Raw genomic sequence first — 139,012 nt, 5'->3', positions numbered from 1 at the left:
CAAACTTCCAGAGACCCCCCACCCCCATTTAAAAAGTACGTCAACATTTGATAACAACTCTTCCCTCCCCATCCCCTGAATGAATTAATTGCGATGATGTTGTTAAATATTTATCATAATTTATGTTCAGTGCAGAGTCACAATCCGTGAATTTGCAAATCCTCCTGACTTTAATTTTAGACCTAACCATATAGAGTCTAGTATAACAAAAAATGGATTTAAAAAATTGCATAAACCAGGGGTCGACAACCTTTTGAGACGGAGGAACCAAAAGTTAAAAAATTCTTCAGTTTTTAAAGAGCTTCCAACATTTTTATTTCATTATTTTATTATTATTTATGCATGGAGCTAAAGAGCCACATATTGACATCGAAATAACCACATGAGACTTGCGAGTTGCAGGTTGCCGACCCCTGGTATAAACATTTTTTATTAGTTAGTTTATTTCGTTAATATGCACAAATTTCAAAATGTTACCCTTAAGATCTAATAAATATTTATAATAACAATCTGAGTTGAGTAAGTAGAAAGGAAAATGTTTATCTTCAAGCCCCATCGTAAAATAGAGAAAAATATCATTTTTCAAGTTCTAATATTATACAAAAGAGTAAAAAAAAAAAAAAAATTAAATATTTGAAAAAAATTATAAAGTTTGCAAAAAAGAAAAAATCTTTTTAAAACAAAGATTTACAAATTAGTACAAGTTTGTAAATTATATTAGGATGCGTATATAATACGTATTTACATGTATTGTAATATATATTGTATTTACATTATTCTATATTATACATATTTACGTTAAATAATGAGTTATTTTTATATTTTATATATTTAACGTAAATATAAAAATTTAGAAATCGGTACATTTACGTATACATATTCAATACAATACGTAATACACACACATATATATATATATATATATATATATATATATATATATATATATATATATATATATATATATATATATATATATATATATACATATATATATATATATATATATATATATATATATATTTTTTTTTTTTTTTTTTTTTTTTTTTCGTAAAGAAACAATTTACAAAAGCGTGCTCCCCGAAATATAATAGTGCAGTCAGATTTTTTAAGAGATGTTCGTGCAGTGTAGCAGTTACTTATTAAATGTCTTGTTTCATATTTATGATAAATTAGAGAGAAATTTTTATGAAAATATTTTGAAATTATTTCATTTTGAAGTTTAAACATAAATAGCAAGTTATGGTAGATATTTATTTCGTATACATTTTAGAGAATTTATTTCCTTAAGTAACGGCTCGGCACTTTCATACCTACCTGCGCCCATAAACTAATCGGCTTGCTTGCTTTTGTTTTGTATTAATGTTTTTGGGAAAAATGAATGATTGTTTGCCCAGGCAATATTAAAATAGTTAGTATGACTATGTATAAATGAATAGCGTAAATTTTTTAAACATATTTTATTCAAAAGATGTTTTGTCTTGTACATAATCTCCAGTGTCTTTGAACCTTTTTCTCGACTAACTTAATTTGGCTTTTCCAATTTAAATGCTCATCAAAAATTATTCCAAGTATTTTCATTGAAAAAACTCGTTTTATTTTAATTTTCTAATTGTTAATTCTCATAGTTTAAGTCCAAAGTTTTCAGATTTAGATGGTTTAGCAAACAAAGTACATTTCGTTTTGTCAGTATTCAATGAAAGTTTATTTGTTTTAAACCACTCATTAATATACGATAGTTCTTTGTTTACATAATAAAAAATATTTTTTAAATTTGAGTCTGAAAAGAAAACATTAGTATCATCGGAAAAAAAATATATAATTAAGTGTTTTTGAGGACAAATAAATATCATTTATATAATTCAAAAACAGCAAAGGCACAAGTATTGATTCTTTTGGAACCGCAACTTATCGATTTAAATTGTATGCATGTTAATCATATGGTACTCCTTGTTTACGAATTTCTAAATAACATTGCAGCCACTTTAAGTTAGAGTAAACGACTCCATAATTGCTTTTGTATACCTACTAAAAGCAGTATTTTTAGTAGGTATACAGAAGCAATTATGGAGTATTCTGCTTTTGTATACCGGAATCATTTTTGCTAATTTTAACTGGTCAAGAAAAATGCCGTCTTTTAGAGAAAGATAAAAAATTATAAAAAGAGGTTTCTCTATAATATCTGAGACTACTTTTACAACATCAGGAATAATTTCATCCAGTTCTGCACTCTTATTTGTTTCAGCATATTAATTGCTAGCCGATGTTCATCAACCGAAAGCTCCGATTCATCCATTAAGAAATCTGATTTTTTCAAGAAAGATTTGAATGATTTTTTTCCCTCGGGAAATGCACCGGCTAGTTTTTTTCTTATATTTATGAAAAAGTCATTAGATATTTCTGTAATTTCATAATTTTCAAAAACATCTCCTCAATTATCATTTCTTTGCAACCTATTTGGCAAATTATCATTTTTCACACATCCCATTTCTGTTATTTCTTTAATTACATTCTATGTTTTCATAGCATTTCCAAATGTTTTATTAAGCAATGAAGAGTAGTAATTTTTTTTTGAATTGCTTTTTTAACTTTATTTAAATGATATAACGTAGACTATCCAGTAAACACAGATTGGTTCAGAATTGGTCAATATTCAGTCGAAATTGGTCGAAAAATGGATTAAACGTTTAGCGACCTATTATTGACTAAAAATCGACGCTTGATTTGAAATATATATTTCAATTTTTTTTAAATATACGTTTACTTAACGTCGATCTAGCGTTTAGAATATCGACTTACATTAGTCAATATTGTAAACCTTTAATCAACCTTAATTAAACGTAACCATTTATAGGTTTAAAATCTACGCTTTAAATCTTTTAATATATACGTTTATTAAACGTCGATCAACTGTTTATAATATTGACTAATATAAGTCGTTATTTTAAACGTTTGATCAACGTTTAATAAATGTTTATTATATTATAATACACTCAAACCTCTTTTTATGCGGTCCTTTTTTATGCGATTATTTGTGCCTTTTGTTTTATGCGATATTTTTTGTCCGATCTCCATATAATTTAATTTTTGAACGCGCAATAATTTCAATCTCAACGATTAAAATGTGTAATACGTATGTACATACGTCATTACATAGTTACTGTTATGAACAAGAAACCACAAATTGCGTTACAATGTTAACTTGAAAATGTTTTTATAAAAGAGTTGAATTGAATTTTTGTGTAGCAATGCAAAGAGTTTTTTTATGCGGTCCGTGTCTAACTGCATAAAAAAAATGTTTTAATATTGTTTCGAAAACTGTTTTTTATAGGTACTCTTAAAGTTTTATGTGATTATTATATTTTTATAAGTTTTATGTGATTTTAATATCGTTTCGAAAACTATTTTTTATAGGTACTCTTGAAGTTTTATGTGATTTCTTTTTATGGGTTTTCTTTTATGCGGTCCCTATCTACCGCACAAAAAGAGGTTTGAGTGTATAGTGATAATCTCAATGGCTATATAACCATTGGTCAGAAGACTCACATAACAGCTTAAGTCAAACGGTTTAAATAGGCATAATTAAAACTAAGTAAAAAATTTGTTAAAAAATTATTTTTTATTGGCTAAATAATTAAATCAGACTTAAATGCGTTTTCAAGATTCGCTTCCTTACAACAACTGAAAACAAAACAACTGATAAATAAATAATAAACGAGTGTTGGGTGCGCCCATTTTAATTTATGGAAGTTAAAAAGCTATTATCACGACAATCTACCATCCTAAATGCCAACCAATCAAAAGGACTCCGATGTTTTAGAAATTATTGATGGCGACATTGACACAGTTAAAAAATATGAGTTGCTGGTCTCTCGTTATGAAAATCCTGCTGCAAGAACTTTTTTCGTAAGTTTTATTAACAGTTTAAATTCATTTTGTAAACGCTAGTATGATTGTGTAACAATAGGTATTCATTTTTGCAATAATCAAGAGGTTTAATGACTAAATAATAACTTTTTTTTATTTTAGATTCATTTTAGCTTAATTTAGTTACATTCGCTCAAGAAAGTTGGTGGAACAGAGCTGGTAAAAACCACTGCATATGTCGCAACGTTACTAATTTTTCAATGTCAAAAATAATCATGGATGGTACAGGAAATTTCGGAAATTTCCATTCAGAAAGTCCTCACCGAACAGGTGCAAGATGAACAAGCGGTAAACGGTATTGTAGAAATATTTTTGATAATGCATAAACCAGAAAAAACAGTGATCTAAAATACTTGTTTATGAGTTTAATAATTTTATTAGTAATCTTTGACTTAATCTTAATGTAAACTTTTAATTTCTGCTAATGAGACTAAATTTAAAATATATTTGATAGAAATTGTTACTATAAAATTTCCACTGCAAAAAGCTTGATCATTTAATTTTTTTTAATTATCAAAACATAAGAGCAATTCCACGACCGTCACAGCGTGACAACCGTCTTTTTTTTTGTCTTTAACCGTCAATATTTTATTATTAAATAGATATAAAAAAATTTTATTTTGCTATTTTGTTAGCTCATAATAGGTGCTACAAGAAACAAGAAAAAAAGTTAGGGTGGATATATTAGCCTCTTGTTCATGCGAGAAAATATAAAACGTCACAGCGTGACCAAAATTTTCTCATTGTTTTTTAGTTTTTAGATCAACATAACAATTCAGCTAATATAGATGAACTGAATTATTAACTTGGCATTAAACAAAAAGTTTAGACATTACTCTTACAAGTTTTATAGCTAAATAACATTTATTTAATTAAATTTCAAACAGGTGCACCTTTAATTAACTTGTGGTAAACGTCACAGCGTGACCAGACACATTTGGATAATTATAAACCAGGTAAATGGGATGTTTTTTTTAATAAACTTAAAACTAAGTAGAGAAGGATTAGACAAATATATAATTACATCTTCATAAAAATAGTTCTTACATAGTAATCTTCAGATTACTATGTAATCATAGTAATCAGTGTCAAATCGCGTCCATATTATATTGCTGTCATATATACAACGTTTTAAAGTTTTTCGGGGATTTCGTCTGAAGACGTAAGTTGTTTCACTAAATACTTGGCACTTGAATAGGGTCGCATTTCTATTTTCCCATTATTGTTTTGAATTAGGTGCGCTGCAAATATTCCTGGTTTTGCTGGTGCTTTTGTAAATAACTCATCAATTTTAAATTTTTTTATTGTATTTATAACATCTTCCATAGAAACAAAATAGACATTGAAATTAGTCTCATTTTTAACAGCTTCATGAAAAGTTATGGCATCAGTTATTATAAATTTTCTCTGGATTATTTTTTGCGTTGCTATTCTTTTAACGGTCCCACCTATAGCATCTACTGGTCCTTTCCCATGTGAAGCAGCAAAAAAGTTCCAGAATAATTTTAAATCATGCTCTTCTTCCAACCAGGGTATTGCTGATGCAATAAAACGATTTTTAAATTGATTACTTGGCCCGTCTGTCCAAACCTGTAGTATTTTAACACTAGATTCAATATCCTTAGATAATAAATTATGAACAAATACAAGAATAGATTCTTTTGAATGGCTTAAATCATCTGAAACTATGACAGCTGATGAGCATGAATTTTGGTACCAAAATACAGCAGTAAAAACAGTAACTTGCTTCTTGTGCCAATGTGCTGACTGCACTTCATCTTGCCACAAAGTTGAAAAATTTTCAGCAAAATCCACTTGAAGAACGGCTGTGTCTGGATTACTTTGAAGTTGGATCTTATGATCACGATATGTCTTTGATTGTTTCTGTTTAATAAAATAATGCCAAAGAAATGAAAGTAAAGATTTTGAAAAGGTGCTGTAAAGATCATCAACTCTTCCCTTTTTTTCAATTTTTTTAATATATTCCTTTCCATTACCTTCTGCAACTTTTTCCCATTGGTACCATGTAATGCATTTATTCTTGTCAATTTCATTCAAAGCAAATAGATTATGAAACTTTGCAGCATCTTTACATGTTGTACACATATTATTATAACAAATGTCTTTTTCACTATCACATACAATGCTAAGAGGAAATTCATGTGAATACAATGGAAAATTCGAATCAAACTTGTGCAAGGCTTCAAGGATAAGAATTATATTTTGATGCTGTTGACAACAACAAACGTTTCTTGACATTGAACTAGACAAAAGCACATGTGGTGGGCGTAAATTAGCAAACTTTGATTTTCCGACTGATTCTTCAGGATAATCACTTTTAAAAACAGCATAAGCATCATTAACATTCATATACAAATGACGTTTTTGCACAGTTTCTTTCTTGTTCTTTAATCTCATCACAATGGTGGCTCTTTTAGCGGGTGCTTGACGGGATATATCATCACTCTGATAAAAATCAAGCACCAATTTTACAGTTAAAGCATCTAATGCATTTTTACTAAGTATTTTTTCTGGGCTTGGGATTTCATTCATTTTTGTTAAAAGTTTTTGTACAACTTTAGCCCTCTTTCTGGGTGATTTTGGTAGTGCTGACTCGGCTCTCTTAACAGCTTTTCCAAGAGTGCTTACAGATTTGTAAGGGGGTGATGTAACAGCTACAGATTTTGATTCTGCTCTTTTTTGTCTGCTCTTTCTCTTTCGCTGCCTTTCTTTTTCTGGTTCAGCCTCCAAATTAGCGAGTCTTCTTTCTTTTCTTTTTTTTGATTCTTTTTCTTTAACTACTTTTTCGCCAAACTTTTTTAACTGCCTTTCACAATATTTCTTTTGACGCTCAGCATGAGTAAGAGGCATGTTAAACCCTTGAAAGGTTAGAAAAAAAGGCAACACATTAGTTTTGGAGATGCACATATTTCATCTAAGGCTCAATGGAGTTACAGTTGTCCCTTAGAGAGGCTCTATTTATCTCAAAAGAGAGCCTCAAGGATAACTGAGCATTCATCCTCCAAATGTTGCCTTTGCAAAACATACCTATAATTTGCAGTTTTTGTAGAAAATGTATAAGAAAGTAGGCCACTCAATAATTTGGGTCCTTAAAGTTGATAAAAACTAAATTGTGGTTTCAGTTTAGCAGTTTTAAATTTTGTTTTAAATGTTGTTAAAAAATTGTCACGCCGTGACGTCACGGCGTGACAGAAAAAGATTCTAAAAATAACTTGAGCTAATTATTTTTTTAAATATGTTAGTATTTTTTTAGATGTACTAGATTGAGTTCTCATTGCGCTGGATTTTTGAAACCTTAAGTTTTACTGGTAGTCTTAGAAATAAAACTATTGGTACCCTAATTGTCACAGCGTGACAATAGTGGTAATAGCATTTGATTAAAACAAATGGTATTCTGAATTCGTCTGGCAATAAGTATGTTTTTATCATAAGTAGGAATGATTAGTGCAGCTAAAAGCTTGATTGCAATGAGCAAGACAGTTTTTGAATTTTTTATAGGTTCAATTGAAGTTTGGCGATTAAAAATGAATTAAATTATTGCAAAAACGCCTACTTTTACCATCTGTTTCAGCCCATATTATTTTTTATAATAGCGGCATACCATAGTAAGCTATATATTTTCTGAAAGAGAAGAAGTAGAGCTTTCTACTAATATATATCATTATCTATATTGGGTTAGTTTAATTTTATTATTTTTTATGAGACGGTCGTGGAATTGCTCATAAACAAGTATTGTGCACGAACATTTTTTTCTAAATCCCCCTCTAACTCCCCACTATATGAAAACGTTTTACATAAGTTTATAACTTTATATATAGTTTTATAAAATAAGAGTATAGTATAACTAGTAATAGTATAAAAGTTTATAAACATATTATAATAGTTATAAAAAAATATAAAAAACAAGACCTGGTCTTTTATAACTATATCTTATTTATAAATTTCATTGCTTTTATAGCTATATCTTATTTTTAAATTTCAAGGCCTATATAGTTCTTATTATTTATATAAAGTTAAAAAGTTATAACGTAATTTTAATTTATATTAGTTTTAAAACTTAAATAAATTGAAATTACGTTAACTAAATCAAAGAAACTATTAGATAAGATCTAAAAGTTTAATATAAGTTTACTTAGATTAAATCTAAACGCTTTATATAGGTTAATTAGACTAGATTTAAACGTAAATTAGACAAAATCTAAACGCTTTATGTACGTATAATAATCCTATAATAGACGTCTAAAATTCGTTTGAATACAGACGTTTTATGGACGTTTGTTCTAAACGTTAATCTGGATTTCATTCGAAACAGTAATCGACCAAATCTGAACGTTTTGTTGAGACGTTGTTTTGACGTTTAATAGACGTATGTGTGTTTACTGGGTATGTAGTTGGATAAATCTTTTTTCGTTTGCATAGCAGACTAACCAACAACAACTTTGAAAAAATAATAGTGTTACAAGTAAACATTTCGTGTGTGTTAATTTAGTTATCTGTATCTGTCGGGTCTTTTTAAACACAATCCGTTTTTTAAAAAGTAGGAATATAAATAACTTTATTAAAATACTAAAAGTTGAACGAGTGTGTAACACAGGACTGCAAACACTTCCTAAATTTTCTTTTTTAAGTAATCAAAGTTATTTCCCAGGGTAACTTTGTGGACATCAACTTTTCTTGACCTCCCCTACCCCTCCTCCTTATCAACAGTTGTCTAAAAATTTCAGATTCCGCCACCTCCTATTTCGATGACGAAAAATGGACACTTCCTCACGCGTATGTTTGTAATTTTCAGCATTTTTCATTAAGGTTTTCTCTTAAAAATATCATCTGTTAAGTCATTATTACGCTAATTCGTTTGTTTTTAAGATGGTTTGAAAATATAAATATAAAAATATTTTTATTTATAAATAACAAAATTAGAACACGTTTATACGATCATTTGTATATTTCCAAAATAGTACATTTTTCACATGGGATCTAAATTTTTATAAATACATGTGACAGCATGTGAGCTCTAAAATCCTGTTCAGATTACTATATAATAGTCTATTGATTGAAAGTTGCTGTGTGGATTTTTTAGATATATAAAGCATCTTACGTATATTTTTAGATATATTTTTTTGTCTAACCTATCATTATATAGAACTGACATAAGTGTATGCTCTAAAGGTACAAGTTTGACTGAAAAAAATAGCACTCAATACAGAAAAATTGGGAAAAAATAATGAATTAAAGTGCATTGGGAAATACAAATGAAAATGGTTGAAATGAATTTGTAGGTTGCAATAATGCTTTTAAACTGTTTGGACCTAAATAAAATGTAATCCACGATTTTGTAAAAAATAAGACAATATCTTGATGATTTGGCAGAAATTATTTTAAATCAATAATTCATTTATCAACAAAATAAATTCTATTTTGATCAATAGCTATCTTTAATAGAAATTAAATAAAAGAATTAGAAAGATTATTAAAAATTGCTTGTACACCTGATAAACCCCTCTAAAACGCAAAAAAAATCCATGCTAACGAGCTCAAACTGCTTTAGAAGTGTAAGGTACCCAGTCAGCCAATACATATAAGTACCACATGGAATTTTCCGTTTATCTGGTATGGTATACATAATGGATTTTTTGATGGGATAGATCTGGGATCCGTAGGAGAAAGCAATAAAACTGAAGTACTATTAAACAATATCGAGGTAGATTTGAAAAAGAGTATTACTAAAAATAAAAATGGCTACCCATCCAAATAAAACATATTGGTACCATATTTGTGCATTTATCTGGTATACATTTATGTATCCCACTTGTATCCCCATGGGTACATTTATGTATCCCATACCAGATAACCGCCCGAATCTTATATAATACCCATATGCATTGTTTGGTTGGGTAGCCATTTTTATTTTAAGTATTATCGTTTTTCAAGTCAAAGAAGTGCTTTGAAGCTTTTGCGTCATAATTAATTTTTCTATCACTGTCACCAAGTATTTTTTAATAACTTTTTTAAACTTTGGTAAGTGTTATTATGTTAAATAATGGGGCAAAATACACATCTACAAGTTGAAACAAAAGCTTCAATGTAATCCTCAGGCTGAATCTTTTTCAGAAAGCAATTAGCAACGAGAACACCAAGCAATTTTTAAAATATTTAAATTGCTCTATTTATTTTTCTACACACCCAGGATTATTTGAGTTATCTGGGCTTGAGTTATCTTGGATAAAATTTTTAATAAGATTATGTAGGATATCTGGAAGGGGCAAAAAATAGGGTAAAACTTCTTGGGGTTGTAAAGTCGTGAACTAAAGGCATTGCCATAAACAGCACAATATTGGCCAAAGAGACCGCCAGGTTTTATGTCGTGTCACTCAAATAAAACATTTGTCTTAACAATAAAAAAGAGTTTTTTAAAAACCCGAAAAAGTGCTAAGAGTCATAAATGGGGCAAAAGGGAAAAAAGGATAAAATTGAGGCACCGTAGTCCATTTAAACACTTTTGATGCACGTTACGATTTTTTTATTTTTTCATTTAAAAGTATTTTATCTATAAAAATCAAAAATATTTTTTTTTTAAATTGGAAAAAAATGGCAAGGGTAACAAATTGAGCAAAGGGTAAAATTAAAGGTGATTTAAGCCCATTTAAACATTTTTCAATTATTAAAAAGTATATAAATTAAATTAAACAAAATTTAAAACAACAAAAATATCTAAAAGTATTTGCAATATTAATGTGTATATGTTACATAATCCAACAAAAATAAATCACTCTTGAGCAGCATGTAAAAGTTGACGCTAAATTAAACTCTTCTTCCATTAAAACAGAGTTGCTCAAAACCAAAATTTATATGATAGGAATTTTGGACAAATAGTCCCCCAAAGAATAAAAGCCAAATTTTTACAAAAATAAAAAATTAATTGGCTCATTATTATTTTGTTCGCAGAATGCAGAAACTTTTTATTTAAAATTTTAATTGATGTTTACCAAATCAATAGTATTTTCCATAGCAACGCCATTGCAACCGTTTTAAAATAAAGCATGGTAAGAAAAAGTTTGCAAAATGATTATTTTTTAAACAATTAGGTAAAAGAGCTGGAGCTTCTAAATTTTGTTATTCATAGTAACAAAATTTATTTGAGATAAGGGTTTTGTTTAATGCGTTTTAGTTCTTGAAAATTTGTCATGTTAATCTTGTTTGGCTCGCTTAACTTTTTTGTGTTAGTTATTTGTCCACTAGTTCTAAAATATTCTTTTATTCTCATTTATTATTTCTCAAATGAATTTTGTTACATTCTAAAATATGTTGTAAATTTCATATTAAAATGACAGTTATATTTGAGTAATTATTTCACACATATTTTGATATTTTTGCTTTTTATTTGGATAATCGAAGAAAGTGTTTTCAAGTTAAAAAACGTTTTTTAATTAAGTTTTAATGGTATTTTTATGTCGTAATGATGAAACTTTACTCTACTTAGATTACTACTTAATGGCCTTCAGCTTTACACTTTTGCCTCCATTTATGACTTTTAGCGCTTGTTCGGATTTTAAAAAGAATCTCTTTTCTATTCATAAAACCTGGCTGTCTCTTTGGGCAACAGTAAGTGCAGTGTGTTAGTCTTAACCTTGTGCTAAGTAAAACTAAGAAATAAACAAACGACCTATCAATAATATATTACTAATATTAGTATATTAAAAATAATTGAACGGATTCAAAACGTTTAATAAGGGAAGTTGGGGCAAGATGTCAAATGTTTTTTAAACGTATTTTTATTAAGTTTAAACCTTATAAATACGTCTAAAAAACCAACCGTTCCCACTGGGAAAGCCCTAAGTTATCGCAAAACTATCAGTCGTGAAGCAATAATACTTTTTGGTATGTTTATGTTATCATAATGATTCATTGCCTGCATGAATTTTAAGTTTGCAAGTAGAAAAATTTGAAAAAAAAATTAAAATAAAAAGTTTTAAAATTTTTAAAACTACCAACTACTCTAACTAAAGTAACACGCGTAAAGTCGCGTCGCAGAAAAATATTCCTAAAAAAGTTACAAAACATGCATTAAGAATAACCGAAACCGAGGTACTTTTTTTTATGCACAAAAAGTTTAAAATTGCTTTTATAATATTAAAAAAAAACCCAATGGTTTTTTAAAATATAAAATGTAAATATAGTTTCGTTTTCACCCCTTTTTTAAGATTTTTTGGTGAGTTGTTATATAAAAAGATAACTTGCCCCATTCGTCATCTTGCCCCTTTTACCCCTATATATGACATACATTAGACTAAATTAAAACGCTTTATATACGTTCAAAAAGACTAAATCTAAGCGCTTTTTCTACGTTTAATAATCATATTACAGACGTCAAAAATACGTTTGAATCTCTACGTTTAATGGAGGTTTGTTCTAAATGTTATTCTGGATTTAATTCTGAACAGACAATAGACCGAAACCAAAAGATGTCTCTGGGCTGCAACGTGTTTATATATATAATAAATGTAATTTCAGTTTTTTTGAACCAACTATTTTAAAATCAAGTTATTAAGAAATCAAAAAGTTTGTCAAATCAAAACACTGTTAAAGTTTACCTAATTTTAACTGAGTTTTTATTTTTTTTTTGTGTATTATTATCATTATTATTGTTATTATTATGTATTTCGCCGATAAGAAAAGTTTACAAGTTTATGCAATACAAATATATAAATACATGGCTGGGGCAAGAAGAAGACAAGTTCTGTCTTATCACCAAGCCCCTTTAAATAAAAATGTCAATAATAAAAATACAAAACAAAGTAACTCGTAAAATAAACGTTAAACAAAACGTTGCGTTAAAATAAAATAACGATAAATAAAAACTAAAAAACATTTTACGCTATATTACAGTGTAATATATCCAAAAGTATACGAAGATTTTTTAATTAATTGTTTTAATTAAATTATTTTTTTCCTAACTGGTTTTAGATTTATAAAACTTTTGAATTTAAATCATAAAATAACAGATAATACACGAACAACAAACAAACAAACAAAAAAAAAACAATTTTTAAAAACATTTTTAGTATCATAATGTGTCTTTTATATATGTAAAGTTTATTATATCAGATAAAAAACAACGTCATAATGTACAGATTGAACTGTATATAGAATATATATTTAAACCATATTTATAAAGAAATAGACAAACGTGATTACTCCTAATCAAAGGCTTCAGAAAAATTTTAATTCGTTGTCATTTATTAAAAGCTTTTGCTTAAGTTTGTTTTTAAATTGTTTAATAGAAGAAATAGTTTTTAACTCATTATTTAATAGCATGTTCCATAGTTTAGGACCTCTGTTAGCAATTGAGAACTTAGTAACAGAGTAATAGGTTTTAGGTTGAACATAATTGTTTTCTGAAAATCGTGTTGGGTATAGATGATATATTTTTTCCAAAAAAGAGTTAAATAAAATAGGTGCTATTTTTTTATTAACTTTTAACATAAAAATAAGAATTTGATAAAGATTTAGTTGAAATACGTTGAGAATATTAAATTTAATGAATAGAGGTTTAGTGTGTGAGAAACGATCTACATTTTCAATAATTCTTAAAGCATGCTTTTGTTTAATTAATAGTTTATTTATTTTAGTTACGTTAGTGCTACACCAGGCAATGTTTGCATAACTTAGGTAGCTATGAATAAATGAAAAATAAATATATTTTAAACAGGTTTGATTTAATAACTGCTTAGCTTTGTAAAGTAGACCAATATTTTTCGAAATTTCATTTTGAATTATATTTATGTGCTCCTTCCAACTCTAATTTTCATCAATAACAACACCAAGAAATAACAATGAACGCTCTCTTATTATACAAGAGTTATTTACAACTAAAATTGGAAGATTTAATGGGATGAGTCTCTTTTCATGAAGACGATGGAAGAAAGTATATTTTGTTTTTTTTATGTTTATGGATAATTTATTTGCTATAAACCATTCACTTAGTTTTGCAAGCTCTTTGTTTACTGTTTCAAATAAAGAATTAATATCCTTATCAGAATAAAATAAGTTGGTGTCGTCTGCAAATAGGATTGAATTTAAGATACTTGAAAATTTATTTAAGTCATTTATATAAATGAGGAATAAAAGAGGCCCTAAATTTAATCCTTGTGGGACGCCGCAGGAAATTGTCGCTAAATCCGTTTTACTATCATTAAACGAGATGTACTGTTTCCTGTTTGCTAGATAACTTTTAAACCATGCTAAGTTAAAACTTATGATACCATAATTTTTAAGTTTGTGCAGGAGAATATTATGATCCACCGTATTAAAAGCCTTATTTAGATCAATAAAGACGCCTAAAGTAAATTTGTTTTCATCAAAAGCTTTAAATATTTCGTGTGCTAGATGAATGATTGCATGATCGGTTGAATGGCCAGATTTGAACCCAAATAGTTTATCGTAAAGAATTTTATTATTAGTTAAAAAAGAAAACAGTCTGTTATACATAACACGTTCTAAAATCTTGGAAAAGCAGGTAAGAATTGAGATTGGTCTGTAGTTTGAGACATCAGAAGGATCACCTGTTTTATAGATTGGTGTAACCTTTGCACATTTTAAGTTTTCAGGAAAAACTCCGTGTTTTAAAGATAAATTAAAAATATGTAAAAGTGGTATTTTTATAAAACTTATTGATTTAATAATGACAATACTACTGACATCATCAGCACCCGAATTTTTATTAGGTTTTAGTAAAGAAACTGAGTTTAATAATTCATCATCTGTAAGTTCATGATTAGACATGACAGATTTATTTGGTGTTAGGTATGAACAAAAGTTTGTCTGAGATGGTATATCTCATGATGTATATGTTTGGATAAAAATAAATTGGGATAACATTGATAAATCTTTAGAAAACATTTATTTATTTTTTTAGCTGAGACAAAAAAAAATTCGGCATGCAATATTTCTACGTAGTTCATTAATGATATAGCTTCCACAAAACTGATGAAGAGTGTAATTAATTGAGTAATGCTATCGATAGATAATTATTTTTTGTTGTGGTGCAACTGTCAATTTCATCTCATATATGGAATAGCATTTACAGTAGCATATTTTATGTTGCAAATGTTAAAGTTACATTATGATGGATGACATTATTACTGTAGTGTCGACAAAAAAAGAAAACATTTTAAATAGAACTTTGTACATTTTCAGTTTCTGGTGTATGGCTCTCACCTTCAGTTTTGAATTTTGATTTTTGGATGTATGGTTCTTATTATAAATTAGAAACTGAAAATTTAAAACTGAAGACCGAAAACAGCAATTCAATTTAAACCGAAGGCCGAAGTCAAAAAGAAAAAAAAAGGCGTGTGTTTCAGAACCCTTTTGATTTAAATAATACTCGCGCAAGGGATATTAAAACTCTCAACTCTTCCATCTGCGAATTGTCAGCAGAAAAAATTAACGAATCCGAGCTGCACATACAACTTCCAGATGCTTATAAGAAAAATTAATACTTATTTCATGTTTTTAAAAGCTAAACCTTTTTATCAATAGATGTAAGATTAGGATTAAAAACTTTTTTAAAATTAACAAGATTATTGGTTTTAAATCTTTTCAGAACATCTTCAATCAAATGAAAAGCCATGCTTTACGTTAAAATTCAAAAGCACTTTTTATTGTGCTCTATATTGTATTCTTAATCTTATACAACGGAATACATTTGCAATCAATAATATGCAAATGTAATCCGTTGTATTAAGAGAAAAAAAAAAAGACTAAAAAGTTGTAAAAGAGACGAATCAGTCCGGAACGCCGTTCCGGTACTTATATATATATATATATATATATATATATATATATATATATATATATATATATATATATATATATATATATATATATATATATATATATATATATATATATATATATATATATATATATATATATATATATATTATTCAACAGTTCCGGCACTTTTATTTTTTACATGACACCACTGGCTGTAAATGCTGCAAAGTACAGTTTACACTTCAGATTTTATTTTTAAACAAATCAGATCGCTGCTTTTAATAGCGAGGAACCAGCTAACTTATCCAGTGTTCTGAAAAAGGATAATTTACATCAGTAAGTTATCAAAATCGATAGTCAAATATTAAACGGGTGATAGATGTCATAATATCAAAGTTATATTTATTTTTTTCCCTCGTCACTTGCAAAGTTTTTTTTTTATTTGTCGTCAAATAAATACTTTATTTTACAAGGACAAACAAACAAGCTTCTGAGAGAAGATCATAATGATCTTATTATCAGAACCTTTACATTTTTAAAAACAAAATAGTACAATAAATCATACTATAAAGACTGAAAATTTAATTCTAAAGAATGGCCATGATAATAAACCTGTAATAATAAATCCATAATAATCATGTATTATATATTATAATAATAATAATAATAACAATAATAATAATCACAAATCTGTAATAATAAATCTATAATAATAATCCATAATAATAAATCTGTAATAAAAGTCCATAATAATAAATTTTAAAAATTTGTTAGAAATCAAAGAAAATAAATCTAACACTATAAAGATTATTTTTTTGTGGTTTACTTTTTTCGGTACTACCCCATGCAATATTTGCGTAATTTAAATAGCTGTGTATAAATGAGTAATAGAGCTGTGTAAGGCTATTTTTGTTTAAGTAAGTCGGACTTTATACAAAATGCCAATATTTTAAGAAACTTTGTTGCTAACATGATTAATATTGTTTTTCCAAGTAATATTCTCATCAAGATAAACACCTAGGAATCTTATAACAGAGTCTCTTTTTATAACAGCTTCATCAATAGAAATTTCGGGCTATATATTTTACATTCTCTATAAAAAATTTGTAGTTACTAATGTATAGCCAGCCGGAGGACCAGCAGGAAATTAATTTTTTTTCTTTAAATAATCAAAAAAAATCTTTTTGTAAATGAATTATGAAAAGTTAAAAAAAGTCAAAATTTACTTTTTATACTTTTATATATATAAAGTAATTTTTTTGTATACATGTTGGAAAAAGAAAATTTGTCAGCTGCATTGATGGCGAAAATTTGTCAGCTGCATTGATGACAGCTGCAGGGATGGTGAAATTTTGCAATAAGCGTGTAAAATAGGTTACATTATAAAAGTTTGGGTAAAAGGCAGAGGCGATTCTACAAATAAAATGAAGGGAGTGAATTCCTAAAAACGTACCGACTGGCTCCTTAAAAAAAAAAAAACGGTCCTTAAAACAAAAATTTACCCGACTGAACTGTGTCTAATACCTGACTAACCAACTAAACTCGTAAAAGAACCAACTATAACTTGAAAACCACCTTCTTTAGGCGAGGGGGTGTCCCCTCCGAAAAAAAAATAAAAAAAATATTTAATTTAAAAGTAAAGAAATAAAAATAATTTTTATAAGTAAAAATATTGAAAAAATTCTTGCTAAGCTCACCAATGAGCCTTCAAGAGAAAGTCCCGAGTCAAAGAAAGAAAGAAAACATTAAAAAGGAATTGCAAACCTGAATGTTATTGCGTCCTCGCCAAAGTTGACAATATTTTTTGAAAAAAAAATAATCTGATGAATATAACAAGAGGCGTTGGATGCTTTGGACTCCATTAGTGTACATTGCGAAAAATTTAGTTCAAAACGTCGATGTATTTTCTAGCGAACCTGCCGAATTTATACGTCAAATTAATGGCCTGATTAAGTTCATCACAAAAAATCAGCAAAAAGAGATGTCAACGCCACTGATTTTTCAAGGTCTGAAACGCATGACAATGCTGGAATTTAGCGACGCACCTTAAAAGAGTTATTTTTTTAAAAACTAGTAAATGGAGAAAAGAAAGAACACGATAGGGGTAGTATTTACCTTATTTTTTTTAGGAAAACTAAGAGTTCTTTAGCAAACAAAAATGTATTTTGCAACTGTAAAATTTCTCAAAAGGCAATCAGTGAGCATGAACAATCAGCTAAACATAGTAATGCCTTTTCTTTGTTAATTAAAGTGAATGCGTTTATTTATTGGCAGGATTTATCTCAGTTTCGTTAAACAGTTTCAGAGTAAAAAGGATATTTGGAAAAATGCATGTCTGCTCTTCAAACGGGTTATGATTAGTTACAAGGTATAATTATCAGAATCAGTTTTTTAAGATATTAGTTGTAAATTGTCTTTATGAATCCAATTTCAAACTCAACTAAAAGTCGATCTATGGATCGACTTTTAGTTGAGTTTGAAAGGCGAAAGTAAACTTATACACTATTCATCTCTTGTTTAGGATTTCTTTTCCATCTTCCAGATATGGATTTTGTTGCAATCCCTAGAGGTTTAGAAACTGGTATCTACATTTCCTAGTTTACGTACGGATTTCAGTGTGTGATTATGGGGGGGGGGGGGGGGGGAGAGAAGCTGGAGAGGCCAGTATGACCCTACTATAGCTTTATAGACGGACCTGGCTATAGCTTTTCTTGGTGATCATAATCTTTATTCAACTTTGCTAATTAAGTTCTGATCATTAATTTCTCGGTTATTAAGTTTGTTAATAATTTTAAGTGCCTTCAAGTTTTCGTTTAGTTTTTTTATTTATTTTATCTCTACTTATTTGAGTAAGTGAGTAACTTACTTATGTGAGTGCACTTACTCAAATAAGTAAAGATGCTCACATCAGCTTTTTTACTCTTTTTTTTTTTTTTTTAATAATTTTAATATTTTTTTTTAATATGGTTATTAAAGTGCTCTAAAAAGACAGTCTTGTTACAGAACACCGCAGAAGAGTATTTAACAAGAAAGCCAATTAATTTTCAATTTATATCAATAATTCTTGACAATTGTTTTTTTCCATTAACACCATTACACTTTTTTAAAGTCATTTCTGGTACAAGTGAACATAAATTGTTTTCATGTAGATGGATAGCGAGTAAATATATACAATTCAGGACCTTCAATTTGAACTCGATTATCGATTTTATCACCGTAATTTTTAAAGCATTCATTATAAAAATTATGGTTTTTATCAAACACGCAGTTTACCATAATTAGTAAATGCAAATGTTTGTTTATAGTCAGATCTATCACGCTAAATTTAGATGCTTTTTTATTTTAATAAAATGTAATAGTTTATTTTGCAAATTTTGATTTGTTTGATTGCAATTGTCATTTTCATTTATACGGTTTAGTTATTTTTTAAATTTGATATCTTTCATCGAACTTTTTTCAATTTCAAGTTTGTAATTGGCCTAAAACATTTGTGCTTTTACCGCATGTATTTTTTTGATCTAACTATATGAAATTTGTTTGCACCCTAGGTTTTTGGTAAAAAAAAAATTTTTCTATACTTTTGCGATACTTTTGGTTTCGGTAAAAAAATCATCTTTTGGTTATGTTTCTGGAAAAAACTTATTTGTTTGTACGGTTTCGGTAAAATGTCAACACTATTTAGGTGAAAAAAAATTTGTTGCATAAGGTTCAAAATGTTTCAGTCAAAGTAAAAATGTTGTGAAGATTTTTGATACAGTTTCAACCGAATAATGGAGCTCAGATAAAATTAATTTTGGAAACTAAATATGCACGCAAACTTGTTGATGAAATAATTTAATGATAAAATGAAAAAAGGTCAACCATAAAGAAAATTTTGTTAAAACCTTTTTTCTTTTTTAAACTAAAAATTAAGTTAAGTTTAGGTAAAGACTAAACTAGAAAGATAAAAACTCAGCGCTAGAGTTATTTAAAAATATTAACATAACTTCTTTATATTAATGCTGAACTTAATAGTAGTTGTAGTAGTAGTAATGCCCACTCGTGCGTGTTTGATACAAAACTGTTGGCAGCCATTGCAACTGAGGTAGAGGCGAGAAAGAGTAGCAGCACCTTTTTTAATGAGAAAATGTGAAAGAAAGTGTATGTAAATATGCAACTTAACTTCTAATAATGTAATTTTTGTTTTATTCTTTATTTTTAAAATTAAGTTTTACTTTCATTTGAAAATTGCAGTCAAGCAATTTTTTTATCTCCTTAATTTTAACACGCCGTTAATTTTTGTTGAAAAATCACCCGAATGCCAATTTGCGCGTTCAAACTCACTGTTGTAGTGAGTGGAAACCATGTAAAAATAACTATGAAATTTAATTGACTAATCAATAAAAAAAGTTTTCTGGAGTGGTTTCTATCGACACATACATTTTGCGCTAAACTTGTATTTGATTTATTTAGAAAACAAGCGTATGAACTGTCTATATAAATCATCTTACCATTTTTTAGTTATATCTTGAGATTATACGCTCACAGTGATAATATAATATCAAATTGATAATTCCAGAAAAATTATCACAAAAAATGGACACTTATACCACTAAAAATTAATTATTAAAAAACTTTATTAAAAAAACTTTATTAAAAAAACTTTATTAAAAAAATTAATTATTAAAAAATCTTTACGAAAAATAATTTTTTAAATATAAAACTTGATAAAAAAAAAACAAAAAAAAAAACAGCATTAGACAATCTAAAATCTAAAAATAATTTAAAGAAATTATTAAATATAAGTAATCTAATTAGTGAATAAAATAAAAGCCAATTTCTTCCTAGAAAATGCTGCAATGAAAAATATTTTAAATCGACTCATAGTTGAAGGTTCATTTAACCTGATGTAAAGTGTATCTGATACCTTGTATCTGATACATTCTACCTAATACCTTGTATTTGATTCCTTGTATCGGATGTTTATCAACTTTTAAGAACAAACTACAAAATGCTTTCGTTTTTGAACATGCACACATAAATGGATATTAATGAATATAAATGAGAGAAACACAGTCTTTTATGATATACACTAACATATGTATGAAAAATTATTAATAGAAAACATTTAAATCCCTGAAAATAGAAAATTCTGTTAACACTTCAGTTCATTACTAATATAATGTAACAGTATACTCAAACAGTTTAAATATAATTTCTAAAACACTTTTTTTTAGCTGTTTATACTTTTATTCACAATAGTACTAGTCATGTTCACATTCCTGGAAGTCTTTCAATAATAAGCCTGTTGTAATCGGAAATAAAACTCAATAATAAAAATGTTTATCAACTTAATAATAACCTAATAATAAGTTAGTAATATGTAACCAAGTAAAAAATCCTTTATAAAAATATTTAATGAATAAGATAAAAAAAAAAGGAGAATAAAATCCAGATTTTTTGAATACAATTCTAAAATTTTTAGCAGTTTTTTCACACAAAGCCTGCTTATTTCAGCCAAATAAAAGGAAAAGTAATATTTAGTGTGTTTATATATTCTATTACTAATAGGATATATAAATATCGTAATAGTATTAGGATATTTAAACATTTAGTTAGGACTCCTAATAACACAATAAAGGAGAATAAACATATTCTCGAGTCCCTAATAAAGGGGGGGGGGAGGGGACGTTTATTAATTTTTGGAAAATTTTCCCGCCCACCCCAAGCTTATTTAGACCCCCACCCCCTTTCGTTTATTAACTTTTACTTGTTTTTAAAAAAATTAGTGAAAATCGGCCTTAAAAATTGGAAAATAGTTATTTCAGTCACTGATAAAAACAAAAATTTTCAGTGTAAACAGGCTTTAAAAATCACCGACCAAATAAATCTTATTAATAAATAGCTTTAAATTTATTTCCCACCAAAGTATAAAACTTATATCAACATATTAAATCCTATTGAAATTATTATAAAACAGCTGTTAGAAAATGCGCATTTTACCCCATGCCACGCTAGATTTAAATAGTTTTATGCGTGTTTTGTAAAAAATATTAGTTTAGATTTATAAACTGAAATTTTTTATAAAAAAGACTTATATTGTAACATAAAAAAATCCCCCCCTCCTTTTATTAAACCCTCCCCCCCCCAACCTCCTCCTGTTTATTAAATCTAGACTAAAATTCCCACCCCTCCCCCTCCTTTTATTAACCCCCCCCCCTTACTTCATAAAACGATTTGATTGCATTTCTTGGTTAAACATGAACAACACTGCTGAGTAGCCAGTTACATGTTGCAAGTTAATATATTTGTAAACATTTTTTTATACTAATATATAAATATACTATTTATACCTACTAATAAGTATTATTTTTACAAAATATATTTTAACTCTGAAATTTAAAACTGAAATTTTTTGAAAAATCTTTTAAATGTCAAGTGACAAATAAATAAACATTTTTATAACATTTACATTCTAACATACAAGATAAAGTCTTTATTAAAAAATAGTTTTTTTTTTAAATCAAATATCAAATATAATTTTTTTTTTTTTAAATGGCTGCCAATTTTCTGAAAATTATTCAAAAAGTCACTTAAACACATCAGAGATAAACTCATATTTATCTTTTACCTCATTTTTAAAAAAATTCCACAAATGTTCCTTAGTGCGATTAGGTCTGTACTTAGTTTTTGAAGATTTTAAAAATAATTCATTATTTTAGATTTAATGACTTTTTGAAAATCAAAAATGTCAACTTTTACAAGAAAAAAATACGATATCTCAAGATATATATATTAACTTTCAAAACCTCTAGCTAAAAAAAAGATATTAATGCAAGTATCAATTGTATATTAATCAAGTAATCAAATGTAAAACTATGAGTGTAGATAAGCCTTATCTATTTAAATATGATAAATAAGTCTAAAAAGAGATGCTCGATAAACCAGATTGTTACCTTATCCTAAGGTAACATGGTAGTTTATCGAGCATCTTTTGTAGATTTATTTATCATGATTTAAATAATACGAAGAATGTGTAAAAATACATATATTCTTCCATAAACAGAAAGTATAACTTGTACTTTAACATATTAATACATTAAAATATTTACTTTTTGACCAATTAAGCCATAAACCTTGGTTACTTAACTGCATATTTTAGTGTAGACTGAAACAAACGTAAAAATATTCCAGTCTACACGACACTTAGTTAAGATAGTCGCGCGAACAAATCGTGTTGGGAATTTTTGGTCAAAAATTAACGCAATGTTATAACATTTATTTTATTTATTTAATAATGTTATTACATTTTTGAGCAATACACCTTAGTTGTCAAAGCGGTTAGCTCGCATGGTTTCTGAAAAACACAACTTGAACAACTAGTTCAAATCCTTACGCTTGCACATTTAATTTTTTAAATCTTTTTAAATTATTTAAAATACAAGATAAAATATTTTATGTTCAACTATTTTAAAATATTATATACGGTAACAAACGAAAGGGAGAGAATTTTTGAAAAAGCCTAAAACTTCTAAAAACATCGGGAGAAATTAGTTGCTTATATGTCATAATAGGGATATTATGTTATATATGGTCATGTGACTTTAGCACAACAGTAATCAAAATAAAGTTTTTCTCAACAAAAACATGAAAACATAATCATAACTTTGTCAATACTTATCAATATGCAAATACTTTGGTATCAATAGATAGATGTAAGAGTGGGCAACAGGTTTATGGTTAACTCTAACCGCGGGCGTCTTCAGGGGATAGAGGGGCACCAAACCACTACCTTAATCATATGAAACTGAACATATTTTTCCGAAAAAAGTATTTTTTAGAGAAATTATAAAATTTTATAGAAAATATGAATTTTAAAATACAAAAAATTATAATAATTTTATACCAGATCATTAACCTAAATGAGAGGTGTGTGTTAGAGGTGGGAGAGTTAGAGTTGGGTATAGTGATGATGACTTAACACACCATAGTATGAAAAATTATTTACTTTTTACATATTTTTATCGTTACTAATAAAAGTAAAATTAGCATACAACATAAAAATATGCTTCACAAGTTTTCACAAATATAAAAGATATTTACATTAGTTAATAGAAGGGACATATTCAAACCCCCCTCCCCCTCCTCATTCCTCCCATCTCCTCATACAACCTTAAAAAATGTAACAAATTGATAAAAATTTTTTGAGACTTTAATTATTTGAAGATGCGTAACTAAAATGTACTACAACTACCGCTGTAAAATTTAACTAATTTATCTCTTAAACTAAGTTTAAGAGAAAAATCAGTTAAATGTTACAGCCTAGATAATCCGCAGTTCTACTTTTTTGCTGATCTTACTTTGCAAGAGATAAAGCAAATTATTGCGTTAGGGGGTCACACTTTCTCATCACTAAACATACCTAATAACTCCTTACTATCTATATTATGAAGTCTTGCAGTCAAGTTCATTTAAAGAAGCTCTTCATCAACAGAGTATTAACATATTTCTGATTATAAAATGTTTGGCTTAAGCAATTTTCCAAATAAACCAGTCTTTCTGCAAAACAACTTAATTAAATTTTGCATGCTCTGACGTCACATGAAATATTTTTATCCAGGGTCCAGTTAGAAGTTTTCCAAATACTACAAGCCTATACATTGCACACACACTTGTTTGATTGCGGTTGTATTACAAAATGCTGCTCTAAGAGTTGCTTTCAAATTTTTACACTATGTTTTGCTTATTATTTTATATTTTTGTTTATTATTTTATATATTTTTCTTATTTGTCAGATACTACTTACAGTCACTATAATACAAAATAAAACAAGTATGCAAAAGAATACGAAGGTGGTTTTCACAACTCTTTGGAGTGATACCTCGTTGGAACTTGTTGCTTTCTGTAAAGTTTATAAATTCTCGTTGATCAGCTTTAATGTCTTTTTATTCGTTTTTTTCATAGCAAAAATAATCAAGGTTGCCATGCAATCATTTTAAAACTATTTGCAACTCTCATTCTTTATAGACTTCAATTGTAATCAATAGTATCAAGAAAGTAAAAATAGCAGTTTATTTCATTAAAATTCTTCTTCCAGGTACCGCATACTTTGATTATAGTAAATAACTAACAGCAATTCCGTCAGGCATTATGCTTGAACTTTTTATTCATTTAACTGCAGATTTGTTATAGCTGCACAAATGCAAATTAGAAAAAATTAGGCCATGATCAATGAGGTTAGATATATGGTTTTCATAATTAAAATCAAAATAAACTAATAAACGAAATTATTGGTTACACTAAATGTCGCTATCTTTGCCCTCAGTTATTAAAGTAGATGATAATTTATTTCTTGATCAAAAACCAATTGCTTTTGAATTTAATAAATATTTTGTATCTGTAGGACCAAACCTAGCCGAAAAATTCCAAACCCTACAAACTTATTTAAGGCAATATATGACCCTCTAAACTCGTATCTAAACTTTTTTGATTTGTCGTTTAAAGAGTTTAAAAGTGCTTTTGAAATGTTAAAGTCAAATAAAGCAGTTGGTCCTGATGATGTCAATGGGAATATTATTATAAGTTGTTTCGATGAATTAAAAGGCATACTTTTCCAAATTTTTAAGTGCTCTATTAATCAGAGAGTTTTAAAATTATTGTATAACATGCAATATGGATTCAAAAAAAAAATTTAACAGAGCATGCTATTATTCAGCTTACAAGAAGTATATCAGACTCATTTAACAATTCTAAATTCACATTGGGAATATTTATTGATTTAGCGAAAGCGTTTGATTCAATTGATCATAAATTTCTTGTTAAAAGAAAAAAAATACTATGGTATAACAGGCAATGTTGGTATATATATGGTATAACAGGCAATAAAATGGTTGAAAAGTTATTTAACTAATCATAAGCTATTTGTTTACGCCAATGAAACATTTTCATCAAACTTTTTAAATATTATATGTGGAGTTCCTCAAGGGTCCCATATTAGGATCTCTTCTTTTCCTTATGTAAATTAATGATCTATACAAAGCCTTGGATTTAAAATCAATTATGTTTCCTGATGATACTAATTTATTTATGACACACAAAACCATTCCTACTCTATTTTATTACGTTCGAGTTTATCAAAATATCTGACTGGTTTAAGACTTACAAACTATCTCTTAACATTGATAAAACTAAATGGATTCTTTTCCATTCTTATCAAAAAACATAAACAGCCAATTAACATGCCTCAACTTTTTATTGAAAATATGCAAATTAAAAAAGTAACAACAACCAACTTTCTACGCGTTTTTATAGATGAAAATCTTACATGAAAAATCACATTGAAAACCTATCAAGTAAAATTTCAAAAAATATAGGAATATTGTAGAAAGCAAGAAATTTTTTAAATAAACGTACTTTGGTACAATCGTTTCACTTATTTATTCATTGTCGCATAAACTATGCAAATATTGCTTGGGGGTAGTACAAATAAAAATAAGCTTAAATTCTCTTCATTGTCAACTGAAGCATGTAGCACGTTTTATATATTTTAAAGACCGTTATACTCATGCCAAGCTTCTATTTTTTGAAATGAAAAATTTTTAATATATATATGAGCTTAATATTTTAATTATTCTTTAAATGTAAAACCAATTCATCCCCGATTTCTTTCCATAATTTATATTCATCAAAAAATAAAAATAAGTACATTTTACACAATGATAACTGTATTAAGCTGCTTATTTTTCAAACAAGTCTTTTTAAACTTTTTTGAAATTTTTTTTTTTTTTATTGATTATCGCGGACCATTCTTAAGGAATAAAATAGTTTTAAAAAATTTTACTGAGGATTTTATTCACCAAAGTAACTACTTTTTTTTTTAAACGAAAGCTTAAAGAACTCATTTTTACAATCGAAGATTTAACAATATACTTCTGATTTTTTAGCGATCTTCCTTTTTACCTTCTATTAAAAAATGAATTTATCAAAATTTTATATGTATCGTTAAAAACCGTAATCTACATTTATAATTGATATAACACATCTTGTATTTATAACGGAATATTTTAAGTTTCTTACTTCGTTAACTTATTTTTTATCTTGTAAATATCTTATAAATTTTAACACGAACATTTCTTAGTGGTACCCGACGACAAAAATATATGGTCTTCTACGAGTCCCCGCGTTCTTTTATTTTTTAATAACGATCATTATATATATTTTTATTATTATATATTTGCATTTTAAATATGGTAACGAAATGCTTATTTAAATTGCAATAAAAAGAACAAAAAAAATAAATCATCAGCTGTTTCACAAGGTTCCAAAGCATTGACTCAGCATTTATCTTTAGACGCCAAATGAACGCTGTTAATAAAAATACCTTCCATTGTTATATTATCAAACTCAAGTGTAAATTGTTAAGTTGATAAGCAGCTAAAACAGTATAATAAACCTTTTTCATTATTTAAGGTATATGTGATATACATAATGGTTTAGGTAATAGCTAAACTTTGTTCATTACATAATAAAAATATTATTTCTGAAAGTTTATACATTTAATCATTAAATATTTTCCAAAATATATTTTTAGTATATTATATGTATCAATAAATTATATATATCGACTTTTGAGTCTTTATAAATAAAAATAGACATATTTTTATACATACTATTTTATATTTTTAAATTTTTTTCTTATTTTTATCTATGGAATCTTAAAGGTGCGAGTGATGAACATAATATATACGAAATGATATGTAAAGGTTATCTTGAAGTTTATTAGTTGTTGCATCTTGGGAAGATTGCGTAGGCATAAACAATTATTTTATAAACATCGGATAGACACTAGCTAATAAAATAACTCAGAATAAAAAGATACTTAAAGCATATTTAATAGAAGTTGACTTTGTAATGGACGAGCTTGATTTACCTTCTAATGAGTTTTGAAATGCATTTAAAACAATAAAATCAAAATAGAGTCCGGGCCTTGACGACTTAAGCTCTCAGGTGGTTAAAGAAGTTTGTAATGTTATTAAATATCCCCTACTGTACATCTTTAATCTCTCGTTAAAAAGTGGAGTTTTTCCTGAAGTCTTAAAATTAACACGTGTAGTTCCGATATTCAAAAGCGGAGATAACTCTACTTTGTTAAACTATAGGCCTCTCCATACTTCTATGCTTCTCAAAAGTACTAGAGCGCATAATGTACAAGAGACTTTTTACGTACTGTACAAATGTACAACATACTTTAATCTACAACAGATCTTTTACATACCTCCAAAATCACAATATCCTTTTTAATAAACAACACTAATATAAAAAAGACCATTCAACTGAACATGCAGTAATAAAGTTAGTTAAGGAAGTTTTGAATGGGTTTTTGAAATCAATATACACTTGGTGTATTTATCGATTTGTCAAAAGGTTTTATTACAGTGGATCACGAGATCCCTTCTATACAAATTTAGTAAATATAGTATAAAAAATAAAAACTTAAAATGGTTCAGTTGCTATTTAAACAATCAGAAATAAGTCTTATATTACAATAAAACTTCCTTGAAATCAATACTTGCGACGTTTCCCAAGGATCCATTCAAAGTCCTTTGCTTTTTCTTATTTATATCAACGACATGTTTTTATCTTCTCGTATACTGAACTTTATTCTTTTTGCAGATGACACCCAAGCTTTCTTCACCCACTCAAACATTAATACTATTTTTAACACAGTAAATCAGAGCTTGAAGAGTTAAGCGATTGGTTAAAGGTCAACAAACTTTCCTTGAACATCGAAAAAAGCAAATATATTCTTTTCACAAAACCATCAAAGTCAGACAAATTACCATTAAAACTTCCAGATTTTTTAGTTGACAAAACAAAATTAAAAAATGGATTTTCTATGAATTTTTTTAGGAGTAATACTAGATGAGCATATTAGCTGGAAAGAGCACATCAGTTATTAAAAAATAAAATATCTAAAAGCATTGGAAGTATGCATAAACTAAGTATATTTTAAATAATGTCTAAAAAATTTATACTTTGCATTTGTTTATAGCTACATTAGCTACTGCAATTTTGCTAGGGCAATTACTTACCAATCAAAACTAGCTTTAGTCTATAAAAAACAAAAGCAATGTTTACAAATGGATATGCTAGTACTAGACAAATAATGAAAGAACTGAGAATTCTTAATATTTATGAACAAAACATCTATAGAATCCTTCATTTTATATTTAAATAGAAAAATGATTTGGTCCCTAAAATATTCCATAATTACTTTCAACTTTTTGATCCCAAATACGAAACAAAACATGTGTTTGAGACAATCCAAATTCTCAATATCTAGAAGAGTACCACAATTTTGGAACTCATTTCTCACAAATGATATTAAAAAGATAAACTCGATTCAATATTTTAAACGCGTTATTAAACAACAGTTACTTGAAAACAACATTACTAAAACAATCTCGAAATTTTTTTATGTAGACATTAGCTGGAAATATTTTTGATTATATTTATAAAAATGCATCTACTTGTAATTATATTTATAAAGATACATTTACTTGGCTATTTTAATTATACGAGTTTTTACATTTATGTATATATATATATATATATATATATATATATATATATATATATATATATATATATATATGTATATATATTTATACACGTGTGCTGTAAATACCTTATAATTTGGGTTTATTTTATATTTTATTGATATTGATTGTAAAATAACTGAAATTAATGGGGCAAGATGATAAGATCATTGTCTTCTGCTTACTCCAGTCAATTTTTTTACGTCAACAATTGTACTTTTTTTTGTCAACAATATAATTTTTTTTCTTTAAAATTGTAAGAAAAGAAAAAGTTATATTGAAAAGAAGTTATATCTGCAAAAAAAAGACTCTTGGTTATTAACAATATTAAAGATTCTTTTCTCTATAATAAACGGTTAGTCTTATTAGTATTTAGAGCCTTTCCAAAAAAGAACAACAACACCTTTTCAAGATGTAATTGAGAACTTGAAAGTTGTAATTAAGAAAAGTAAGATGTAATTGAGAAATACAACGTATAGTTTAGTGTAATGTAAGTCGCAATATGTAATTAAGAAACACAACATGTAATTAAGAAATTTTAAAATGTAATTGAGAAACCCAACATGTAAATAAGAAATCGCAATATGTAATTTGAAAAACAAAAATTGTAATTAAGAAATCGTAATTTGTAATGAGAATACATTATTTGTAATTGCGAATTCAATGTAAGCTTAAAAGATCTTCTTGGACATGCATTTGAATAAGTTAATAATATTAAACTTAGTATTTGTATGCACCAGCAATACAGTAATACAGTAATGGAATTGAAAGATTATTGTGTTATTTGTACACTATGAATAAAAAGTCTGTTATTAACAATGAATTTGTACAAGCATTTATTAAACAAATTTGTTTACAACCACTTCTGGAACGACCAGAACCACCTTGTCCAATTTGTAGACATAAAATACATACAACTGAACAAGTTGAAAGAAAACATTATGTTTTATCATCGAATGATAGAAGAAGAGTAATTAAATGTGCTGAGCGAAACAACGATTGGGTGATTCTGGCACAAACTTAAGGTGTCAAATATAAAAAGGCATACTATTGGGTTCGCAGCAGAAATTTAAATTTTATTGGAAGAGGTGGTTTTAAACCAAAAAAATTAACCGATGATCAAATCAAAGAAACACTAACATGGATTGAAAGTGACTGTCAGTTGATATTGGTGGCCATTAAAACAAGGACAATATGACAATTTAATATTAGCGTCAGCACAACCACAATTGCCAATTACCTCGAAGGCAGAATATTTTCACTTAAAAAAGTGCACAAGGAGCCTACTACAATGAATAGTAATGAAAACAAACAAAAAAGAGCTGAATATGTTAGGAACATTAACGAACACATCACAAATGGTCATCAGATAGTTTGATTGGATGAAACAAATTTTATTCTTTTTTGTAGAAAAACGCCAGGACGTGCCAAACAAATGTCCTCATGATGGAAACTCGCAGAGGATCATTTAAAGCAGATTCTTGTAACGAGTGGATGTTGGCTTTGTTTAACCAGTCTGTGTTACGCTCGTTTGGAAAGGGTGTTTGAAAATTCACCGGCTCAGTTGTTACGATTAGGACCCTACAGCCCAATGTTAAACTGAAGCTATCCGGCCTAAAATAAAAATAAACGTAAAAATGTTATTTGCATTCCACTTGTGTTTGGTGCTGGGATTATGGAACAACGAATGCAGTATTTAGAAAGAAATGTTACTGCGGCAAAAAATACAATAATGGGAGGTGATTTTACACGTGCTGTACAACATACGATGACGCATTACGCAACGATTCTAAATATGGAAGACGTCCAAGTTGATTAACTGAATATTGCAATGATTTTTAATGACGTTGTTTAAATTTAAATTCTAAATTTTTATGTAAATAAATTATTTTTGTTTTATTTATTATTCATCTGAAATCTCAGTTAAATTTTTCACAAACAAAAATAAAAGAAAGTTTTAATTGACACCCAATAGGATTTTTCCAGTTACCGCCTAAACCTCAAATGCCTTTTTTATGACTTTTTATACTTTATTGATATTATATTATTATTTCCAGCTTTAAATTACAAGGTATATTAGAACTACAAAATTAAAAAATTAAAAAAACAAAGAACTTTGTTTTCTATATACTTTTCTCAATTACAACTTTTATCTTCTCAATTACATCTTACGATTTCTTATTTACAACTTTCATGTTCTAAATTACATCTTAAGTTTCTTAATTACATCTTTCATGTTCTAAATTACATCTTACGTTTCTTAATTGCATCATTCAAGTTCTCAATTACACCTTGAAAAGGTGTACTAAACTTCAAGAAACAAAGGATAAACAACAAGACGAATCGGTGAACAATTAGATAAATTAAAAAACAACAAAATGAGCTTGGATTTTGCTATCTTTTTAAATTAAAATTTAAATAAAAGTAAGGAAACAGTAAACTTTGTTGACCATGAATAATTCAAGCAAATAAACAATTAAAAATAGTTAATTAACTTTCTAGTGAAATAAAACGTGAAAAGAAAACGTGTGGGAAAACAGCGCACCAAAAACTCGGTAAATAATGAAGACTTTTATTTTACTGCTTAAAAGTCAATTTTCATTGGCTAAATAATTAAGTAAGATATAGGGGGTCGTTCAAAAACTAGGTTACGTAGTTTTTGATTGTTTTTGAGCACTCCTCCCCCCCCTTCCTCCTCGTCACAACATCGCAGCAATAATAACAATTTCCGTATGAGTCGACACAAAACCACTAACCTCTCTCCTCTTCCTTCTAAAGCATGACGTAATTTATGGACAACTCTAACCACGTCTTCAATATTTACTTCCTTTCAACAACTGAAAGCAAAATGACTGATAAATAAATCATAAACGTACAAACGTTTTTGGGAACAATAAACTCAGCAAAAAAGCTAATCAATATATTCAAAAACCACACAGTAATAAAAACCACACAGTAATAAAGTTGAACAATTCTAGTTACTCAAAATAATATTTGTTGATATCAAATTCTAAAAAATTTTCCAACAAAACAAATCTTTGTTTTGTTGGAAAACTTGAAAAAAGGGTGAAAAAACTTGAAAAAAGTGTGAAAGTATTTTCATTAATGAAGTTTTATGCTATGAAACTAACGTAATAAGAAAAGACTTGAGAGAAAGAGTGAAAACTGAAAGGCAGCTGGGAAAATTTGCATATATATCCTATGATAAGCTAATTGTACGTGATTGGGTATCAAAAAAACCGTGCCAAGAAAGCCAGAGTTAAGTTTATTGTTTTATTTGGAATTTTGTGTTTATACAAATGTCCTTTTTATTTTCTATTATTATTATTATTTTTTTTTTAAAAACAAAAACAAATAGACAAAAAAATGGAGGAAAACCTAATAATTAAATTTTTTGATGAAAATATTATTCTCAGGGACGAGAATGACTTAATTTTAAATATCAATACTATAGAGTTTTCGAATCTTTCCAATATCTACAAAAAAAGGAAACTTTTTTTTCAATTTTAAACATTTATATTCGAAGTTTAAAAAAAAATTTTGAAAACTTTAAATTTTTGTTGGATGAATTAAAACATGGCTTTAAAATTATTTGTCTTACGGAAACTTGGTGTAAGTGTGGTGAAACAAATGCGCAATTTGAACTAATTAATTACAAATCAGTTCACCTACCACGTAATTTTGGTATTGGTGGGGGCATAAGTATTTTTATCCACAAATCAATTAATTATAGTTTACGTAACGATCTCTGTGTGAATTAAACAGATTGTGAGTCATTATACATTGAATTAAAAAATAAAAACACAAAAATCATAATTGTAAACGCGACATATAGACCACCGTCAGGTAATTTTAAAAAATTTAAAACTCATCTTAAATTATTCATAACAACTATCAATAAAACGCGAGATTATGTCTTTTTGGTTGAGGATCTAAAAATTAACCTAAAAAAACATGCTTCAAGTAATAATGTAAAAAATTTTATAAACACTCTTCTTCAAAATAACTTAATTCCAACAATAAACAAACCAACTAGAGTGAGTAACAACTTTTCTACACTTCTTGATAGTATAATAACTAATAACTTTCATAATAACCGTCTTAACACAGGTATAATCAAAGCTGACTTATCAGATCATTTCCCAAGATTCTTAGTTACTAATAACATAATAAATAACAACATTCCTTCTAAAACTACCGTATTTAGGTGACAGATCAATGAAAACTCAGTAAAACACCCCTACGGAAATAATCCATGGAATTCCATGGGTTTTCCATGGAATTCCGTAGAATTCTATGAAAGTTCCATGGAATTCTATGGTTTTTCGATGGAAATCGAAATCATATGGAAAAACCATGGTATATTCATAGCACCTTGGGTTTTACAAATGCGCAATTAAAAATTTTAAAGATGTCGTATATTGAGTTTAATCATGGAAAGTAAAATAGTTTTCATTATTAAAGTTTGATAAGCATAAGAAAAGAAGTCTTATATATCAAACACAAATTAAATCATGAAAATCAAGCTAAAATCTCTTCAATAAGAAATTGATGGGTTTGTTGATAATTTGTATTTTTCGGTGTAATTTCTTTTGCATTATCATATGTTACATATGATATGAAAGAAATTACACCGAAAGGTACAAATTATCAACAAACCCATCGATTTCTCTTTGAAGAGATTTTAGTTTGATTTTATTATTAATAGAATTATTATAATATGTGAATTATGTAGTAGTTTGTGAAAACTTTTTAAATTTTACTTTATTATTTTATTTAAATTACTTCATTATAAGCAGAAAGGTTTGAGTGGCAATATAAATGATGCTATACATCATTTGTATCATTTATGACATTGTTGGTTTTATATGAATTTAATATTTTTTTAAATAATTTAAAAGGTGTCTAATTAAAATGATGAATTGTGTACAAATTAACCGGAAAAGATATAAGCGTTATCTTTGGGATACAACTTGTAATGATGTTCCAAGAACAACTGAGTGGAGAAGGAAAGCTAAGGTAAAGTTTTTAAAGGGAAGTTATTTGATGTCCAAGATTTAACTTCACAGTCAAATGTAAACATATAAATAATACATTCTTATTTTGTATAATTGTTTTTATTTGTTTATATTTAACTAATTAAAAGTGTTTGTCTAAAGTAAAAATAAATCAATTTATGCATTAACTTTTATATATATTAGGTTTTTATTAGGGCCCTTTGAACCAATTCGAAGTGTCACTTCGATTTGAGATTTGATTCTGAAAAAATGATTAAAGATTTTCAAGTCTTTTTTTTTTGTGAGTGTTTATAATTTTATACTTTATAATTTTATCTAAATTCTTGCATTATAAGCAGGCAGGTTTGACTGGTGATGGAAATAATATTTTACAACCTTCAGATAGTTCAGACGAAGAAGAAGTAAGCTTTTTTTAATTTCCATCTATAAGTAATAATTATTTTGTTCCTGTCTTGTTCTATATAAATGTTATCAACATGCAGATTACATTTATATATGTGCATAAATCTTTTTTTTTTAACTTTATGATTTTATTTAAATTACTACATTAAAGCAGGCAGAACATTTTTATATGTAAAAGTCTGTGCATAAATATTTTTTTCATTTAACTTAAACGTTTTATTTAAATTACTACATTGTAAGCAGGAAGGTATGACTGACAATATAAATGATGTTTTACACCATGCAGATAGCTTGGATGAGGAAGAGGTATGAATCTTATAATTATTATTTATAGATTAAAATATATTCATTTCTGCTTTTTTCTATATAAATGTTACCTGCATGCTGGTAACATTTATATAAAACACTCAAATGGTTGTGTGTTAATGCATAATTATAAAGTAAATTATAATAGATAATAATTATAGGTATAATTAATTTAAAAATAAAGAAAATTAATTTGTATGTATATATAAATTTTATGATGTATTGTCTAGATTGGTGAATCGGATAATAATGATAACTCTGGTGAAAACCATAATGAATATCATGGTAATTTGTTTGACAATCCTCTGTATGAAGAAAAAATGTTACCTGATTCTGCAATTACAGTTGGAAGTGCAATCGCACTTATAATGGCCTTTGTTTTGCGGCATAGCTTGACGAAACTTGCTTTGGATGATTTGCTCAGCCTTTTGCATATTTTTATACCTAATTTATTGTTACCAAAAACTAGATATTTGTTTAATAAAATGTTTGGTGCCTGCCAAGGCAAATTGGAACAACATTTCAATTGTAATAAATGCTCTACTTGTACATATTTGGGTACCACTGTAAGTGATTTTGATGTTTGTCCAGTTTGTGAAACTGATGTACAAAACAGTTTGAATAGAGATTTTTTTATTGTGCTGCCACTTGAACATCAGTTACGCGAAATGTTAGAAAGTAGTAATTTATTTGACCTTATTCAGTATCGTTTTGATCGTAGTAAATATAATGCCGAAAACATTGAGGACATTTATGATGGATCTTCATATAAATCTATTGCAGAATTGCAACAGACAATAAATATGTCACTAACATGGAATTGTGATGGAGCAAGTGCTTTCAAATCATCTTCAAAAAGTATTTGGCCTTTGCAATGTGTTATTAATGAGTTGCCTTTTAATATTCGAAGGAAGCATGTGTTATTAACTGGTTTATGGTTTGGTGCTAAGCCGAAAATAAACACTTTTTTAAAGGTGTTTGTCGAGGAATGTTCAAAATTAGCAAATACTGGTTTTTTGTGGTTTAGTAAATCTCAGAATAAAAATATATTAGGCAAGGTTTATTGTTTAGTATGTTCTTGTGATTCTGCTGCAAGGTGTGTTTTGCAGAACATTAAACAATTTAATGGAAAATACGGATGTGCATGGTGTTTAAATCCAGGTATTGCAATTAATAACATTAATGGTGGACCTCCAAAACGTGTTTTTGATGATCAATTATATCCAAGCAGAACTTTAGATGGATTTGTTGATGATGTGAGGTATCTTGTAGAAAATGGAGTTATTAGAAATGGTGTAAAGGGTGCGAGTCCATTGTTACTGATTCCTTATTTTAATATAATTGACGGATTTGTTGTTGATTACATGCACTGTGTTTTGCTTGGGGTTGCAAGACACATGAGCGTCTTGTGGCTTGAAAAGACCAATGAGCCATGGTATATTGGCAATAAAATTAGCACTATGAATAAAATGATGCTAAAAATAAAACCACCAAGTAATATTACAAGAGCACCAAGATCTTTACATGAAAGAGCACAGTGGAAAGCCTCAGAATGGCGTAACTGGTTGTTATTTTATTCTTCATTTGTTTTACATGGTGTTCTGCCACAAGTTTATTATAATCATTTTTTGTTACTAGTGGAAAGTATTTACATATTGTCAAGTGAAAGTATTAGTCATGCAGATCTAGATCGAGCTGAAAATCAATTGCACATGTTTGTGTCCGATTTTAGTGCTATATATGCCATTGATTATATGACTTATAATATTCATTTGTTACAGCATATTTCTTCTACTGTTCGTGAGTGGGGTCTATTATGGGCATTTCTAGCTTCATGTTTGAAAACAGCAATGGTTTTTTGTTGGACCTTTTTAAGCGTAAAGGTACGACATATCCGAAGGGTAAATAAAGCGTACCACTTCGGATATGTCGTACCTTTACGCTTTACAGAAATTTGCCAATTATAGGTGCTAATTATTTAAATACTGTACCGGAATCTGTTTTTAAATTTTTTGATAAATGTTTATCTAGAATAAGCACATCTCGAAAAGCTGTTAGCACAGAAAATGTAAAATATTTTGGTGCATCAAAGTATAAGCTTTTAACCAATGCTGAAAAACATGCTTCAGAGATATTTTTGCCTAATGTAGTTCCAGATCAGTTAGCATTTTTCAAAAGAGCAGTTGTTAATGGCCAAATGGTGCATAGTCAGCAGTATGTTAGGAGTTGTAGTAGAATTAATTACTGTGTAGTTGTGCGAGATAATATATTCTGTCTTGTTAGCTCATTTGTTATTGTTAACAATGAGTGTTATGTATTCTTGATTAAACTCACTACAGGGAGATGTGCATTTCTATCTCATCATGCTATATGTAGACATATTATGACAACTACTGGTTCTAACAGTAATACTTTGGAAGCCATGCTTGCTAATGAAATTCAGCAAAAGTTTTTATTTTTACCTTTAAATGTGTTTTCTCTTGTAACATCTTATGTTTGCTTCCTGCCCAATCAATGGGAAATTGACTAAATAGTTCCAAATTCCATTTTATTTAATCTGTTTGTATAAATTTGATGCTTTCTTTATTTACTTGAATGTAAATTGTGTTTGTTTTTATTATGCATCATGTATCTTATTCTAGCTATCCTAAATATTATATATAATTTTAAGGTTTGTTGAGTTTATAAAAATGTTTCATTTAAAAAATCATTGTTATTATTATTACAAGGTATTTTTTATAATCAATTTCTATAACCAATTTTTCTAAAATTATTTTCTTTATTTAATTATAACAAACTATTATTTCTTTTATAGTTAATAATAATAGAAATAAAGATGATATCATATACTTACATTTGGTATTGTTTATTTATTTTGCTCAGTGTCAGGCCAGATAGGTGTTGTCATACCCCTTCTCCCCCCAAAGTTAATTTTAAACAATTTGATAAATTGGATAATAAGGAAATTTAGAATTGGAAAATTTTAATTATTCGAGGCAGGAAAAAGGTACCAAGTTTTAGTTTTTAGTTCAAGTCTTCTAAGGCTTGGTACCTTTTTCATTTATGTTTATTTAAGAGCAAAATAAATAGTAATTATTATTATTACAAAATAAATAGTTATTATTACTAAAAAACCAGTTACAACTTATTTGACATATTACTAATATGTCAAATAAGTTGTAACTATTTTTTTTAAGTAAAGTGCTAGTTAGTTTTTTAAAAGTTGTTTTTATTTATATTTTGTGTGAAAAGTGTCCCAACAAATTTTTTTTTATAGTTGTTATAAAATATATTAATTCCTGACTTGAAGATGAGTTACGCTTTGGTGTTTTGGGTGAACAGCCAGCAAACTTCAATTGTGCCTTCAATTGCTGTTAGTGACAAGCGAATGCTTACTGACGATAAACGAGTCGGCAAGGTCAAATGGATGGACGAAAAAAAGAAGGTACCTTCAGAAGGATGGTCTTCACACGATGGACGTGTTCTTTCAATTAGTGGTAAAAATACTTAGTTAATATATTATTATGGGCAATTTACTTTGTTTCTTTATAGAATCTCATTAATATTTTTATAGAATCTCATCAATATTTTTCTTAGACAAGCGAATAGATTTGAGCAAAGAAGAAAATAAATATTGGACAGAAAAAGATAATTTTGATTCAGATATTAGTAAGAGTCCTTCTTCATCAAATGAAAGTCATCGTGTTTTATTCAATGAAGAGTCTGCTTCCAAGAAATTAAAAATGTATGTTTGTAACTCAGAAAATAAATTAAAGCAGAAGGTTAGTGTAGTTTCAATCTGGTTTTGTACATATAAATTATATTTTTTATTTTAATAGCTTAGTAATTATAGTAATTAAATGTGTAAAAAAAAAAGATTTCAAGAAACTTTGTTGTTATCAATATATCAATTTGTCTTTTTGTTTAATAATAAAAATTTTATAATTCGTTTGTTTGTAATTTTTATGGATATTTAAATTTTAAAAACAAAAAGACAATATAAAAATATGATTAAATTTAAAATAAGTTTTCTCTCGCTTTGTCTCTCTATCTTGTTTTTTGTGACTTAAGTACTTTTAGAACGAAGCTCCTTATATTTTTTATATACTTGTACCAGTGCTTGAAATGACAACCTATCATCAATCAATGATCAGCTATTTTAAAGAAAGTTTTTAAAAATTCAATGGGAATTATCCTAATTTTGGTAAAAAATCACATTTGATCGGCAAGTTTTGAAAAATTATTTCGAGCGCTGTTGTACAGTTTCTGTTTGTGTACTATTGTGTATGTGTCACATCTCTTGATTATGAATAGAATATACTATCAAAAAATGAAATGTCAACATTAACACACTTATTACAAATGTCTAATTGTTTTCTAATTAATAATCTCAGACGGAAGATTATGCAGCAAAATCCTTCAACAAAAGGATTTTATCAGCTATTTCAAGCAATTGTTATAATGAAAATGAAATGGATAGCGAAAACCTGGATAAAATGCCCTGGTTTTCACAATCACAAACTGTTACAGCTATGTTAAAATCTCCAAATACTGCAAGATTACCAACATCTTCAAGTTGTTTGAAGTGCAAGCTATTGGCTTCCACTGTACAAAAATATCGTGATGGTAATGTTTAACCTTTTCATTATTAGTTAACGGATTTTTGTTAATTGCTTTATAATATTTCCTCTTGTTTATAGTATTTTTATTTTATTATTAATTTAATCAAAACAAACAGAATTTGAATTATTGGGTAGTTTAAAAAATTGTTTAATTTAAATTTTTAACATATATACAAATTCTACATAATCAGCTAATACACCTCATTTTGATAAAATTGATAATTGACACTATTTGAATCATTTAAATTTGTGCAACTAATAATTTGTTAGATATATCTAAATATCAGAATGTTTATACCCTACAGAAATTGCTGCTATGACTATACAGGCAGAAGAACATGCTCATTTTAAAATAGAATATGAACGAATGAAACAAATAGTATGTAAATTGAATGATGATAAGTTTAGCTTCTTTGCACTTTTGACAAAAACGTTTTTAAAATGTGCTTATATATGTTTTCTTAGCTCAGTTATGTAAAGTTTATTTATTATATGAGATATTTGGAAAATGCTTATGATTTATATATATATATATATATATATATATATATATATATATATATATATATATATATATATATATATATATATATATATATATATATATATATATATATATATATATATATATATATATATATATATATATATATATATATATATATATATATATATATATATATATATATATATATATATATATATATATATATATATATATATATATATATATATATATATATATGCTACATGTATTTCCTTTTTCAATTTTTGTTGTTATAGATTTACCAAAGATGTTTGGGTTCATGCAACAAAGCCTAACATCGGCTCTGAGCCAATCTAGTTCAGAGTGTTTAGACAATGCGTCTTCTATTGCTTCACCCCAAATAGCAAGTTTTGCTGCAAATACAACAATGCTGAGTAGATCTATGGACAAACCATCAGCAAATCAGCAAAGTAAGAATTTTTTTAAAATTTGTCTAATTCAAGAAAATTCAAGAAAATGTTTTTTGCCTTTTGTTATTATTAGTTAAGTGTTAATTCTATCAATTCATGTTTTGCCAAAAAGATCCATACTATAGATTAAGTCGCTATTTGCCATACTTTGAATTAAGTCCCTATTTTTAATTCCCTATCGTTGTGTTGATTAAGATGATTTTCAGTTAAAAAATAAAAGTATATTTCTTTGCTTTATCTAAATCTACTTTGCTATTAGGGTTATATTTTGTTTACCTGTACTTTTGGAAATAAATCAACTTTGTCATTAGAGTTATATTTAGTTTAACTTTACTTTTAGAAATAAATTTATAAACCTATAATTGCTTTATTAGAGAATCAACAATTTATTGTGAATTCACCATCTCCATCAAATGCTGTGCAGAATGTCACTGGGGTTCAACAAGTTGATGAGGTATAAATATAAATTATGGTACTGGTTTTAGTTTGATTTATTTAATTATTAATTATTTACTACTACTATTTAATAGTATTATTGTTCATTATTAGAGTTTAGGCTGTTTTGTTAAAATTTGAAAATTGCTGAAAACTCTTGTAGCCTTGTCTTAACCTAACTGTTAAGGTTAGGTTATGACAAGAGTGCCTATATAAGAGCTTTATATTTTGTGCATCGTTTATCAAAAGCTATTGACAGTGGAATCCAACTTCTTCAGGATAAAAATCTTACGACTGGTTTAGTGTTTAATAGTACTTTTATTGAAGATTTAGACGAATGTCAAAACTCTCCTGGTTACTGTCATTCATCTGCAATATGCTCAAACAATATAGGTGCATCATTCAAAAGGGTTAATGATTAATTGGCATTGAAAAAGATTCGGCTTTTGCATCTACATTGCTGATCTATTAAGTTTGACACTTTTTTCAAGTAGATACATCAGAAAGAGAAAACATTTGTATTTGTCAAATGCTAGTATGATCAACATTAGATCAACATGCTTAATCGTATCTAGTTGCCATATGTGCAAATTTTGGATTTTGGTATATTTTAACCAATCAAAATTAGTTTTGCATGGTTGTTGCAAGTTTTACATATTATAACTTTTTAGTTTGATCTGGGGTTTGGTGTGAAAGTATCAAAAAAAAAGCTTTCAATGATTAGTTCGACAAGATCAACTCATCTCGCTAGGCTACTCATGGAATTGATATTCACCCAAGAGGAGATGGCACAGAGTTCTGTAACAGGTCGTGTTGGTAACCCTTTAAAAGTAGCAAAGCCAGCATTGGATCCCTCGAAAGTTTCTGCCCTTTTGGGTAAGATTGTTTTAAATTTTAAAATAATCTATTTGTAAAAAATAATTTCTGCATCATTTTTTTAATTGGCATTGCTAAACGTTACGTTTTTATGCCATTGTACAATGTGTTACTTCATGTATTAAAAGTTATGTTTTTTCTGTTTCAGCCATTGATTGCTTTATCAACCGAAAACCGGTTGATAAAGCAATCAATGGCTGAAAAGCTGCAAGAAGTAGGAGGGAAATTTCGAAGAAAGCAAATTAAAGGAAATAACATAAATGAAAATGAACCAGAGGATTTTTTGTTTTCATAAACTTTTTCAATAATGTTTTGTGTGTGCACTGTCAGTACATAGTCAGCCGCCAATTAAATACAAAGTAATATATTACCTTATATATTAACGTTAAATAATTTAAAGCGCTAATCGATATATTGCTTTGTAATTGATGGATGACTATGTGCCGACAGTAACTGTCGGTATGTAAATGTACTGTTGGTATATATATTTTTTTCATTTTAATTTGTTGAAGCCTGAGTTATCAGATTTATATATACTATTTTTATGCAATAAAACTAGTAAAATTTATATATAAAAATTAATTTTTAAACATAAATAAAAACATTTATATGTTTAATATTTAAAAATATTAAACATGTAAATTGTTATACTTTCTTTAAAATTGTTTTCTTGATCTATTTCAATTGTTTTTTCAATGTATATCACTTATGATAATATGATATTACTTCTAGTTTATTGTTGCATTTATTTTCAGTATGCTTATACATATGCATGTATTAAATATTGTGGTGAAGTCAAATTTTAATGTTTTAGGTACACTATAGCTATTACTTTTCAAAGATTTGTAGAATTCAACAAGATTTAAATTTTATTTTGATTATTGCTTTCGTTGCGCGAAAGCGATCCATAGATTAGGAGAACTCAATAATATATTAGCGAGTTGCGTGATAAATTTTGCGCTTGAAGGTTTTTATGGCAATAACATAATATTTCAAAAAACGTTAAAAAAACTAAACATGCCATTTTACTATGGAAAACCATGAAATTTCGATTGGAATTTGAAACACCTTTCCATAGAAAACTCATGGAATTTCCACAGAAAACCCATGGAATTTCCACAGAAAACCCATGGAATTCCATGGAAACGTGTTCCAAATACCCATGGTTTTTCCATGGGTTTTTTCATGGATTTTCCATGGAAATTTTCCGTACGGGCAGTTCCAAAACCTTTTAAGAAACAACGTTGATTGGAATCTGGTATTGCAATCAAACGATGCTAACAACTCATATGATCTATTTCTAAGTTAATTCTGCAAGCAATATGAAACAGCGTTTCCTGAAAAAAAAAGATAGTGAACACTAAAACAGTTATGACTTCGTGGATGTCTAATGGGTTACTAAAATCCTCAAAAGAAAACAAAAATTATATGATAAATTAAAAAAAAAAACTTATAAAAACGAAATGACATATAAAAACTACAAAAATAAATTTGAAAAAACAAAAAAAAACTCTAAAAAGTTTTGTTAGGCAAAGCTATTAGACAAAGCAAGCGGAAATACCGAAAAAACTTGGAATGTAATTAAAGAAGTAATTGATAAAAATAAATATGCGAGAAACATTCTGCCAAAAAAATAACAATTGATGAAAAAAATATTTATGATAAATCAACTATTGTTGAAAAAATAATCAGTTTTTTATTAATGCTTTTCCAAATTTGGCATCAAAAATTACTTTGAATTCAACTTCATTTGAGTCTTATTTAAAAAATTACGATAAAGTTATGAATAAACCTAATCTTAAATTAATGAAATTGCGAACCGCCTTTTTAAATCTTAAAACTAACAAAAGTGCTGGATTCGATAAAATGAACGTTAGAGTTGTAAAATCTGTTTATGATATAATCGAACCTCTTTTGCTTCACATCTTTAATCTTTCTTTTAAAGTAGGTATTGTCCCGGAAAAATTAAAAATTGCACGAATCACACCGGTTTTAAAGACTAGCGATGACTTGATTATTTCTAATTATATACCTATATATTACCGTGTTTCTCAAAATTGCTTGAAAGAATAATGTACAACATTTAATTATTTATCAGAAAACGATATGTTGTATTCAAAACAATTGGTTTCAAAAAGATAATAACTTACTTTGGTTCAAAAGCTATTTGACGAATAGAAAGCAATTCATCCAATATGAGCAAAACCGAACAATTTCATATGCTGTAACTTGTGGTATCCCCCAGTGGTCTATTTTAGGACCCTTATTATTCCTAGTATATATAAATGATTTAAATTTAGCAACAGACTTCTTAAATGGTATTCTTTTTGCAGATGACTTCAACCTTTTTGATTCCCACAGAGATGTTAAAACACTTTTTGAAACAACTAACGAAGAGTTGGGTAAGGTTAATGAATGGTTTATAAGTAATAAACTGTCTCTAAATGTGGATATAACCAAATTTATTATATTTTATAAAGTAAATAAATAAGAAAATATTCCCATTAAACTTCCAAATCTAATAATTAATAACGCTAACATTAAAAGAGAAACTTCAGTTAACTTTTTTGGCGTAATATTAGATGAACATTTACGTTGGAGTGATCATACAAAAAGCATTGAGAAAAAAATATCAAAAAATATTGCCATGATATGTAGAGCTAAACCATTTCTAAATAATAAATCTTTAAAAAGTTTATATATTTTTTTCATTCATTGTTATTTGGTTTATTGTAATATTGCATGGGCTAGTACAAATCATACAAAATTAAAAAAATTGTACAGGAAACAAAAACATGTGTGCAGAATATTATTTGGAGCTGTAGTGCAGCAGATTAGCATTAAAAATGACTGGAATTGTGCACAAGTGGATAAAAGCATGAAATTTTCGCCAATAACTCAGAAAGTTATGCTGTTTATTTTAAGATATGGTGGCAAAGTGTAGTATGACCAAAACTGGCTTGAATCCAAGATGGCCGTTACCGCCATCTTGGATTTATAAAACCATTAGTAAATTTTAAATCGTTTAACTAATTTTTACCAAAATCTTAGGGAAGGTAGAACATAGCAAGTATACATTAATTGCAAATGCGCCAATGAGGAGGGAAAGCGTTAGGGCATGGCCCTCTTCCCCCCAAAAAGGCGTTCAACCCCTTCACCCATCCTAAGAATGACATTTTTTCAAAAGTTCTATTTAAAATATTTTCATCTACTTTTTTTAGTATATACTTACATTTTTTTTAAATAAATGGAGTACATATTAAAAAAAAGGTGTCTAAATAGAAGGTCCTTCAAAAGGCTCTGATTGTTTACTTATCCGGAAGCGAAAATGAGCGATGGGTGCAAAAATACAAAACGTCAGTGAGTGCTTTTACTCAACCTCGGTATTAAACCTTAATAATATAAAGGTTTTTACTTGTAAGTGTGCAATGTGCTGCAGCGCATATACTTTGATCTTAAAAGTCATATAAAATGTCTTATTTTTAAAAAACACCCCCTCCCCTAATATTTTTTACGGTGCGGGTCTAATGTGGGGGCAGGCTAGAAAAAATTAATAATGAAGCTAACCGCAGCCAAGAAAAATTTAAAATAACAAGTAAGGTACCAATTTTTTAATTTATCAGAGAAAATTATAAGTATATTTATAATGCATAAAATATATAAAGAGTTCTCATTGTAACAATAAAATGCATAAATATTGCAAATTTATTGAAAGCTAAAATAAAAAACGTATGATTTTAAATACAAAATGTATGTAGTCTAAGCTAAATTCAGCAAAATGGGTTTATATAAGACACTCTCTCAACGTCACAGAAATCAGCAACTTATGACAAAAAATGTTAGCCTTAAAAGTGGTCAGAAAATGCCGGTATGTATGCATATCCGTGGCGTAGCTATTTTGGAGCAGTTGGAGCAAATGCTCCACACGCACAGAATGTTAGGGAAATTTTTTCCTTTTTTCATTACCTTTAGAAAATCTGTCAGCAACCCCATCCAATTTATGCAATTACTTAAACTGGATAAGTATACATTAGAAAGATGTGCAACTTTATTTCTATTCCATAATGTATAAAACCTTTGTGATTACAACGCAATTGTTTATTTGAACTTTTCTCAATTAACTTTGAGAGTAGAGGGGGCGTACCAATTTTACTTGCTCCAAGCGCTAAATATATATATATATATATATATATATATATATATATATATATATATATATATATATATATATATATATATATATATATATATTTATATTTATATTTATATTTATATTATGTCAGTGTATTCTACAAATAGAGTGCTCAATGTTCTTAAAGAACAGAGCAATAATAAATTAGTAAAAACATTTATCTATCTTTTATCTTCAACATAATGTTTCACCATCAGTAGGTTCATCAGGAAGTAGCTTCCTGATGAACCAACTGATAGTGAAACATTATGTTGAAGATAAAAGATAGATAAGTGTTTTTACTAATTTATATATATATATATATATATATATATATATATATATATATATATATATATATATATATATATATATATCGTTTGATGTAGTGTTGTATTAAAATAAAACAAAACTCTTGTTTGTTGAAAAATGCTCAATATTGAGGAAATTTATTTTATGTTAATTATGTTAGTGTATTTTACAAATAGAGTGCTCAATGTTCTTAAAGAACAGAGCAATAATAAATTAGTAAAAAACACTTACCTAACTTTTATCTTCTACTTGAAGTTTCACCATTGCTGGATCATCAGGAAGAGGAGAACTCTTCCTGATGATCCAGCAATGGTGAAACTTCAAGTAGAAGATAAAAGTTAGATAAGTGTTTTTTACTTATTTATATATATATATATATATATATATATATATATATATATATATATATATATATATATATATATATATATATATATATATATATATATATATATATATATATATATATATATATATATATATATATATATATTTATATATATATATATATATATATATATATATATATATATATATATATATATATATATATATATATATATATATATATATATATATATATATATATATATATATATATATATTTCACGATTCATTTTATAGATGAAGCTAGCTAAACCATAAAAGTATAAAATTTTAAATTATTTATTAACTTTATACTTATAAACTAAGGACGTACAGGTTAGGACCCTGCAAATCGGCATTTTTTGTACACGAATCGAAGCAAATCTTCACTCGAAATCTGAAGTTTAAGCTTTTTTTTATATTATATTTTTCAGAAAAAAATATTTGAACAAACTTATTTTTAAACTGCTTCTTGCCTTGGTTAACGTTTGATTAAAAGGTATTTACGGATAAACAAAATTAATTTGTTAGCGCCAAAGCGTCAAATAAAAAAAAAACGCAACACAATCAAAACAAGTAAGAATTCAAAAAACTTGAATCATTTTTTTAAATTCGATTTGAATCTCGAATTGATTAATCAAAAATCGATTCTATTATAAATTTCGAAGCTTCTTCACAGGCTAGTAAAAATACGTATCTATACGTCTTTGTTTAACTAAGCAAAATAAGTTTCCTGATTTTACAAAACGCAGACCAGAAGTGTTTTAGAAGTTCTTGGATATATAACTGATAACCCATTAATTTAAATAAAAACAAGATTATTTATAAACAGAAAAATTTATTTGATATTTAAATATATATAGAAAATTATATAAATATTTCATAAATTGCCCTTGTGCTAAAATATATCTGGTCTGCGTTTTGTTATAAATACAAAATCCAATTTTGATTTTTACGAACGAAATCCAACTAACTCAACGTCCCACCATGTCTTAAATGCATTGTATACTTATTTTCTACGTGTAAAAAAAGTTTCGTGCTTTTATCCACTTTTGCACAAATGTTATGCTAATCTGCTGCACTACTGATAAAATTGTACCATACGAGCCTATTTTGCGTATACTAGGTGCATTAAACGTTTATAAAATCAACTTTCTTCAAGTTTTAATGTTCATGTATAAAATAAATTCGGGACTATCTCCTAAAATATTTCAGTCCTATTTTAAAAAATTAGTGCATAAATACCCAACAAAATTTTTAGATAATAACTACATTTTCCCTAAATATAATTCAAAACAAATTACATATTCAATTTAATTTCGTGGACCTTATTTGTGGAAAAAGTTTCCTAATATTGCAAGTACGAAAAGAGTTAGTATACAACAGTTTAAAAATGAATCAAAATAGGTGTTATTACTTGTTATGAATTTTAACATATCCGATTTTAAAAGCTTCTTTTAAACTAAAATTCAATTATATAAAATATCTCAGAATTATATAAAATGTCTCAGAATATCTCAACTTTTTTTTTTATTAGTTCAATTATGGTGTTTCCTCTAATCTTAAAAGTTATTATTGAAATCTAATCTGAGTTCTTGAATATTTTTTTTTTTTCAACTATCAATGAATTGTTATTTATTTTAATTTTATACATATTGGTTTTAAAATATAGATAAATATTATGGTTTTTGTAAATTAAGTACTCTTTTATTTTTTAATTTTTCGTTCTTTATTTGAATATTACTTTATTACAAATTGTTATATATTTTATTTTCATATTTTTCAATAAATACTTTGTATAATATACGTATATAGTTGTATAATATACGTATATAGTTGTATAATATTCGTATATAGTGTGGCTCTTGTAAATTTATTTCTTTTTTGCTTTTCTTTTTTACTTTTCTTTCGATATTTCTTGTTTACTTGATTACACTGATCAACAAATAAAATTTTATTGTGCATATCTTGTTAACTAGGTGGTTTTTTAAAACAAATTAAATATGCTGATTTCAAATATGCAAACCATTTTTCACCATCACGTCAAGTTGTAAAGATATTTGGGTTCAAATCTTTAGTATTTAAGGTAAAGTCCCTAATATTGTCGAAAAAGAAGTTATTCAAAAGTATGTCAACCTGGGTCTCAAAAGAAGCGTATTTTCATAGAGATTTTAGAAAACTTAAATATTTTTCCTTAAAATTTATTGACAAAAAAATTATGTAAAAAAATGCTAAAAACTCTTAAAAAAATTTCAACAGAATGTTATTCAGCATTAATACAAAAAAAAACTTATTTTTATTACAAATGAATAACATTTTTAAAATCTCTATGAAAATACGCTTTTTTTGAGACCCAGGTTGACATACTTTTGAATAACTTTTTTTTCGACAATATTACGGACTTTACTTTAAATACTAAAGATTTGAACCCAAATATCTTTACAACTTGACGTGATGGTGAAAAATGGTTTGCATATTTGAAATCAGCATATTTAATTTGTTTTAAAAAACCACCTAGTTAACAAGATATGCACAATAAAATTTTATTTGTTGATCAGTGTTATTACTCTTAACATAAATAGTTTTCTAGAAGTATTTCTTAAACTAATTGTTATTTATTTAAACAGACTTCAAAAAACTTGGCACAAAACTTTAACACAAAATTCAGTTCCGTAAAACGCGGTTTTCGCATACCTTATGAAATATAACAATTGCTTGTATGTCGTTCCCAGGCCCAAAAGCAAGCTTTTTTTAAATTTGAGATAGGTGACTTTTAAATATGGAGCACACTCCAAATATTTATAAGTTTATGTTTATGTCAAATATGGAACATTTGCAACAAATTGATATGACCGGAGCCTGGGAACAAATAAAGCCTTAAACCCTTTGCTTCTCCCCCTGCCCTCAACGTGAGAGCAACGAGTTTATAAAATATTTTTCCAAATGTTTATGACTAAATTTATATTTATCAACAAATTTCTAATCTTCGATTTTTATGACTGCAAAGTTTACAGCCCCTCAAATTAAGGGGCGTTCAAATTTTATATTATTATAATTTTCAAACACTGAGAGATTATTGTATAAAGTCTAAAATTTCTCGATGAATATAAATTTAGTTATAAATAGTAAAAAACAATATTTTATAAATTTTTTGCTCTTACGTTAAGGGGAGGGTCATCTCAATTTTTTCTATGTTCCTTATTTAACATAAACATAAACTTATTAATGTTTGGAGTGTGCTCCATGTCTGAAAGTTACCTCAAAAAACAACAAAAGCTTGCGACTGACCTGGTCGTGCCCAAATATCTTTCATTGACATCTTAAACGTTTTTGCTTAAAAAAATTTTCACTTAAAAAATTATTATTTTCTTCTAAAATCAGTTTTTTAAAAGGTTAAAAAAACAGTGATATAATTTTATAAAAATATTTAAAGAATAAGAAAACCACAAATTGAAGTAAACTTTTTTAAGTTTATTTTTGATTGACAGCTTAAATTATAAATAGGTATTCGAGTTATTCCAGGTAAAATGACAAAACAAACTTCATGAACATTTAAAAAATTCATTCTATATTTAATATATATAAAAATTCATTCTCTATTTAATATATATATATATATATATATATATATATATATATATATATATATATATTATATATATATATATATATATATATATATATATATATATATATATTGAATCTGCAAATGATGACCTTGAGAGTCTAAACATTTGGTTTAAAGTAAATAAATTATCTTCAAATCAAGAAAAAACAAAATACATCTTGTTTCATTCCAACCAGCAAAAAAACAAAATACCAAGCATGCTACCATTACTAAAAATTGATAACATAAACATCGAAAGAACTGAAACTATTAAATTTCTTGGGATAACTATTGACAAAACGATTTCTTGGCAAGCCCATATAAAAACATTAAATACAAAAATATCAAAAAGTATCGACATACTTTACAAAGTCAAAACAATACTTTCCCAGGAGAATTTGAAAGTTCTCTACTTTTCTTATATACAAAGTTATCTAACATATGCTAATATTGCCTGGGGAAGTACAAATAAATCTAAACTAAGTTCTCTATATACACACCAAAAACACGTATCAAGATTGATTTATAATAAAAATAAATTCACTCATGTCGATCCTTTACTTAAAAACTTGAATGCTTTAAATATCTATCAAATTAACATCTACCAAAATGTTTTATTAATGCTCAAATATAAGCTCGGACTTGTCCCAACTCATTTTAGTAATAACTTTTTTCAAACCAACGCCAACAGATATATCACACGAGGAACCGGAAACTTTACATTGCCCATAAAAAAAACAAAATTTTCGAGATTTTCAATTGTATACCGTGGCCCCTATTTATACAACAAAACAATACCTCAAAATATAGAACTTACTAAATTGGATAATCTTATTGCCCTGAAGAAAAAACTAAAAGATCTCATAATTAACAAAACCAATTTTATCGATATGTATTAAATATAAAAGAACAATTAATATAATAAAATGTAAAAAGATCAATTTAAGCTAAAAAAATAAATAAAAAAGAAATAAAACATAAAATATAAGAAAATAAATAAAAATTGTTAGCAACTATACATAGTAAATATTACTGAACAGTAATATTCAAAAAATTAATGTGTGTCTTTACTCTTTAAATTTTTAGTTTATTTTGTATTTTAAAGGTTCTCGATAAAAAGACTTTTCTTAGTCTTCTGCGAGTTTCCTTACAACTACATAGTACTACTAATATATGTTGATATATATTTTCAACAAATAGCATATATTTTCAACGACAACGACAAGCAAGTCCCTAGTAGCCCTGTGGTGCGACGGACTTGCGTATATTTTTTAAATGCATGGGTTAATAGCCAGCACTTTATATTATAAACCACAAATTTATTATTTTAACTCGCATGAGTTAAAATTGCTTATGACACGGAAATACTTGATCAAAGCATCTTCAGTTAAAAACTTTTTTGTTATTAATAATAGCAAAGTAAAGATAATATTCATAAGCATTTTTCATTTTTTTAAATAGTATTTAAAAGTATTTATCATTTTTTCTACTTCAAACTTTTAAACCTCTCGATTTAGTAAAAGAGTGGATTGTAAACAAGTAAATAAACAATAAACATGACAAAACAAATTTCTTTTTAAGTTATAGAAGCACATACTGACTGCATCATAAGTTAAGGTTTTTTTTTTTTTGCTATTATCAATTTTTCTGATTTTTTTTTCACCAACATCGTCATCATGGGCGTCTGTCGCTCTGGTAAAGAAATTCTTTTAATAAATATTTTCTCCACTTCTTCATAAATTTTTCATTTTAAGAAGTTCTTTTATAAAAGAGCTTCAATTTAAGATACTTAAAAAAAAAAAAATTCAATTTGATGTAAAAATGTTCGCGTGAAAACATAATTCCGACTAAACGCAACACTTTTATATACATATATTATTATTTTATTAATCACCCTCTGTAAAATATATTTACAAAGTAAAAATGCAAACTAAGAAAAAAGAGAGGTAAAAAAAAGTAACATTTAGGAATGTTTTCTTCAAGTGTGTTTTTAAAAATTGTTCGCTGTTGTTTTACATTCCAACATTGAACCGCCAGTACCAAAATACGAAGAATTGCTTCAGGAATTACATTTTCTGAGTCTTTAGGCGTCTTCAGTTAAAATTTGAAAAATAAAGATAATATTATTTATTATTTTTATTTTCATTTTACTGAAAGTGTTGGTTAATTTGAAATATCACAAAAAACTAACTTCGATACGACGCCAATATAAGTTTTTTAAACAGACGTCGTTAAACTGAGGTCGCAGAAACGTCTTTATATGATCGCCCGTCGACATAACCTGATAATAACCTATTGTGACATCGCTACAATTTTGTGTGTTTGCTGGGATTAAAAACTCTATTATCTAAACTAAATAAACTCAATGTTTTCAAAACTAAATATATAAAGCGCATTTATTTTCATTTGCATGTTTAATGAAAAGGTGACCATTATTGTTTATACCCTTAAATCTTGAAATGTATATATTGTACATAAAATCATGTTTGCTTTACTAGATATTCATATAAGAAGAACATTTTACTTAAAAAATATTATGCAACCACTAAATTCTCTTACAAACAAGAATGAACTGGATCATTCCACACCAAGTGGTCCAGAGGTGCTCACTCGACTTTTGATAAAATATTCTCAGCATGTAGTTAAACATGCTTCAACAAAATTTTCAAAAGTTTCAGGTCAAAATATTTATTAACTCGAATTTTGTGGTATTTTTTGTAAGGCTTAACCAAATTTCAATATCAGTTAGTAGTTAAAAATCTATTTTTGGGGTATTATATTTTTGCAATGAAAAGATAAAAACGTTCATACGTAATAATATGATACAGATAAAAAAATCAACTTTTTAAAAAAATGCCCATGCAGAGTTATTCGAAAACCAATATGACGACAAAAGTGAAATACCCTAAAATAACATGAATTTGAACCTCCAAACTAAATGCAAGCAAATTTTTGTTTTTTTAATTGCATCATTCGAAAGAGCTTATTTTACACTTCTAGAAACAATAAAAATCATGTTGGAGAAATTTTTTCTATAAACGTTAAAATAATGATTTTTTAAATTTTAAGATTTTTTACTAAGCATAAAAATTTATCATAGTGCATAAAAAACAAGTCTTATTCTTTTTTTTATCCATATCATTATAACGATATGGATAAAAAAAAAAATTTTAAAATTGCATTAATAAACCTTAATAAAAATAAAAGTGAAACACCCTAAAATAACGTATTTAAACCCCTAAAACTTAATGTAGGAAAACTTTTTTTCTTTTATTAATATATATGATAGTACGTAGGACATTCAGAAAAAATAACAACACTGAAAAACTTTTTGTTCTGGAGATATGACCCTACAAAAAAACAATAAAAGTTTATGGTGTTAAATTTGTTACGCTATTTGTTAAGCCATAGACTAAATTCTCGCAGGGTATGAAAGTGTTTTAAATAATTTGCAAATTGCACTTTTGGTTTACTTAGAATCCACGTTTTTAAGACATATTACCCTTTCATTGCAAAAAAGTAAGACCCCAAAAATAGAATTTTTAGCTACTGACTGATATTGAAATTTAGGTAAGCCTAACAAAAAGTACCACAAAATCCGAAATTACAACTTTAATTATAATTTTCAAAAGGAAGGAAAGAAAGTAAGTAAAACTATAATGCTATAACTGATTAAACATGTTTTGATAAAATAAGTTATTTACGCTGGTAATTTATTATTTCCTTTTTTTTTTTTGCACAGCAGGTATTTTATTTACTCTAAGTTATGTTTAAGAACACTTTTTCGTTTCCAGCTACAACTTCTCTGAAAAACTACCTTCAAAACATGCATTCTGAGCAGTATGCTAAGTTAACTGAAACTCCGCCGACAAGAAGAAGCAAAAGTGACGGTTCACTCACTTATTCTAATATACCAGCAGTAACAGTTATGTTAAAAAAGAAACAGTTAACTTTTAGAGAGACAGCTGAAAGAAAATTTGTGGGATACTACAAATAAAATTGTGAAATTGTGTTGGGATACTTATGATCCAAAATCAATAGAATATTAAATAGTTATCACTTGTTAAAGGAGTTGGCTTCAACAAGCTAGTGGAAAAGGCAGTATTGCAATACAAGTTACCTTGTCGCACCTACATGACTGAGAAAACTATCCCTAATAGAATTTGCGCTAAAATTGAAGCCAGTATTTCACAAGCAACAGCAGTATCCGCAACATCTGACATGTACACAACAACAAAAATTTCTAGTTTTACTGCGCATTGGATATCTCCAGATTTTATTCTTGAACATACTGTTTTAGCAATGAAGCCATTTTCTGGTTCACATACTGGTACCAATATTGCAAAAAAACTCAATACTATTGCAGAAAAATGGAGCATTTCCTCACGAATCCTCGCCCATTTTAACCACTCTAGCACAAGAAAAACTAAAACGCATTCGTCAAGAACTTAAACTGCCAAACCACAAGACGAAAGTCTTGTGGTTTGGCAGAAATTCAACATACAGGGTGGATGCTCGAAATCCGGACAATTTTAAATGTGCCGGCATTTTTTTGTTTTTAAATTCTATGTTGTGAAATTCAAACATTAATTAAAACAAACATTGTACTCTCGAGAAAAAAAATAAAAATTGCAAATTTAGCACATCATGTCAAAGGAATATGACCGTAGAGTTGCAGTGGTTGAGTCCCTCCGCACCGGATACTCTGTCCCAGAGATTATAAAATGGTTTGGCTTCCCAAAAAGCACAGTTTATGATATTGCAATGAGGTTTAATGGTGGTGCAGAGTCTGTAGAACGAAAAGAAAAGACTGCTCACAAACCAATCAGAAATAAGGCCTTCATCAGCAGAGTACAGAAGTCGATCATAAAAAACCCCAGCATCTCCATCAGGAAACTGAGAAAAGATATGAGTGTGTCTCATTACACCATGAGAAGAGTGATCTGTGATGACCTTAGGTACAAGTCTTATGTCCTGAAAGTCAGGCAGATGCTGTCTGCTTCAATGAAGGAGAAGAGAGTGGCTAAGTGTTCCGTTCTTTAAGCATCAATAAAACATGAAGCTGCCAGTAAACTTCGTTTTTTCAGGGATGAGAAAATTTTTACTGTGGATGCCAAAGTGAACAGAAGAAATGACAGATGATTGGCTCAAGACTCAGAAAATGTCCCAGTGATGTCTTTATGTCTGTTTCCAGCAAAGGCCATGTCATGCCACCACACTTCTTCCTGAAGGGCCAAATTGTCAACAAAGAAGTCTACTTGTACCTTCTAATTAAGGTGGTGAAACCTTGAATGGATAAGTGTTCCAATGGTAGGCCATATGTGTTTCAATAAGACTCAGCTCCTGCTCATACCTCCAATTCGGTATAGGGTAGGCTTGAAGAGAATCTCCATATGTTCTGGTCGAAGCACTTTTGGCCTCCAAACTCACCAGATCTCAATCCATTGGACTATTATGTTTGGGACACTTCGGAACGTGCGACCAATAAATCAAGTCACAACACTGTTGAATCTTTAAAGCGAGCAATTACTATTACAGCTGCCAACATGTTGGCCGATGAGGTGGAGCACGCCTGCTCTAGGTTCAGGAACCGTATCAAGCAAGTCATTGAAGCTAAAGGCAGCTGGATTGAGTCAAATGAAAGCTCTTATATGTGTACATTACTGTTTAAAATATCAGAAATATAGCTTTGAAACTAATACTTTTATCGTAATTTTTATTTTGTGTCAAAAAAGTCCGGATTTTGAGCATCCACCCTGTACTATTTATTGGAGCGATTATTAGAGAAAAAGCGAGCTGTCTAGTTGGATATAACTGATCATGATTCTTTAAAGAATTTAACACCTGCTCAATGGGAGTTAATGGAAGAATGTATCAAATTTCTTAAACCGTTCGAAGAAATCACAAAAATAACCAGTTTGGGTATTTCTTTCATTTCTGAGGTAATTCCACATGTTGCCACATTGTTTAAATATCTTGGAAAGGAAGAAATAGAACAGAGAACACCAAGTTTATCAACAGTGAGATCTTTGCTTCAATCTGAACTTTTTTCATTAAAGTTGAAGCGTGGTTCAACTTTAATGAAAATGACAAATATCTTATTGTAACTTGTCTTGACCCGCGCTTCAATACTAATTTCTTCGGTAAAGTAAAAACACAAAGAACAAAACAAAAAATTCTTTTGAAGCTCTGAAAAAAAGTTTTAAAACGTTTAATAGCACCGATGATGACTCACCTTCACTTCGGAAGAAAAAAAATGTCAATAAAAATGATAAACAATTAAGATACACAACAGTTTCTGGAATTTTTTTGAGAAGTTTGTTACAAAAAAAATGATGTCGAACAGAAAAATTCAACAGAAAACGAAATTGATTTTTTCAACAAAACTGTTCGTCTAGATCGGAAAGCAAACTCTTGAAAATGGTGGTCAACTAATGCGAAACAATATCCAAGCGTAGCAGAATTTGCAAGATTTACATATCATCTCCAGGTAGTAGTGTATTGCTTTCATTCATCATAATTTACCACTGATAAATTTCAAGTATTAAACTTGTTTTAAATAAAAATTGTTTGTGATTAACAGTATCTTATACATATAATATATTTATTATTTGAATAATCTGTTTATTGTATTATTTCAGTAATATATAGTAATATAATCTATTTCTAATGAGATTTTTTTCATGTTTTAGTATTCGGTATTCGGCCGAATAGTTTGCAATATTCGGCCAAATACCGAATAGTATAAAATGTTGCCAAATACACTGAATACCGAATAGTTGCCAAATATTCGTGACATATCTAGTTAAAACAGTATAGAGTAAACTTCAGTTTATCAACCTGTCACTTATTAGAAGTCTCCGTAATCAAAACAAGGTATTCACCAACCTTAATAAATCTTTCGATCTTTCATAGAGTGCTTGATAGAAGCAGGGCCGGCGCGAGTTGGTGATAGAAGTTTGGTTTCAAAAGGTGTTTCAAACTAAAAACGAATAATGCGAAAGAAAAAAAATTGTTATCAATAAAAAAAAAAAGTTTGATTATTTTATTGTTTTATTTTTTATAAAGTTTTGTCTGGGCTTTTAGTAAATGATTGCAATGATAAATTCCATTAATAAAATTATTTAGTAATTATTTTTAACAATAGACACCACATAAAGGTAAGCTAGAGCCGTCTTTCAAAATTTAAAGTAGTAGCACTAGCAATGAGTTTTTGCAAGTCTGAGTTTTTTTTAAGTTGAGATCAATAAGTTATGCAAAGTTAATAACATTTTCGAAACTAATAACAAAACTAATAGGGGAACATGGGGCAAGATGACGAACGTTTTGAAAAGCACTTATATCTTAGTCAATAAGTGTTTCAATAAGTAAAACTTTATCAAGAAGTGATTAAAAATTATCATGTGCTACTGATGTATCAAAAAAACCTTATAAAAATTGAAAATAGTCTGGAAAAAACTCATTAACCGATGTTACCTCAAATTGTCATCTTGCACCATATGCGGGGCAAGATGACGATTTTAAGATAAGTTAATTCCATGATACCATTACTGTCTTAAATATCCCGGTATCATAAATTTTAGTTTATAAAATAAGTAATATAAATAGTGGTGTAATTTTTAATAAAAATTAAGTTTATATATTTATATAGAGCTATGCCAAAAAACATGCTAATCAGTTCATAGTAAATTCCAAAACAACAAAATAAAGCAAATGTCAAACAAAATATTTTAATGCGCAATAAAACAATGTATTAATTGCTAAGTTACACAAGCATACAGTACAAGTAAATTTGCGTTCAACATATTGCCCACAAGTTAAATGACACCAGTGTTCACAGGATTTACACATATCTCAGTCATCATCAAGCAATGGATCATTAGGATCACCATAGATAATTTCACAATACCAACATGAAATTTCTTCAGTTTTATCAACTATTTTTGAAACTTGATTTTTGGATTTTTTTTGGCTCTTTTTTTGGCTTTGTCATTTTTCTTTCTATCGTTAGTTACAGCTGTTTTTTTAAGCTGGCCCTTCTTTTCTCTAACAGCTTTCTTTATTTTGTGATTCATCAATTTTTCTTTTTTCTCGAGTGCAGCTAATTGAACTGCAGCTTTAAAAGGGAACCTTGTTGCCACTTCTGCTCGCTTGAACTTTCGTTTACGGCTAGCACTATTTGTTACCCTACAAGTAATAGGATAAGGTCGAATGTTCTCAGGTGATACAGTTTTGGCACATCGTTTAACTCTATTTGGGTTCTATCAACATTTGCATCTGCATTCGACTGAATGCATTTTGGTTCAGTGTTAACAGTTGGCAATGATAAAGAGTTGTTGTTGTTAAATGATATGGTCAATGCTGATGTAACTGCATTAAGTTTCACCTTTGATGTTGACTGTTGCTGGCGATCTTCAACTACTGGAACAAAATATTACAGAAAAAATTATATAACATATGTCATAAAATCATCACAAAATTATTTAGGTTAATTTTACGTTATTTCATATTCTATTATTTAGCATAGTTGTCCAATATTATAGATAAGCTAAAGTTATTAGCTTATTTCAATTATAAATTGTCAGGTAAAGATTTGTAGATAAAAAAAAACAAAGACAAACATTTTTTAACTTTTAGTTTTAAGAAACAAATAAAAAACCGAACTGTCTAAATAATATATAATTTACATACTTATTCCTGATTGATTATTGGATATAATTTGATTTTTTGGTATTGGGCTATCACTGGTCAATGGTGGTGCAAAGTCAGTTAAAGAAAAGATCTGCGGATTGAAGGGCCAGATTCCAGTTTCTTCAAATCCTTTACTTGCAATGCCAGTTGTTGCTGATTGGTCATATGCATGTCTTACAAGTGCAGGAATCTGTGCTTCAGTGATTGGTCTACCTGGGTAATTTACCATCCAGTTATCACAAGCTTGACTGTAGTAAGTTTTGAATGGTGAAAAGAAGGTAACATCCAGAGGTTGCATTATATGGGTGGCATGTGGTGGCAATGTTAGCATTACAATTGAATGTTTTCTGCAGTATTCAATGGCTGAAAAACTTATGTGTGAGTTATGGTTATCCACAATTAACAGAACAGGATCAGCAATAGTTGGTTTTGTGTGATAAGCAAAGTGCTTTAAATAATCTACAAAAATTTCCTGCGTCATCCAACCAGAGTTATGGGCAAAGCCAACTGAATCAAGTGGAGAACTGTCCAGAAAATCATGCCGCATTCTTTTTCGTGGAAAAATAAAAGCTGGAGGTATGAACAGCATTCATGCTACAAACTATGGTTACGGTTTTTCCTCTTTCAGCAGAAACAACTTTGCTCACTCTTTTAATGCCTTTGACTGAGAATACTTTTGGGATTTTTGTTGGTACAGTGGGTAACCCACTTTCATCAGCATTGAAGATTCTTGAAGGTAAAAATTTATGCGTTCTCAAGAAATCTCGAAGTAAATCAAAAAACATTACAACCTGTGGAGAGTTAAAACCTTGAATTCTACCCAAAGACGTCATTTCAGGAGTTCGTAATGAAATATTGTTGTGGCGTTTCAAAAATCCACTTAATCAGTCAAGACCAGCAATTTTCAATTCCCTGTTAAATTATGTTGAACATTATTATGTTCTGCAAATTCAAATGCATATTTCTGAGCTGTACTTTGGTCATACCAAAAAATCTTTTGCTCAACTCAATTAAATATTCTGCAAGTAATTTTTCCATTTCCATTGAAAATATAGGACGAAACCTTCCATTGCTGATTGGAAATTGAACCGAAGATTTTTTAAGGTAACGCCTTAGTGTTGCTTCTGGAACTCCAAAATTTACAGCAGCTTGGTTCTTGCTGCAAGCATTGGAATTGCAAGCTTCAATAGCTTGAGTCATGTTCTGCATTGTCCAATTTCATTGGCACCTCTACTTGTAGTTCTTATATAGTTGCGAACCATTTTAATAACTACAAATAACACAATAGTATACAATGGGATTGTCAATATAAACAAATAACATGCAAATACATGTACCATATTAGAAATATACTTTAAACACACACACACACACACACACACACACACACACACACACACACACACACACACACACACACACACACATATATGTATATATACATACATACATATATATATATATATATATATATATATATATATATATATATATATATATATATATATATATATATATATATATATATATATATATATATATATATATATATATATGTATATATATACATATACATACATATTTATATATATATGTATGTGTATATATATACATACATATATATATACATATGTATGTATATATATACATATACATACACGGAGCCGTACCAAGGGCGGGGCCGGCCGGGCCGCGGCCTGAGGCGCCAAAATTGGGAGGGCGCAAACTTTAATAAATTAAAAAAACAATAATCAGTTTATGAAACTAATTTTCACGGCGTCGCTGTTGTTGATAAGAAAATTAATTAAAATTCCGCTTCTTGACACAAACTCTTAAATATTAAAGCTCATATACTGAACAAAAAAGCGCCCTATAACACTAATATACCTTTGATAACTTTTGAGCATTATAATTCTATTATGAGTCGAACCCAAAAGTTATCTGGTGCTGAATTTAAGAAGAATAAAAAACAGCGCCAAGAAAGTGACGAGAAACTACAAAACTGTTTCAAAAAGTGGTTGGTAACAAACTCAGTGGAGAAACAAATTATTTCAGAGGATATTTGTATTGAAATTAATGACAATTCAACAGATCCTATAATTGACTTTAATTGAGTTCAGATCATCATTTGGAATTAATTGAAGAGGAGATTTTCATCAGCCAAAGTCAAGAAGAACTTTGCACAACTGATTCAGAACAAACCAGGGAAGATGAAAATGCCTAGCTTTCAGGCCCAGCTGAAATGGACGAGGATGAACTTCATTCAGAAATCTCAGAAATTCCAGTGGCCTCGGAAGAAAATTTTCAACATAGGGATCCAGCAACATGGCCTAATATAACGGACAAAACAAGATGCTTTTTGATTGAGCATAGGCCAGAGCAAGATAGAAGAGAATTTTTCCCAAACACGCTGTGTGATTTTGACAACAGAATGCGACACTTCAGCTTAAAATGGTATAAAAAAATTCATCCCAATGGTAAAAAATTTGTTCGCACTTGGCTGCAGTACAGCAATAAAAAAGATTCTTTATTTTGTTTTTGCTGTTTGTTATTTTTAACAACAAAAACCAACAATTTCTCAGAAATTACTAAAGGGTTTTGTGACTGGAAAAAACTAAACCCAAGAATTCCTGAGCATGAAAACAACAATGAACACCAAAGATGCTATTCTGATCGAAAAATCTTGAAAAAAACCTCAAGGAAGGAAAGACCCTGAATTCTGATCTGTAGAGAGTTATTAGTGGAGAGATGAAAAAGCGGAGAGATATCTTAAAAGTGTTTGTTGATGCAATTTTGTTCTGTGCCAAGAACAATCTTGCCCTTCGGGTAACAACAGAAGACATCGGTCAACAAAACAGTGGCATTTTTCTGAGTTTAATTGAGTTGATTAGCCATTATTATTCTTTAGTGGCTGAACACGTTGCGTCCGTTAAAGCAAAAAAAACCACAACATCCTACTTTTCTCCTTGAATTCAAAATGAGCTGATTGAGTTACTTGGGCAGAAAGTCAGGAAAGAAATTTTGTCAAACATCAAAGAAGCTAAATACTACTCTGTTCTGTTTGACTGCACTCCAGATACCTCCCACAAAGAGCAGATGACTCAGATCATCAGGTATGTCCGCATCAGTGATAAAACCTGCACAATTAAGGAAAGCTTTGTGGACTTCATTGAATCTCACCAAAAAACCGGAAAAGGTCTTGCAACAGAGATAAGTGAAAAATTGGAGAAGGATGGTCTAAGCATTTCCGATTGCCGGGGCCAAGGCTATGACAATGGAGCCAATATGTCTGGAAAATACAATGGCGTCAAAGCTCACATCCATTCTCTTAATGAGTCAGCAAGATTTGTTCCATGCGCAGCTCACACTTTAAATCTTGTTGTTGTTCATGCTGCTGAGTTTCCCCACTCATGATTACGTTTTTTGGAAAGGTTCAAGCCATCTTTAATTTTTTTTCAAGCTTCACGTCAAGATGGGAAAAACTGATGAAAATGTTGACCATCTCATTAAAGGGAAATAGTGACACAAGATGGTCTACCAAAAAAGAAGCAATTACACTTTATTGCACAGACAAATCAAAGATGTTCTTCAAGTTTTGGAATCCATTATCCACAATCCCATGACAAATGCTGTCACAGTTAGCAGTGCAAAAGAACTTCTCATTCATATTGATTTCAGTTTTTTGTGTTTGTTGGATTTCTGGTGTCAAATTCTTTCTCTAATTGACCGGGAAAACAAACTGCTTCAGTCAAAAACCATTTAAATTGACATTGCCGTAAAAAAAATGAAATGGTTGAAGGCTTTCATTCAGAATTTTTGAGGTGTTGGGGTGGACAATATTATTAAAGACGCCACAGAAAAAGCTAACCAGAGCGGAATTGATGGTGGCTTTCCAATTAAGAGGAAGCGCAAAGTGAAGCGAATAGCACTTTATGAAGCTGAAGATGACTCTCACCTTCTCACAGCAGAAACAGAATTCGGATCTCAGTGCAACTTTGTGTTTGACAGCATTATTACACAAATAGAGTGGCGCTTTGAGGCTGATGTGTGCTGTATCCTCTGATTTTGGCTCCCTCAGTGGGCATTCACTCTCTAAAAGTTCAGTGGATGAACTCAAGAAAAAAGCTGCAAATTTATCTCAAATTGACAAGGCAGATTTAGATTCTTCCGATTTCCAGTCAGAAATGGCAAGCTTTAATCAATCAAGCTGCCGCAATGATGGACAACTTTGAAAAATCTAGCCCAATCGACATTTTGAAGCTTATTCCTAAATATTCTTTGACCGATGCTTATCCCAACACAACAATTGCTATTCGCATCTTCCTCACCATACCAGTCACAGTTGCTACGTGTGAGAGAAGTTTCAGTAAAGTTAAGCTCATAAAACACTATATGAGGTCAACAATTGGCCAAGAACGTTTGTCTAGTTTGACTATAATTTCAATTGAAAATGAAGTGGCAAACAACATTGATTTTGATGATGTCATTAGTGAATTTGCCTCAAGATAAGCCAGAAAAGTGGCATTGAACTAAAGTTTGTGCAACCTTAATGACAAATTTTACTTATAACTTGATGTGATAAATTTTGTGATCAATAAATCATTTTTTTTGTTTAATTTTCTTCTTTTTTATTTTTTACAGAGGGGGAGGGGGAAGGGAGGGGAAGAGGGGGCGCAATTTTCTTTTCTTGCCCGAAGCGCAAAATTGGCTCGGTACGGCCCTGTACATACATATGTATATATATATGTAAGTGTATATATATATATATATATATATATATATATATATATATATATATATATGTATATGTATGAATAAAACAGATTAAATACAACCATAAAGTATAGTTATTAACCCTAATCATATTAGGCTAATATGATTAGGGTTAATAACTATACTTTATGGTTATATTTAAGCATAGCCTATGCTTATTTTACAAATAGATATACGCATACCTAAAACTGACATATGCATAAATAATAATATTCACAACATAATTAAACTTAATTAACTTTAAAGTAACTTTAATTATTATTCTAAGTTATTATAATTGTGTTTATTGTTATAAGTTAAACACAACTAGGCAACAAGGTTTAAGTTAAACAAAACTAGAGGCAATGTTCATACAGTTTATAGTAAAACATGTACTTCGGCAAAACGACGAACGAGTCATCTTACCCCGTTCATCTTGCCCCAAGACTACAAAATCTTCAAAGGTGATTCAGAACTATACTTAAATAAGTTATCATAGCTTAATACTACTCGTTTGGCTTCCAAATTGAACAAGCTAAACGAAAAATTCTCGCTTACCTTTAGCTGGTGATGTAATGATGAAAAAAATCAAATGCAAGTGAATTTTTTTTTTCCTAATATCGGAATAACCTTATTTAATACTTATCTTTCATCCAAAAAATAATATTTATAAAGAAAACATAAATAAATCTAGTAGATATAATCTAGATCGCTCTCAGCTACAATCAGCTTTCAAATTAAGTTGAATTTTAAAGATAATGGTAGGTTGTCATCTTGCCCCATTCGTCATCTTACCCCATCCTCCTCTATAGCACATAAATATTTTTAAATGACTAAACAACTAAACAATTCGAACTTAACTTACTGATTGTTTGTTCTAAATTGGCTACAGAAAAAAAAAAAAAAAAAAAAACTCAATAAAAAATAAGAATTAAGTATATAAGAATACAACTATCAATAAATTATGTGATTGGACAACCTCAACATCAACATAGTATAAAAATTATGTGATTGGACAACCTCAACATCAACATAGTATAAAAAATAACTATAGCTCATTATTAAGAGTAAACACTCTTAATATTTAATTATAGTTATTTATTATACTATGTTGATGTAAAGGTTGTTGTCCAATCTTATAATTTATTGATAGTTATATTCTTATTACTCTGTAATAAAATAATAAATCATATAACAGGAATATAACTGACTTATATTATTCTTTCTCGATCAACTTCATCTAAATAATTAAATAAACTTTACTTTTACAAAGCAGTGTAAGCATTTTCATATACTATATATATATATATATTGATCTCTTATAAAAAGTATATCACTATTACGATATTGAAGAGATAAAATAACTAAGTGACGTTGTTGGCTGACTCAGCTATTTAAAATGGCTGACTCAGCCATTTAAATACTTTGAGCAGCTAAATCAGTAGAACAAATATTTTTTATTTGTTTAAGTTTTATGTATTATAAACAATGCTTTCGGTTATTAAATGACATTAAAAATGTACGAGCTCTAACAAATAACCTATTCAAAAGCTAGCCATCACCGAAGCCATTGTTTATAATACATACAACTTTTATAAAGTAAAACATTTTAACTTTTATTAAACTTTAATAAAAGTTTAATAAAATGTTTTTAATTCAAATATTTAATAAAAGTTTATTAAAACGTTTTTAATTCAAATTTTTAATAAAAGTTTGTTAAAATGTTTTTAGTTCAAATTTTTAATAAAAGTTTATTAAAAATTTTAGTTTAAATGTTTTTAGTTCAAATTTTTAATAAAACTTTTTTAATAAAAGTTAAATTAAAGTAAGGAAACATTCAAAATTGTGTCATAACATTATATTGAAATAATAAAAATGTTTATGTAATGGATTTAAATGAAATAATACGTAAAATCTTCATAGTTTTTGACTATTCATTTTTCAATAGTTTATGGAAATCAAATGTAAAATAACATAATTAAGTAACCTCTCTACCTTTGAAATCGACATCGAAAAAAAAAATTAAGTACCAAAAGTGCTACAAAAAATAGGGTGCCTGCTACTAAAAAATAATCAAAGAAATTTGGCAGGTGTAATGTTTAAATTATTAACTTAGATGAAAAAATAAAATAGAAAAAGTTTCCAGCATACCTTCGACATTACTTTCATGCCAGAAGCACAACAAAGTTTTTAACATCAATATATTGATATATATGAGATATTGATGATATTTATTACCGAGTTTATAAACTCGGTAATAAAGCTAGTCAATATAATCATAAACCAAACAGTAACAAAGTTTAACTATTCTATTTTTTAAAAATAATCTATGTTGATATCAATTTTTAAAAAGTTTTCTGGCAAAATATGTTTTAACAACGCTAACTCTAAACGGACTTGGAAAAGCGTGGCTCAGAATTTTAGCAAAAATTTGGAACCGTAAAACGCGATTGTCGCTACCTACCAGTATAGCCATAGCCTAAACTCTAATTGCATATAATGTTCTATTCTTAATATCAAACTCTTTATCACAATTTTCTGATGTTTAAAATTTATATGTAAAAGCACAAGATAGTGTCAAACACTTGTATATGAATCGGTGAATATTAACAGGGTGGACGTCCAATCATGTAAACTTTTGGGAAACAAAAAAAAACTGCATTTTCCTTCGTAGTAAATTTTTGTTAATGGTTCAATAATTTTTTTTTCGAAGGTGAAAAACATTCTCCTCTTCAAAAAATTAAAATTATTGAACCATTAACAAAAAATTACTACAGGGGTAATTACAAAAATTACTACAATTATCAGTTTTGTAATAACTTTTACTTTCTTTGCTGATGCATTTAAAATACTTCTGTCATTTAACTCACACGCATTTACATTACTCGCATCATCATGCTTATGCATATTAAATCCAACAAAACCTCTCCGTTTTTTATGGTATTTTGTTAATTTTGCTTAACTCTATTGTTTATTTTTGTGGTTTTGATAATACCCTTATGAGTCGGTTTTGTCATACTTTTGTTTATGCTGTTTTTTAACTTAGCTTTGTTTGTTTGAAAAAACTGTTGCAAATACTTGTTAAAATTAGTTACAATATGTCTTAATATAATAAGGAACAGAATATCAAAGAGTAAATAGGATATAAATCCAAATCTGATTTGGAATTAGTAATTCAGGAAAAGCACACAAAAAGGACATTTACACCCTTGCGATGCACATTGCTACGGACATGTTTTTTTCTCAGGTTCAAATTAACAAAAATTAACTATGATTTTATTAAGAAACTTCTAATTATTTTTGCAGATTTGAAATCTGCATAAAACCTTTTTTTTATAATTGTTAAAAAAAATTAAAATTTTTTAAAAATTTTTAAGGGAAATTGCCCCTTAATAAACTTATGAAAACATTCTTCAGTTATTCGAACCTGCAGTTATTCGAAATTTTAAATTTAGATTTTTTGAAATTGATTTTTGCACCTTATGACAAAAAAATTCCTTAGACACCCAAAGTTTTTTGCAATAATTACATCTTTTAAATACGCCAAAATTCAAAAAAACCTTTTTTTTTTTGTCTTAAAAACATCCGTTTTTACAATTTACAAACCTCTTCTTGTAATATATTTATCAACTTATTCTCAGCGAGTTTTAGTAGACAAAAATTAAAATTTTTTGTTGCCATTAAAATTTTTCTCGTCATTATATTAGGACAAATGTTTAAAGAGTTTTTTTACAGTTTTTTTTAGTGTTTTTCTCGACATTTGCTTAAGTGTAAATGAGTTCTTTTTGTAATTAGCAATAAGCAGTTACTATAGCAATAAGCAGTTACTATAAAAAACCGATAACGCGCTTTTCAAAAAGCAAAAATTTCAGAGACTACACGTCCAAAAGAAATACTTGAACGCTGGCCTTTTTTGACATCAGTGGCGAAATCAGACAATTACCAAGTTTCATGATGAACTTTTTCTAACATTCTTTAAAAACAAAAAGCAACTAAAACTGCACAATATTTTTTTCAAAAAAATGCAACAATTTTAATATTGTATAAGGTGTACAAAAATAGTTATACTAAGTGTACAATTTGTGTAACAGGTGTATAAATGGTAACACTTTTAATATTGCAACATTTTCGATATTGTAAAAGACTTAAACAGCATTTTATTCCATAAGTTTACTCCATTTTTAAACCTAAGATCTGTGATAATTTCATTGTAATTTAATAATGTAATAAGTTTTTTGTTTTAGAGATGTTGTTGTTGTTATTGCTGTTGCTGTTGTTGCTGCTGTTAGTTGTTTGATGTTGTTGGAGGTTTATATTTTTAATCCTGACGTAAAATTATTACGTCAGGATTAAAAATAAAAAAGTTTGATTAACAATCAAACTTTTTTTTTCCATAATATAAAAAGAATTAGGTATTGTTCCTATTATTACTATTTGTAATTTTTAAATATATTAATGCGAAATAAAACGGCGATTAAAATTTTAAAAAATCTTAAGACTAAAGTTAAAAATACAACTACTAGAGTCTTTTTTTTGACCATTTTATTTACTCGTAGGTTATAAAATTACAAAAATAATTATGCTACATCAAATAGTTACATTAGTATTAACATATAAAGTAACTTTTTTGTGCGTATTGTTGAATAAGAAGTAGTTGACGTAAGTTGACCGCAACTTTATCGACAACTTTTGGCACAGTTGACATTATAGCAAACTTTATTTTTTGGACATGTCCAATTCATCACCCCTTTTTTAAAATCACAGCTTCCATTAAAACAACACATTCCAGAACAATTTATAGCTAAAAAAAAAAGTATTTTATTAAAATTAAAAAACAAATAGAAATTTAAAAGACCAAAAAATAGTCATATCAAAAGTTTATATTTTTTTTAGTAACCTAAAAAATGATTGGTCGACTATGTTTTAAAGGAGATAACTATGTAAGTTTTATATTATGTAGAATTTACATAATATAAAAATTACAAAGTTACATAGTAGATATTAACTACAGTCTAAGTTAATTGTATAAACTTACATTGTAGATATTGCATCTCGTTAAATAAAACGGGGGTTTTCTCGGAATAGCTAACTTACCCATGCTCAGTTTCCGATGTGCAGTAGTGTAATGAACCTGCAATTGATGTTCACGATCCTAACTTTTCTGATAATTTTAAGTAACTTTTTGCTTGAGTAACATTCCTGTTATATTCCTACTATGAATATAAAACCACTCTTTTTGTTGTTGTTGCATAGTATGATTTTTGCACTTAACTGATACAATTAGCATTTTATTTGTTATTACACAACAACGTTTGTGATTACCCACGGTGAGTTTGGAATTACCCCAGGCACTTAGGGTAATTCCGAATAACAATGGTTTTATTTTTACCCAAAACTTTAATTTTGTATCAAGATTTATAAAAATCCCTTTTAAGGGTTTGTAACTGAACAGTTAGACTAATTAATAAGTAATAAATATGATCAACTTTGTATAACTGGTGTCTTTGATTTGCATTCCCGCTAAGCTGTTTGCCAATACAAAATACATTCAAATATTTTGGGACTTTTACTTTCAAGTTATTTCATCCATTTTACTTGGTTTCTCTAAGAAATTTAGAGCTAAAATATACAAGAAGTAATTTGCACATTTTTTGATGTCTTAACTGTATGAGAACTTCGGTCCAGAATTTTTATTGATAAAAAACAAAAAAATAGTTAAGAACTAATTCTCTACCATAGCAATTTTCTTTTTTAAGTACCAATGACTTTGCAGCAACTACACATCTTATGACCAATAATGATAATAATAATAATTATTATTATTATAGCAATAATAACAAAAATAATAATGATAACAATAATAATAATAATAAATGACACCAATAGATCCTAAAACTATTTATACAAATAAAGTGAAAAAAACATTGTTCAACATTTTGTTTGTTTAGACGAGTTTCTATTACAAAGCCATTTTCTTATTTAAATATCACATTGTAAAAAGCATATAGCAACTATTTGGCAATTATTTAAACATATTTTTAAAAAAGTTTTAAGTATTTTAATAAAATACTTAAAAACTAATTAAATGTTAATAAATGTTAAATATTAAATTTACTAATTAAAAAATAAAATACTTAAAACAAATTAAATGTTTGATATTTAAACAAAATTCTGATGTTTTAGTTTTTATAAAATTTTATAAAAACTAAAACATTAGAATTTTGTTTAAATACCAAACATTTAATTTATAAAAATTATAAACTATAATGGGTTAGATTTTCGGAAAAAGGTTTTAGATTGAGAAACAATATCCAAATATTAAAATGTTGTTTGCTTAAAAACTGCCCAAAAATTTTATTTTAAAAAACCACCGTTCTTTTTTTTTCTTTGTTTTTTTTATCAGAGGATTAAAGAGGGAGGAGGGGGGGGGGGGATTAGGGTTAGGAAGGGACCAGTTGTTTTAAAATATGAATATATTTTTCATAATTTTGATGACCATGATTGTGTGAGCAAAATACTTTAAAGAAAAAATAATTAAAAGCAAAAAGCATACTTGCTACCCTACAGCCGCATATGGCGCAATCAACTTCTTCACTTGGTCCAAAACATTGGACTCTGTTATTTAAACTTTTGGTACATCCCGTACAAACACGAACGTCATAACCTAAAACATAATATAGTTTTTAATTAAAAATTATTAACAAAATTTAACTTTTTAACTCTTTTTTTTAATAGTTAAACTTTTACCTTCGCTATTGTTGATTTTAATTATAATGAAACAGAGAAACAAGCATTTGAAAAAATTTGTTTTCATCATTTTTAAATTAAAACTGCTTTTAATGTTACCAATTAATTTTTACTTTTACTTTAAAAAAAACCAGTTGCACGTTTTTAAATACTAAACTACTGTCGCATTGTGACGTAAAAAGTTATACAACTTTGATATCAGTGAAGTAATATTTACCAGGGGCGTATCTAAGGGATGTCTGCTGTCATTTACGTCCTTGGATATACTGAAAAATATCAAATAAAAGATTTTTAATTTGAATATATTGTTGAAAAAAAAACGTTTTACTATATATTTATAACAATTAAAACCCAATTACAGCAATTATTAAACAAATTATGTACAGTTAAATATCTAAAACGGTTGGAAAGAAATTAAAAACCGAAATAGATAATAGTGATCGACCGAAACCGAAATTTGAGCCGAAACCGAAAGTACCGAAATTTTGGTTCAGTAAAGCCGAAACCGAAACCAAAATTTCAGTAGAAATTTGAAAAAGAATGTTAAAAATCCCTGAACCTTTTACATATTTCTAAGCATTTTTACATATATCTAAGCAATCACCATGTAACATAATTTGATAAAAATTATAATATGTCAAGACATTTCAATAATTATAGTTACTAATAGAAATATTTTCTCTGCAGAATAAAATTTTTTCCATGTTTTCTGGCTAAAGTCTGTTTCTTTCATTTGAAAGAATGTCTCCAGCAGTTGAAAACAACCTTTCAACTTTGGTAGATGTTGGTGGAGGTGTTAGGAATCTCTTTGCTACTTTTGCCAAACCAAACTTTGCTTTTAATGTTGTTTTCTAATATAGATCTATGAAACTTCAGATCTTCTTCGGAGTTTGAATCAATTTTTGAGATATTGTCAATCCAGCCAGGCATTGTAAATTGCAAAATTTCAGTCTTCTGCCGTTTTGATCTGATGTCAAAAAAGGGTTCTTTTTTTAATTGTAATAGGCTCAAGTTGATCTGAAGTTGGTATATTTTCAGGACTTCCGGTAGTTGTGAGTATTGCTTTTTCAGTTAGGAGATTTTTTAGAATAAGCTGTGTCGAATTCTTAAATACGATGAAAGTCAGCTAAGTGATTGAAGTTTTGGATTGTGCGATCGCACAAGTTTCTTCACTTGAAGCAAATATATGATTGTGTTTAGAGGTTTTCTATTATTAGTTTTGTATTTACTTATTTATTGCAAATCCTGCATTAAGTGCATTTGAAAGTAATGAAAGGGATTTTATGATGGAGGATTACATTTCACCGTTCAATGCTAGCACTATTTGCTGAGCTAATAATATTTTGTCAATAATTAATAATATATATCTTAAATATATAACATTACTCAGATAAAAAGATTATATCAATTTATTTATAACTTTAGTTTAAATTCTTGATAAAAATTTGTTATATTTACACATTGCTATAGTATTTAAAAAAATCTAATTTAAATGACTAATAGAGGTAGAATATAATTAGATTATTATATTATGTTCTGTTTTATTTGGTTACACTTTATTTTGGATAAGTTTAATAAAGAAAGCTAAAAGTTCATTTTTTTTTATAGTAAGCATCGTTTTTACACACTCCTTTGATGCTTATTTCTGATAATTTAAGAAGTCAAATTATTAGACTTTTTCAAAATGAAAGAAACCAGTCTGTGCGAGCTGAGATAAAATGTTGTCGAAATGAAAGAGATCATCCCAGGCAAGCTGAAATAAATTGTAATCAAAATGAAAGAAATCAGGCTAAGCGAGGTTAGAGACCAGGTGAGAACTCAATAAGTATATTATGCATCGCATAGCAAGAAATAATATTGCTATAGAGAGTAACTACCTCGGAGAATTAAATCATATTTATTAGTATTGACGAAGAAGTTTTTAAATGAAACTCATTTTTTGTGCTGCCATTCAGAAAAAGTTGTATTAGCTCCTCTTTTTCCATATCCACCATTGTTGACTGATTTAATGACAGGAAGCCATGTTGATCATGCTGTCAATCAAAATTTTTTTAAAGACATAAGGAGTTATAATTCTTCTTTACCTTCTGCTTCCTTCACTACCAAAATAACTCCTCCCTCAAATAATGGCTCTTTCTGTTTTAGGGTCTGTGGGCAAGTTTTGCATCGTGTTGGAAATTTAAGGCCTGCAGTAGGTGTTCTTCCCAAATATTGTCAGTTATATTTCTATGATCCTAATACAGTAGTGTCAATCTGAATTGAGCAACCTGGTAATAATGGTTGTATACATGAGTTAATGCAACTCTTGCAAACTTTAATTAATCAAGAAAACCCATTTGCTCTTGCATTTAAAAACATGGCAGAAGTAGAGGATGAAGAAATCCGCCGAGCAGCTTTAAAAGGTAGACCAACTTCTGTTGTAAGAATGTCTTTGCTTGAAGGTCGTAATAGACATCAATACAGTCTTCCTTCCCATGAGGAGGTTGCTATTGTGTTTGTGGGAGATGATGGTGCTCCACTTGCATCCAGGGAAATTGTTATATACCTTCGAGGTCAGCCTTTAAGAATAATTTTGTCTATGTTTGCAAATTTAGATCCTATGGTATATCCAATATTTTTCCCGAGAGGTGGTGCTGGATGACACAATCAACTGGAGCACTACCCTGACCGTGCAACTCATGTTAGAAGCCATGTTACTTTGTCTCAGAATTATAATTATAGGCTTGAAGTTAGACAAACTTTAATTCCTATATTCTAAGTTAAGAAATTTTTTCAGCAATATGTTGATGATGTATATGCAAAGTTGAGAGACAGCGCCTTGCTTTAATTAGAAATAACCAAAACAAACTTAGAAGTGAACAATATGATGCATTGCATGAACATGTAATTAATAGTGCTAATGATCTTAACGTACGACTAAAGTGTGTTGTTATATTGCCTTCTTCATATGTTGATAGTCCAGGAGCACTAAAAGAAAACTTTGAAGATGCGATGACAGTCATAAAGAAATATGGTAAACCTAAGATCTATTCATTACTTTACCTGCAATCCAAAATGGAAAGAAATAGTAGAAAATTTAAACCCAGGCTAAACTGCTAATGACAGACCTGATTTAGTTTGTCGGGTATTTAAAATGAAACTTAAGTTTTTCTTAGGGGATATTTTTAAGCATGAAATCTTTGGCAAAGTTGTAAGTCATGTACAGATTATTGAGTTTCAAAACCGTGGTTTGTCATGTGTACATATTTAATTGCACTTTGTAAGTTGTTGTGCTCACTTATACTTGATTTATTACATTAAATACTTTAGTTGTTTTTTTATTGTAGATTTTTTGTAAGTATCATCTCAGTAAAAAGTTGTATTTATATATATATAAATTTTTTTTCAAACTCAACATGGGAAGAATTTAAAGCACATCGCTTCCAGTAACCGGGTCCTCTATCCCAGTGAGCCTTCTATTGCTGGTGTAGGTATAGTGAGGACCATCCTTCTTTCGGATGGAGGAATGGTACCCCATACAGCACCAGGGAAAGAGAGGATGCTGGGGGAGGAGAAGAAGGCGTGGCTCAAAAGTTGTTAATAATTTTTTCACATTTTAGAGTAATTTACAACTTTTGAGCCACTTTTCAGTTTTATTTTGTAATTTTTTTTTTTATATTTTTGTCAATTAATTTTTGTGTTGTTTTTTAATTTTCCCATTAATTTTAATGCTATCAACTTAAATCATTTAAATAAAGACACTTTTATTAACAATACTCAGAGATAAGAAATAAAAGTTACGGTCAAACATTTGATAAAGTTAATGTTAATCTCAAAGGACCTTGGTTTTCACACAACTAAATCCTATGTAGCACGTTCCAGAACCAAGACATTTTATAATTTGTTGTATAACTTTGATAAACATGCACTACAAGGTATGTCATTGAATGTATATTTCACAAATAATATTTCATTTTTAAAATGTGATATTTGTAATGGTTTTTGATAAGTATTAATATGTCTAATGATGTGGTAATTGCTTATAATTTGTTATTTATTATATGTTAATGTTAATATGTGTTATATAAAGTTATATTTTTTATATGTCAATGTATGTTTTTATAAGTGAGTGCTGTTAGTAGTTAAAATATGTGCAACAAACTCAGGATAACTCAATAACCCTCAACAATATGAACTAATTTTGAAATTCCAGTTGAGCTTTTTTTTATTAATTATACTCCCAATAACTCTAATATTCTTTAAAAAACTAATTTCTTTGTCCCTTGAAGGTGTGAGTTGTTTAGAGTTTACCATAACATGTTATGTTGTTTAAATAATTGTTTTATGCTAATAGACTTAGCTCACATTCATGTTGGTCTGTCAGGGTTACGAAAAAATGAAAAGTAAGTTTCTTATCCACTTATTCGCATTTTTAAGTTTTCAAATGAATTAATTGATTGCATGACACGTTGATTTGTAATTAATTTGTAATAAGTGTATAAAATAATTTTTTTTCCATTTTTAGGTCGAGTTCCTTCTCCTATGGCTGATTTTCGAAAATTTTTCTACATAGATTAATTTAAGAAATGTTCTGAATGTTGATCGTTTCTCACATAAATTTTTTCTTTTTGATATAATTTTAGTATGGATGTATTGCCATTTTTGCTTTGATTTTTTTTTTCCGTTGTTTTGTATGAGATTGGAATACATTGATACTTTAATCACTTTGGTGATAACGGTTGTAGATATTTCTATTCCCATCAAGAATGTTTTTGTAACGAGATTCGGTACAAATAATAGCTTAATAATTTAACAATAATTTATCAATTCGCAAATCTTGCTATTAAAAACTAGAGATAAAACAATCGAGGTCGATGTGTTTTGAAGTTGAAGCTTTGACGTCGCCAAAAGTCGTGTGTGAACATGTTTCGAAATCTTTAAAAGTTGTATAGAATTTAATCAAACGGTTTTCAAAATTGTATTTTTTCGAATAAAATATATTTTCGCGGTTTTCAAAATCGTAAAAAGTTGTATGAAATTTAATTTGACGATTTTCAAAATTGTATTAGTTCAAATAAAGAATATTTTCGCGGTTTTCAAAATCGTAAAAAGTTGTGAAAATTCGAAAATGGCGTGTTTTAAATTTGTTTAAAATCTCTAGAGGTTTTCAAACTTGCATGTGACTGTAAAAGTACTATTATGCTCTTCCTTTCTATTCTCCTAGACTCCTGCTCTATCTCTTAGATTTGGAAAAAATCACAATTGATCAGAAGCTACCTATGTTCGGGTTCAAACACATCGATATAAAGTAAAGTGAAGTGATAGCTGGGTTGGTATATGCTAGCAATCTCTGTCCTTATAAGTTCTAATTTCTTAACAATAAAAATTTGAAGTATACACTACAGTAACATTACAGAAATAAAGAATATATTAAAGATATGCTAAAACACTTGCATTCATTTAATAATCATTCTAGATTTCAAAAATCTAATTCCTTAAACATGCGAAAAAATTATTTGCATATAATCAATTATCTAATCATTCATTTTCATTTTTTTGTGCTAGTTCCTGGCCTTGCTCCCAAGACAGACATCATTTGGGCTCCCCAAATGATGTCTGTCTTGCCTTTCCAGTTCAACAACAAGATATTTATTTTCCTCAAAATTTACATTATAATTACAGTAATATATTATTGATAATAAAAATAACAAAAATAACAATAATTACAGTAATATATTATTGATAATAAAAATAACAAAAAAAACAATAATTACAGTAATATATTATTGATAATAAAAATAACAAAAATAAGAAGAATATCTATAATATTATAAATAATAAAATCAAAACATAACTATAACAATACTGGAGATTCATTTTTAATATGGCGGTATCATCATTATCATGCTAGTCTGAGTCATCATCATAATCATTTTGATCTCTGTCTGGAGCAGGTCTAGCTGCCATTTGCACTTCCATGGAGCTGTATTCCCAAATAGGTACATAGGAGTTTAACAAATTGAAGTTTTTGTTGATAAGGACCAACTTCTCAGTAGTTTTTGGAGACAACCTGCATCTCTTTTTGTGAGCCACCTGTCCAGCTTAACTAAAGGCCCGCTCACTTGAGGCCCCGTATGACATCGTATCCTAAAATTAAAATTATCATGACTTTGTTTGTTCGATTGCATTAAGATTAGTAGAAGTATATTCAACTAGTTTTAAAGAAATTTATTTTATATGACATTTAATAGTTATTACCTTTGCTGCTGCCTTTCAGAATTCAGTCTCACTATAATCTTCAAGAAGCTCATGGGTGATCTCATCTGAGACATTGGTTGTACCTTGCTGGTTTGATATCCAGTCTGCTGTTATAGATGACTGGCTTTCAACTTGTCAAAAATCTCATCCCTTACACCATAAGCGTGAAGTTGTTGACCTTTCAAGAAGGGGTGTAGCAGTCAGACCAACAGCATAAGGCATGATTTCACATTCTCCTCTTGGGAATCGTTTCTCGAGTTCTACAATGAGCTCAACCATGAAAGGACCTACTCCAGTGACACTGTTCTTTATAATTTCATTGACCCTCAGAGGAGCACACCTATCCATAAGATGAACAATGGCTGTCAGTGCTCTATCCATTGTAATTTTCTTATCACTCGACATTGACTCAGAAATGATTCAACATGTGATCAGGAGTCGCAGAATGGTTGCAACCAGCTCAAATTGGTCATCCGTAGAATGGGTGTGGTCCATTCCTTTTTGTCAGCCCGGAGAACACACAGCACACAATAGTTTCTGGCTTCCTCAGTGCAGCTTTTATATTTGAAGCTTGATCACACGCAACAACCCGCTTGTTAACCATTTTGAGTGACTCAAAACTTTTAACCAAGTTGTCCAACTGAGTAGCAATGTTCTGACCAGTGTGTTTTTCTGGGAATGGAACAACTCCAACTGTTACCTTTCCTAAAACAAACTCCTTGGTGATGTAATGAAGAGTCACCGCCATAAATGGATCGTTGTTGCGTGCGGTCCAGATGTCAGTGCTGTTTGCAACTCGGTCGCAATGAGGAAGCTCCTTGTCAAGCATACTCTTCATGGTCATCTGCATATTCCTATAGAGGAGAGGTAACTTAAAGCGAGCCATGCAGGCACCAATTTTAACCTTAAACCTTGAGTCAAAGTGGGCAAGTAGTCTTTGGAACGGGGTAGAGTACACATGGAGAAAGGCTGATTATCAGTTGCTAGGTAAAACATAAGCTCCATGTCACCACGAAGTTGAGTGATGCTTTGTGTTGGATAGCACAGGCTCTTTCTGGCTTTTAAAACCATTTTTCTTTTCCTGTGACCAAAAAAAGCGTATACATTTGTTAACATTGAATTAACTTTGGATACCGTTGTTTACATCGATAAAAAATCGTATAACTTCGCTATACTGCATAGTAACATCAATTATTTAATTAAGTTACCAACTGTTTTCAATTTATCTTCTGCCTCTTCAATTTTGTCCTCCTTGGCGGTTTCTGCCTCATCTCGTATCTTTTGATTCTGACACATTTCGATGTACTCATCCTTATGATTGGATCGCAGCTGGCCACTCAGGGTTGATGTTGACCCGGAATTCATTTTTGGTCGTTCTAGCAGATATTACACACATCATAGGCCTTATCTCCCCTGTATTCCTTCAGGAAGTACTGCCAAACCAGCGAGCGATGGGTCTTTGGTATATTTGTTTGATGTTTTACAATGTTTAAATCGTGTTAAATAACATACACAAGTTATAAGGTTTTCAAATTCGTTAAATATAATGTAAACAAATTTATACAATTTTCATAACCGTAAAATTTTGATTTACAACTTTTTACGGCTTTCTACATCGTTTTAATTAAGTTTTAACAACTCTTAAAGGTTTTCAAAGTCGATTAAAAGTTAAAGCTACAACTTTTTACGGTTTTCATAACCGTTTAACTAACTTTTTTTCGAAGTTTAACCGATTTCAACTTCGTTTAATTTAAGAAACTTCGCCTAACAGAAAGCTTTCAAAGTCGAACAAAAAATATACGCTTTTGAAAACCGCAACTTGATTGTTTTATCTTTATTAAAAACAGCCTAATTCAAAGAATATGTTATGAGTTGTTATGTTATGAGTTATATATGTTATGAGTTGAATATGTTATAATTGAATATGTTATGAGTTGAAAAGTTTCTATAAGAAATGCCAAACAAATAAAACTAACTTACATGACATAACTAGGATCCGTCATCCGTTTCTGTGTCTTCCTTTGCTTTATAAAGAAATCTTAATGAATGGCCTTAAAAATATTAATCAATGAAATTTTTTATTACAGCCTTAAATTAATCGCAGCCTCCAAAAACACTGAAATGTTACGCTAATGTAATTTCTGTTAAAGATACTTTAGTTATGTAAACGATATTAAAGTAAATCGTTAACCAAAGATCAAGAATGTCGATTATGTCGATTTGTATTGCCGTAAACTAAGGTTTATTAAAGTAAATAGAAAATCAAGTATAGATATAGTCAGTTGCGTAACGTAGTTATCATCGTACCGGTTATGACTAGTAACCAGACTAGTCTATGGATAGACTTACAACACAGACATAGACAATTCTGTATGTTGTAATGGACACAACAATTGTTTAATTTTTTGTCCTTGTTGTGTCTATCAAATTTTTGATGGTGTCCTAAGATCGCTCAGTTAAAAAATAATTTTCACTTCATAAGTCTACAAAGCATAATTTTTTGTCTACTTGGTGTCTATGATTTTGTCTAAATTTACTTGATTTCATAAAACCAGAAATATTGATTTTTGCCAATAAAATCTAAATTACCCAAAAAATCCCTTAGAAACAAAAAAACTCCTTGATCACATATTTTTAAAATAATTTTATTGAAGGTGATAAAGATTTTAGTGACTAAGGAAAATTTTTTAAATGATAAACTTACCTTCAACTTTTTTGAAGTAATCCCAAACTGGAGAGGGCATTTTAAAAATAAATTTTCACGCACGTTTACTAAGAATTGAAAAACAACTAAACTGAGTAATTAATGAACTTTAATTGAGCACAAAATAGTCCATTTTGAGGTTTTTAAATAGACATTAACTTTTTAATCAACAGCACACGCTGGACAAAAAATTAAAAAATGAACTTCTGTTAGAAAAATTGTATTTTTAATTTTGTGCTCGTTTTCAGTTTTTGAAACGATGCTGCAGTGAAAATTTAATTACTCGTTATAAGTGCAAATTATATATTAAATAGATCTTCTATACCTCATTAAAAAATCGAGATTGTTCATTTAGTGTCCGTTTTTAAAATGATTGTCTAGAAAGACAAACATTTTTTATAGACAATTCATTTTTGATAGTTGTAATTAAAATTGTTGCAATTAGTGCTTTGTCGAAGTCTATTTTTGTCCTTTTATAATAAGTCCATTAGAGATTGTCTGGTTGCTAGTTATGACAGCGCTTTGTAAAGAATAATAACTTTTTAATTTAATTTTTTAAAAAGTGTATCAGTATTTTTTTTACTTCAAGAAAAATCTTTTTTGTTTCTCCTCATATTTTATATTTTATTCTCTTTGAAATTATTACTTCGTATAGATATATTCTTTACAGAAGCGTTTCTATAAAATAAAATCAAACCAATAGAGCTAACTTATTTGACATAACTAGGAACCGTGACCCGTTTTCTTTGTCCTCTTTTGTATTTTAAATAAATTTTAATGAGGAGTTAAAAAAAATTCGTTTATAAATCTTTTTGTTAAAACCTTAATATTCCTAAAACACCGGAAGAAATATTACGTAACTGTCATCTAAGTTAAAATTTAAGAAGTATAGTTTTAAAGTAAATTTATTGTTAACCAAAAGCCAAGAGTTTTAAATTGATTGATTTTCTTCTCTTTATTCAATTTTATTGATTGATGTATAAAGACCAAATTAAAGACAAGTTTAGATGTAATCGGGTGTGGAACAAATTTACCGTGACCCGTATCGTACGGGTCATGACAGCTAGTTGTTGTATTAATTTTGTAAATATTTTAAATATTAAAATATATCAAAACTCTAATTTCTTTATAACGTTTTTTTTAACTATGTGAATATACCAAGCATGTCGTATCTTTTGATGAAAAACTGTTATATATTGCAAATAAAAACGTTATATTATGTTTCGGAAAAGTTTGTTGCATTGAGTATATCAAGTTTCTTTTATATGACTTAATGAATGCTCAAAAAAACTGAGAGGAACATTTTAGCATATTTGACATAAAAAAAAATCAAATAAAAAATGAAAATAACAAAAAAGAAAGGTAGTCATAAAACAACAATAAAAGGGGCGCAATAATGTTTAAGACGAATAAATACGTTTAAACTAGAATAAGAATAAACTAGATAGTTTGAACTATAAACTAGAATATAAAGTGTAAATTTGTTTTATAGACGTTTAAAACAAGTCTTGCGTCCGCCGGAAAGCTAAACTAAATACTATTGTATCTTTATTGCAGTTATGAATGGGCAATTCCACATCAAACCACCCAGTCCATTGAACCATGTGTCTTCCTTTTGTGTTATATTTTGACACATTATTCCTAATTATAAAAAAATATTGCATGCAAAATTTCAGCTAAAAAAGTTTAGCGGTTGACAAGATATTGCAATTTTAATACTGACCTGGTTTCCCAAAATGACCCGGTTTTCATAACACTCTGAAAAAACATTTTCCTTAAAATAATAAGAAATAAAAATGGCAAAAACATGAAAATGAACATATATAATGTTTTTTTGATGCTGAATTCAATAAATGCACTTAAAATGCCCAAATATAAATAGAACATGCATAAAAATTAATAAAACAACTAGTTTCTATAAAAAACTTTGGGGCCCAATATCTCAAAACACCCCCATCAAAAAATTTTTTTTTTTGCTGTTAATATTTTCAGCTGTTTATAATCTTACTAGGCACAAAAAATTTAATTGGAAAAACAACTAAAACATACGGAACTTTAATTTCAAAGATGTATTACTTTTTCAAGAAATTCCCAAAAAATATTTGTAAATAAAATAAAGTTAATCGTAATTTAAAAAGTTACTTAAATATACAAGATTTGTAAAGGTATCAAAGATGAAAGTTATTTTGACTGTGTTTGTAATAGTTTACAATATTGCTCCCATTTTACTTGTACTTCCTCTATTTCAGCATTTTCAAACACATAGTTTCTACCAGAAATAGAGCAAGCTTGTGGAACAGATAGTTTTTTCAATATGTTGGTGTTTGGAATAAAACAGTAGTCGTCCCTTTCAGGCCAGTTAAAACAGATTGATGGACCATTTGGATGAAGAAACTTAACTTTAGCATCAACTTTTTCTAGGTTGGTTTTAGTTACAATGCCGATTCACCACTTATCATCACAGACTACAGCGACATAACAACCTAAAGTGACAGTATCAAGTTGAGATATGTCTTGTTTCTTTTTAAGATTGTGGATTATTGTATAATTAGTGTCTGTACTACACCTCTTTGCCCCAACCTTTTTATCTCCAAGATGTATAAGTTGATGAAAGCTACGAGTACCAGGTAGAGTTGTTACACCAGTGTACCTTTCTTTTTGCTCTTCACGTTGCAATTGTAAGTCCAATCCCTTTATGTAAATGAAGTTAACAACTTTGATTTTATCAATACAAAATTCATACATAGCTTCTGATGTGAGAATTTAGTTTCTGTACGGTCGTTTTGAACTTTCTTGTGCTGTTAATCTTTTTACAGTACCACCAATCCCATCGCATGGTGACTTTCCGTGGGACGTGGCAAAAAAGTTCCATTCAATTTTAAGGCAAAATTCGCTCTCTAGTTGACATATATTGTAAAAGCTTTTACAATTTTTGTACTGTCCTGCGCAACCATCAGTGAATAAATGTAATTTGGACAGATTGGAAAATTTTATTTTTAATATTGGTATGATTAGTTGGAATATTTTGTACACATAAGTTACATCCTGTATAATGTCATCTGATATAAAACAGTAAGAAATATGTTTCAGTTCACCTTTATCATCTTTATAGTATATGACTAATGGATGTAAAGATCATTGTTGGGTGTTCCAATGATTGCTCTGTATTTCATCTTGGACAACAAAAGCATAATTTTCAGCAAAGTCGCCAATAATGATAATGTTTGATTGATCCATATATTGTTTCAGTTGGTTAAGGTACTGTGATTGAGAGTGAGCAATAAAAGAATGAGCTTGTAGCTTTTCAAAACAAGATGCTAATTGTTCAAAAAACGTTGGAACATCAGCTGTTAAACTTAATAGTGTTGCACGGTCAGTAGTTTGCCATTGCTTGTTGAGTATCTCAAAATCATCTTCGTATTCTCCAAAAATCTCATACAAATATTTGGTGAGGGGTTCTTTACCAGGACAATCATCACACTGTGCAAGCATGCATTCTTTGTTTTCTACTAAGCAAACGGTTTTTGAAAGTAAGTCCTTATACTTTAGTCCAATATTTAAAGCATCTACTAGCAATATGGCATTTTGGTGATAAGAACAAACACAAACAGAATGTGTACCACTTGCACCTGGCAAAATGCACCACTTTGGTCTAAGTGAAGCAAATTTTTAGTAACTTATTTGTATTTCTGGATTGTTTTCTTTGTATAATAAATATAGTTCCTTTAAATTACACAAAAGCAGTTTTTTTTGTTTATGGACGTTCTTTTGAATGCTGACATAATCTTTTTTTCCAGGCATAGTTCTACATAAATCACTTGAAGCATAAAAAAGTTTAGCAGAATCTTCTATTTCTTTTTGTAAGACTTTCCCTTTATACAAAGGTGAGATAGCCAACAATCCTTTTTTATTAAAAAGTTGTCTAGCCTTTTTTGCTTGGTATTCTGTAACTGCAAAGTTATTTTGTACTTCTAATATTGACCAACTTGGGGGTGCCAGTGTTAGAAGTTGAACAATAGTTCTTTTGTCAGAACATAGAATTTTTTCTTTTATCAAGCTCATAATTTCATCAAAGTTTTCAGCCTTCTTTTTAATGTCATTTGGTTCATAACACAGTTTTGAGGGAACATTGAATTGACTTTCAGTTTTTCTAGTAAGGTTACTTACCATTTCGTTGATGCGCGCAACTTTTCGCTTTCCTTCTGAGAGTATATGTTTTGATGACTTTGAATGAGATTTTAGAGGAGATTTATTAAAATTTTCAAGTTCTTCATTGATCTCCTGTCTTTTTGATTTGAATGATGATATTAGAAAATCTTCATCTTGTTCACCCTGACTTTGCTTCTCTTCTTTAAGATCTGCTTTTTTAACAATCTTTTGCTTACAGGGTTTGCAAAGTTTCTTCCCAGGAGCAATATTTAAGCTACTTCTCATCATGTCTTGTGACTCATTTATCGTAACTACTCTAAGATTTTCTAAAAGTAATTGAATTGTATATATAATTGCATATAGCTTTATGTATTTTGTATATAGTATAATTGTATGTATAGTTGTATATAGCTTATCTGCACAATTGTTTAAAACATTGTTTATGTTTTGGAAAACACAAGCTAAAAAAATATATATATTAAAATACTTAAATTCCACTTTTACTTACTTGTAATTTTCTTTGTTTGTTTTTTGAATGGATCACAGCATGCTTTCTGCCATATAGGATACAATTTCAAATAATTTGTAGCATGTTTTTCCCATAATGTTGTTAAGTTTGATAGTTCAATGTTACAGCGTAATGATATAGCTATTTTTTCTTCGTTGCTTAAAGTTCCAATAACATCTTGTTGGCCTTTGCATGCATCTGATGTCATTAACCTAATAGAAGACATCTTATAATAAACTACTTTGTATAAATGTATTTCCTAAAAAAAAGAGAATTCTCCTACTTAATTAAAAGAATTCTCCTACTTAATTTTTAGTAAAAAAAAAATTTAATATAGAAATAATTCAAACCTTTTCAGAATCCCACTGTTGTATAATTTTTTACACTGATAGATATTGTTAAATTTCTTTATAGATATATTTATATATATATATATATATATATATATATATATATATACAATTTATATATATATCAAATTGTTAATTTGTTAAAATTTAAATAAAATTTACGAATGCTGTTTTTTAACTGAACTTTTTATAAACTAGTTATTATAAACTTTTACAAAAGTTGTCAAAATTTTAAGAACAAATGCACATCCATATCACACTAATTCAGTTTTTCTATAAAACAAAACAGGATGTTTTTTTCAGTTGTTAAGTTCAAATAACTAAGTTATCATATAATTAAGACTTCCTTAAATATAACAAAATTGTTTTTTTTTTTAATTCTTATTGAAAGTTTTTTAAAATAGCTTATTGAAAATTTGATCTTAATAAATTACATCTTTGAAATTAAAGTTCCGTATGTTTTAGTCGTTTTTCCAGTTAAATTTTTTGTGCCTAGTAAGATTATAAACAGCTGAAAATATTACCAGCAAAAAAAAATTTTTTTTAATGGGGGTGTTTTGAGATATTGGGCCCCAATGTTGTTTTATAGAAACTAGTTGTTTTATTAATTTTTAAGCATGTTCCTTTTATATTTTAGCATTTTAAGTACATTTATTGAATTCAGCATCAAAAAAACATTATATATGTTTATTTTCATGTTTTTGCCATTTTTATTTCTTATTATTTTAAGAAAAATGTTTTTTCAGAATGTTATGAAAACCGGGTCATTTTAGGAAACCAGATCAGTATTAAAATTGCAGTATCTTGTCAACCTCTCAACATTTTTAGCTAAAATTTTATATGTTAACTTTTCTTTTTAAGATGCAACAGCCAAAGAGGTTTTTAAAAAATTTGAAGACCCATGGTTCAAAATTTTCTAAATTTTGGGTGATTTGATGCGGAATTACCCGAATATTAATTTTTTACGATTTTATAATTAAAAAAGGGTTACATAAATTTTTTTATTTTTAGATAAATAAATTATTTTTCAAGTAACTTTAGTTTGACTTTTTTTAACTATTAAATTTCAAGCAGAATAACTTTACTTTTACCAAACACCGAATTTGAAAATTGAAAAAGAATCTGACATGAAAATTAATTTTTAGTTAAAATAGAAATTCTGCCATACTTTGTACCAATTAGAGCATTTACAAAATCTTTGAAATGAAAATTCTTCAAAAGTTTTTCCGCTTGCAAATGCGCAAAACGAGTTTTTAAAATCGGTAACCAATCAACCGTCAAACGTTGTTTGTCTAATGTTTTTTTTTTTTTTTTTTTTTTTTTGTTTCTCATATACTTTGAATTTTGTTAGTAAATTTTGTGAAGAATTTGTTTTCATTGAAATAACTAGAAATGAGTTTTTAGCCAAAACATTTTTGAAATCAAAAATAACAATGTTGTTTTTATTAATCATAGTAGCAATTTATGGGTTTCATATAAATGCTCAACGAAACATGCGAAACATGTATTTAGATGATCCTAAAGGTGTTATAACAGGTAATAAGCGAATGATTGACCAAGTTGCAGAATTTACTGATTTGGGTTACGATTATGAAAACGGAAATATATGGCCAAAGCCACAGTATGAATCAAGGTCAGACAAACTTTACACTCTTGATCCAAAAACCTTTAAGTTTGTATTTAAAGAAAAAAACTGGATTATTAAAAAAGCAATAAATCGTTATAAAAAACTCGCATTTCCAAACGAACATTTTCGCGTTGACAAAAAACTCAAACAAATTAATACAATTGATATATCTATAGAAGATCTAAACGAATCACTCACATTAGAAAGCAACGAATCGTATATTCTAAAAATATCTTACCCTCAATCTACTTTAGAAGCTAAAAGTATATGGGGGGCACTTAGAGGATTGGAAACCTTTTCACAAGTTGTTCACAGAAATGGCTCATCGTATGTAGCTTCTGAAACTGTTGTTCGAGACTTTCCTCGTTTTAAATATAGAGGATTTTTAATCGACACGTCTCGTCACTTTCTTCCTGTATCACAAATATTTCAGATTTTAGACGCGCTTGCTTACAGTAAATTTAACGTTCTTCATTGGCACATCGTGGATGATCAATCATTTCCTTTTGTCAGCAAAAAATTTCCTGAGCTGCATAAAAAAGGGGCGTTTAATCAAAAGACACATGTTTATAATCCAAAACAAGTGCAAGACATTATTCACTACGCAAAGTTGCTAGGAATCAGAGTCGTACCTGAGTTCAACACACCAGGTAAAATATAATTTACATGTTTATAACAATACTTTGTTTATAATACATAACTAGAAGGCAGGGTATGTATGTATGTACGTATGTATGTATGTATGTATGTATGTATGTATGTATGTATGTATGTATGTATGTATGTATGTATGTATGTATGTATGTATGTATGTATGTATGTATGTATGTATGTATGTATGTATGTATGTATGTATGTATGTATGTATGTATGTATGTATGTATGTATGTATGTATGTATGTATGTATGTATGTATGTATGTATGTATGTATGTATGTATGTATGTATGTATGTATAAGGACCGGCGAAGTCGACTTTTTAAGACTCGAATTTATATGAAAGACGAATTTAGATTATATGTGTATACCGAATTTAACTGAAAGACGAATTTGAACTTCTATAGCTAAAATTAACTGAAAGCTGAATTTGGATTTTAAAAACACATTTAATTAAAAAAGAAACTTTTAAAGAAATTTTTTTAAAAAAACATTTTATTTATTTATTTATTATTTTTTTTTTTTTTGCTTTAAATATTCCGAGAAGACCTAACGGTTTTGCCACGGAGTATATCAGAAAAGTATAAAACTAGAAAGTTCAAACCTTTTTCCTTACCGATGGTGCGAAATATGCCTAGAGCTTGCTTCGAACCCTAGGTCTATTGCTTCTAAAGCAAGCGCTCTAACGATTGCGCAGAGGTTGCTGTGTAATCGTTTTTTATAAACTAAAGTTATTTTTTTTTAGCTTGTAATTTACCATAATTTAAAAATTGACATAGAATAAATGAAGCCAAGTAAATTTTAATTTATTAAAAAATATATACGCTTACAAAAAATAATTTGCGTAAAAATAAAAAATCTAAAAACTCAGTAATAATGAAAATTTAAGTTATGGAATCTTTACAACTCTTAATGTTTTTAAACAAACATGAACAAAAACCCATTTACGTTTATTGAAAATTTTTTTAGCTTTCAAATCTAAAAGAGTGTTGTAACCAATAGAAACAGGTTGATATACGTAAAACATATAATATTTTATAACACTTCTTTATAAATTGAAAAAACTTTATAGCTTTCAAATTTAACTGAAAATTAAATGAAATTTTGAAATTGTTACCGAATTTAACTGAAAGCCGAATTTCTATTTCAACTTAGATATCGAAGTTGAAGCCGATGTAAACTTCGCTCTCAGTAAACTTCGTAATCCGAATTTTAACGAATATTCGCCGGTCCAATATGTATGTACATACATACGTATGTATGTACTTACATACATGCGTTCATACATACATATTTATTTTTCACTTAAAGAAGTTTGCAGCTGTTCTGATTATACCTTTTTAAAACCTTAACTTTACACAAAGCCCAGCTAACGCACAAACGTTAATAAAACGTAAGAGCAATGTTTCACGTTGCGTTGGCCCAACAACGACCGCCAACGTTGTTTTTATAATACTTTGGTTACAAATGCGACGTTGCCAACGACCGAAAAACGGATAATTGCACTGGATGTTAGTTTGGTTTTGATCGGAAAAAACAATCAACTTTTGCGATATTTCTACATACGTTGGACCAATGTAATTTTCCTAATTATTTTTTAATCACGTAATATTTTTTATCACGTTGTTATTAAGGTTTTCATTAATATAAATGTTATAAAACTAACATTGGATCAACGTTGTATTTGCATTGGAGAAAACAGCCGACATTCGCGATGTCTTTACATACGTTAGTCCAACGTAAGTGCACTAGTTGTGAGATGAGATAATAAAAAATAAGGTTATAGAAAAATCTAGATCAAACCTAATTTAAATAATAATACTTAAAGCCGTAGCTAGGCTACCCTAAACGCCCCTATCCAGTTACGGGTAGGCGCAAATTTAGGGGGCCCATTTGCAAACTTATGGGCCCCTTAATTTGAAGAGTTTTTTTAATAATGTCGAGGGGAAATTTTTATTAACGTTTGTGTTTGTGGAACCTTTTGGAGTTTAAAAATATTCTAGAAAAATGCTTAGTGTTCAATACAAATTAAAAATTTTCCCAAAAGCTCAAAAATTTTAAAATATTATTGTCCCGGCAACACAAATAAAGTTTTTACGGAACAACAGCTATTTTATATTAGCTTTTATCAAAACGGGTAAGAAAACAAATTGGGCTCCTACTTGCTTTGACAAGTTTATATAACTAAACTATAAACCTTATTTAAATACTAAGTAATATTCTCATATTTGATTATCTAACAATTGTATTCTATGTTTTTCTCAGATTCACTTTATTCAATTATATTCGGATTTATTTCAATATCAAGTTTTTTAAAAGTAATTTCAGAATTTGTTAATCAAAATTGTTTTTGAGAGTTATTCAAAATTAACCTAGGCGGTATTTCTGGTATCTAATACTGGACTGGGTAAAAGCTTAAAAGTTGAAAATTAATAATAAGAATTAAAAAGAATGATTTTGAGAGTCAAAAAATGACTTAAGTATTTTGTTAAAATTAGGACACACACATTCATGGAACGGAATTCCTGGTCTTTTAACAGAGTGTAGTTCAACAAATCAAAGAGAGAAGGCTTTTGAAGATATGAAAGGTCCAATTAATCCAATTAAAAATGCAAGCTTCGTGTTTTTAAAAGACTTTTTTTCATATGTCTGTTTCACAAATAAACAAATAGAAATTAATAAATAGATATATATAGACATATATATATATATATATATATATATATATATATATATATATTTATATATATATATTTATATATATATATATATAAATATATTTATATATATATATATGTGTGTATATATATATATATATATATATATATATATATATATATATATATATATATGTATACATATATATATATATATATATATATATATATATATATATGTATATATATATATATATATATATATATATATATATATATATATATATATAAATATATATATATATATATATACATAGAGAGAGAGAGAGAGAGAGAGAGAGAGAGAGAGAGAGAGAGAGAGAGAGAGAGAGAGAGAGAGAGAGAGAGAGATGACTATTAACTTTTAATTTATATAACCGCCAGTGGTTAGAGCTCTAGCTCAGAACCTAGAAGTTCGAGGTTCAACCCCGGCTCTAGCCAATTAAGCGACATTTCTAAGGAAGGAGGCTTGAACTTCCATGTTAAAAGCTCTTCCGCGGTGCTCCGTCATAAGACCGTAAGGACTTCTGGAAGCACCTTAATAACTACAATATATATGTACAATATATATCTATACATATATATACATATATATATATAAATATATATATATAAATATATATATATATATATATATATATATATATATATATATATATATATATATATATATATATATATAAGATTAGTTATATAAAAGTTGATAAACTTATTATATCTAAAAATAAGTATATATGAATTTATCATAAAAACTATTATAACCAAAAAAAATTTTTTATAGTGTACAATTATTTTATTTAATTAACAACAAATCATGAACATGTGTTTTTTTGCTAACCAATAATTAAGATTGTTAAGAAGTATTGTTTTGAAAAGTATTTTTAAGATAAATTACTTATGACCCTTTTTCAAAAAATGTTTCTTAAAATACAATACAAAATTTAAAATTTATTTTATTAAGACGCCAAAATATTTTTTTATCCACCACACCGTAGCAAAAATAATTTATTTAAAAAAAAATGTCCACCAGGAACGGTTTGCATATTCGAAAAATATTTTGAATAACTACTATCTAAATTTTGAAAATATTCTGTCAACGTCTTTCAAAAAAAAAGGAGGTTAAACAAGCAGGTCATGGATTTTTTGGTGTTCAAGATAGGTAACTTCAAGAGATGGTGCAAACTTTAAATTTTGTAATATTGATACTGGTATCAAATAAGAATGATTTATAAAAAATTACAATGATAGGAGCCTAGGAACATAATTTACCTGAAAAATTGGGACCCACTGTTCCAAATGTGGGGAACGAAGAAAAAAAATTTTTTTTTTGCGGTATCTTAAAATAAATCAAAACTCATCGGAAAAATTAATTTATCTAAAAAAAATTTCTTATCGTTTAAAAAGGGCAACCAAGGAAAGTTTGAAACCCTCTATTTGAGGGGGTTGTCAACTTTACAAGGTCATAAATTTTTTACTAAATGAGAATTTTACAAATGAATTTTAGTCGAATTCATAATGGTGGAGCGCTATTATTGCCTCTTTCCCAAAAATATATTGGGACTTTTTTAGGGCCCTAATTTGAGGATAATATTGTTCTCAAACTCTGATCACCATAATTTTTTTTTAAACATTGGTATTTTGGTGAGTTTCCATTTCTGGAGGTTACTCATCTTGAACAATAAAAAGTCTTGAAATTGAACTTTTAGTATATATTCAATTTTTTTTCAATTAGAGAATGGTTTAAACAACACAAGTTAATGTTTACATTTATGTTTATTTCGATTTACAATCAATAATAGTTTCTCAAAGCTACACATATATATTATAACATACTTAATTTTAAACTAAAACTGTTTTAAAGAAGGTCGGGAGTTGTACGTAACAGTGGCATAAAGCAGGCTTTTTGGATAATCTTTATAGCTACTAAAAACTTTGTATCCACTCTCCCAAAACTATTTGAAATTATAATGAACAGATTCAGAAGCCTGTTCAGACCAAAAACCTAATCCTTTATTTGGATTGGAATTTGGCATAAGTGAAAGAAATTCACATGTATGCTTGATAAGAGCATGTACTTTTGGTGACACTTGTAGAACAAGTTTAACATAAGCATATTTTTAGTCGTTAATGATTGACTCATATTCGCATAACAAACTAGGACCAAAACATGCAAATTTTACAGACTTTAAATATTTAAAAGGAATTAACTAAAGAAATGATATGTTCCCCCAAGGTAAGTTACGTCTCAATCGGTTGCAATTGGAACAAGGTTGCATTCTTTAACTATTAATTAAATATTAAGTAAATAAAATTGAAAATGCAGTAAATGTTTGTTCATCATTGTCGTATTGCTAAATAATATCTTTTATTTTACTTTTATTGTAAAATAGCTTCGTCCCAAATGGTTTCTTTGTTACGAAAAAAAAATAAAGTCTCAATTTGCAACGTTACGTCTGAATTATTTTTATTTTTTATTTTTTAAAGTGAAACCAATCGAGACGTAACATAACGTAACTAAATTTAGATTTGAGACGTAACTGAGATACGTCTCAAAAATAGATTTTTTTCCCCCACCCTCGAGCGGGTGGGGAAAAAAAAACCCCTCCCCATTGTATCATGGGCATTTAGCTTGGTGATGCTTACTTTTTATGGTCTTTACGTTCCTAGGTTTTAATCTGCGCAATATTTTGTCATCAAATCATTAAATTACTTAAGTATGAACATAAGTTAGATTTTTTAACTTACGCGGAGGAATTTTTTAACTTACGCGGAGGAATTTTTTAACTTACGCGGAGGAATTTTTTAACTTACCCGAACTTTCTATTTTAAGAACTAAATAGTAAATTAATTTCAATTTTAAATAGTAACTAAGTAATAGTTTAATTCTTTAAATAGTAAAGTTCGGGTAAGTTAAAAAATTCTTCCGGGTTTCAAAAAAAATATTGGAAGCACTTTCAATTATTTTTTTTTTTTTGTGTAAAAAAAAGTTAAATGTTCAAGCTTCAGTTAAATATTCGTCTTCAATTGGTAACTTTGTCACGAAAATTTTTTTTTTGCACTTTTAAAGTCTTAATAAACCCACAACCAAAAAAATATATAAAATTTTAATGTATATTATTTTTTTTCTTCATTTAATCTAAAAATTTTAATAGTGCTTAAATTAATTAAATTTAAAATGCTTAAATTATGTAAAAAAAAAAAGCATTTCTTATAACGAAATTATATTTTTTTTTATATTCTCACCTTTTGCACCTTCTAACATTGCGTGCAATCCTGTCCGCTGACTTTATGCTATCTTTTAAATTGACTACTTCTATCTTTCAATCTAACATATCTTCGCTCTTCCTAAAATCACTTTACTCTTGGTCCGTAGAGCGGGTTATGACGCTCCTTTTGAAGCCGAAACTTGTCTTTGAGGTCCTTGGTAATATGGCCTCTATATGACAATTAGCCGAAGGAGGATAAACCACAATACCTAATTAATTAAATCTGCTACAGGTAAAGGGATCTCAGAATGTTAGGTGTTTTTTAAGTTCCTGCTAAGCTCCAATTATTTGAGCATATACTTTGTTTTCACTTTTATGAGTTAAAGTAATACTCCGGCTAGATTGCTAAAATGTTTTAATAATTTTATACCATATGTCTTTAGATAAATATTTAGAACATTGTTTTTTCATTAGGGATTTCAGAATGTTAGGTTAAATAGTAATTAGTATTGTTGCCAATATTGCTTAGGGAACCATGAATTTCTGCATAAATTATTTATTTTCCATGCTGAATATATTTTTAAATGTTTGTTTTACTTATCTTTTATACTTTTTACATTCCACCACACAATGCTTGGTTACATTCCACCACCAAGCATTGTGTGGTTCACCACACAATGCTTGGTTCACCACACAATGCTTGGTCCACCACACAATGCTTGGTTCACCACACAATGCTTGGTTCACCACACAATGCTTGGTCCACCACACAATGCTTGGTTCACCACACAATGCTTGGTTCACCACACAATGTTTGGTTCACCACACAATGCTTGGTTCACCACACAATGCTTGGTTCACCACACAATGCTTGGTTCACCACACAATGCTTGGTTCACCACACAATGCTTGGTTCACCACACAATGCTTGGTTCACCACACAATGCTTGGTTCACCACACAATGCTTGGTCCACCACACAATGCTTGGTTCACCACACAATGCTTGGTTCACCACACAATGCTTGGTTCACCACACAATGCTTGGTTCACCACACAATGCTTGGTTCACCACACAATGCTTGGTTCACCACACAATGCTTGGTTCACCACACAATGCTTGGTTCACCACACAATGCTTGGTTCACCACACAATGCTTGGTTCACCACACAATGCTTGGTTCACCACACAATGCTTGGTTCACCACACAATGCTTGGTTCACCACACAATGCTTGGTCCACCACACAATGCTTGGTTCACCACACAATGCTTGGTTCACCACACAATGCTTGGTTCACCACACAATGCTTGGTTCACCACACAATGCTTGGTCCACCACACAATGCTTGGTTCACCACACAATGCTTGGTTCACCACACAATGCTTGGTTCACCACACAATGCTTGGTTCACCACACAATGCTTGGTTAAGGGACCTCAGAACGATAGGAAAATGAAAGTTAATAAAAAAAAAAAAAAATTACTTGCATTTAATTTCATCTCGACGTTATGAAATGAATATTATGCTTATAGTTTCGTCACGAAACCTCATTCAAAAGACTTTAATGTGTTTTCTTTGTTTGCTTTTGAAAAAATAAATAAATTAAACTAAAGTGCGTTTACTAACGTAAAGCGCAAGTACAAAAGTGTGTTTTGATATTCCTTTCAGTAAAGAATAAATAAGAAATGGGAAAGTCCTTTAGAATTAAACCAACAAGCAAATCAAGATGCAATGTTCTAAGAGATGTCATAGTGATGAAAAGTAAGCAGTTAGAGGAAGCAGTTGAGTGGTGCCGAATCAACAATAAACGTGTTTGGGCCGCAATCAAGAGTCGTTAGAGTCGTTAGTCTGCTATATAAGAAACAAGAATAGGAAATATCTACACATAATTGAGAAATGAAACATTTTTTTTATAAACTGTAATATTGTTCATTAAGAAAACTAAACTTATACTATTTAGTTTTCTTGTATTATTATTTCAATAATATATTTAGGTGCCTCCAAGGTTTGAACAAGTCGGAGTTGACAAGGATAATGTTGAATGTTTTGGAAGTAAGAAAGCAAGCCTGTAGAAACCTTCGAGGGCGTCAGATCACTAAGCTATCACCAAATGCTCAACGAGCACTCCAAATAAAGAAGCTTAGCAAGTCTTTTTGGAAGCGTTGGGATGCAAAATATCAAAAGTACATAACCAAAAAGAGACAAGGAACTGTATCCATAAATCGTGCCCTTAACTGTACAAAAGCAATGGCTTGTATTAGCTAAAGAACTTATAGAATACAATATTTTCATTGATGCAAATCAATTAGAAACAGGTGTATGGCAGGGATATATAGATACCACTAGATTTTACAACCATGATGAAACCCCCAAGTTTATAAACTATAGAGTTGATGGTAATCCAAATGGTTTAGTGCATGCTGGAAGAGGGGAAAGTTGTCAAGTTGAGAATGCGTAACTATACATCCTTTTGTTTCCTTTGGAGGAGATATAGCATTGTGTCAAATCATATTCAAGGGGAAAGGGATTAGTGCCCACATGGCTCCAAAAGAAGCAGTTATACGTATTCCAAATCTTCTAATCTCCACAAATGAGAGTGGAAGTCAAGATCACAATACACTTCAATGTGCATATCAAATGTTTGACCAATTTTTAGAAAAAAAAACAATATAAAACAGCCTGTTGTTGTCCTATCTGATGGTCACTCTTCAAGATTTGACAGTGATGTATTGACATTCCTAAGAAGCAAAAATATTAGACTTTTTATCACTCCACCTGATAAAACTGGCGTTACCCAGCTCGTTGATCAAATCAATCAGAAATTGCACACTGAGTACAGAAGTGCTAAATGTACTTTATTCTCCGGTTATGACAATCAACAGAGAAAGTTTTATGAATATACTTGCAGAGTTATAGCCAGAGTAGGCATCAAAACAAACAATCATAAATGTAGGTAAAAAGTTGGCATTTCAAGCGGAGGACTTAGTGTTAAATGGATGCAGGAAGATAAGTTTTTACGAGCAGAGCTGTGTATTCATGAAAATACCGAAAAAGATCATATATCAACAGCAGTAACAGTTTCATCTCCAAAAGATTCGCTGTGGCTCAGCAAGGTATTGGAAACATAAATACGAAAGTGCCATGGAAGCTTATCAAACAATATCTGATAAATCAATATCACTGGAAGAAATACCTAACTTGTTGCCTGTAACCAAAGTAACATCTAAATTGAAAAAAGAAAATGTTAGAGTTACCCAGGTTCACGGCTCAACGGAGGGGAAAAAAATATTGGAAACGGTTTTCAAATTGAGGCATTCTATAAATATAAGGAAGAGTGTACATGTGTACATTCCTATAACTGATTTTATCTAGAATACAACCTAGCTTTCTCTATTCGCCTCTTTTTGAATTAAAGTTTACCTGGATCTTATTTTTATATTTTTTGTTCATTACATTTTTTTTAAGTTGGTTAATGTTATAATAAAAAAATGATAAAAAGTAATAACTTAAGTTTGTTATATAGTTTTTAATTTGGTACCTCAAAACGTTAGGTGCAGCACCTCAAAATGCTTGGTATTTAAAAAAAAGATTTTAAGAAAATTGGATTTATTCTGCGCACGGATCTTTTTAGCACTGTTTTTGGAGTCTTAAGGCAACATTTCTGATAATGTTCAGCAAACTTATTTTCAGAAGGAATTGAAATATTTAAAATTATTTAAATAAAATAAGTTTATTGCTTACAGACTATTTTCAACGTCTTCGTAATTTAGATTATTTTGTAAAGATTTTGTATGTTTTTTCTATTTTGAGTTCTATGTTGGTTTAATTCAAACCTGACATTCTGAGGTCTCACTGCATTCTGATGTCCTTTTACCTGTAATGCGTTTATAAAAGTTTTATAAGTTTTCTACTTAAGTGTTAATAACGTCATAATGTGTATATAAAACTCAAAAAGTTTAAAAAGGAAAAAAATAAAATGAAACACATAAAGCAAAACACACGAAAACACAACAAAGCACATAAAAAAATCAGTAATCTCACAAATATCCAAACAAGTAGACCTTACTGAATGCAAAAATTGTAGGCCCATAACATTAATCGGCGCTGATTACAAAATAGTCACAAAAGCGCTGGCCCTAAGACTTGCAAAAGTAATGGGGAAAATTATAGAACTAAATCAAACTTGCGGAATCCCAGGTAGAGCAATCTTCTCTAATTTACATTTAGTCCGTGATCTTATAGATTACGCAAAGTCGATCGTGCGTTTCTGCTGCAAGTTCTCCAAAAATTCAATCTTGGAGAAAATTTCGTATCTTTTGCTAACATTATATATTCAGAAGTTTCGGCATCTGTTCTGAATTGCGGTTTTTTGTCGGTCTTTTTCTCTACGGAAAGAGGAGCCAGACAAGGCGACCCTCTCTCTCTTCTGCTGTACGTTTTTGTCACTAAAGCTCTTGCTTTGGAGGTCAGAGCGAATAGCAGAATAGAGAGTTTCCCACTACTTGGAACACCAAAACCCCTTAAATTACAGCAGTACGCAGACGATTCGAACTTTTTAGCCAGGGACGTAAAATCTGCTACTTTTTTGAAAAAGTAAAACTGTTTGAAAAAGCAAGTATTTCAGTGATCAATGCCTCAAAAACCAAGGGTCTCGCACTTGGGGGTTTCGATCCTAAAATTTACCCAGAATCGGACAACATAGAGTGGAACAATAGGACCAGTTACAAAATATTAGGTGTTACTTTTTATACCAGACTGAGTGAACCTACAATTTTAACTGTTTAGTAACTCTAAACAAAGTAGAGGAAAAACTCAAGTTTCTGGGATTACGTACTTCGTCACTTAGGGGAAAGACTATGTTGATAAATACACTAGCAATGTCAAAAGTGTGGTTTTTAAAAAAAACGTTTTGCCCATTCCCGATTGGGTAATAGAACGATTGCGTAGAGCCATTTTCGAAAATCTGTGACAAAAGACCAATTTCAATCCAGTCAAGAGAGAGACACTTTTCTTTTCCGTCAAAAGCGAAGGTCTCGGAATTTTATCTCCAAAGGAGCAAAGTCTTGCACTTCGCCTCAAAACGCTCTTTTAACTGAATGAATGCGGAAAGGATAAAGCTAACAATTTTTACTACTTTTCAAAGTATTGGTTGGCAAGTTCACTTATGAAATTTACGAACCAAAACCAAAGCTGGAACATTTTAAGACAAAAACAATTTTCCAAAACACTAGAACAACAAAATGTCTTAGTTCTACAAAACAAAAATTGAAATATTAGGTAAAAAACGGGTCCCTTTTTAACATCCCCTAAAATCAACAAAAAATATTTACTTAGAAGTGGCAAAAAACAAAAAGACAGTCGTGCCAGCAGAACTTTTCTGGAACGGTTCAACAAAAGCAACAATGCCGTGGACCCAAATTTAGAAAAAAAATTTTTACCTCCCACGCATTCTTACACAACAGACTATCTTCTGCGGCCTTGCTAGCCAAAAGCACAAGGCAACAGATTGTTAAAAACAAAAATGCAAAACTTGCGGTAAAATCGAGGACAACATTCACATCTTTGCCTATTGTCCTTATTCTGTTGAAATATAAGAGTACATTAAACCATATGTTTAGTAACACAAAAATTGACCCAATCGCAATGATCAGGGTAATAATCAGGAACATCAGAAATATTATTACTTTAAAATATAATTATCATGTCCGTAGAAACACTGCGGACATTTTCTGTCAACATTTTTGTATTAAGAACATTTTTTACCAAGTAGAGAATGGGAATCTGAAACTAAACATATGAGCTAAAACAAAATAACGGCTCGAAGCAAGATCTGCATGTTTAGTAAAGACTTTCTTTTCTTTGCAAATATTTTCTTTTCTTTAATACTACAAAATTATTGTTATTTATGATTAGACAATCAATGTCAGCCCTTACTTTATGATATATAATTTCAACATGTAAGTGTTATCTATAGTGTTCGTAAGGTAAAGTTTGTGTAAAAGCTCTGTAATTTTTTAAACATCTTTTTTTTTTTTTTTTTAAACATCTTTTTCAAAAAATTTATGTGAACTCTTGATTTCTATCCGCTTAACGGCCTAAAATAAAAAACAAAAAATGCAAAAAAATATAACATCAAAAAACACAAAAAAATATAAAATCAAAAAACACAAAAAAATATAAAATCAAAGAACACAAAAAATATATAATTAAAAAATTGAAAAATAGAAAAAAAAAACATATATATATAAACAGTTTTGAAACTTATATATTGCAAAACCTTTTAACATTATTGCATAACTATTAACATTATTGTAACCTGAGTTAATGCAATTTTATAAAATTGTAAAAAAAAAAAAAAAAATGCCTTATTAGCATTTTTTTTTACCATTGTTATATCTATTTACTGTTTGCACTTTGCATGGAAGATTTTTATTTATATTCTTGTATATATTTACATATACTTGTAAATATTTTTATATACTTATTTATGAAGATGTATTTATGAAGATACATACTGAAAAAATTATAAAATATTAAGAAACCACACGTTACAATATTACGTCTCTTAAGGGTAAAAATGTTACTTTTTGTTGCGTAAAAATAACAGACATATGATACGTAACAATACGTAAAAATGTTACTGTGAACCTAACTTTGGCCATTTAAAAAAATTTTAATCAACCAACTGTAACTTTAAAACATTTAAGTAACGTTTTACTGCTTTTTTTTTATTTGTAAATGCAATCTTTCTTGCTTTAATTTTGATCTGAAGTTTGTTGTCTTTACTATAAGTGGAAAAGAATGAAAGCTACATCTTGGTGAAACACGATCAAAAACTGTAAAACAGAATGGAAATTTCATTTTAAAGTCTGATCGTTATTTATCATAAGTAGAATATTTTTTTGAAGCATGTTATCCAAATAATTCATTTTGAAAAACAGTTTTTAGCATGAATATATTTTTAATTATATAATAGTTTAATAAATTACTACATTGCAGTTTGCTTGTGTTGTTTATATTTACTTTTGTTTAAAGCATAATGCCTCGTAAATATAACAAGCATAGTGTTGGAAAACGTGCATACAACACTTGTTCTATTTGTTAAACCTCAAGAAGTTTTAGTATACCAAGAAGCACTATACATAATAAAATGAAGTCAAAGCATAAAAAATGCATTGGTACACCAACCATATTTACTTATGATGAGGAGCAGTTATTTTCATCTAGAATTAAGGTTATGTGTGATTCGGGATTTCCATTAAATAAACTTGATGTTAAAATGTTAGTAGCTGGTTATTTAAAATCGTACTGTAAAAATATTTAAAAACGATGTTCCTGATGATGATTGGATCTCAAGTTTTATGAAGCGTTCACAGCTAACCCATAGAATTGCATCAAATATTAAAAGTAAACGTGCAGCTATAAACAAAGAACAATTGCAAATTTATTTTAACAATATTAGACTTGAGCATGAAGGAATTGTACCTTGTAACATTTGGAATTATGAATCAAATTTGCGTGATGACCCAGGAAATAAAAAAGTTGTTATAAAACGTGGAACTAAGTACCCTGAGAGAATAATGAATAGCAGTAAGGCTTTTTTCTCGGTAATGTTTCGTGAAAATGGTGTTGGAGAAATTCTTCCACCATACACAGTTTTTAAAAGCACACGTTTATATGATTTATGGATAAAACATGGTTTAAAAAATTTTCACTTTAATAGAACCCAATCTTGCTGGTTTGGTGAATTTACTTTTGAGAATTGGTTTTTTCGAACATAATTTTCATGCGTTAAGAAATAAACTGGGGAAAAAGTATTATTAGGTGAAAATCTCTTTTCCCATTTAAGTAATAAAGTTATTCATTCTTGCGAAAAACGTAGCATTAGATTCTTATGCTTTCTGCCCAATTCAACCCATTTGCTTCAACCTCTTGATGTTGCATTCTTTGCACCATTAAAAAAAGCATGGAGAAGTATACTTCTGGATTTGAAACTTACTTCTTGTGATAAAAAATTTGCAACGTTACCAAGAGAAAATTTTTCGAAGTTGCTGAACGATTTAATGACATCTATTAATCAATGTTCAAGAAAAATATTAATAAGTGGATTTAGAGCTTGTGGTTTAGTGCTATTTACTCCTATTGGTGTGTGTATCAAATTACAAAGTGAAAACGTCTTGAGTCCTTGTAAAGCTTTAGACCAGAGCCTTTTAGACACATTACATGAGAAAAAAAAATGAAGGTTTTGATAAGAAAGATGTTACACAAAGTAAAAGTAAGAATAAAACACTCATATCCAAAAAAAGACTTAAAATTGAAAATCTATTTCTGTAGAATACAATAGTGAAACAGAAACAGCATCTGAAGGTGAATCAGTCTCTATTGAATTTATCATAGATTACTGAAGAGATGCCTAAATTTTTGTTTGATTTAGTGAATAAAATGAATACACCATTTTACTAATTAAATGACATTAGTAATGCACAACTTTGAGCATTAAAATAGTTTTAGGGAAATGTTCCCTTTTTAAAAAAAGTTATCATCTTTATCAAAATTGTTACAAAGTTACCCTGGTTTACGGTGCGTTGCGTTACGTAAACATGTTACGTAACAGTTTCGTAACATTACGTCTCGTTACGTAGAAATGTTACGCCTCGTCACGTATGGTTAACGGACATTTTGCATGTATTGTAACCTGGTTTCGTTACGTAACGAAACTTAAAAATGTTATAGGGGGCTCATCTTTTTCCAGTTCGAAAGATTTTGTTATTAAATATTATTTCTTCTAAGACACGAATATTTTTTAGCAGTTTTGAACATTCTCCACCTTTAAATTGACCACCATGCAGCTTAGGCCTGGTTTGCCGATAAAGTGGTATCCATTAATTGCAAATATTTTTAAGATTATCATAAATTTTGTTTGTATTTCCTCTTAGTAAATAAAGTTCCATTGGAGTAAGGATTTCAATAACTTTTACGTCACCAGGCAGATCAACTAGTGGAAGGTTAACGCAATAAGTATAAGATGCAGCTGAAAGCTTTGATTTTTTTTAAATCTTTACAGGCGGTTTTGTAACCATTAGCTGATGAACAGATACTTCCTAGAGTTCTGAGCTCACCATTATTTTCAAATCTTGCATTCTTCGCTAATATTACACCAAGGGCAAGGATGCGTTGATGCTGCACTTCCAATTCCAAAAAATATATAGGTCACTTTTATATCAAAAACACAAAAGTATTTAAACTATTTATCTTTAAAATAGTGATAACTTTCTCAAGATTTGAATGAGATTCAGCCACGTTTTCTGTTAAGCCAATAATAAACAATTTGTTTACGCCACCATCTTTGTACTTTTCATTACCTATTCCTTCCTCATAGCTTAACTTTTTTATTTTTACATTACATTCTGTCACTTTTTCTATAATATTTAAACAAACTTTTAAAAATTTGCCTGGCATGTCAATCCCAACCTTTAGAATGTAATATTTTGACATTTTCCTCTCCTTTATTACTCAAGTCCAACAAACCTTTATAACTTAAGTCCTTAAACAAGTCCTTAAACGTTTTTACAATAAACTAACTGTCTAGAATACTTTTCAAAAATTATTTTTTTAACATAAAAATAATCATTTAAAAACCTTCCTCACTTAATTTCTCTCTTAGATTGCTTTCAACTAATTCTCTTCCCTTCCAGCTTCAAAAAAAGCTAAGAATTTTGGCTCCCTGAGTATTATTGTTCACAAGTGCTTTTAAATTTGTTCAACGGCAATGGTTTTACCTTTTGCTGCAACCTTGATTTTAGTTCCCTCCCCCTTAAATTTTCTTTTCAATACTTTTGAGCATTGAAGTTCGCCACCTCGTCTATGTTAATATCAAAAGAATTTTACATCCATATTTTCAGTTTTTATAATTTAAATATTTTATATAAATTTCTTAATTTCAAGTTGGAAATATTCAATAAAAAATAAAAGGCTTGCTCACCTTTGTCAAGTTCTTCTGTTAAATTTTTCTTTCCGTTGTGAGAGTGTAAGGGTGGGGTAATTATCTTCCAATGATAACCCTACAACTTTTACATCTTTTTATTTTTCCAGGTGATGATGCTTTACTCTTCCCAACTTGATTCTCCCTCTACTTTCAGGTGTTGATCCTGCAGTAATTGTAGTTCGAACATTTTAACAAATGTCACAAACACAGATTGAATGGTTTCTGGTAAGTATACTTACTTTGACTTTTGAGAAATTATACGGTTTACTCAGAATAATGTTTTTATCTCCTTTTTTAAATCTTTCTAATGCCTTTCTACATTTGGTACAAATACCATTAGGATAGTTTCATTGTTCAAATCAAATGACTTTCAAAAGAACTTATTTATATTGTTCAATGTCATACTTTCTTCTTCAACTTTTGTCATTCCTGATCCTAAAATAAATTAGGCAGACTAAAGCTCTAATATCTTTATGAAAGTTTTAATGTTTGGTATTTTAAAACGATATGAGGAATACAAATCAATTTAAAAAATTTTTTTTATTAACTGCTGCAGCAGATAAAAAAAAGTTTATAATATTTATTAATAAATTTTTTTTGCATTTGCATTGCGGTATACCACAATGAAGTATACAATACAGAGAAATGTTGTTTATACATTTAACCTGTAATGAAAAGGTTTTTTTAACCTTAATTAACTTATTGTTTAAAATTTTCCTTATAACTAAGGCCCCGAAGGTTCAAGTATTTGTTAGGGAAGGGTGCAATAAAAGGGTATAAGGGTAATGATAATTTTTCAAACTTTCCTAGGTTGCCATTGATAAGAAACTTTTAGATAAATTAAACTTTTCTAATGAATTTCGATCTACTTTAAGATACTGCAAAAAAAATGTTTATTTATTTCTTCTTTCCATATTTAGAACAGTGGGTCCCAATTTTTCAAGTGTATATTGTTTGCAGGCTCCTACTACTGTAATTTTTTTGTAAAACATTCTTTTTTGATACCAGTATCAGTATAACAAAGTTTAAGGTTTGCACCATCTTTGGAAGTTATCTATCTTGAACACCAAAAATCCATGACCTGCGCGTTAAATCTCCTTCTTTTTTTGAAAGACGTTGACAGAACATTTTTCAAGTTTAGATAATGGTTGTTCAAAGTATCGAGGTTTCAAAAATGTAAACCGTTTTTGGTGGACAATTTTTCAAACAATTTATTTCCACTAGGGTGAACCACCTTTGCAATGTCTAGCATCGGGCTTAAATATATATATATATATATATATACATATATATATATATATATATATATACATATATATATATATATATATATATATATATATATTCATACATATATATATACATATATATATATATATATATATATATATATATATATATATATATATATATATATATATATATATATATATATATATACATATATATATATATATATGAGTAAAAGTTCCAGGTATCAAAAGAAAAGCTATTCAAAGAGGAGTAAAATATATTTATTAGTTAAACTTTGACAAATATTTTAAATTTTTCTCTCACACTGTTATATATATATATATATATATATATATATATATATATATATATATATATATATATATATATATATATATATATATGTATATATATATATATATATATATATATATATATATATATATATATGTATATATATATATATATATATATATATATATATATATATATATATATATATATATATATATATATAAAGAGAGAGAGAGAGATAACGCTTAACTTTCAATTTTTATATTTCAAGATTTCTGAAGTCTTTCCTGATGAATATATTCATATTGGTGGAGATGAAGTTGATTTTAAATGCTGGCTAAGTAACTCAGTGATTAAAAAGTGGCTGGCTAATAATGGCAATGGAACTAGTAATTCTGAGCGACATAACGAAGCAACTCTACATAAATACTATTTTAATAAGCTAATTAAAATTATTAATCGTTTAAAAAAAAAGTATATTGTCTGGCAAGATGTATTCGAAAGTGGTGCAGTTATTGAAAAAGATGCAATTGTGAATGTTTGGAAACATCACTGGAAAAAAGAAATGAGTCGTGTTACTAAAGCTGGGCACAAAGTTGTATTATCTTCATGTTGGTATCTTAACTACGTTAGTTATGGATTAGATTGGCCTAAATTTTACACATGTGACCCTCAAGGATTTAATGGTTCAAAAAAAGAAAAAGACCTTGTTATTGGAGGGTCATGTGCTATATGGGGTGAATACGTAGATGCAACAAACATTATTCAAAGATCTTTTGGGAGAGCTTTTGCTGTTGCAGAGAGATTATGGAGCTCAGAAGATACAGTCAGTATATCAGAAGCGTTAATACGAATCTGGGAGCATCGTTGTAGATATATTGATAGAGGTATCCCTACTGAACCAGTTACAAGAAGCAAATTTTGCAGAAATGAATATGAACGGTAGTATGTGTTTTTTAAAATAAATGTAAATGTTTGCAAACTTACACATATATTTATTTTTACAAAAATACATGGTAGGAACATTTATTGTCGATAAAAAAATTTTGGTTGGTCTTCACAATTAGGTTTTATCTCATACACTTTAAAACATAAACTCGAATGTATGAGAAAATTTAAGTTTATTTTAAGATATCTATTAAATAAGTATTTACTTATTTCCCTTTTTCCTTTATTACGTGATAAATAATTTGAGGCTAAAAAACTTATTTGTATGAACAAATCGTTATATGAGCAAGACTGAATTAAGGGACCTGACGACCGGGTACAAATAATACTGCTAAAGATATATATTCCAAAATGAATGCAGTAAAACATGAAGTTACTTTTTTTTTACAAATTGTTAACATTTGCCATTTTTGAAAATGCTCTTGCTGCACAACATTTGGTAATAGGTTGTGTCAAGGGTAAAGAAAAATGGGAAGGGTAGAAAAATTATATATACAATTTAAAAATTGGAAAAAAAACTTATTTCTACGAACTGCTTATAAAAATCATAATACTGATATATTCTTCTCTATTACCATATGGTAATAGAGAGGAATATATCAATTCATATGAACTTGGAAAACTGGACAATTTTATTATAGATTTATGTATCTAAGTCTAAAGAATAAATAGTATACAAGGATGTGGCAGCAGCAACAGTGACAGAAAGTTCATGGTCTAAAAACTAGCTAGAAAACCAATTTTTTTCTCCGCAGACTTGAAAGCAAAGTACCTTGCTTTCAAGCAAATTTTTAACTTGTCTATGATCGGGAGAAAGAGTTTAATTCTAAATTTGTCACTACCGCCTAAAACCACTTTACTTTCTTTCTTCTCACCAATTTCTACTATATGCATCTTCTTTCTTGTATTTTTATGTTTGTAATGCTTAGGAATAATGGTTGAGAACCTTCCAACACTCTAGAATTTCATTAAAACCTTTATGAGCAAAATGGTGTTTCAAGGATCAAATCGTAGCATGATTCTGCCAAAGCTGCGGCATAAAAGCAACATCCAAAATTTTCATTTTCCTTATAAGTGTACCGGCTTTATTTTGTGTCTGACGCTTTTCATCTTTATTCAGAATAATTAATTCTAGGTTCCCAAAGATATGACTGTAATTTGCTAGATATGACGGTAAGTTTTTTGCTGAATTGGCTCTTAATGATCAAATTTTCTCACTTAGGCTTCTGATGGTAACTTTCCTGTCCTTTTTTGCACCACACCAACAGCTGCTTATTCACATATCGAATAAAGTTGGTCTCAGTGTGCAATGCCAGGTGATAAATCAACAATTAGTGAAAAGTATTTAGCACTGGTCAGTTTGCTACCAATTGGTTGCAAAACCTTTTTTTGCCTTTAAGAAGACGATTTCCTCATACATTGTCTATGAAATGTATGAAGCATTTCCTCTGTGATTTTATAAGTGTTTAGCGCAAAATAGGTCAAATTTAAAAAAAAAAAATTATTTTCCGAGAATGTTTCCATTTTTGAAGTCACATATTTATGCTGAGTCATCTCTAAGAGCTAGATCTCAATTGCATAAAAACTTTAAATATTCAACAGCTTTTCTTATAACATCGTTCCGGTAAAGCTTTTCATCCTCCAACTGCTATTTCAAATGAGCATCAATTTTTCTTTTTATTGTGACTTTTCCAAGATAGCGCTGGACTTCATCAGTGTGCTGTTTAATAATAATGTGAAAAAAAGATGAATAATAAATAATAATGTAAAAAAAGATGAAATTCTACATTCTACCTAATGGAAAGCCTTAATTGAAACTTTATAAAAACCATCACATGAAACAACATTTCTTAAAATCCATCATTACCCAGCTAGCAAACATAAATCGAGCAAACGTATGTAAAACCATAGCGAACGTCGGCTTTTTTTTCCGATGCAAATCCAACGCTAATCCAATATCATGTATTTAATAATAATATAGATAAAAGGCTCAACACCAACACAACTAAAAACAGCTTGCATAAATACATTAGGCCATAGTATGTAAACCATCGCAAAACTTGGTTGTTTTTACTATGTGAACCCAACGTTGATCCAAAGTAAACAACCCAAAGTTAATCCAATGTATATGGATTAAGGTTGACTCAATGTATAAAGCACTACATTAATTCAATATATATGAATCAATGTTGATACAATGTATACAACCCAACGCTGTGAGTGCGAAATTATATATCTTAATTACTCTTCCGTAGATATTGAAAACACAAGCAAAACTTGTGATTGATTATTGTAAGTATGTAAAGTCGTTTAATAGCTTTCGCCATTTCTGACTTTTTCCTAGTTTATATATATATATATATATATATATATATATATATATATATATATATATATATATATATATATATATATATATATATATATATATATATATATATATATATATATATATATATATATATATATATATAAATAAATAAAAGAGTAAGATGAAAAAAACAACTTTTTTACGGTACTTAAAGTTTCATGCCGTTAGCGGCACTCATCAGCCATATATTTAAATCAAGAAAAAACCGTTCAAAAATACAATCAAAAAACCGTTACAAAATTAAAAAAAAATTAAAAAAAACAATGGAATGAGTTCTGACGTCAAATAATAATAATAGTAATAATAATGACAATAATAATAATAAATATAATAATAATATGGAAAAACATCTTTTTTAATCGCCAGTGTCATATTGGGAAAGAAGGAATCTGTTTCTATGTCTACACTTAGAAACAATCTCACTCCTTTTATTCAATAAATTAGTATTTTTATAATATAGAATTTCATATTTTTCGGTGAGATTTTGCAAGATTTTGATTTGCAAGATTTGGATGTTGGATTATATGCTTTACATCGCCTGAGAATTTTCCACTTAACTATAGGGACTAAATTAGCTTCTTTTAACTTCCATACATGTTTTGAGAGTTCAGTATCATTTTTGTATTTAGAGATGTTAAATGATTTAACGTGATTAGCGTATCTTAATTTAAAAGGAGTCTCACTTATCCCAATGTAGGATTTTTCATTAGAAGATGAATCAAGATTATCTGTTGTTACAGTTGCTTGATATACAATGTTGCTTGTTAAACATTTATTAAATAATGGACAGAGATTTTTACTATAGCAGTTACAGTCCTGTTGATTAAGGTTTGTATTGTTGCATAAAATGTATTTGTTGTGCGAATTTATAATAGATTTTACACTTGGCATACAACTGTAGCTAACTTTGACTGTGTTCCTGTTAAAGACTTTATGCAGTTTATTATTATTAGGAAAATGTTTGTCAATAAGTTTCAAAAAATATTTTCCCACGTTGGTGCTAACGTTTTTACTAAATGGAGGGTTAAACCAAATGATGTTGCGGGCTCTGTTCCGTTTTGGACTTGATATTTTTATAGGATTATATGTTAGACTACATTTATAACCAGACTTTAATAAAGCTTCATTATATAGAGGAATAGTATTTTGAAATATTTCTTTGTTAGATGAATTTGTAGACAATCTAAGTTCAATCGAACGTGGTATTTGTTTTGATATACTCGGCGGGTGATTTGAATCAGCATGGATGTAACTTAATGTATTATCAGGTTTGAAATAAGGTTTAAAAGTGCAGTCACTAAGATTTAGAGTCACGTCAAGGTAGTTAACAATTTTCATGTTGCATTGTATAGAAATCCGTAAGCCATTGCATTTAAATATTTCGACAATATGCTTTTTTATTTTTTCCATTTGAGGGCCGCTTTTATTACTAAAAACTGCCAAGCCATCGTCACGGTATAACCAACCTCAAGCTTGTTATAAAATTTTGAAATTTGAAAAAGAAAAAATATTCCTACCAGCTCACAAACCTCTGCACCATCGAACGCTCCCATGGAAACATCAAATAAACCACTTGATTGCTTTATCCAAACTTGATCATTATTAAAAAGCAAAGACTTTCTTGCATGAAAAATTAGTGATATATTTTCGTTATTTAATGTTAGGTGTTGCTTCGCAAAATTGATAGAGTTTTTAAGAAGTGTTTCACTGATAGAAGGGTAGAAGTCAATATTATCGAAAACTAAAAACTTATAAAGGTGTTTATCTTTTATGGCCTTAAACCAATCAATAACATTTCGAGTGTTTTTCCATTGATTTAATTGTAATATATTTCTTAGGTCTGTATTAATTTTAGAAAGAATATCTTTACTAATTCTACCAACCTCATTTTTAGCAGGATTCAATAAACGGACAGTCGGATTGTTTTCAAAATTATCTTTATGGTCTTTTAAAGTGATAAAACAATCGGAAGATGTGTTAATGTCAATTTTATTGAAAACTTCATGATTTTTCAAAAGACGTTTACCTTCTAAGTTTACTTTATTTATTATGTTTGAGTTGGATAATTTGTAGTTTGAAGTGATGGCATTTCTTAACAAGTGGTTGTAATCGTTCTTAGATAAATTGTAAAGATTGGTCGTTTTATCAGCATACGTATAAGTTAAGTTAGATTTTCGAATACTGTTTATATCTTTTTTTAATTTATTTTGAAAACTGCTGTGCACCTTTCGAAACTTAATGTGTTTTACAAGATCAATGAGTTCATTCTCAAAAGCTATCATTTCTGTAATTTGTTTTGGATGATAAGATGTTTTTAATCCGTAGTTATAATAAAAATTGCTCTTACTATTTGAACTCTTGTTTAAAAAGAAAAACGCTTTCCATCGCATTCTTTTAATTAATGTTTCAGTTTTATCCAATAACTGTATTTTGAAGTCTTTAATGGATGGTATCGGAATGTTCTTGACTGAATATCCAAAGTTTATTTTTTCCATCACCCTCCATTTAGTAAAAAGTTAGCACCAACGTGGGAAAATATTTTTTGAAACTTATTGACAAACATTTTCCTAATAATAATAAACTGCATAAAATCTTTAACAGGAACACAGTCAAAGTTAGCTACAGTTGTATGCCAAGTGTAAAATCTATTATAAATTCGCACAACAAATACATTTTATGCAACAATACAAACCTTAATCAACAGGACTGTAACTGCTATAGTAAAAATCTCTGTCCATTATTTAATAAATGTTTAACAAGCAACATTGTATATCAAGCAACTGTAACAACAGATAATCTTGATTCATCTTCTAATGAAAAATCCTACATTGGGATAAGTGAGACTCCTTTTAAATTAAGATACGCTAATCACGTTAAATCATTTAACATCTCTAAATACAAAAATGATACTGAACTCTCAAAACATGTATGGAAGTTAAAAGAAGCTAATTTAGTCCCTATAGTTAAGTGGAAAATTCTCAGGCGATGTAAAGCATATAATCCAACATCCAAATCTTGCAAATCAAAATCTTGCAAAATCTCACCGAAAAATATGAAATTCTATATTATAAAAATACTAATTTATTGAATAAAAGGAGTGAGATTGTTTCTAAGTGTAGACATAGAAACAGATTCCTTCTTTCCCAATATGACACTGGCGATTAAAAAAGATGTTTTTCCATATTATCATTATATTTATTATTATTATTGTCATTATTATTACTATTATTATTATTTGACGTCAGAACTCATTCCATTGTTTTTTTTAATTTTTTTTTAATTTTGTAACGGTTTTTTGATTGTATTTTTGAACGGTTTTTTCTTGATTTAAATATATGGCTGATGAGTGCCGCTAACGGCATGAAACTTTAAGTACCGTAAAAAAGTTGTTTTTTTCATCTTACTCTTTTATTTATTTATTGATCTATTTTGTGATTATTTCACTTTATATTGATCACTCTCAAATTGAAAAAATTGATTATTATTACATAATCAAAACAACAATATATATATATATATATATAAATATATATATATATATATATATATATATATATATATATATATATATATATATATATATATATATATATATATATATATATATGTATATATATATATATATATATATATATATATATATATATATATATATATATATATATATATAAAGTATATATAAAGTATATATATATATATACAGACACATACACGCACACACACACACTACCGATGATGAGGGCTCTAAAAGGTTTAACTGTATTCTTATGACATTAGACACTATTTCATTAGAAGATGTATTGAACATTTAACTTAACAAAAATCAACACTTAAATAACACTTAAACTCAAAACAACATAGAACAAAAATTAAACAAAATCATCCACTCTTGAGACAACAGTTTTCATTATTCTTTGCATTAAATTTTTTTTACAAACTGCTGCTCTTGATAATTTCTTCAAGTCACCGAGTATTCTGAGCTACTACTTGAGAAGAATATAGTATCATTTTTTTTATAGCAGATATCATAAGCTAAATGATTTAAACAATGAAAGTTACAAATTAATAGATAATCAGAGTAGAACACCCAGGCATTGTTCTCAAAGCAACAAATAAGTTCATGAGCATAACCTTATTGAGTCAATTAATCTTTTCTGTACAGTATATGAATACATACACTTAAATTGATAATTAAATAATATTTAAAAATGGATGTATTTATCTTTAAATAGTATATGATTTGAAAACACTTGCCCACAATATAAAAGAAAAGTTCTGGATTTAGAGGCTTTTTTTAAGTTTATATATTTTAGCCTTGGTTTTACAACATGGTTTTGATTAAATTCTATATGAATGTATTATTTTAAGGAACATAAGTAAACAGTTAATAAATTAATTTGTCCAGATGAAAATCAAAGAAGCAGCCCTTTTTCCAGATAAAATGTATATTTTTAGTACAAGCAAGGTCCGAACCTTGAATTGCGTTGAGAGGGAACTGTTGCACCATAACTACTTTAAGTGGCTCCAAGACACATAAGTTTTTTCACCTTACAATCACATCCATAATGACTATTATAGCAATTAAATTAGAGCATTAGCTAGTGCATCACAAATTAAAATATTTTACCTTTACTTGTATAACTTTTCTATTATTATCAAGAATGTCATTTGTAATGGAGGGGGGTCATCCATGAAGTATGTTTGCAGGTATCGGGGTATCGGGTAGGAGGTTACCCAAAAACTTATGAATGCGTACAAGAGAGAGAGAGAGAGAGAGAGAGAGAGAGAGAGAGAGAGAAAGAGAGAGAGGGTGTGTGGTTAAAGACAGCAAGCATGTACGTGGTGTGACTAACTCTCATTCTCTATCTATTTGAAAACTTTATTTTTTTATTTTTTATTAACAAAAACATCGAGCTTCATGAGTTAAAAAAATTATTATTCTGTTATGTAACAAAATTAATATTTCTGCTATGAGTGATATTAAAATAACTAAAAAATTTTTGTTTTTAATGTTTTGAAAAAATTATGCGTTGGAAAAGGGTTGGGGCAAGGGGTTGATTTTGCAATAATACATACGCATGCAGTGGGAGGAGAAAGGGAGGGGGCATAAAAAGCATACAGGTGTGAACAATGGGAAGGGGTTCCTTAATCAGAGGTTTTGCTGCATATATACTCTATGGATGTCCCCTAAGATTTCTTAACTCCCCCGTAAAGTCATTCATGTTTTCTATATTATTGCTTAGATCTTAATATACCATCTTTAATATTTTTTTATTACCATCTTTTATCAAAATACCATCTTTTATCCTAAAATACGTATACTCACTAACTAAATCAATAAAGAAGTAGTATGATGCAAATATATACAGTTAAAAAAAAATAAAAAAATAAAATAACTGCAAATAAATATCAAAAGTAAAGTATTCAATGCAAAAAATTAAATTTTTCAATAAATCAAACAAATTAAATTTCTTTGAAGATTTACAAACCTAACTTTATAGTAACATCTAAGTTTTAAGGCATTTTCAATAGCGTCATAACTTGTGCTGGATGATCTACCCAAAAGTGATTACAATGTAGTTACTCTTGTTAAAATACTGAACATTTAACAGCCCATCGGCTAGGTCTTTTCTAAATGTCAGTAATATATCTTTATTACATTAATAATTACTGCTTTTACTATCGGTGGTAAGTTCTTAAATGCTTTTTACTGCATTTATGGATTTCAGTCCTATTAACTCCTATTTATGGATTTAAGTCCTATTATTATAAATTTCAGTCCTATTAAGTCCTTTTATTAAGTCCTATTAAATGTTTATTTAAGCAACCAGATTTTTTACTTTTACATTTACAAAATGGTTACAAAGGGTATTTCTTTCAAAGTCTTTCTACAAGCATTGCTGAACCATTTTTGCTTTCTACGTTTAGAACTTCTTAAATGATTTATGTTTAAAAATTTCACAGATTGTATAATTGTTATGAATGCTTTGTAAAAGATTTGTTCAAATAAACATTCAAATAAACTGATTGCCATAGGCTTGTTAACTCTGAGAATATAAAAGGAAAGATTCGTTCCAATAATACAAACTTCTGCATGATATTGACAAGATAAATATTGGAATACGTTTTCCATTTTGTCAGGTTAGGTTATCCTGCTACTGGTAACATATAATCTAGTACAATCTGCCTCATGTCCTGCTGCCTAAAAGATACGCCTTTTTAGGCAAATGTTAGGAGATGCCAACTCCGTCTTGTAGAAGGCCTCCGAGGCAAAGAAGGGGTAAACAGATTCTATCTGTTGACCAGCCTCGCACCCCTTCTTCACCTATTAGGCTGGCGCAAGTTGTATTTTTAAAACATCGTTTTCAGTTTAGGATATTAAATGGTGAATCTTCTTGACTCAATGCATGGGTTTTGCTTGTGTCTCTATTTTTATGACTAGGCAACTCATTCTATTATCTCCTAATGAGGGTACACCTCTGAAGCTCAGTTTAATGGTTCTGAGGCCGGCTAGTAGTCAGGTTTCCCGAACTCTGTGGTAGCTCTCAGAGAGGCTGATTCTATCAACAGCTGAAAAATATCAAAGTATTAACAGTGCCATGTTGCGCATGGATGATGTCCCTGTTTGTACTTTTGGTGTGCGTTGCTAAGGCCACGTTTGGAGCCCTTTGTTACGGCTTAGGGTTTATTAATAGTAATGACGCAATTGCTTGGGCTATTAAACATTGTACTGAGTACTATTGATGTTTTGAGTCAAGTTCTTCAACAAATTTAAAAATGAATAAAGTACTAAAAACTATAAAACACAAGAAACCATCGACATCTTCAAGTTCTCTAAACCTATGATTCACTAATATTTGTGATGTTCAAAGTAACTTTTGGGCATTTACATTCGTAAGAATTCACCCATTTGTCGGAAAACTAGGTTTGAATCCACAAACTATTCTTTTATGAGCTTTCGTTTAGCACCACTTCACTCTATCGCCTTTCTCTTTGTTCTATATTGCTCTCCTTTATCTCAAGACTGCACTCTTTTTGATGTTATTTCTGATCATATTGACCAAGCCCCTTTCTCTCAGCTAATATTGTTGTTGTCGGTGACCTTAATGCTCATCACACTAAATGGTATGGCTTTAGTGTCAGTGATTCTGCAGGCGTTAAAGCCCACAACTTTGGCCTTTCTTAATCTCTAACTCAAATAGTCAGTTTGATCTCTCTATTAGCTATTATCTCATTCTTCTTCCTTATCTGCATCCCCCTATCAATGTTCCTCTTTAAACTACCTAAAAGCTGACAGGGACTCTTTCCGTGATTTTCATCGTGATGCTCCTTGGGTAGAAACCTTTTGTCTTCTTGTTGACAAATGTGCATTTTACATAACTTCGTGGATTCAGGCTGGCATTGAATCTTTTATTCCCTTTCGACAATTCTAGGTCAAGTCTTACTCTTCTCCATGGTTTTCCTCACATTATGCTTCTACAATTGCCAATCGAAATCATTACTTTCATATCTATCAGCAAAATATTTCTCCAGAAAAAAGATGTCTGTTTATTACTGCTAGAAACCATTGTAAAAAGGTTTTGTCTAACGCCAAAGCCCGCTATTTTCAGGTCATGAAATCTCGTATTTCATCACAAAAATTAGACTCTCGTGACTTCTGGAGAATCTTTAATAGTATCAATAATAAGAGTAAATCTGTAGTTCCACCTTCCTTGTATGGTTCAGACTTTGTCAGCTCACCTAAAGACAAAGCTGAACTGTTTGCTAAAAACTTTTCATCAATATCATCTCTTGATTCCCGTAGTTGCGTTCTACCTGATATAGCAGTCGAACAGGTTGATCTATTGCTTGACATTCGTATCACTCCAGATTCTGTATCTAAAGTAATTTACTGCCTAGACTCTTCTACAGCTTGTGGCCCGGACAACATACCTGTTATAGTCTTGCAGAAGTGTTCTCCGGAGCTGTCGTCTATACTTTCAAAACTATTCAACAAGTGCTTATCAGAGTCTTGTTTTCTATCCTGCTGGAAAGCGGCATCTGTTATCTCTATTTTCAAAAATTCTGGAAAGCAATCTGATTGGTCTAACTACTGTCCCATTATTCTTCTTCCTATTATAAGCAAGGTTTTATGAATCTTTAATTAACAAACACTTAATCACTCATCTTGAATCTAATAACTTACTTTCTAATCATCAATATGGATTCCGATCTTCTCGTTCTACAGCTGATTTGCTAACAGTAATAGCTGATAGGTTTTATCTTGCATTAGATAAAGGTGGAGAAATTAAGGTCATCGCTCTTGACATTTCTGAAGCTTTTGATAAAACTAATTAACTGTCATAAAAAGTTATTTAACTATATATGTATGTATGTATATATTTATATCGCTTTTATTACTTGAGTGATAGCTATCTTGTCCGTTTTGGTATCATAACAGGCACCATATTTTTTTGATAATTTTGAATTAAAAAAAACAAAATACAAACCAATTAGAGGACCATTGCCTGTATAACCCGCAAGTACCAAACTAATCCTAAAATACAAGAATGCCTTTATTGAGTGTCATATTCTACTATTGACATTTCCATTGCTATATATATATATATATATATATATATATATATATATATATATATATATATATATATATATATATATATATATATATATATATATATATATATATATATATATATATATATATATAACAGATTGGGGCTTGCAATCAAGGCATTCTGAAGACCCCCCTTAAATCTGCATTATATATAAAAGGCAGAATTAAAAGGATCTTAAAATTCCTGAGGCCCCAACCAAATTTGATTTTTTTTCCCTATCAAAATACAACTATAACTACCACAGAATTGTGTTTTTCCAAAGTTTGGTTTAACTTTTTTTATATAGAGTGTTGTTTTAATTTATATATTGCTTAAGTATATTTATGCTGATAAATATTTTATATAAATCATAATGTTATAACAAATAGTTGCATATATTATAAGGTTTTAAGCTCCCTTATATATTTATTAAAATAGTTTTCTGTAAATAAAAATAACAATAAATATGAACAACAGTAATTGAAAAAATACATGTATATCATATGTATCTATAACATCTGTATTATTAGATATTATAAGAAATGAATGTCATATTTCTTCACACCTGACTCTATTGGGTATTGGTGATCATTATTTACCTGCCATTTTAATTTTATTGTATGACTAAGATGCCTTATAAACATACTTTTTTTATTTTATTTTTAAAGTGCTACTGAATATTAAGTTACATTAAATGGAACTGATAAGTTTCTAAAGTTATAAACTTTGAACTAAACATTTTAGTTTTTTTAATTCTGATTCACTCCTTACAAAGCTGCAAGCAACCACTATTAAGTTAGGAATCACTAAAAAGAAGAATAGAGTTAAAGAGTAAGGAAATGGTTGGCAGAAGAATTAAAAAGTTGTAGGTTGTATGAGTCAGGAAAACAGAAAGATGTGAGAGAGTTCCAAAGGGGTAAAGTGCAGGGAAAAAACTAGACAAATGTTTTTAGAGCATACAGGGACAGATACAGTAAAAGAATGAGATTTTGCTGAATGGCGAGTCAAGCAAGAATGAGTTTTAGTTAATGCAACTAGATATGATAGCTCCTATGAACAGCTGCCATAATAGTATTTGTAGAAAAGAAAAATAGATGCAACTTGATGATGATGGAAGGAGGCTTGAGTTAGACAGATAGAGCGGGTCCAGCTATATTTACAATGTGTTTTTGAACCTTATCTAGAACAAAAAGAACATCGTTAGAAGAACCAGCCCAAATATGATGACAGTATTCTATACAGGGATGAATAAGAGATTTGTAAAGGTAGAGAATGGAAGCAGTAGTAAGATAATGAAATCAAGAGTGAGATAATAGCGAGCACGATAAAGAGAAGTAAACTTAGCAGATGTTAACATTGCAATCGATTTTATATATGGTTTCCATGAGAAAGTTCATAAATCATAATCAATAATAATATTAATAATAATAATAATAATAATAATAATATTAATAATATATATATTTTTTATAAGATTTTATATCATAATTCAAGATCAATATAAATATTTTTTATTAAATAACAGCTATTGAGTTTATGGTTTTTAAAAAGCTATGTTTTAAAGACCGGAATCATTTCAAAAAAAAATTAAACCTTTTGTAAAAAGTTGTTGTTTCATATTTTCAAGTTAAAAATCAAAAGTTCATTCATTCAAAGATTAAGTTGGCGCGATTGTTATTAAGACTGAAATTTTCACTTTTGTTTATCTATTATCAGGTGACTATTAACTGCTTACAAAAAAAAGTTAATTTTATTCTGAATTGTTATTTTAAAATCATTCTTTCGAAAAAACAAATTTTCATACATTCCATTGTCTTAACAAATATCTTCATACATTCCATTGTCATAGCAGGTTTTAAAATTGAGTTTATTAAGGACATTCATTTTTTTAAATCTGACATTTAGTTTGTAACCGAATGAGTTTTTAATATTAATATTAGATTTAAAAAAATGAATGTCCTTAATAAACTCAATTTTAAAACCTGTTATGACAATGGAATGTATGAAGATATTTGTTAAGACAATGGAATGTATGAAAATTTGTTTTTTCGAAAGAGTTATGTCACATAACTACTTCATTTTATTGAAAAAATAAAGTAGCTAAAATAAACAAAGAATTAGTTATATACTACTGCATTTGAAACCGAAATTTTTTCTTCTTTTTTTTAATAAAAAATCAAAAGAAAAAGAAAAAATTTTTTTTTTGGGGCTTTATTTTAAGCACCCAAAATAAAGCTTCCACACTGCTCCAGCGATACTAAAATAGGTTTGGGTTCATCCCTGGCCTGGATCCAGGAGGTTGTAGGAAATGTAGGAGGCACATTTATTATCAGAGAGAGAAAAGATATTCCATGGACTGTCATGAAGAAATTCACAAAAAGAATCCCAGTCTGCTTTAGGGTAATAGTAAGTTGTGTAATGATTGGGTGAGTCTTAAAAAGAAGTATAAGATGAAAGATTTATAACAATCATTCCATTGTCAGAACCACCTAAGGGATAAATTGAGAAACTGAACACAAGCTAGGGTCAAAAAAAAGACACAAATCATGGAGTGAAGGTAAATGATTAGAGTTGTCTGGTCACAAAGTTTACTATTTGAGCAAGAGATTAAGAAATGCAGAAGTTATAGGCTTTAGTCCCAGCAAGTCAGTGGTGTTAGAGCCAAGCGATTCAGTGTGATGAGCATTAAGGTCACCAATAACAACAATATTGACAGAATGGTAAAGAGAAGGGCATTGTCAATTTGATCAGAAATTATATCTAAAAGAGTGCAGTCTTGAGATAAAGAACAATAATGAACAAAGGGAAAAGTGATAGAGTAAAGAGATGCTATATGGAAGCACAAGAATGGTCAATGGATTCAAACCATATATCTGGACAAACAGTTGAATTGATGTATAAGTATAAATTAAAACCAAGCATTTGACAGTTAGAGCCTTTGCCAGTTAAAGGGTAGTACTCATCAATACTGAGATTTGAAGAAGGAACAGCTGAATTTAAAACAAGATTTAACTGATGGAAGGTTCCTTCACAGGTTACAAATATTTGTTAATTGACCCAAAGTTGTAATATAAAGCTTCTTATGGGACCTCAACAATGGGACACCATCCATGCACAAGATGGCACTGTTAATACTTTGATATTTTTTTGCTGTTGAATGAATTAGCCTCTCTGATAGCTACCATAGAGTTTGAGAGAATCTTACTACCTGCCGTCATCAGAACCATTAAACTGAGTTTTAATTCCTTCCCAATTGTAATAAAAGTTCTTACAAATTACAAGAACTTTTCTTACAATTGGGATTATATATTTAAGTGAGAGAAACAACTAGCGATGGAAGATTGAATTGATGGAGGCTCAATAACCACCAAATATAATCTTTCTCTATAAAATTTTAAATAATTGAGAAATATTGACGAGTTACAATTAAAATAGACAAATTTTGGTGAATTAATAATTTAACTCATCAAAATTTGTCTATTTATAGTATTTAAGAATAAATTGTATTAAAAACGTTGTGTAAAAATAAAGTTATTCAATTATTAAAAGTAGTTTACAATACTCACAAAACTAACATAAATTAAGTTATTGTGAAAATATTTAGTTAAAATACTCGAATGGGGATCAAAATACCATCCCATTTAATAATCAAAATCACCATCACATTTAATAATCATTGTAATAAGAGTAATATATAAAAATGCTTCAAACATCAAACAAGTGTGTATATAGCTAAGAATATCAAGCAATTGCATGTCATTATTGAAGAGTACCCTCATACAATACATGATACAGTTAAAGCCCTGACATCAATTAATCATTTTACAATCAATTGTATTTTTTACAACACTCTTAAGAAAAGAAAATAATCATCACATCGAATACACCAAAAATTAGCTTTATTAAAGGATAGAGTTAAGACATAAAGAACATTTTTTTTTTAACATTAAGGTTTTATAATAAATTGTGTAGGCATAAACTGCCTGTCAACCTAGTTATATAATACTTGACAATTACAGAGTTTGTATAACTAATAAAATGTGGATTAGTCGTAGAGAAGCCATTCATTTTTTAGATGATTGTCTAGAAGCAGCTTAAACGTTTTTAGAGATAACGCTGATACAATGTCATTTGAAGGAGAGTTCCATTTATTTATTATTCTTAGAGGAAAAAAGTTCATACGTAAATTTAATCGCGAAGATTGTTTTTTTTAGTTTATATGTATGACCACAAGTAATAAATTGACTATCTATTTCAAAAAGACTTCTGTTACTGCATGAAGTAGCATGTATTTTACAGTTGTCATATTTAACGCCAACAATCTTTGTGAAGACAAAATCCAACGGGAGCAACAAAACGTTAATCCGAATTTAGATAGCATCAAAAAAAAACGCGATGCTCTTTTCTTGCTCCAGTTTCCCGGAGCGTTTATTCGCATGAAACAAAAACTAATCGAAGAAGGAGATAAAACCTTCAAAATTTTTGTATAATTTGGAAAAAACTCGACAGCGGAACAAGTCAATTACCGAAATTCGCAAGAATGACGGCACATTGACGAGTGAACCTGGCGAAATACTCAACTCCCTATCAACTTTTTATAAAAACATTTACACCAAAACAAATTTATGCAAAGACAGCCAAAACCGTGTCTTGTCACACATCACTAAACGTTTGAGTGATGATGAAAACGAATTTTTAAACACCCGCCTTACCGGTGCGGAACTAAATGAGGCCTTTTTTAAATTTGAAAACGGAAAATCTCCGGGCTATGACGGACTTCCAGCTGAACTTTACAAAACTTTTTGGCACGTTTTAGAAAAAGATTTTGAAGAACTTGCTTACGAAATTCTTTTCGTAGAAAAAAACACCAGCCGCTCTATAAAAAAATCAATAATTTTACTTATTCCCAAGCAAGGAGATCTTACTAAATGCAAAAATTGGAGGCCTATATCTTTAATCGGCGCTGATTACAAAATAATCACAAAAGCGCTGGCCCTAAGACTTGCAAAAGTAATGGGGAAAATTATAGAACCAAATCAAACTTGCGGAATTCCAGGTAGAAACATTTTTTTCAAATTTACATCTAATACGTGATCTTATAGATTACGCTGAATTTAAAAAACTACCTAGTTTCATTTTGACAATAGATCAAAAAAAGGCATTTGACAAAGTCGATCGCGCGTTTCTGCTGCAGATTCTCCGAAAATTCAATCTCGGAGAAAATTTTGTATCTTTCATTAACACCTTGTATTCAGAAGTTTCGGCAACTGTTCTGAATTGCGGCTTCCTGTCTACCTCCTTTCTTACGGAAAGGGGAGTTAGACAGGGAGACCCTCTCTCTCTTTTGCTGTACGTTTTTGTTGCTGAAGCTTTAGCTTTGGTGATCAGAGCGGATAGCAGAATAGAGGGTTTTCCTCTGCCGGGAACACGGAAACCTCTAAAACTACAGCAGCACGCAGACGATTCGAACTTTTTTGCTAAGGACGTAAAATGTGTCCGCTATTTCTTTGAAAACCTAAAACTATTCGAAAAAGCAAGTGGTTCAGTGATCAACGCCTCAAAAATCAAGGGTCTTGCTTTTTGGGGTTTTGATCCCGAAATTTACACACAATTGGACATATAGAGTGGAACAATTACACCGGTTTCAAAATTTTAGGTGTCACTTTTTACACCAGACTGAGCGATACTACCAATTTCAACTGGCAAGTAGCTCTTAACAAAATAGAGAAAAAGCTCAAGTTTCTGGGACTGCGTACTTTGTCACTTAGGGGAAAGACTAATCTGATAAATACGCTAGCAATGTCAAAAGTGTGGTTTCTAGCAAACGTTTTGCCCACTTCCGATTGGGTAATAGAGCGTTTGCATTGAGCCATTTTCGAAAATCTGTGGCAAAAGACCAATTTCAACCCGGTCAACCGAGAGACACTTTTCTTACCCGTCAAAAGCGGGGGTCTCGGAATTTTATCACCGAAGGAGCAAAGTCTTGCGATCCGCCTCAAAACGCTCTTTCAAATAAAAGAACGCGAAGAGGACAAAACTCTTGATTCTTACTACTTTTCAAAGTATTGGGTGGCAAGTTCACTTGTTAAATCTACTAAGCTAAACGAAAGCTGGAATTTTTTAAGGCAAAACACGTTTCCAAAACACTGGGACAACAAAATGTCTCAGTACTACAAAACTGCAATTGAAATCTTAGATAAATACGGGTCCCTCTTAAACATCCCCCTAAAATCAACAAAAATTTTTTACTTAGAAGTGGCAAAAAACAAAAAGACAGTCGTGCCAGCAGAACTTTTCTGGAACAGTTCAACAAAAACAACAATGCCGTGGACCCAAATTTGGAAGAAAAATTTTACCTCCCACGCATTCGGACCAACGCAAAACATCCTCTTTCGATTTCTCCATAACAGCTTACCTTCTGTTGCCTTGCTTGCCAAAAGCACAAGGCAACAGATCGTTAAAAATAACAAATGTAAAACTTGAGGAAAAATTGAGGACAATCTGCACATATTTGCCTACTGTCCTCCCTCTGTTACAATATGGGAATACTTTAAACATGTATATAACTCCTTGACATCCCAAAACAACTTTTCTCCAATAAATTCCATATTCTCGATTGAGACTGCGAATTTATTGGAGAAAAACCCTACCTCGCAGCTGCTGTTGACAGTCACTCAAACCATTATGAGTGAAATATGGAACAGCAGATGCCACCATATGTTTGACAATTCAAATATTGACCCAACGGCAGTGATCAGGATAATTACCAGAAACATCAGGAATATTATTTCTTTAAAACACACTGGCTCGTAGAAAGAACTAAATGTTTAGTTGAGTGTTCCCGTGTCCTTTAAACATATAATTTTTTACAACAAAAATATTGTTATATATGATTAGACAATCACTGCCAGCCCTTAGGTTATGAGATATATTTTATTATTTGCATTTTTTTTCTGTAGATTTCGTAACGTGATGATTTGTGTAAAAATCCTGTAATTTTTTTAGTATTAATAATAAAATCTTTCTTTACTAAATATACTTAAATAATCTTTACCAACTTCATTATTAACCTTTTTCCATATTCTCGATTTCTTTCCGCACAAAGGCTCAAAAAAAAAACAAAAAAAAAACACAAGAAAATATTAAAATAAAAATACAAAAAAATAAAAAATTAAAAAACACAAAAAAATAAAAATACAAAAAACAAACAAAAATTAAAAAATGTATATATATATAAAAACACGATTTTATTTTTAAAATATTGGCATATAAACTAAAGAATATTTTAGAATATATCAAAGTTAATTTAATGTAAAAAAGCTTGTTTTTTTCTTTAGTGTTCTTTTAATATAAATGTGTATCATAAAAATATTTATAAATGGTAAAATATATAAAGTTAAACGATTTGTAAACTTATTGTAAATATGCGTATTTATTATGCAGAGATTTGTAACATATAAACATTTGTAAATATTTATTATTTTGTAATTAAAAAAAAACAAAAAAAAAAACTTTGTTCATACAATAGATCATATAATCCATTGATTCGTTTCGAAGCTCTTCTTAACACATTTTCTATTTGCCGTTTGTCTTTGAGAAGTCCAGGGTTACAGATTGATCCACAGTATTCTAGGTGAAGGCAGACTAGTGCTGAAAATATTTTTTTGAAGGATAATAAGTCTGGATATGATGTAAATGTTCTTTTTATTATTCCTATTATTTGTGTGACTTTGTTGACTTCAATAGTTGTGCGTTTGGAAAATAATAAGTTCGAATCTATGTGAGCACCTAAATCTCGTTCGCAATTTGTGGTTTTAATGTTTACTCATATTTTTTTCTGGGTCATGCATATTATAAGTATGGGATTTGTTGTTGTTTCCTAAGTGCATTACAGAACATTTATCAATATTAAATTTCATTCCCCATTTTTGAGACCATGTAACAAGAGTGTCGATGTCATTTTGTAATTCTTGCTCAGATTGAGTATTTTCAATAGAACGGAAGGTTTTGGTATCGTCAGCGAAAAAGAGCAGCTTTTGATTTGATTACTTCAGGGATATCGTTAACATATATAATAAAAAGTAATGCTGAAAGGACGGATCCTTGGGGAACTCCACTTTTAACGGGTACCCAGTTTGAATAATTACTATTAACAACAACTATTTGTCTACGGTTTTTCAAAAAGTTTTTAATCCAATATAGTATTGATCCATTTATACAATAAGCTATAAGTTTAGAAATAAGAAATTTATGTGAAAGGCTTTTTCAAAATCAAGATAAATGTTGTCAATGGGAATATTATTATCAAGTGTTGATGTCCAAAATAGTAGATAGATGTTTAAAAGTTGTTAGTAAATTAAAGCAACTGTTTAACACGAAAAGATGTTTTGCCATGACTATAAGGAATATAATAGTTAAGTAAAACACACATTGCTTTTTTTTAAATAAAAATTTAACTAAATATAGCTTCTTTTGAAGTAATGGCATTTAAACAAAAAAAGCACCTTTTTTTCAACCTGAATTCAATTCAACCTGCCGCATTTCCTGCTGCCCTGTAGGATTTACTTTTCTAAGCAATGGCTAGAAGAAGTTAACTCAGACTTAAAATATTTCTGCCTTTAGGCTTTTAACTGAGTAAAGGCTAGAAATGATATCTCAATAAAAATACTCATCTTGGGGAGATGTTTATTGTATTCAACTACTGTCTTGAAAAAGGTTTCCTAGGCCATAGTAAGTGACTGGGGCCCCGGCCACAACTAAAAATGAGACTTTTTGCAAACCTGGCCCCGGCAAAGTTATAAGATTTAGCAGGGGTTGATAGGTGGTGCTAGAAAAAATTTATAATACTTAATATATTATAATTTTATGCTTAAATTTCTATATGAAGAGCGCAATGGAAAAAACAGCAGAGTCACATTTTTCACATTTTGAGAAAACCTAAATTAAAGGTTTGAAACCTTTTTATTACAAATTATGTGAGAAACTGTCAATTCTTTTAATTTTTAAGGGAAGGTCATCCATTTAAGCATCAAATTTTAACAAATAAATATTCTGAAAATCATGTTAGCTCATGGAAAATTTTGTTTTTTCAAAATGTGTTCAGATTGGACTCTGCTGTTTTTTCCGTTGATTAGGACTTCGCCTGTTTTTCTATTGTAACACATAAGAAATAACTATATAAAACCATTAAATTTTAAAAATTTTTTATTTTAAACAAATAAAAAAATAAAAAATGCATGAACATTCACTGGTCTTGACCCTCATCTTCAACTTTATCGTCATACGGCAGAGCATCATAGAATGCCTCATTGGTGGTAAATTTTTTGAGGACTTGGAGGTCTTTGTACTTTGCAGCTAATATAGCCAGTCTGTCTTCATACAAAGCTACTGGCACTGCTGTGCATACTGAAAAATTGTTTTTTCTCGTTGGAACAATGATGTTTTTTTTCAAGAAAATACCGTTCCATGAGTCTCTGTGACAAACGGTCCCTGGACCTTCATCCTTGTTAAAAACCATTTCCCGAATGGGGCGCGTGGGGAACGGGCAGCCTTTCTTATACAATGGCCTTAGAAAGCCGGAGAAGTTTTTGACCAGATCCTGTTTAGCATCAGTCACGTTAAATGGTGTAGGATGTTTTCGTGCTTCACTAAATATTTTTATCCAGTCTTCTGGAACACTAGCACTAGACTTTGTATTTACTGGACCCATGTCCCTGTCACACTCCATATAAGAATGTCCGCGCTCAGGGAATGTCACTGTCACTGAGGTAAACCTTTTTCTATGGTGCACCATATAATCTAAAAACTGAATCAGGGTAAAGTTCTTATTCTATCCTGAGCAGGAATCGCAGAATAGTTCAAGGTGAGTAACCTCTTCGCTGACCTTGGTTGTGATGTGGTCATACAGAAAAGAAGCCACCTCATCTGAACCTTTCCTAGCGACAGTCTCATCATAGCAGTAAAGAAAAATATCATCAGTTGATAGTTGGTGAATGTGAAATGATTGGTATGTGAGCTTTCTGTTGTAGTAAAAGTCATTGGTGGACTTGTTGGGTAGGTTGACATTTTTTTGGTAGTCAAACGTAAAGGCCTCAAGATGAGGTGTAATCTTGGCCCTTCGCTTAGCGTCTCTTTTTCTCCGGTAGAATGTGTCAGCCTTTCGCTGGTGGAGATCTTTTTGAAATTTTAACTGCTTCAGGTCCCTTATGAGGACTTCATTTGTTGGGTCTGATTCAAGAGTCTTTGTAGCAATTTCTATTTTTGCCAAGAACTGGTTGCAGGCTGAGCAAGTGTCGGTTCTTGGGTACCCAAAGCCAATGTTAAAATCGTTGTTGAATATAAGCCTGTATGACTCATACACTAAACTGTCTCCTGGCCACTTCTCTTGATATAAATCAAACATCTTGGAGATGCTGAGTTCTTCTGGCAGGTACAGCCGTCTCGTCTTCTCTTGTGAGTAATGAGACTGCCGACCCCTAAACGAAGAGATGTGGTCTCTTATTCTCTGCCGCAGTTCATTAGATATTTTGTGATGACTGCCATGCTTTCCTCGTCCATCAACAGGAGGCAGGCCTGGGGTGAGTAAAAAAAATTAAAAAAAAATTAAAAAAAAGTTATAAAAATACATGTTCAGAGAATAACAGCACTCTTTATGAATTTCAACATTTCTTTTTAAATATTGAAAAATATTAATATATAGACAAGAAAGGATTATAGAAAAATGTGCATTTTTTTTACATTAACTATGATAAGAAAAAATAGCTTTTTTATTCCACAAACTGAAACAAAAAACTATTGCTAATAGTATAAATTACCTGTAGTAGCAAGGCTTCTCTTGATAGTCTCAAGTCTCTCTTTCTTAATTCCAAAGACGGAGATAAAGGCTTGAAAGCAAACATAGGCAAATGAATCTGGGTCAACATCATCTGTACTCTTCAGGAATACTTTATAGTGATAGCTGTGACTGCTTGCACTTTTAGGCTCTTCCTTTCGAGGTCTTTTTCGGCTAATCTCCGCGACTGTGATCAGTGAAGCAAGATAGGAATCCTGTAAAAAGAAGCAATATAAGATTATTAACGCAACCGGTCACACATCTTTGGAAACACAAGCATTTTTATAAAATTTAAAAATATATAAGCCTACCTACTTTGTTAGAATTAATAAATTTCACTGCTTTGTGCTAGGACCTACTCAGAAAGTTGAACATAATAGAATGATCGATTTTATTAAGAATTGTCTATAGATAGTTGAACATAATGGAATTATCGATTTTATAAAGAAGTTTTTTTTTATTAGATAGACGTCTAGGCTTGTTGGTATGCTGCGTTCAAATAGAACAATGAACTGTGGTATTGGGTCCACCCCACTAAAAAACTAAGTTAAAAATGCCTATTAAACATACAATACCAGCCTTGGGTATCATAACACAGTAATACAACCAGATATCTACCATGGTTATGATTCAGATGTACAGGTCTAGCTATTCTAGACCTAACTAAATTTGAATGAAAATGAGAATGAGAAACTCTTTGTCTTATTTAATCAACATGTTCATGGTGGAATAACAGGTGCATTAAAATTATGAATCTAGGTCTAGACCTAAATCTAGAGCTAGTATTATAAATAAAAAAATGGTCTAGAACTATATTTAAAGAGTTTAATTTAAAACTTAAAAGAAGAACTCACCTGAGCATCCTTTGTTGGTAATGCATTGAATGACTCGAGGAGCAAGGCTCTATTCTCTTCTTTGACTGTTTGAAAGCATTTAAGTCTTATACATTTACAGTCAGGGCCAGTTACATGAGATGACAACCTCTGTTTCTTTGCTATGTCTTTCTTACTGCCATTTTTCTTTCTCTTTTTTGGCTTGTCTGTAACAATAGGTGTAGCATCGTAGTCAGCCATTTTGTTTTAGTATTGATTCTTTGTGTACTGGTTACTCAAATGAGCTTGTGTACTGGAACTCAAATGAGCTTAATAAAAACACCCTATTTTGATCCTTATGAATTTAAAATCAAAAAAGATTTAAATTTACTTTCTATATTACACTTAAACATAAGAAGCATGCGGCCAAATTTTGAAAATTTAAAGAATTTCTATCTATTATAAATTACACGTTCGACGTCATATCTCTGTCAGAGACTTGGCATGATTCAGAATGTCCTCTAGAGTTGAATTCTAATCATAGTTTGGCAAATTACAAACTAATTAGCCAACCACGAGGAAGCAATAAAAAAGGCGGAGGCATAAGTGTTTACGTGCTCAAAAAGTATTAATTTAAAATAAAAAAGCCATTAAGTGTAGCAAATAATAATTATGAAATAATTAAATATATGAAGATGACAATGGAAATCAAAACGGCAGAGTCACATATAACGTTATTATATGGACCCTGCCTTTTCTTTCCTTGTCACTGGTGGACACTGCTGTTTTTTCCATTGTATACCATATTTTCTTATTCCATTTTACCATAGACTGTCGGTTTTTTCATTTGAAACTTGGCTTAAAAGAAGCATTTTTCAATGCTTTATTACCCAAGGGCCATAACTGAAAAATTATAAAAATGTGACTCTGCCGTTTTTTCCATTGTGGTCTTCATATATTAAATACTGGGATACATTTATATATTTTTAAACTCTAATTTACTTCCAACAAGATTGAAAGCATCCACTATTTAGTTATGAGTTACTTTAAAAATAGAGAATAAGTTAAAATACTAGGAAAGGTATAACTGAAGACTTAAAAAGTTGTAAGATGTATGAAAAAAGAAAATATGAAGATGAGTAAGAGTTATAAGGTTTTTTGATGTTCGAGGAAAAAAACTGGCTTAATAAAAGTTTTTACAGCATAAAGGGACTGATACAGTTAAAGGATGCAACTTGTTGAATAAAAAGCCAAGCAAGAATGAGTTTTGGTTTATCGTAATAGAGATGATAGCTTATTTGAGATTGACCATGAATGTATTAGTAGAAAAAAGAAACAAATGCAACCTTACAACAATGGGAGAGTAGCTCAAGCTTGGCAAATACTCTCGAGTCCCGAATACAAGGGAGGGTGGGAATAAACGGGAAGGGGAAGGGGAGTAGATTTTTTTCTCAAATCTAATAAAGGGGGGGGGGGAGGTTGAATTGATAGTAAGAGGATATAAAAATTAATCTTTATAAATATGTTTATATAAAATGATATATACATATGAAGTCTCAAACACTAAAAAACTGTTCCTACACCTATGGTGGAAAGAGTGTTTGTGCTGCTATAAATATGAAAGTATAAAAATGATCTTTTTATTTAAACAGATCTTCAAAAGCGTTCCTGATTGAATTAATTTCATCACGGTGTTCCACTTCATTATCCAACCGTTCGTTGTCAACGGTTTTCAAGGTTGTTGTTTTCAAACTGCTTTTAATGGCACGGCGAGATGTTATGTAGCTTCGTTTAAATCTTGTAAAATGCGGAATAAATTGGGTAGATGTTTCTGCATTACTTAAGAGTTTTTCTAACTCATCAATGAGAACAGCATCTTTTCTTAAATCATTATTGCCTCGACATAAATCACCTAATATAATTTTGGATGAGCTATCGGTATTTAAATTAACTCGATTGTTGTCATCTTGATTTTCTATAGCACCTGTTTCCACATTTGTATCATCTGTCTGATGTTCCTTATCGTGTTGATCTATAAATAATTTTTCACCTTCACAATCAAATAATTCATCTCCCTCATCTGTTTCACAGATGGCTCTGTTTCACAAGTTTTGCATCCTTGCTTTCGTTTCACTCCAATTGGAGGTGTAATTAGCCCCTGGAGATTCAAGCCTCTAGGGCTTGGGGTAAGCATCAGATTTTTTCGAAATGCTTGAAGCTTTTCTCCAACTAAGTCAAAAACTCTTTCTGAAACAAGATAACCCTCTCTTCCATCTAAAGCATTGGTTACCCACAGTGCCTTAAATCGACTAGAAACATCAATGTCCAACGAATTCCAACTTTCTAGCAGCGTTTGCATTATTTGATCCCTGGATGGCTGTGGAATTTTTTTTGGGTCAAGTCTTAATTGCTCCATCATAAGGTTTTGTTCCAACTCTCAGTATTTAACTTTTAAAGGCCTGTGGAAATCTGTAATTTGGACATCCCCTGTAATATCACCTATTTCAACGTAAATATAGCCTTTCTTCAGTAAGGCAGCTTTGATTTCTGGCATTATGTGCACACTATAATCATCTAGCACATAAATCCCGTAATTTTGATGTGTAAAAATATTGTACCTATTTGGTAAATTGTACTCAGCATATGTTCCAATCGATAGGAACCTTTAGGTGCCCATTGAAGTTTTACCCAAACACCTTTGCCTCTAAACACAAATTCTGGTTTAAGTGAGACTTTAACGTCACTGCAAACTTGAGTGTAAACAGTAATTCGTTCTCTTGAAAGAGAGCAACTTTCTTTGACGTATTTGTCCAAGCCAGTAAAGGTCAAGGTTTTTTGGCTAGAACTTTCATTTCGGTGGAGTGGCATTTGGTCACCATTCAGTACAGGTGGATCAACTCCAAAATTTTCAATAAAGTATTTACGTACAGTCCAAATGTTTATCAGGTACTCAAATATTCTTTCTTCGTGGTCGGCCTGCATTATTTGAAACCGTTTGTTAGGATGGCGCAGACTGATACCATGCTCACTCATCCAGTTATTTACCCAATGGTTGGAGAAAATAATTTTCTTATCCTCTGGCACCTCTTCTGGTTGTTGGGCAAGCCACTGTTCATAAAAAATTTGCATTGCGCTGTAAACATTCTGCTGGGTAAACGTGCTTTAAGGGTTCCACGGATGTCTACAAACCACTCAAATAAAAGTTGTTTGATATGTAGGATGGTTAACTTTCGTCCTCCACCTACTTGACAATACTTTGATTTGATTGGAGGAGCAGTTACAGCATCTTCATCTGTCTCGACTTGGTTTAGACATCTTTTCCCAAGTTTTAGGGCTTTTTTTAAGGTGGGGTTATTATGTTTAATGTCTTTAAGGTTAAAATAAAACTCTCTCACAGCTCTTGCAAGGTAACCTTCGCGTGGCAATGTATTAACGCGTTTCCTTCTTTTTTCACTGAAGTTTACTATTTGAAAGTTTTCAGCAACCAATAAATCGTACTCTTTTTTGTAACCTTTACAAAGTTTTCCCAAAGCATTTTTTTCTTCTAAACTGTATTTATCTCGGTCAGTTCTTGAAAATTTGCGATCTGACGCCATGTTACAATATAAATATTTTTTATAAAAATTTTTAATTTATAAATCCGAACCAATATTTGTCAGGATTCATGGCACTCAGGAAACAACCTGGAAAACCAGGGAAAAGTTTTTAAAATTTAGAAAATCAGGGAATACCTGGAAAAGTCAGGGAACTTTGCTTGAAAATCTTTAAAATCAGGAAAAACTCAGGGAATATTTTTTATTTTAATATTTAGATTGAAATTACTTTACAGTATCCAGTTTTTGAATCTTTTTTAATATTGAATGTTGCTCACTACAGTGGTTTCATAACATTTATAATATATAGTAGCTATATGTCTAGATAAATGGATTACTGTAGTAACTATATGTTTTGGCACGAACTCAGGGAAAAAATACCAAAAAATATAGGAAAATAAGGGAATTATCAGGGAAAGCTCAGGGAAAATAGATTTTCAAAACTGCCATAAACCCTGTTTGTTACAAAACTCGCATAAAACTATTCTAACATAGCTTGCGGTCAAATGCGCATTTTCTAACAGCTGTTTTGTCATAATTTCAAATGGATTTAATATGCTTATATAAATTTTATACTTTGCAAAGTATAAAACTTATATTCAGCATATTAAATCTAATAATTAAAACCAAAGCTTTGCAAATCTATGGTTTTAATTATAGGATTTAAACCAAAAAAAGAATTGAAAAAGAGTAAAACCAAAGCTTTGGTGAGAAATAAACTAAAAGTTCATTTTTAGCAAATCGAGATTTCTTAAGTCGGGGATTTTTAAAGCTAGTTTACACTGAAAGTTTTTGTTTTTATCGGTGACTGAAATTATTTTTTAATGTTATGGCCGATTTTCATTGAATTTTTTTTTTTTGGTTTTGAGATATAAATTTTTTGTTGATAACAAGAAAAAATTATTAAACAGTGGGGTCTTAATAAGCTTATGGTGTGTGGGAAAAATATCCAAAAATTAATAAACGGGTGGGAACATTTATTAAGGACTCGAGAGTAAAGTAGGTCTAATTACATTTACAATATAGGTACGTGCGTATCTGGCTTTTTACGGCACCGATTTCAAAGACAAAAACTGTGTATTTTTCGACCCAGTGGAGGTACCATTTCCACCTCTTTTAGAGTTACTGTTACTGTTACACTTTATAAAACTGTTTCTGTTATTGTTACTGTTACTTTTTGTTATAAATTCTGTTTGTTTTTTTTTCCAGTTACGAGTGATTTTCATTCGGTTTTTAAAATTTTGTTTCTGTTCCGGAGGTGCATTAATATTGAAGGCATGTTGGTACATATTTAAAATTTTTCAGGCAACTGTATAGATCTGTTTTCTATGTGTCTGCCAAATTTCATCAAATAATATTCATGACCACATACCCTATTGATCCGCGAGGTGGAGGTATGTATTTCCACTTCCGTTACATAGTGTTAGGGGAGGGGCGGTTTTTGACAGTGGAGAATTCAGCATTTTTGATTTTTTATTCATTATAATGATATATTTTATAAGAACTGTTATACAAACTTTTTTTTTAATAGCCTTTTACTACTAAGGATATTTGGGTTTTCTTTTTTTTTAATTGTTAAATGATGTACACAAAAACTAACAAGTATAATTAAGGTGGTTATATATACATATACTTTTTTTGATGGCAAACTCTTTTCACACACCAAAATTAGTTTAAAGACTAAATTCTGCAAAATAAAATTTAAAATAGTAAAATTAAAATTATATAACACTATTTTATGATGATTCCGCATAAAATTCATTAAAAACAAAAACAGCATTTTCTCAGCTTTTTCCATACCCATAATTTACCATATAGCCACCTTTAGCTATATATGGTATATAAAAATTATACATATATTTAAAATTTTTTTTATAGATTAATGGTAATTTTTTAAATTATTTAATTATAATTAATAGCTGACCCAATTAAATAGAAGTAATATGATTGTTGAATTTAATTTAGAAAACAAATCTATTTTATGTTAAAGCTAAAACTTATTTAGCTTGTAATTTTCCAATACCAGCTCATTTAAATATTGGCTGTAGAAATGGACATGTACCGCATATATTTGCAACTAACAACGATTCATATAAAGTAACTGTAGAACTAATCGGTAAGTATTTTTACATCATAATTTGTATAAGTCAGATTCAACTAGTTAAACATCAGAAAGAAAGTCTTTGTAAACCATTTTTCAAGAAATTCGAAACCATTTGTTGACATCTGCAACATGCTCTTTGCATACCAAATAACAACATCTGCTGTGGCACAAACATCGCAATCAATTGCAACCTCAATTGACTTTGCTACATGCTCTTCATTTTCTTCTCAACAAATCAGTGTTTCATCTGTATCAAATAGTGTTCACTTATCTCCTTTATCTCGTCCTACTTTAAAAACCTCTTCTCATGAACCACTATCCAGTTTGAGAGCTGACCAGTTGAGTCCCAGGAAAAAGGTTATGAAAAAGAGATAAACCATTTTGGCAAACGAAATGGCAATTACAAAAAGAAAGCATAAAGAGGATATTAAAGGTTTTAGAGATAAGCCGAAGGCTAGAGCATACAGATTTAAATATCTAAATCAAGTTATTACTCGTAAGGAAAAGATAACTTTTCAACTTAGAAAAAAATTAAAAGAAAAGTAATTAAATTTACAGTTGAAAAAACTTCAAAATCAAGTTTTTTGTTTGAAACAACAGTTGACATCCACGCAATGAAAGTTTTTTTATCAAAAGGCAATGTTAAGCTAACAACTTGCTGAAAAAAATTCTGCAGTTCTTGTACTGCAAAATGAAATTTAGAATTTACAGGAAGAGTTGGAGGAAATTCAGCAAGTAACACAAAACACCAAAAATAAAAAATGCTACTCAGCAGATATTAGGACACTTATATATGACATGCTTGTGTGCCAAGTTCCTACACAAACTGTGCCATCTCTACTCCGTAAAATTGGGGAACATACTGGCTCTCGATTTAGTCAAATTCCACATCGCACAACTGTAGAACAAATGATGCGTGAGCTTGGTGTGCTTTCAGACTTACAGGCTGCTGAGATACCATTTACAACAAAACATCTGACACTTGGTTTTGATGCAACAACCCAGGAGGGTGTTCATATAAATGTTGTGCACTTGACAACCGAATCAGTATGTATGGTTGTAGCTATTGATCAACTTCCTGGAGGTACAGTTTATGACTATCAGAGTCATATTACAAAGTCTATTGATAATTTTGCTAAGTTATATAGTGATTTCTATCAACGAAAATATACTGACGTAAGAAGCACTATTATTGGGAACATAACAAATACAATGAGTGATAGAATTACAACAAACCATGCAACAATCGCAAAGTTAAACCTTGTTTGGCAGAAATCATTAAATGTCACCTTCACCCTTTAGACACAATGACCAGCTCTTGCAAGTCTTCACTTAAAGCATTAGAGACTTCAAAAGGGAAACTTTTTGGAAGAGACTGCATTGCAGCAAACATTGTTGTACAGCTGAACAAACTTCGCTACAAGGATGCAAAAGGTACTCTAACTAATCTAAACCATTCTTTTACTTTAATATATTTAGTTTTCTGAATAAAATTTTGAGTTAAAATGAAATATTATAACTATTGCATGTTTTTATTTCACACTCTTCTTGCAATTGCCAAAATGAGCTTCTTTATGATATTCATAGGTGATCCAAAAGGTTTTGTAACCTTTTTGGACCAACACGAGTTGCCCAGAGGATTGCTACCACGCTATAGAGGCAACAGACTACTTATGCTTTTTCACACATGTGGTATTTTGACTCATAATTATGCCATATTGAAGATATTTCTGTGTTCTGGCTTGGCGTTATGCGGAGGTCTGCGAAATAGTTTATTTCAAGACTTTACATCTGAAACAGGTATCTTTTTTCTTTTTTATACCTTTTCAGTTCATAGGCTATAGAATCAGTTACAAATATAGTTACAAATAAAAATTAAAAATAGTAATGACACTTGCAAGATTAACGGGGAGTAAAGACTATTATAAACAAAGATTATTCTTTGTTACTAATCAACTATTTCAACTTAGGTATCCGTGAGGTGTGTGTTTTAGCTTTAACTGGAAAGCTCCTTTCTGGTCCTTGAATGACAACATTTTATATTGCACCAGGTACAGGACTTGACTACATATCTGGCATTCAGATAGTAAAAGATGTTCAGAAAACTCTTATTGAGAGCAGCATGAATCCTTTATCTCTACTTAAACGAAAAACTGATTTCTTTGGTAATGATATTGAAGATGTTGGTTTTTGATTCAATAATCAGCTTTTGCCCAGTAACTGATGAAATGAGTGAAGCATTAGCTGACTGCCTTAATGCAGTTATTAGCGTCATTGACAGAGAGTTCAAGCGGCAATTTGAATAGAGTTCACCTTAAAGACCAGACTAAGTCAGCTAGGCTTCACAATATTGATTCAGAAGAACTAATGGGTATGTTTAGCGCTGCAAAGCACAAATCTCCAAATGCCACTCTTTGTTTTCTTTCTTCAAAACTTCGTGCTTACAAAAATAAAACAACTACTCTGCTATGCAAAAAGCCAAATGATATTCAAAACATGTTGATATTATCTCTGATGTTAGAAAAAAGCGGTTTACAAATATGCAATGTCATAATGACCTGAAATTAGAATTGATAAAACAAATAGCAGATAAAATTCAAAAAAAAGAAAACAAAGAACGTAGAAATGTAGAAAAATGATAAAAAACTGCATGCCTGATCATGTAAATGAAATGTTTCCTGACCTAGAAAATAATGAGGCTTCAGATATTGAAGAAATTCTTATTGGAGCTTCTATTGGAAGAAGTATTTGCCACATGTGGTTCGATAATGCCACTAACACCCAGGATGTATATTAAGGCAGAATTGTTGTCATTAAAAAGAAGAAAAGTGATGTATAGTTTCTTATTGGAAACCAAAAGAGAATGAAGATGATGATGGTGTTAAGTATGATGTGAGCAAATATCAACTTTATGCAGACATATTAAGTGGTGATAAGGTGATAACATAATAGAAATGTGTAATAAGGTATATGTTATTTTAAATAATAGTTTGTTTTATAAACTTGCATTAACAGATATTATTTGCAGATAGTAGGTTAATCTTTATTTTTTATAATAAATTTTAAAGTGCCTAATGTATTTCTATTCTCTACCCTCCCCTTTTTTTAAGATAATGAAAAGATTTATTATTAATTAATTTTTTTTTATGTATATATATGTATATACATATATGTATATAGAAATGTAATTTTAGGTAGTCGGTTAATTACCGATATTCAACAACCAGGGTTGACCTGGTTGCAACGAGCTATGGGAAACCAAAGCTCATTTACTATTTGACATAAGTAAATTGCCTGGTTCATGATAATTAATGTTAATCATAATGATGGCTATACATTGTTTCTACCCAGAAAGACAGACTTTTGCTTGTATGGATTGAGAGATGTAAGTGTTTAGTTACAATAAATCAGTACACTCTATGCAAATGGCATATGTCATTACCAGATAGTTACGCTAACACAATATAACTTTCTTTTTATTTATTATTTTCAACTTATAATCAAATCTATTATATTTCAGGTCAAAAAGTATTGAAGGGTCTACTTCTATCGATTTTTCTGTTATGTAATGGGAAATGTGTTGTGTATTAAGAGTTAAGTGATTTTGAATTTTTTTTTAAGTTAGGAAATCATTCTAATCTTCTATAATTTGTAATGGGTTTTTCAGTTATTGTGCTAAATATCTAATATAATTTCATTTATCTTTTATTGCAAGGTTTTAACTATGATGGCAGCTTGCTACTGTAGATGTTCATCTTAAAGACCTCAAGATTATATTTATTAATTCAGTAATAACAGTTACATGTTAATATATTATACAAAAGTTAGTTGTTAGCCTTAAATTTTTTTTAAATTTTATATATCTGATATATTTTATCTTATGTATCATTGCAAGGTTACGCAACATGATGAAAACCAAGAGATTGCTTCGATGGATGTTGATCTTTTTCATATCAAGATTAAACCGGTTCATATTTTTTTAGAGATTGATTATGTTTATTAATGCAATAATAACAGTTATATATTTATTTATTATCCGCGATTTTTTGTTAAAGAAGATTGTTTTTAAAAAAATTATATTTATTTTTTGCGGTTTGTTGGAACTTATAAATAGTTAGATAGATATAAGGACTACGGAAGGGAAAGTGAAGGAGAGCCGTGGTGGACATGCCCCCCCCCCTCCATTGTTTAGATGGATATATTTTTGTAGGTTTTTAGTTGAACTATATGGTGTTTTATGATTATTTTTGTTTACTCCGGTCCCCACTGAAATATTACGCCTTTTCCGATGTTATATATGTATATATATCTTTTTTGTATATATATCTTTCATTGAAATTCATTAGTAACGATAAAAATAAGGCGAAAACGCTAAGGCTTTTAATGTATTTAATAATCACCTATACAGACCTTCCAACCTTTTTTTTTTAAAACCTTGAGATTCATTAAAAAAACCTTGAGATTTACACGAAAACCTTGGGAAGCGTAAAATTATAAAAAAAAGAGCTTTTTTTCAAACAAGAAAAATTGAAATAGAATGAAAAGTTACATTTTATAAATAAATAAATAAGATTTATTCATTATGTTTAGCATTGTACATTTTTGTTGCTTTTTTTGATGTTTTTAACAAGTGTTCAGATGGTTTCTATTGAAAACACGGTATTGTAGCCTCGGGAAACATTATTTTGATAGCTAAAATACTTGATAATGTCCCATCCAACTTTAATGCTGATCTCTCAAGACATTTGTTTTTTTACAATACTAAACAATTGTTCTAACTCAGCGTTACTGTGGGGAATAATGAAAACAATTTCAGCTAATTTTGGTAGCAGTTTAAAACTCTTAACTAAAGTGTTGGGAATAACCATTTTTGAAATATGGTACCATAAAACGTCAATTCTGTAGTGAAACAAAGTTTCACCTCCAATATCATCAAGAATCTTTTCAGGTATCTTAGCTTCCTCAAAAAAATTATCATCAAATCATTGTTCTTTAAAATCTGATAATCGCTAAACTCCTCATACAATTCATCAGGTTTGATACCATTCATCAAGTGTGGGAACCGGTCATAAAAATACTGAACTTGCTCCCACTTCAAGTTTTCACGGTCTATAACATCCACCCAACCAGCATTAACAATTAAATCGTCATTAAGAGGAAATTTGTGCTTAATATATTTAAGAGATGACTTAAAAAAATAGTAAGCAGCATCATGAAATTCTTTTGGAGCCGGTTTTATGATCTGTTTTGTTCACTTAATATTCATTAGTTTTTGATGTAATCACAATCTATTTCAGAATATATATTGTTATTATTTTAGGCTAGAATATTAAGAGTAAATTGAAAGAAAAAGTTCGTCGGAAAATTTTTAAAATTTACCTTTAGAATTTTGGATTAACCGTGAGACCGTGAGGTTCGTTATAAAACCGTGAGTCTTCTCACGGTCAAACCGTGAGAGTTGGAAGGTCTGCCTATATGCATTTAAAGATACGCTATAGAAATCCTAGCCTTGGTGCATATTTAATAAAATAAATATATATACCTTATAA

At 29.2% G+C, this 139,012-nt stretch overlaps 5 protein-coding genes across 6 annotated transcripts; 3 read left to right on the top strand and 2 right to left on the bottom strand.

Moving 5' to 3' along the window:
- The first annotated feature begins 34,119 nt into the window (after nucleotides 1-34,119).
- On the top strand, nucleotides 34,120-38,537 carry LOC136085456 (uncharacterized). Its single transcript, XM_065806765.1, has 6 exons — nucleotides 34,120-34,319; nucleotides 34,657-34,719; nucleotides 34,964-35,026; nucleotides 35,257-36,938; nucleotides 37,058-37,520; nucleotides 38,337-38,537. Exons 1-6 carry the CDS (start codon nucleotides 34,215-34,217, stop codon nucleotides 38,535-38,537), a joined length of 2,577 nt encoding a protein of 858 aa, XP_065662837.1. The 5' UTR covers nucleotides 34,120-34,214.
- LOC136084769 (uncharacterized) lies at nucleotides 38,385-75,559 on the top strand. Of its 2 annotated transcripts, none has more exons than XM_065805636.1 (9): nucleotides 38,385-38,523; nucleotides 38,601-38,808; nucleotides 39,421-39,652; nucleotides 40,432-40,605; nucleotides 40,980-41,059; nucleotides 41,712-41,916; nucleotides 74,323-74,476; nucleotides 74,896-74,944; nucleotides 75,067-75,559. In XM_065805636.1, exons 2-7 carry the CDS (start codon nucleotides 38,770-38,772, stop codon nucleotides 74,400-74,402), a joined length of 810 nt encoding a protein of 269 aa, XP_065661708.1. In that variant the 5' UTR covers nucleotides 38,385-38,523; nucleotides 38,601-38,769; the 3' UTR covers nucleotides 74,403-74,476; nucleotides 74,896-74,944; nucleotides 75,067-75,559. The 2 variants fall into 2 exon arrangements, with proteins under 2 accessions (XP_065661708.1, XP_065661709.1); XM_065805637.1 differs by having other exon boundaries at nucleotides 39,144-39,652.
- LOC101237482 (uncharacterized) lies at nucleotides 68,341-70,720 on the bottom strand. The gene is made up of 3 exons (XM_065805638.1): nucleotides 70,563-70,720; nucleotides 70,369-70,479; nucleotides 68,341-68,616 (listed from the first exon to the last, which is right to left on the bottom strand). Exons 1-3 carry the CDS (start codon nucleotides 70,630-70,632, stop codon nucleotides 68,492-68,494), a joined length of 306 nt encoding a protein of 101 aa, XP_065661710.1. The 5' UTR covers nucleotides 70,633-70,720; the 3' UTR covers nucleotides 68,341-68,491.
- A 6,003-nt stretch (nucleotides 75,560-81,562) lies between the features above and the next one.
- Nucleotides 81,563-84,386, bottom strand: LOC136085455 (uncharacterized). Its single transcript, XM_065806764.1, has 2 exons — nucleotides 84,161-84,386; nucleotides 81,563-83,978 (listed from the first exon to the last, which is right to left on the bottom strand). The coding sequence occupies exons 1-2, from the start codon at nucleotides 84,384-84,386 to the stop codon at nucleotides 83,173-83,175; spliced, it is 1,032 nt and encodes a 343-aa protein (XP_065662836.1). The 3' UTR covers nucleotides 81,563-83,172.
- Nucleotides 84,387-85,773: 1,387 nt separating this feature from the next.
- On the top strand, nucleotides 85,774-105,153 carry LOC100201147 (beta-hexosaminidase subunit alpha). The gene is made up of 9 exons (XM_065806763.1): nucleotides 85,774-86,787; nucleotides 89,292-89,440; nucleotides 94,690-94,747; nucleotides 95,005-95,149; nucleotides 95,352-95,582; nucleotides 95,670-95,808; nucleotides 99,852-99,976; nucleotides 100,158-100,350; nucleotides 104,479-105,153. Exons 1-9 carry the CDS (start codon nucleotides 85,806-85,808, stop codon nucleotides 105,151-105,153), a joined length of 2,697 nt encoding a protein of 898 aa, XP_065662835.1. The 5' UTR covers nucleotides 85,774-85,805.
- The last annotated feature ends 33,859 nt before the right edge of the window (nucleotides 105,154-139,012 follow it).

Source organism: Hydra vulgaris, chromosome 09 (genome assembly GCF_038396675.1).
Source record: "Hydra vulgaris chromosome 09, alternate assembly HydraT2T_AEP".
NCBI classification, from domain to species: domain Eukaryota; kingdom Metazoa; phylum Cnidaria; class Hydrozoa; order Anthoathecata; family Hydridae; genus Hydra; species Hydra vulgaris.
The sequence above is the reverse complement of the archived record's forward strand: the minus strand, read 5'-3'. Positions and strand labels throughout refer to the sequence as shown.

Excerpts from the sequence above, each read along its gene's own strand:
- LOC136085455 (XM_065806764.1), bottom strand. The coding sequence starts at position 84,386 with ATGTCTTCTATTAGGTTAATGACATCAGATGCATGCAAAGGCCAACAA. Across the intron at positions 83,979-84,160 it reads ACAAACAAAGAAAATTACAA|AAAATCTTAGAGTAGTTACG; the intron begins GTAAGTAAAAGT and ends AATTACTTTTAG.
- LOC136085456 (XM_065806765.1), top strand. The coding sequence starts at position 34,215 with ATGATGAATTGTGTACAAATTAACCGGAAAAGATATAAGCGTTATCTT. Across the intron at positions 35,027-35,256 it reads ATAGCTTGGATGAGGAAGAG|ATTGGTGAATCGGATAATAA; the intron begins GTATGAATCTTA and ends TGTATTGTCTAG. Across the intron at positions 37,521-38,336 it reads TTTCTCTTGTAACATCTTAT|ATGAGTTACGCTTTGGTGTT; the intron begins GTTTGCTTCCTG and ends CCTGACTTGAAG.
- LOC101237482 (XM_065805638.1), bottom strand. The coding sequence starts at position 70,632 with ATGATGAAAACAAATTTTTTCAAATGCTTGTTTCTCTGTTTCATTATA. Across the intron at positions 70,480-70,562 it reads TAAAATCAACAATAGCGAAG|GTTATGACGTTCGTGTTTGT; the intron begins GTAAAAGTTTAA and ends ATTATGTTTTAG. Across the intron at positions 68,617-70,368 it reads ATGCGGCTGTAGGGTAGCAA|CTATAAATTGTTCTGGAATG; the intron begins GTATGCTTTTTG and ends TTTTTTTTTTAG.
- LOC136084769 (XM_065805636.1), top strand. The coding sequence starts at position 38,770 with ATGTATGTTTGTAACTCAGAAAATAAATTAAAGCAGAAG. Across the intron at positions 38,809-39,420 it reads AAAATAAATTAAAGCAGAAG|ACGGAAGATTATGCAGCAAA; the intron begins GTTAGTGTAGTT and ends TAATAATCTCAG. Across the intron at positions 41,060-41,711 it reads GGGTTCAACAAGTTGATGAG|TTTGATCTGGGGTTTGGTGT; the intron begins GTATAAATATAA and ends ATAACTTTTTAG.
- LOC100201147 (XM_065806763.1), top strand. The coding sequence starts at position 85,806 with ATGTTTTTTTTTTTTTTTTTTTTTTTTTGTTTCTCATATACTTTGAAT. Across the intron at positions 95,150-95,351 it reads AGTTGTCAAGTTGAGAATGC|AAAAAAAAACAATATAAAAC; the intron begins GTAACTATACAT and ends ACCAATTTTTAG. Across the intron at positions 100,351-104,478 it reads AAATTCTTCCACCATACACA|ATTTCTGAAGTCTTTCCTGA; the intron begins GTTTTTAAAAGC and ends TTATATTTCAAG.